The sequence below is a fragment of the Buteo buteo genome, chromosome 4 (genome assembly GCF_964188355.1).
Source record: "Buteo buteo chromosome 4, bButBut1.hap1.1, whole genome shotgun sequence".
Taxonomy (NCBI): domain Eukaryota; kingdom Metazoa; phylum Chordata; class Aves; order Accipitriformes; family Accipitridae; genus Buteo; species Buteo buteo.
In genome coordinates, this window is record NC_134174.1 from 29,298,513 (window position 1) to 29,432,417 (window position 133,905).

Genomic DNA, 133,905 nt, shown 5'->3' on the forward strand with positions numbered 1-133,905 from the left:
CCTGTCTTAGATAAAATGTAGGCTGGGCACGTTGTCCCACTGTACATTAAGAGATTACGGTCAGAGATGCCAGGGGATATGGGGAAGGTGAAGTGACAAGGCGATGGGGTGTGCAGTAGTGTGCCATTCTGTGCACCAGCAGTCTTATCACTGTCAAGTTCGTGGGAAGATGTTTACAGCAATAGAGGGCATTGGAGGAGAATAGTCAAAACAACCGGATTGTTCCGGAAAATGCAAGAAAGTGAGGGGGGGGAAAAATGACGTTAGCTTGGAGGGTGTGAGGGGAAAGCATGTGCAAGCAAGAAAGTGTGTACATCTTAAATGTGTGGTAAAAATCTCTAGCTTGCAGAATTCTCTGCAGAAGACTTCTAACCACAAACAAATAGGCCAGCAAATGGGTCCTGGAAACTAGAGGCAGCAAAACGCAAAACTAGACCAGCTACCTGCATGCAAATAGAATAAGGGAGAGAGTGTGTGCATGTGCATGTGTGTGGTGTCTCTGTTTTACTAAATAATTGGCTAGTCAGCCTTTAGGAGTTTCTTTTCTGCTCTCAGATCTTTAATTCAGTTTTTCCCATGGCCTGAAGGTAGGGCGGCCCATAGTTTCTCAGTGAAGCAGTTCTCAGCGGGCTGTATTGCGTGTTATTTTTGTCTATGATTTCAATTAAAGCTAGTGTGCACTTTTACCACGAACTCATAATTTGAAAGCTAAAATTTTTTTCTACTAACTTTTAGCTTCATTTTCAAGCAGAAGGTGGTGATGCATGTTTAGGGTGGTTGTTCTTTTTTTTTTTTTTTTTTTCTGTACTTCAATATTCCACCCTTCAGGGCCTTTGAGCAAATTTTTTACAGCAAAAATTGGCTCATCAAACTTAGTTTACTTGTAATTTGGGGAAGGATAGATTGTGGGTTATCCCAGCATAGATGTTGTGGTTTAACTCCAGCCAGCAACTAAGCACCACACAGGTGCTCATTCATTCCCCCTGCACCCAGTGGGATGGGGGAGAGAATCGGGAAAGAAAAAAAAAAGTAAAAGTAAAACTTTTGGGTTGAGATAAGAACAGTTTAATAGGACAGAAAGGAAGAAACTAATAATTACAATAATAATGATAATAAAATGACAATAATAATAATAAAAAAAGAATTGGATTATACAAAACAAGTGATGCACAATGCAATTGCTCACCACTCGCTGACCAATGCCCAGTTAGCTCCTGAGCAGTGATCCCCCCAGGCCAACTCCCCCCAGTTTATATACTGGGCATGATGTCACATGCTATGGAATACCCCTTTGGCCAGTTTGGGTCAGCTGCCCTGGCTGTGTCCCCTCCCAACTTCTGTGCCCCTCCAGCCTTCTTGCTGGCTGGGCATGAGAAGCTGAAAAATCCTTGACTTGGTATAAACACTACTTAGCAACAACTGAAGACATCAGTGTGTTATCAATGTTATTCTCACTCTGAATCCAAGACATAACACTGTACCAGCTATTAGAAAGAAAATTAACTGTATCCCAGCCCAAACCAGGACAATAGAAAATAATTTTTTTCTTTTTCTGGTCATACCCTTCAAATACTGGTCTAAGCGAGTGTTGGAAGTTACCTGCACGGTAGGCAAAGCCAAGTCAAGTCCAGGGTGCTGTGTCCCTTTTAACCAGCGGCTGTGTGCAGAGGAACACCCTGAATTTACCAAAATCCTTGTGAGAGCTCAGCAGACAGGTAGGAGCAGGTCCATAGTTAAGAAGTCCTGGAAATATGAGGGATCAGAGCTTTTTCAACACAGCTGTGTGGCTGGCACTGTTGTGGAGACCTCTGTCCTCTGACGATATCCCAGAACACTTCAGCTTTACAGCTCTTCCTGAAAACTGTGCAGTACAATGTAAATACTTTTCATACAAATGCATACAGAATTACAGAAACCAATGATGCCAATTCTTCATCTCCTATAGTAAATGTTTAAGACTACCGCCAGCTAAGTGTGCTTTATTGTTGGAGACTATATTGTGCCAGATGCTCAGCACAACACACTGCATTGTGGTTCTTTTAAGGCATGTCTTTTTAAGGAAGCTTTTTGAATAATTCCTGATTGTTCAATGGTTTGAGAGAATGAACTCAAGTAAGATTGTGTATTTAGTTAAAAAAAAAGGAGGCGGGGAGCTTGTTGGATTAGGCAGCAAAGCTCCCTTCAGGAATGTTGAGTTTTAACTGTAAAGTATGCGTGAGGTCAGGCATTTATTTCAAAGATTAATTAAAGATTAGGTTCCTGTGAACTCCATTTAACCTGCATTTCTATTTCTTTTTGTATAGCAAAAAAAGATCTACAACTGAATCTTCCTTTCTGTTGTTCCACTAGCTTTTTCTCCTTACCCAGCATAAAGCAGCGAGGTTTACAAGAAGCCCAAGTTTTTGCAGAATTAGTATTGGGTGTGAGATCTGAACTTGGAGGCTGTAACCTCAGTGTACTACTTCAGATAGTGCATAATACTCATGAGAAGTAATTTGGTTTGATTAAAAACACAGTTTTGTTTTAGTTGAAATGCTCATAATTCTCATGCCAGCTAGAGACATGGTACGCTTTGTAAAACAGGTCGATTGGGAGGGTTGTGCTGTGCCTAAATATTTCAGGAGAGAAAGAAACCAGTGCCGCCTTCTCTGTCTCTCCCCACAAGCCCATCAGAGGAGGCTTTCTTTTTTTCCCTTGAGGGGACTGGACTGGAGGAGAGTGGCAGGAGGTGACAGCCGTGTCCTTTGCCATTCTCCGCACTTAAGCCAGCTGAAATACCAGGAGAAGCAGGCAGAAGCGAGCCCTCGCTTCCCCTCTGCAGCAGGAAAGTGGTTCCCCTGTGTTGCAAGGGGAGCAGCCAGTGGTGGTTGCTGCCTCGGTGTGGCAAAAGCAAAAAGTCCCTGGGGCTGGTTCGCTCTGTTCGCCTGCTCCAAAGCTCCTCTCTTGGGAGTTTTTTTTCCTGTGCTGGCACGGGCTTGCGTGGTCCTGGCGAGGCAGATGGTTCCCTTCTCTATCTGCAAAATGGAGATTTGTCAATGTATCAGTGCAACGCTCGTGCTGGGTGTGATTGCTGTTGCAGCTCCACGTCCGGAAATATTGCAGGAGCCTGATTAATCTTGACATCAGACAATGAGAAACGAGACTGATCTTGTTAACGCATGGCTTTACACATCTCTGTTTTGTTTGGTGTTTTCCTTTCGATCAGCACTGAGAGCGTGAAGATGAGCTTTACTTGCGTGTTTCTTTTAAAAGACTGAGATAGTTCGTGGTACCTAGGTGATTTCCATGGAACTTTTCATTATCAGATGCCCAGAAATAGTCCTGTGAAGAAGGACTTAGCTAGACTGGCAGCTCACGAGGCCAACCCTTCTGTAGTCATGAAGTTACAGAACTGAAGACTGTTATGTTAAAATCAAGTGCGTAAAGTTGCGGTGAGAAGCATTTGTCAACTTTCTTTCCTCTTCTGTTGCAACATCTTTGGCTACTTTAGAGCTCGCCACAAATGACTAATGCAGATTTTAAATTTGGTTTGAAAACTGCTTTTATGTACTTCCCAGGAACTCTTGCCAAAGTGCCTGCTAGTACTTTTTAATTTTGCACTTTGGCTGGTGGTTTCTAGCTCTTCCTTGTCACGGGTAGGCGTACAAACAGTTAGCGGTTTCCTGACAAGGACTATTTGCCTGGCTGCCTTTTTTCCAAAACCATTGTACGACTGTGTCTTTACAGCTGAAGATCTGGACAATGTGCCGGAAAGACTGTTGGACTTCTGGGATACTAAACACAGTGCATTTTGCAAGCACGTTACTTCCCTTCAGAACAGAAAATGTCCGTGGTATCAAGCATTTGTTTAGGGAGAAGTGACTGATAACGTGGTGCCTTAACACCAAAGACTTTAATAATTCAGGTGGTTTTAGTAATGTTTTAAATATTTAGTGCTTGAGTTTTTGACATCTGGTACACACAAAATACTTAAAGTCTTTTTTACATGCTCATTGTCACTGTAAAAGAGACTTAGTAGTTGGCCTCAGACAAGGATGCAAGGATTTCACTGTTTAAGGTTTTTAATGCAATTTTCTTCAGAAACAAAGAGGAATTGGATGAGTGATTGAGTGAACGATTGCGATGGGCACACGATGGAGTGAGCTAGTGTTAGTCACTGAATGCCGTAAGAGGAGTACAAGCGCTTGCGTCAGAGAGCTACTCTGAGATCCATGGGTGAAATGTGTGGGGAAAAAAAGAAAAAGGAATTAACATGATGATTTCCTGTATGCTAACTGTCTTGGAGGGGAGCAAGAGCAAGCAGTTCCAGGTGGGGTCTCAAACTGCTCTGTTGGCCATGACATTCCTCCTGCTCTCCTGGAGCCCGTCTCTGGATAGCCAGGGGTTTTCAGCAAACACCAGAGAAGTTTCACAGCAGCCCACAAGAGGATACAATCAGGTGGGCTGAGAGCCTTCCTCTGCCAGAAATCCAGGACTTTTTAAATAACAGAGGTAGTTGACACCCTAGAAAAGATGTCTCGTGCAGACAAGGAGACAGAAATGGTGATGCTGGATCCGATTGCCAGCAGGTGGTCTGCAGGCTGCAGGCAAGGAGGGGACAATAAAGAACAACGTAATCTCCTGCCAGCAAAATTTGCTCTGAACACCAAATATTTACCAATGATTTGTGCGCGGACACCTCGGGCTGACGAGTGTCACATGCTGCTATCCATCCTGCCTGTCCACATCTGGAACTTTTGGCAGATAACTCTCAAATCCTTTTTGACTTCTCCATGTGCTTTGCCTTAATGTTTTCTCGTGGCATCGAGCTGCTGGTGTTACATAGAGCTCGTTAAAAGACATACTTCATGCTCTACTCCGTAAAGGTACAAGGTATTGCAAGTGCAAGGGTCCTGTGGGCCTTACCTCCCTGTTTGGCCTGGCTGCAGTCCCTGCTGCACTCTTTGCTGGAAAGGTTAGATGAGATGAATCTTGCCCCAGGCTTTGGCTTTCCCTGCTGGCTGACCCCTGTCCGCACCCTCTTCTGCACTAAAAGAGATGAAAAAATACAGCTATTGTAGAGCCTGTCTCTTTGAAGTAGAAAAAGGCAAAAAAAGTTTTTTTTCCTAATTAATGCAAATTGTGTTTTCTAAAGGGATGCTCTCATCTTGAAATCCCCTGCGCTGCCAGGGGCAGAGCAGCTTTGTCAGTACCGCAGGCTCTTTCTGAGCCTGAGTGGTTTGGAACGTGCTGCTTTGTGCCGCAGCAACATCCACCCCGAGAGCACGGAGCAGGGGCTCGGTGGGCTGGGATGTGCCAGTCCCGCCGGGGAGAGGCTCCCGTGGCAGGCCTGCTTTTCATGCCTTTCCTCATTTTTCTCTTCTGTGTGTTACATTTCAAAACAAAAGGATGTTTCTACTAAAACAAACACACTTAAAACTAGTTAAAAAATGCCCAGCTCCTTTGGATGATAGGAAATACAAAAAACCCGTTCTTTTTTACTCTAAATGTAATCTCACCGCTTTCCTGAACAACTCGGCGAAGATCACAAAAATACGACTGTAGGTAAGGGGTTGGTTAACTGGGGCATGAACACCAGCTCTGCTCTACTTTATACACAGGATAGGGGAAGGGGATCTGGTTCATGGGGAGACCTCCACAGGAGTGTCCGTGCTTCCCATTCCTTTTCATCTTCCCAAATTTACTGATGCCCTTTCTCCCCGCACACGGCATGAAGTTTTTATGTGGCACCAGTGGTGCTTGTGCTCAGAAATAAGTTTGCACTTGCACAGTGAGTGGAGGCAAGGTAAGCTGCTTGGGGTGGATCTATAGGAGAAGAGCCCAGGGTTGATAAAAAGCATCTGAAAACTGGTGAGTAGCTCACTTGTGTGTGGTTGTCCTGTGCTGGAGAAACCATCTTATGGAAAAACAGCTGTGTCTAATACCCAGGTAACCAACCTCGAACCAGCCACGTATGTGGCAGTGCCAACTGGTTTGCAATGAAAAGACACTTCCAGAGAAGCAGCAGAGGAACAGGGGACCAGGCTTTGCTTTTAAAACATCTTTGTTCCACCATCCTTCTCTCCCTAGTTATTTCCTTGAGGTTTTAGGGGCATTTTCCCAACAAGCAGCTGCATGAAGGGGACTCCCTTGCCCCTCGCTCAGCCGTGCAGGTCCTGCTCCCAGCGAGGGCTGGGCGCTTCCACCGTGGGGTTGGTGCTGCTCTGGGATGAGGTTTTAAAGAGGGAAGGGCAGCTACTGAAATTGTCTCCCTAATCAGAAACCAGAGCTTGGTTGCTGTGTCGTGTCTTAATAAGTTGTTTCTCTTAAACTGTAGTCCTGAATTTGTCAGCCAAAACCTTCTGTGCTGGGCTTCAGCAGAAAGCATCGCGCTTCCTAGCATGAAGAAAAGCTACTTTTTTCCTCCTGAAGGACAAGCCTCTTGCTCAGTTAATGTTTCTGGCAGAGGGGAGATCACTGATGGGGAAAAGCCATTGGCAGCTTCCCGTCAGTCGGCATCTGCGTTCGATCTTGACGCAGCTGCGGCTTTCCAGCAAAGATCTCTCCCTGTGCTTGTTGACCTTCATCATGGGAAAAAAACAAGGAGTTGCTCTTCTGTGCAATCTAGATGGCAGCAAATGTTTGATTTCTACGTGATGGACGTGAGTATTAATGATTTCTTGCAAGATCTGAATCTTATCTTCAGGGGCCAGGTCCTGATACTGCCCTTTTGGGCAAGAGGTGGCGGCACAAGAGGCCGAGGGATGCCACGTACTGCCCTGCTGTGTGTGCCATGATGCTCTGGGTACGTGGGCGAGCATGGGGCCAGGCGCTGAGCTCAGACACAACCCAGGTTAAGAATTCATCTTTGCTCAGGGCTGGACTTAGAAATCCCCCCAGGTCAACCAAAATCTTCCTCCCTGGGTTGCCAGCTCTTTGCTATTTTGGGGCAGGATACATTTTTGCCTTCAGTCCCCAAGGGTTGGTTGGTTGAACATAAGCTTGTGGCAGAAAGCATCCTTAAATCTAGCTGGGCTGCTTGCCTGGAGGGGAGCTTGCTGCTGAGGGGGGTCAGGGTGATTTTGGGCTCTTTAACAGGGCAGTTTGTGGGTACTCTCTGAGATGGATCAATGTGCTCAGGGCCCGTTGGATGTCCAGGTCTGACGGATCTCGTCCCACCTCAGCAGCCAGTGTCCGGGAAGAAACCTGTTCTGCCTTCCCAAAAGACAACATGGGCAAAAAAAATGCTCCTCGTGTTCAACCCAGCTGCCACTCAGACAATCTCCCCTTTGCTCAGTCTGACCTCCATTTTGTTTCTGTTGCTATCATTCTCTCTTTAACCCCTTTTCCAGCTCTGCTCGTAACAGATGTAGCTTCTTCTGTACTGGCTGCTGCCCAGAGCAGCAACCTGTACAAAATATGTATTTCCACTTTCCCAGCAGAGCAAATAAAGAGCTGAGCATCGCAGGCAGGGCCCAGCGCTTCGGGACCTCCAGCTGCTCCAGCCGGCTGCCAGCTTTGTTGCTCTGCTGGGGAGGAGTGTTCGAGGGGTGCAGGAGTCAGCCTGGATCCCCACTGAAGCCAGGACCGAGCTCCCGCTGGCTGGGACAGGGGAAAACCTGACCCCTGAGAGCAGAGTGACCCCGCAGCAGTTAGGGTTTATCTGATTTCCGAGCAGTTATGAATGAGAAACTTCCTTATCGGGATCCCGCGTCTGGATGGATATCGCTTTGCCTGTGTGCCTCGCCGATAAGCGCCGGGACCGTGGGTAAGCGTGGACTCACGGGAGCCCATCCATCCAGCTGGCTGCTTGTCGGAAACACAGGCTGCAAAGTAAACCTGCGCTGCCTGGGGAGGAAAAAGCAGCAGAGAGCGCAGCCCGACACGGTTACGGTTACGTCAGACTGTTCCTCTGGACCGCTCCTCCAGACTGAGCTGCTCCAGCAGCGTTTAGGTGGGCTAGAGCAGGGCAGGCGTTGGTGTCCGCCAGAGAATTGGCTGAAACATCCCCGTGATGCCCCTCTGGGTTACTGAAACGGGCCGACTGGGAATTTTTTTTGCCCTACATCCCCTGCCTTCGACAGCAGGATGGACGTCCTCATACCAGGCACTCCTGCGGTGTGGTCCCCATTTAGTGATGTTACTAAATTACTCGTTACTCCTAAAGCCAACCGGGAGATAAAACAGCCCTGAGAATTACGACGAAGGAGCAGTTCATCACTTTAGATTTTGAAGTGTTTATTATAGCTTAGGGGCTACTCCCAGATTTTTCAGGCACATAATGAAGAGTCCCAGGTGTCTGGTCAAGGGGTCGGGTGCACAGTGCTGAGGCAGCCCCCTCCTTCCGCCTGCCCCCTGCTCCCCAAATTAATGCCTTAGAAAACTGCAAAGCTCTTAATCTGCTTTGCATGTGATTTGAAAATAATGGTAGAGCTTCAGTGCAGTAGTTGTAAGAAACGCTCCAGGAGCGAGCTGCGTTCTCAAACACCTGCTCCTCATTTATTTTCCTCTTTTTATAGGCTTGCTCTGTTGGGGTATTTAATCTTCCAGTCTACATACACAGGATCTATGCAAGAGGAGTATTAAGTTATGAATCTTTCTTGCAGTTTACGGGAGGTAGATTTGAGGTAGCTGACCTAAGTATGATGACTGTCCTTTCCTCTGTGGATTTAAAATATTTGACTTAAAACCCCCCCCTATTTCTCTTAAACTCTGATAGTCATGCAATGGCACGTTTCAAGGTTAGCGTTCCAATATAGTATAGCTTGTGTGCTGTTCTCTGTTTAAAAACAGACAAAGTGTGTTAACTTTCAGCAATTTGTGGCCTCAGGCTCAAGATGAGATTTTTTTTATTTGTGCTGATTATTTGCATTTTATGTCCCGAGTGGTTTACAGAGAGGTAAATAATTGCACAGCATTCCTCGGGCATCCCATGGCACTCCACAAAGGGCATGCTTTACTCTTAAGACTTGTACATCCCAGATTGCTTCAACTCCAGGTCTCCAGTATCACTTTCATGTTTGTAGGAAGATGAAAAGCTCTTTTCTTGCCAAGCGCAGTGGGGTGCGGGCTCCGGCAGAGCGCAGTGGGGCAGGAGGAGATGGGCACAGGCTGATGCTCCCCGCAGGCTTCTGGCCCCCATCGTGCAGGTGTATGCGAGACAGGAGAGTGGAAAATTTTCTTCGGTCTTCCCACGGTTACCAATTGTAAAGCAATCTCATTTCCTGAGGCACGCCACTGACACAGAAGAAAATAACAAAACCGTGTGGCAAAACTGCCAGCGCTACAAGTTCCCCCATCGGCTGATGGTACGAGACAGATAACTCAGCTCTGCGAGATCCCCCTCCAGATACGGGGGTTTTGCAGCTCCCACTGACTCCCAGCAGCTCCCCGTGTTCCCGCAGGATCCCCAGCCTCCCACCACTGTGCATCATTCCGGCTGCATCCCATGGGGCTTCCAGTGCCGGGGTGGAAAAAGCCTCAGGCTGGTGGGAAGGGCAGAAACAGCCAGCAGAGGGGTGCTTTCCCACATGGGGGGTTGTTTGCGAACGCTGGAGTTGTGCGGAAGGGGTCAGTGTGTGCCCGTGACCAGCGGAAAATCAGAGGTGTTATTGCAGGAAAGGTTTCTGCAGCCTGCAGTGGGTGGAGGCTGATCACCTGCCCCCGCGTGTTCGCCCAGCTTCCTATTGATGCTGAGCACTGCTTTTAAAAAAAAAAAAAAAGAAAAGAAAAAAGAGTTGATGCTAAAAATACAAAGTAGAAATGAGGCTGGTAGGAATAACCACTGCACACGAGTCCTTCCACGCCTGCTTGGTTTGAGTCTCTTATTTTTCCTGTGCCAGAAAAAACCCCATGTGCAGAGGCTGATAATAAATTGCATCACTGCTGAACGTGCAGCTCGATCCCTCAGTCCGGTGGTAAATCCCAGGCCAGAGATGGGAGCTATTGGAGGGGTCTCCTCTGCCACTCGTGGGGTTTTGGTGGAGTGCCGTGCCCTGGGGAAAGTTACCACTCAGCCCAGATCCCCACCGGGGGCCCCTGTGGACTTCCCACCATGTAAAAATAGATTTACCACAGACAACTTAAACTATCAGCTGCAGCATCATCGAAGATGATGGCAGCACGTTAGGCCCACGCGTCAGTGCCCCAGTTAATCCAGCAGCTAACGGTATGACTAAGAAAAACCCCCACGGCTTAGATAACCTTGTTGTTTGTAATTTATTCTTAAGTGAACTCAAGCCTGGTTTAATCACAGCTAAAAGGCAAGCAAAAGGTATGAGCTCGCTGGAAGGCAGCTTCCGTGTATCGATCTATGTAAGGGCTTCCACGGCTTTCCAGACAGGCTTCTTGCGGAGCCGCATGCTGTCCAAACCCTTTGCCACGCTCCCTGGGGCGCTCATACCACACAGCGATGATCTGGCCAAGCAAATCCACTGTGCCCTTTCAGAGAGGAGCCAACACATTTCTACCAGAATATTTTCCCTGAATTAATACATTTTTTCACTTCTACGGTGAATATGTAAGATCCTGTTTTCAAAAACAACCCCCCAAACCTGGCATGAGATTCCGGAGATAATTTGCTTTTGTGGAAAAAGATTATTTCCCAGTTGGTGAAACTTGCACCGACTGCAAGCAGCCGGCTCATAACGCTCCTGCTGAACTGATGTGGGCTTGAGGCAGGGAAAATCACTGCCAGTGTCAATGCAAAAATGCAGTTGACTGAAAGTCAGGGGACATGAAGCTCTGCTTTTTCTCTCTGGAGGAAACAGCAAACACCCTGGTGCCCTCTGAGCATCAGGCAGGTGCTGGGCAGGATGCATGCCTGGACCACAAGCTGCCGGCAGCACACGCCTTCAGTCGGGCTGGTTGGTCCCGGGTTTGCTTTTCTCTTTGGGCAAAACTGGAGATGAAGGCAGTAGGGATTTTTTTTTTTTTTTGGAGTGATGAAGGCCGGGAGGCCAGAGCACTGGGCTTTTCTGTACATGTCTCACCCCCGTCAATCAGGAAGCGGTGACGCAGGTTATGGGTTGGGTTTGAGGTTTTGGAAACCTTTTCTAAAAGTCGATCTCCTAGCCCTGTTGTATTTCTGAAGTGTGAAGCCGTGGTGAAGGCTGGTGCTGAGCAGGGGGATGCCGGCCAAAATGCAGCTCCTTATCAGATGTAATGGGAGGATTTTCCTGGCTATTTGTTTAATCCTCTTTGTGGGATACACAGCACAAGGTAAAACGGGGCGGTTGTTCTCTCGGTAATCCTCTTTCTGGGCTATGCAGTGTAGGCCAAGTAGGCAGCCTCTGAATTTTTCAAACTGACCTTCTTCTATGGGTAATGAGATCTAGTCAGAAAACCTGTTTTGCTAACATTTCATTTTCTGGAGGGGGAATGGTAAGAAAAGGTGCTTTTTGGAAGTGAAGCATTGCTGCATCCCTTTCCCAGCCCCTATGAGAAAAAGACTTCATAAAATACGTTGTTGTATGTGTGTATATTTTTAATCAATATATTTCAACATATATATTTTTTTAACTGGCGCTTTCGTAGTGGTCCGGTTACTACTGTTATTCAGTTATGTAGTTACAGACAGAGTATGTAACAGTACCCATGTCATAACTACTACGCTCTACTTTCTTGGGAGGGCAGGAAAGGAAACTAGTTGTAAGTATGAGGAAATTAAAACGGTTTATTCGGTACAATATTGCAACACGCAGCACTAAAACAACTAAAAGGAAATGTTGATTCATTATGACATGTACCCTGTGGATTTGTTTCTTGTGAAGAAGTGCTTTTCAAGCACAGAGAGTATAATTTGTCCCCAAACCAAGGCTGTGATAGTGATAGGCTTTCATTATGTATCTACCACTTGGAGGCTGATCTTTGAGGGATTATGGCCTGCTTTTTGTACCTTGTTTATTTGCAAATTATTCAGCTACAGTTGTTTATTTTGTTGCCACTGTTATTATTAAAAACCTTCTTAATAATACGCTAAGAGAAGAAAATAAGTATGAAAAAGGCACGCGCTGTAAAAGAAGCAGGAAATGATACCTGTGAGATCTTTTTCTCTTACAGAAGAGTGTAGGAGGTAGCTGAAAGTCATCTAGTACATTATGGAAATATATAGGGCAATAGAGAAGTGTAATTACAGAAAAGTATTCCCAAGAAACCGAGAAAAAATAGATAAAATGCCAACAGGGGGAGAACGTGCCAGGAGGCTTCAGAACAAATTAATTACATGAGACCAAGAGGAAGGACGAAATGCCACTGTTTTTATCTTTACTGTGCAATCGTTATTTTCTCCTTCTGGTATTTTTTGAAGACCCGCTTTTCAGTGACAGCCCTGATCAGGCACCTGGCGGGCACCAGAACTGAAACTGTGGGTTTACGTAGCCCTGAGTTGTGTCTAGCAGATGCCTGAACCGTCTCTCCTCCGTCGATGTGCTCCGAGAACCTACGTAATCCCCAAATCTGCTCCCACGGCAGGTGGCTCTTGGCATGCCTTGAGTTTCTGACCTCCCCACCAAAACTCATCCCATTGAACTTGAAGGCGCTGAGCTGAGGCACAAAAAGCCAAAGCAGAGTTGGCTCTGACCTTCGCTGGAGCCAAGAGAAAAAGGGGAGGGCATAGGAGCCAGCTCCCCACTGGGGTGGCTTGTCCCCAAGATAGTTGAGATACCTCCACCACCTTCAGGGAGAGCTGCAGGTGGCTGAGCCCAGAGGTCCCCCATGGACATGCCATGCCCCAAGCTGGGGATGAGCCCTGCTGTGACATTGGCGCAAGGCGGTGGTTTCCCACGGGGTTTCCATTTCTAATTCCCGTGGACTTTCCGGTCCCGTGTGTGAGAGATGCACCCGATGCATCTGATAGCGAAGATGTCACTTAAGCTATCAGTAGCTATTAAAAAAAAGGCTTCAGGGTTAATTTAGTGTTCAGCAGTTGAGCAATCAGGGCCACACAAATTACTTTCTTCTGCTCCTTTAAGCTTTATTAGGTGCTCATAAAGTTAATAGGTCCTGGTGAATAATGTCCTGGCCCCAGTGAATAACGCAGGGCTGATTTGATCAGGTGCTCCGGTGCAGAAGGCAAGGTACAAGAGAGTGAGGTGCCGACCCGACGCCTGGTCCGCTAACTGCATCGAAGAGAAGGGCCCCTGGTTTTACATGTCCACCGGCGGAGCCAACAGGATCCTTCCTCCCATGGCAGACCCGTCCCTGTAAGTTCATTTGCCGCAAGTTTGTCATTAATGCTAGCACCCAAAAATGTCCGGTATTCCTGTCTCAACAGTCCTGTCGCAGCGTGGCTCACCCATGGGAACGTGGGGCTTCAGTGTGTTCACTTAAGAGATAATAAACAAAATAATAAATTTGGTGTAAACTAGCTGCCGCTCTGCATTTCAGGATGAAGCGATACCAGGAGCTGGGCGACATATTCCCGCTCTCAGATGAGGAGTCCGGCTCTGGGTCCGATGCGGTGGTGGAAGCGGAGCCAGCCTCCGGGTCGGGTCTTGGCGATGGCGACAGCTTCTCAGAGGCGAAGCTGCCCGTCTTCCTAGCGGGCCCACGAGGCAGCGAGCTGAAGCAAAAACTAACGGAGGAGGATCTGCTCCTGTAGGGCTGGAGACATCGGCCTCCTCATGATGGCGGCGGCCTCCCTCGCCTCGCGCACCCCTTCCTCAGTGCCTGACCCGACGCGAGGGCCGTGAAGCCGTTTCAAACCAACTCCGAAGCAATAAAAACTTTGCCTTAAGATCTTTATTGCTTTCACTCACTAAAAAAAAAATAATCTTTGTTCATTCTGAACTCGCTCTTTGCTTTTTGTGGGTGGGGCACCCATCCCGATCGGGGGAGGGAAAACGGGTTTCGGTGCCCCCGCCTGATCTGCGCGGATGTTATCGTGCTCCAGGGGCAATAAATTAAAAACCTTTGCGTGGCGGGAGCCGCCTGCCCCTTTTACAAAATCAGGTAAAATCCGCCCGAGCGGCTGCCTCGCGCCGGGCTTGCTCGCGTTTCCCTAAAAAGCACAAAAACCTCGCAAAAACGTTTTCGGCACCACAAACGTTTATTTCCTGTCAGCGACAACCGCTCCCCCCCGCCCCTCCCCACGGCTCCGCGCTGCTGCCGCCTCCCGCCCGCTAGGCGGCGCCCTCCCGCCGCGCCGCGCATGCGCCGCCCCCCCTGCCTCGACCGACCAACCCCCCCTCCCTCCCTCCCTCCCTCCCTCCCTCCCTCCCGCTCCCGGGCCTGCCCTCGGCGGGGACGGAGCGGGAGGGCGGTGGCAAGGCGGAGTAGGGGGGGGGGAAAATGGGGGGAGCGGTCACGTGCGGCGGGGGTGGGGGGGCGTGGCGTGGCGGGCTGTAAGGTCACATGACAGGGGCGCGGGCTGGGGCGGCTGGTGCTTGGTGGCGCGCGGGGCGGGAGTCGGCCGCGGAGGGGCACGCACCATGGTGAGTGCGGGAGGGGCGGCCGGCCGGCACGCGGGGGGCCGTTACCCGCCAACCGCTGCTCCGCGCGCGCGCGTGTCCCCCCTCCCTCCCCGCTTTCGTCGCCTGAGGCGGCGGCCTCGGCTGGGCCGGGCGGTGCCTCTTTCCCTCCCCACCTGTGGCTCCGGGCTGTGCGTGAGGAGAACCGCCCCGCCGGGCGCGGCCCGTTGTTTTTCCCTTCGCCCTCCGGCCCGGCCGCGGAGAGCCCGGTGACATACACCCCCCTACTCGCGACTCCCGCTGCCGGCTTGGCCGCCCCCCTTCCCCGGCCTGCGTCAGGGCCGCCCGGCTCGCCCCGAGCTGCGCCCGGGCCTGGCGGCGGCCGAGGCCGCTCCGCGCCGGGGAGGGTCGCCCCGGGGAGGGCCTCCCCCCCACACACACCTTGAGGGATCCTCTGGTGTGCGGGGCGGGCTCGGGGGAGAGCTGGCAAAACAGCAGGGGCGGAGAGAGCGAAAAACTAAAGGTTTGGGGTGTTTGTTAATACAGACATTTTATGGGTTAAGGGTTGGGGTGTTCCCCTGCTTCTCCGCACGCACGTGCCCTCGGCAATGCGGAGTTTAGTCATGAAACTCGGCTTCCATTTTTCCTACAGCGCTGCTGGCGGGGAGGCTTTGGGGAAAGTGCATGTGATAGTCCTGGAAACATCAGTAAATCTTTCAGCGGTGCCGTAAGGCAGCGCTTAAAATGACAGCAGTCGGTCGTAATCCCTCAGGGCTGGTGAAATAGTGGCCACTTTGCGCTTAGCAGGCTTGGCCTAGGCAAAGTGCTTGGTGTGCTGTGATGGATAGATTTTTTAAAAAAATGGGTATTTTAAAGAATCAGCTAGATCAATGCACTTTGGGTTTCTGAAGTGTGTGGATTCCTTAACGTGTGTCTCTATCTCTGTTGGTCATGCAGAAGCTTTTTAGGGCTCTGTGTGAAGCCGAGGCTGGGATTTCTGCACTGTTTATCAGCTGCTGGGAGTCCTACGAGGCCTTTAGTACAGCTATAACACATAAGGACTGAATGCAGATTGATTTCGGTACTGATGTAGCAAAATCTTCGGTGTCTGTCTGCTGCATGAAATCAAGAACATAGCCTAGCATTTGGCCAGTTTCTGAAGACCTTAGTTCTGTCTTCATTTTCTTAAGCTGTAACATAATAAGCCATATGATGGCTTCTTAAAGTACTTCTTGTTTTGCATAGTTTCCCCACAGCAGTATCTTCGATGGCAACTGGAGGAGATACTAGCTGTTAATATCTTTATTCAGTATGTCCTTGTCCTCTCTGGATGAGATCATGGCTAATTTCTAAGGGGTACAGTTGAAATATTCATACACAGTGTCTTGAAGTGATGTGTTAGCAATGTTAGGTCTGGCTGACTGTTTTAAGTGATGGTACAACTTCATAATTTGGAAGGTGCTGTGAGAGCATCTTGTTTAATATTTACTTAAAGGTAACGTGCTTCCTTGTTTAGTGTGTGGGGGAAGTATAAGGCTAATCTGCAAAATGAGTACAGTTTCTAAGGAAGAAATATGGGCAGGCTCAAAAGTAACTTGTGTAACAGTTTAAAACAGCCTAAAGATTTGGAATTCATGTTGAAACTTTTTTCTTTCTCTCTTGCCCTTCCCCAGGAGCCAAAAATCAAGGATGGTTCTAGTATGCAGTCATAAAAACAAACAAACAAAAAAGGAAAAACTTGTTTCAGCAGTTAATGCAAATATGTGCTTGGCAGAGACTTGGAAAACTGTTTGGTCTTGCGTTTGACTGCCTTGTTGGTCATGTGTTTCTGCTTTCCTCTGAGAACGTGAAGTAGATATAACTAGGTTTCAGAGTAATAGGCATCTTTGTGGCTTGAACTAGGGCCGCTTGCTATCTGAACAAATACAAAGTCAGTTTAGTCTTGTGTGAATCACTGTTTTATAGCTCAAGCTTGGACCATGTCTTTGACTTGTAGGGGTGAGAAAAAAGTCAGTCAATGTTCCTACTGCTAAGCAGTAGCGTTCAGATCAAACTTTCTTCTAGGCTTTTTGTTATTAATGCTGCATTTCAAACTTCAGGTCCCCAGGAGGTCTTGAAATGTGTTCTTACTCAATTTTGGGTATTGAATTGGTGAAGTGAGAATGACTGTTTTATGTATACCAAATTGAAGTGGATCTAGTTGAAGTGGGTGCTCTTGTTGAGAACATAGTGTAATTTCTCCAAAAAACCCAAAATCACACTGAATTAGTGAGGTGTTGTCTGCTTTAGTACATCAAAGCAGATTAGTGCCTAATTCTTAGGAGAAAATGTTGGCTTTTGTACTAATCTTGTTGAGTTTCCCATAGAGTCACTAATATGTTTTGCAACTTGTAAGAAAAGTTTGTGCAAGGTCAAAGGATGATCTCTCCTAGTTTCTCGTGTTTGGTGCTGGTCAAAAGTTTGTGCCTAGGGAATGCTGTTGTAAGGTGAGGACAAATGTTTGATGCTCATAGTGGATTGGTGCCTGGAGCAATATTACGGGTAAACTTGTAACATCCACTCTGTCTGATGGCAGAGTTGTGTAGCTAAGGTAGATCATATGATGAACTGCTGCCTCTTGAACCTGCTAGTGCTTTCTTCATTTGCCAAGAGAACTATGGGGCATAGAAAGAGGCAGCAAATAAAAGTCCCTATTCCCCTTCACCAACCAGGGGGATGCTTTAGGCCTTGTATTATATCCCCTGTTTTCTCTTTTCACCCTAATTTGCTCTGTTATTCCTCTTACTTCTGACCATCCTTGTTACTGCTGTTTATGCTGTAAGTTATAGTGGATATAAAGCAATACATAGTTTTTTTGGCACAATAGCTCAAATCTTAAACCAGATGGAATAAATTTGTTAAAGATTTTTTTTTAAGTGTGGTTTAAAAATGATTATGTTTTTTAAGGTGAAATCAGCGATTGGAAACTTTGCAGTGACAGAAACTGAAGTTGTGCTTGCAACAGTAATGTTTTAAGTATTAATTAATATTTTAGTGTAGTTGTAATAATGGTAATTATGCTGTGTGCTTTTTATTTTATAAACATTAGATATTTTGTAAGAGCTGTCACTGCTTATTACTGACCTAATTTCAGTTATTTGCTAGATGAACAACTGTCTTTTGTCATCGCTATTGCTTGGGTCTCTAATACATTAATGGCTTTGTAACTTCATGGGAGCACAAATGTTTTTCCCCAATGTATAGTGTATAGCTGCAAGTAAATGCCACATTTAAAATGGAGTGTCCACTGTGTAGTAACTTACCTAATTCTTGTCATTCCAGAGTTTTCTTGGAGGCTTTTTCGGTCCTGTTTGTGAGATTGATGTTATTCTTAATGATGCTGAAACACGAAAAACAGCAGAAATCAAAACAGAAGATGGTAAAGTAGAAAAGCATTTTCTCTTCTATGATGGAGAATCTGTTTCAGGAAAGGTAATTTTTTTTTTTAAGTGACTATTAATTACTGTACTGATTCTGGCATGCAAATGCCTGTAGGAAGGTAAATGAAAACCTGATACAAGCAAGAGCTGCAATTTCAGCTTGTGTTGTTATTCAAGGAGGAAACAGTGTTTTCCTATATATGGTCTTTTTAACCATAGTCGTTCAGGCAACTGATAAAACTGAATGTTTTGAATAGTATCTGTTTATTTGTTTCCAGTCATCTTGTATTTATGAATAAGATTTTTGTGCAACCATGTGCAATCCTATCATTGCTTCTGACAAGAAAACTATTCCAAACTGGATCCTCCTGGTTCCCCTTGAACTCCAAAATCCACAACCCAGCATGTATAACAGTAATTTTTGGCTGGTGCAGCCAACCTGCTTTGCATACCCTGAAGCTAAGCCTTGTGTTTCATGCCCTGAAGTGGTTTCTAGAATTGCATCAGAGCAGCAACATATGAAGTTTAGCTGGCTGCTGAGTCAACAAGAGTTTTTCTTTTTGGGGGGTGGAGGGGGGAAGATGAGATTGCCAGGGGGATTTCTCTACTCTTGGTATTGCACCTAGGAACTCCTTGCCATCACTCTGGTTTTACTGGAGCCTTTCTCACTCTCTGAATATTTCTGTTATGATTCACTTTTCCTTCAAAAATCTTGAGCCAGGTATTGGGTTCTGAGATTGACTTCTAAATACCTACTTCGATCTTGACTTGCCTATTGTCACTGGGCGTCTTACTGCTCTTAAGATACATTTCCATGCTAAGATCTTGGTTCTCTAGAAAGATCTGTTCAGGGATGTGAAACTCTCTCATAAGATGGGCCTCAAACTCAGGAAACTGAGGGAACTAGTTTTCGTATGTTCACTGGCCTGAGTGCTTCTCGCTTGTATCAGTGATGCCTGAGAGGTGCCTGGTGAGTTTTGGCTAACACAAGCTCATTGGGATGAGGAGGTCTGGAAGACCAGTAATTTATTGGACAACTTCCCTCTACCTCTTTCCTCCTTTTCACCACAAAGTTAGATTATTCAAGTGGTTTACTTCCTACTCGGGTATCAATGACATACTGGATTTTAAGGTACAGGAATTTCTCTGGTCATCACTACCTTGTAAGAAGACATTATATATGCTTAATATTTACATGTTTCTGTAGAAAATAACCTTATGGAATCTTTTCTTGTGAGATGAGGTTTGTTTGTGAGAATCAAATTCACAAATGAAGATCTTGATAGTAGGTTTCATTATCTGTTATTTTTCATTGACTTCTCTAACATCAATACTTAGTTATCAGCTGAGGAAGGGACTTAAGTTCACTTGACTTGAAAGGAATGCATCTCATGGCAGTTCTTTTTTGGATTTCCAAATGTGCAGATGCTTTGAAGCTCTCTGCATTCAAAGGTGGCAAGAGGGTCGTGACTGGCTTAGGTGAGCTCTGCTTAAGCTCTGGCTTAGATTCTTAATTTTGGGACTCAAAAGTTTCAAGCTTAGTTATTAAATTCAGTCTCATGGATGATTAGTTTTTTCTTAAATGCTTTAGTGGTGCCTTGGTAATGCTGTCCTGGTTTCGGCTGGGATAGAGTTAATTTTCTTTCTAGTAGCTTGTGTGGTGTTATGTTTTGGATTCAGTATGAGAATAATGTTGATAACACACTGATGTTTTCAGTTGTTGCTAAGTAGTGTTTATACCAAGTCAAGGATTTTTCAGCTTCTCATGCCCAGCCAGCAAGAAGGCTGGAGGGGCACAGAAGTTGGGAGGGGACACAGCCAGGGCAGCTGACCCAAACTGGCCAAAGGGGTATTCCATAGCATGTGATGTCATGCCAAGTACATAAACTGGGGGGAGTTGACCTGGGGGATTGCTGCTCAAGAACTAACTGGGCATTGGTCGGCAAGTGGTGAGCAATTGCATTGTTTGTCACTTGTTTTGTATATTCCAATCCTGTTGTTATTATTGTAATTTTATTATTGTTATTATTATAATTATTAGTTTCTTCCTTTCTGTCCTATTAAACTGTTCTTATCTCAACCCACAAGTTTACCTTTTTCCTTCTGATTCTGCCCTCCATTCCACTGGGTGGGTGGGGGGAGTAAGTTAGCGGCTGCATGGTGCTTAGTCACTGGCTGGCGTTAAATCATGACAAATGCTTAATTTCATAATCAGCTGTTGGATTTGGCTGCTTTCAAGCTCAGGTAGTGCTTGAAGAGGCCTCAGTTTTCATAGGCAAGTGGTAATATTTTTGCCTTTTTAGTGAGATCATGTATTAGAGTGAAAGTGTTGAAAAAATTTAACTGGTGTTTTTTTTTTGCCTTGGTAGGTGAACGTCTCCATTAAACCGCATGGGAAGAGACTAGAGCACCAAGGAATTAGAATTGAATTTGTAGGACAAATTGGTGAGTTTAAGCTTTAAAGGGGATGTTAGGTGCATGTGGTTTATGGAACTTGGCACTTACAGCTGTCAGCAGTTTGGCTTAAACATTGCAACCTGATTGGGTTAGTGGATGACGAGTGCCAAAGGAAGATTATATCCTCCTTATTTTAATGCAAGTGATGCACTAATTTGTGCTAGTCAGAAAGTCATTGGGAAGGAAGACATGTACATGTGAGGGATGGTGAGTATTCTATCTGTCTCAGACTGGTTAAAAGTTTGATTAAGAACCACTAGAGATTTCTGAAAACTACACTTGTGATCTTTAATTCTGGCTCTGAAAGAGAAGAGGCATAGAAAAGAAATGATGGGACAGCCTATAGCAAAATACTTCTAAAATTTTTTGGTGGTTGGTTTTCTAAAACCTAGTTTTATACTGTTAACATAAAGCAGTATTGATGCTTCAGAGGTTTTCTGTGCTTTTTAGCAAAATAGTATGGTATTGACATTAAAAATGTAATTTTCCTATAACTGTATCTAAGTCTGGTTAGATCTGAACTATGCAGAATCTTGGTCGCATCTAACTTCTTTTTACCAGTCAAGGTAATCTCTCTGCACCCTTAGGCTGATGCTAAAATTCCTTCCCTCTCTGTTAGAGGGTTGTTTGCGTTATTGTCCCCCTTGGAAGTAATTATTCAGGTTTCAGCCTCATACAATTGACTTTGATTGGATTTCACAAATTCTCTAGTTCTGATCAGTCAGTAGGCTCCAGTACTTTGTGTCTGAACTGTTACATAGCAGGTATGACTGAGTTCTGACACCTGCTGCTTTATGCTTTCAGGTTTTGATCAGTGGGGCTGTAAAAACAAACTTTCAGAATAAAGCAGTAGTGTGATGGGCATGACGCATTTAGAGGCAGGGAAAAAACAGAGCTCACATATGTTAGCTTCATTTAGTCTGTTGCCTTCTGGTAGCTGTACAGGCTGTTCTTCATTTAGTCTGATGTATAAATTTTATTCTATGATGACTTCAAGCAACATTACATCAACTTAAATTTTGCATGTTTCTGGGACTTTCTGTTGTGCTACTGTTTAGAAGTCCTCAGTTATGCAGAAGTGGTTTAAGTACTGCTTTTTGTACTTGTCCATGTTTTCTTGCATCCTTTCAAGTTTTATTACAGTAAAACAAAAAGCATCCCAGTAGTGTGATTTGTCTCTGCACTAGTTGGAGACTAGCTCCAGCTGCTTGTCAAAGATATATTTTAAACCAGCTCTTCAGAGTACAACTTTTCTGACTGGCACAAAAAGTATTGGATATGCAACAGTAAATAAACTTTGTATTATATCAATGCTTGTCAAAGCAAAGAAAGTACACCTTACATAATTTGTAGTCATATTAGAAAATAAGCAGTTATTGGTTATTGACATTTTCTACCTAACTGGCAATGATAAACTGTGGAGTTGGTGTGTTTAGTTCATTTATTCTCTTCTGTAAAGCTTCAGACTGTGTAAAACCAACTACCGCTAATGTTCTTAGCTGATACTTTCAGTTGTGAATTGTAGAGGAGCTTGGTTTTATATACTAAAGTGTTTGGATTTTTTTATGGTAATGTTAATTTTTTCTAACTTTCTAAGTTTTTATCTCAGTGGGAATTGCGTGACATGGATCTAATGAATAATAGTGACACTGGTCTGGGGACAGGACATGCTGTTGCTGTGAAACTGGTGTGTCTATGCTTATGTATTAAGAACTTGTTTCCAAATGACTGACTTAGACCAGTGGTCATAATAAGCCATTTGATTGTAGACTAGTAGTAATAATAAACCATTTGATAGGTGGTATTAATCTGCAGGAGACCAATTGAGATCACTGGCCTGTCCTAAATGAGCCAATCTTGATGTTGCTTAGGTTTTGTCCCTTCAGCAATAAATGCTGGAAGCCAAAATCAGACAACGCTAGTTACAGAGAATGCAAGGCAAGAAGTACTTATTAAAGCTAGCTAAACTGTCAGTAAAAAAAGATGCCATGCTAGTGAAGCTTCAAATATGTATTCTGTTCATTGCAGTTAGCTCTTTAGGAATGCTTACTGTAGGTTGCTGAAACTGAAGATAACTTTGAAAAACTGGGTAAAACGTTTGGTCAAATATGTGTAGCAAATCAAATTGATTGCTTCTGTTGTCCTTTCCCACCTGCTTTGCCAAATTGGAGACAGTTTTGTTTGCTAGAAATAAATACTGAAACATGTTTTCCTTCAAATTCCTCAACTTTAGAACTCTTCAATGACAAAAGCAATACCCATGAATTTGTAAACTTAGTGAAAGAACTGGCCTTACCCGGAGAACTGACCCAAAGCAGAAGCTATGACTTTGAATTCATGCAGGTTGAAAAGCCATATGAATCCTACATCGGTGCCAATGTCAGACTGAGGTTTGTAACTGTTAAGCTTTCTCTTCTCTCCTCTCCTCCCCTGCAGAAAATTAATAATTTAGCAATTATGCTGCCCCCCTCCACTTCCTTCTTTTGCATTTCACATCAGACATGTAACAGCCAGTAGCTGGTGTGTGTTGATTGGAGTTGTTGAGATTGTATTATAATGTAGCCTTTTCTACTTTAATTGGAATTGCTCAGTGTTGTTTGTATAGGTAAAATTCTTTCAATCAAATGAAAACAGTTTGGGCCTTTCCTTTAGGGAAAAAAAAGGAAACAAAAACCACAATGAAACAAAACACTCCCATGTTTCTACCTATAAGTGTTTTGTCTTGTATTTTGGTGTCTTATTCTTTTCTGCTTAGTCTTACGGGAATGTACTCTTGTCTTTCAAAGAATACCTGTACTTCAGAATGTAAGGGCTTTTACTTATGCAATTCTGAATAATTATGGCTAACTTGGTGGCTTTCTTCCTAGGTATTTTCTAAAAGTGACGATAGTGAGACGGCTGTCAGACTTGGTGAAAGAATATGATCTGATTGTTCACCAGCTTGCTACATACCCAGATGTAAACAACTCCATTAAAATGGAAGTAGGCATTGAAGACTGTCTTCATATAGAGTTTGAATACAATAAGTCAAAGTAAGTGTCACTTAGAACAAAACACATTCAGGTAAATACCTTGGGATAAAAGGGTAGAGCATGTGATATTTGATGAACAACCTTGGCATCTGGGGACTTAAAATGTAAAGCAATAGTTTCAATGACTGTTGTGTTGAGCTGTTTGGTTACTAGTTATACAGTGGCCTTTTTTTGAGGAATACTTGTCTGTTCTGCCTTCAGTACCAATAGGAAGGTCACTAGCAAGTATTTAAGACTTGATTTCTGCATTTATGCTTTTTTAATATAACTAGTATTTCCTTTACTAATACTGCAATGATGGAAAGGTGCTAATTATACTGATCTGGCTGAGATGCTTAGCTCGGTGGGGAATTAAGCTCTAAGTTAACAGGCAGATAAGGTAACTGCCTGTATAACTTGTATTCAAGAAGGTGTAAAAGTTGTGTTTATTCTTTAACGAAACCCCTATTCTGTTCTTTTAAAGGTATCACTTAAAGGATGTGATTGTTGGAAAAATTTATTTCCTCTTAGTGAGAATAAAAATTCAGCACATGGAGTTGCAGCTGATCAAAAAGGAGATTACTGGAATTGGTAAGAGAAGAAAAAGTCCAAAAGAAATGGCAACTTGTATACTGGTTGAGCCTTATGCAAACCTGGAGAGTGAAGTCAGTAGTTGCAGCTTTGGCTAAACTAATGCTCCGTGTGCTTCCTTCTCACTGGTGTTTGACTACCATTTGCATTTTGTGCTTTGGTAATCGTACTTAGTAGTCAACGTTGTCAGTCTGTAGCGTTGTTCTGGGATTGTGACTGTTGGGCTAGCTTCACAAACGTGAACCCTTGTAAATGGAACTTGGGCATAGATACGTAGCAGCTTAATCAGCCTTGATGGATAATGAACAAGGGTAAAGGTGTAAAATGCATCCTGAAGACCCCCTTGCCTCTGCAGAGATTAGCTGGTCAAGTGGGCTTGGTGAAGATTAGCATGAATCTCTCATGTTCTAGAAACGTGTAATTTTCAGTCAGCTTAAAACGGGTATGATGGAAATACCAAGAGGCTTTGAAGCAGGAACAGCTTGATTATTGCAGATCAGGCTTGTACAGCCTGGAACTAGGAAGGCAGTAAGAGGCTGTGGCTCATGACTTCATTCCCTGGTGGCTGGGGCCTTGGTGAGCTCTTTGTGTGGAGAATAAGGAAGCTTCCATAGCAATAGAGGAAGGGCAGAAAGCTCTACTTTGTTGGCTTTTGTGGCTAAATTAGGTACTCTAGCTTCTTCATCCCAGGCTCTGGAGAAAGGTGGCTTTTGTGCTGGGTGATAACCCTTCAGGTTTTCAGTCTGATCATGGCGTAGACGACTATCAGTCACTAGTGCTGCCCACCAAACAGAACTGTTTCACGAGTCCTACCCTGCATGCTTGTCCCTTGTTTAAAGCCTGCATACCCAAGGCTCCTTTGAAGCACTGGCTACTGCCTCTTCTGTGTCACTGTGGGGAGGAGAGTAAGAAACAGATGCTCTGCCTGGGAGAGGGTTCTGCTTGCTTTAGCTGTGTGTAACTTATACACAAGACAAAGGCAAAAACCGTAGTATTGTGTAATCTAAATGCTGCAGAGTAGAAATTGCTGTGATAAAGCTTTGATGAAGCTTTATAAATGTTTAAAACTGAAGTGTGTGTTCTCACAGTGAAAACTTGTTTCACCAGGACCCAGTACCACAACAGAGACTGAAACCATTGCAAAGTATGAAATAATGGATGGTGCACCAGTTAAAGGTAAATAACTGTGCTTGTTTTAAAGGATAAGCATTTTGAGTTAAAACTGTATTTAAAAAAAATCTGGAGGAGAAGAGATGACTTGTATAAATTTTTCTTGGAGAAACCACACTTCTCCTTAGGTTGCTGAAATGATAGTGGATTTTCCTATTCAAAGCAGACATTTTAATTGACTTAGGACATTTCACTTGGGATCCTAGTAATTCTTACACTTATTTACCACTGGAAATTCTATGACTGATCCTTTTATCACTTTGGTTCAAGCCTGACTTGATGTTGTAGACCAGTTCTAGAGAGTTCAAGATCCTTTTGTCCTGCCTGGCTACCATGCTTCCACTGAGAAAGGGTTCCCACTTTTGATTTCACACTTGCCTCTCTTCTCAGTGTTATGTTTGTGATGTTTTTTTGGTGGCGTGTGGCGGTTTTTTTGTTGTGTTGGTTTGTTTTTTTTTTAGCCAAGAAAGGGGCACAGACGGTGCTTGGGAAACTGCCTTTATTTTGTATGTCTTCTGAAACTGCATTAATGACATCCAGTTTTAAGGAACTAATTGAAACTTTCTTTTTTAAGGTGAATCAATTCCTATAAGACTGTTCTTAGCAGGCTATGACCCAACTCCAACAATGAGGGATGTGAACAAGAAATTTTCGGTGAGGTACTTCTTGAATCTAGTGCTTGTGGATGAAGAAGACAGACGATACTTCAAACAGCAGGTATGGTCTCTAGGAATATTGTTGCAGAATTATCTGGGCTATTGTACATGCTGCTTTGAATGTTCAGCACGTTAGAAGCCACCTGTGCTTCATGTATGGCATAAGCATTTCTGCTCGCGAGCGTATTGGAAGTTGTATAGAAAATGTTAGCTTGCAAAAAGGAGCCGAGGGGGATGATGGATACTATTTCAGCAGAGATAGGATGCTCAGTGCCATAGAACAACCTTGGATTCTGAATATCCAGACAAAACACTTTGTGGGTAAAATGAGTAACAGGTGCATTTGTTTGCTTGCTTTCTTTAACTACTGCAGATAGATTTCCCCTCCCAGCATTAGCCTGGGTTCAAAATTGCAAAATTGTAATAAGGGCCAACTCATTTGACTGAAAACATAACAGAAGTTTAGGTCATGCTGAGGCAAGGAATAGTGAAAAGGGTCACTGGAATGAAGCTATGTGGATTAGACCAGAATCTTCCTTTTTAAAAAATAGACAAGGTAGTATAATTAAACATGGAAAACAAAAGATAACTGGAGCATATAGTGCCTATGATGGGCTTTGGATTTTGAGAAAAGAAGGAAGAAAAAATTTTTGAACCCTTTAATACTATCAAAGTTGGGAGTAGGATTGTTAAGTGGTGACTGCTCAAGCTTGATAATGGTAAGTGTTCAGGTAGTAACTAGATATGTAAACTTAATTGCGTTGTCTTTCTGTGACTTTCCCTATGTGTACTGCGCTGTTCTGTAAGTAATGGGGATGCAGGTTTTTTTGTAGTGTGGGGGTTTGCTGTTTTGGGTTTTTTTTTCTCCCTCAAAGTCTCTGCCTATCAGGAACTTAAGATACTTGATGCTGCTAGCTTAATGGTAGATGGTGGTTTTAGAAGTGTTTGCTTCCTCAAATAGGAAATAATCTTATGGAGAAAAGCTCCTGAGAAGCTGAGGAAACAACGAACAAACTTTCACCAGCGATTTGAATCTCCAGAATCACAAGCATCTGCTGAGCAACCTGAGATGTGAACTGGTATAAGGTGAAAAACTTTGCGATGCTTCAGCAGGTTAAAGATGGCAGCAGCCTGTGGGAAAAGAAGGCCAAAATTCTCATTACAACTGTCTTCCTTCATCTTGCAGTGCTGCATTTACCATACTACTAAAGCGTTCTTCAGTTAAACATTCAAGTATGTATATACATTTAAAATAAAGTGCTTTCTCAAACACTGGAACTTTCTTAAGCTACTATTTTATACTGCACATTTACTTTTATTTGATAATGTTATATGCACTTGGATATGCATAAGCTTAAATCTAGTTATTTCCATGCATGGTAGGCTGGTATATTTGATTTTTGCTGATCACGTATACAGTGTAGACGAAAGCATTTCCCTCCTCTCATGTTGTTTCTTGCATGTTTCTTTCCAATGTTGCTTATTTGCATTTGTTTTGTTTTGAAACTACAGTAAGACACAGTTGACTAAATCACACTAAAAATCGAGGTGTATGGTGAATTTGTCCTATGACTTCTCATTACTATGTTAGACAGGGTTTAACTGAAACTGCATGTATATGCACTATGACTGTGATAACTGTGGAGCCTGCAGACACCTTACCAAGGTTTCTAAGAAGCTTTGAATCTGTTGGTAGCAAAGAATGTTAGGAAGCATCTTTGCCCTCCCTCCCCCAATTCTCTCTCTACCATACTTTTCTAAGCCTTTCATGTGAGTCACTCCTGACTTTTGGGAGTTTGTTGCCCGGTAACTAGTGACTGTAGAGATGTTGTCAGGATTTCACCTTCAGGTGGTGAGTGGTTAAAGTATTTGAACGTAACTATCTCTTATTGATGAAATAAATGCTGGTAACACTGATTATTTTGCAAATATGTGAAACTATGTGGTTCCTCCCAGCTTCATGCTTCCACTGTCTTCACAGTCTGTCTCCTCACTGTCCTGACAGGAGAGGCAAAACATCCTCGAAGGACATCCTCCTCCTAGTCCATCTGGGCCTGCTATGAGGGCAAACAAGCTTTTTGTGGTCTTCTGGAAAGGTATTTTGAAGCCAGGCAAGCCTTAAACCTGCTAAAAGCTTGCCTGGCACAGCAGATCGTTTGTCTTGATCATCTCGTATGCATTTAGTCTTTGAAGAAATAGCTAAAAGGAGTTAGCCTTCATCTATTCACAACTGAGCACGTAGTCTGTTATCAGACGTGTGGCTTGGGCATAAAATGAAGCCTGCTGTGTGGAAGGCTACTTGCGCTTGTAGTTCACTTGGCCTTTAAACCAAGACTTCTCAACTCCGGTGCAAGTGTCATTGGTAACCTTACTTTATGAGTAAGTAAATAATCAAATTACATTTCTGTAAGAACTGTTTTATTACTGTGGCACTTTGATAAAGCAGATAAAGACTCTGTGTACTTTATGCTAGGATACTTCTAATGCGGATATCTTTGAATGAGAGCAAATTTAACTCCCTCATGTAAGTGCCTGTTCAGAAATTTAAAGAATAAAGTAAAAAAGCCAAATATTTTCATGGTCACTTGCATGTCGTAATCTGGAAATGATTCCGAGAGATTTTGAAAACTTGATTGTATTTAACCAGCCTCAGATTGTGCAACCATGTATAATAAACGGGAAACGTACTGAGCTGCTATTTGAATTATTAAAACAGCTGTATTCTCACTAACATCTGGCTCGTCTGTGTTGATTGGCTCTGCCCCTTTGCAGCCGCAGCGCCCGTTGCTTCGGGATCCCCGTTAACGAGCGCTCACGCCGTGGCCTCTCACGCCGTCTTTGCCCCGTGGTCCCGGTCCTGGTCCCGGAGGCCGCCGGTATCGGGGGGGGGGTGGGGCTGCGCATGCGCGGCGGCGGGGCGGTCGCACAGCGATGACGCGCGAGCCCCGAGCCGCCGCCGCTGCCGCCCTTGGCTGCCGATGAGGCGGTGCGCGTGGCCGTTGCTGCGGCTCCCCGCGCGCGCGGGGCTCGTCCTCCGCCATGGAGGGGCCGCTGCCGCCCGGCTGCGACCCGCCGCCGCGTCCTCCTCCTTCTCCTCCTCTTCCTCCTCGGTCGGCGGGGACGGCAGCGCCCGGGCCCCCGACACCTCTCTCTTCGTGCCCGTGCCCCTGAAGCCCGTCGGCGACGCGGCCGACGAAGACGTGGGCGCCGAGCTCACGCGGCCCCTCGACAAGGGTGAGCGCCGGCGGCCGTGAGGCGGTGGCGGCCGTTGGGTAGGGACCGCGGGGCGGCGGCGGCGGGAAGGGGCGGTGCGGGCCTTGCCCGCCCTCTTCCCGCCAGGACCGGAGGCGTGCGGAGCTGGGTCCTCGTCAGGGCTGAGAGGAATCGCCGGGACCCGCCGGGCGGCCTCCCCAGCCCTGTGGGCCGGCGTCGTCTGGCCTCCCCGGCGGGGCCCACCGCTCCCTTCGGGTTGTTTCCTGGGGGTTTCTCTCTTGAGAGCGGTGGGGGGGGTCTTGTCTTGCGGCTTGTCTGACCCACGTAGCTGCTGATGGCCGCGAAGGTGAAAAAAGGATAAAAGCTGTCAGGTGAGGTAATACGACCGACAGTGAGGTTTTTACCAAGGCCCATTAGGCGTGCCCTATGGGGGGGGGGGAAATCTGTTGGCCTAGTTTCTCGACTCCCCGTTTCTGCACAGTCAGGATAAAGGTGCTTGGAGCGGGGGCAGGTCCCACAGCTAAACTGAAATCTTGTGGCATTCTGAAATCGTAACTATATCTGAACTTAGAAGTTGTAGTTTTCTGAAATATTGATGTTATAGACAGAAGAGCATTGTCTGTGTGTGAATGTGCCTAGAGCAAAATCGGGCAGAGCATTCACTATTTCTAGTTATTGGCCATCAGTGTTAGAAACTTAAGTTTAACTTTCAGTTAGAACAGTGCAGGTCTGTCTGTGTATTCTTGGGTTTGCATATCTTAAAGTATGAGCAAGTAAATGGTAAGGGTAGGTTTCTGCGTATCAACTGGGAAAACTGTCAAGAACTATCTGCTTCAGTGCCCTCTGTTATGAGAGCTGCTGAGTACATCAGAAGCAGATAGCAGTTTGAACTTCAGTCTTGAAGTAAAGTAACATCTTTCTCGGTGTTTTATGTTTCTCTTTTATCTATCTGCTAGGTATATATCCTGTCATTTTACTTGACACATTAATTTTTTGACATTTAAGTAGAAACAGGAAAGAAACTCTGTTGTTGACCTTTAAATGCTCTGTGCTTCTGTTCTTTGATGCTTTTACATGTAATTAAATCTCAAGAACCATTGAGTGAGTTGTACCTGCTTTTTCAGTGTTTCCTTTTCTTTAATTGTAAACCGTACATCCTGTTCATTCTTCATTCGTGTTCAGTCTCCTGCTCAGGAGAGGTCTTATTTTATCTAGCTGTGCCAGCACGCTATCTTTAAAGATGTGATAAATAAAAACAAGTTCTTGATCCTTTTGATGTTTGGTGATCCCAAAGCATTGAAGGTGTAAATGGAAACTTTTTTCTTCATATGTTCTCCTAATTAAGTGTTCTAATGGCATATTATTTGTATTAACTCCAGGTATAGGAAGCATGGGAAAATTATCTTAATTTGTTCAGAGCCCTTGAGAAAAGAATACCTGTCCCTGGCAGCTAAAAAACCTAGCTACAAGGAAAAATCCTGAACAGCTTAATGTAAAAAAATCTGTGCTGTTTTCAGACCTGTCTTTGAGTGTTGGCTTACATTAGTAGTGCATTCCTCAGGTGCCAATAAATATGAATGGCGGCAGCTTACTTGTACGTTACTTGTCTCATTTATTAGGTTAGTGGTTATGTTGGATTCCTTCAAAGGTACAACTAAAATGCTCTGGGAAAATCAGATTCCATTTGGTCTCTGCTAACTTGTTGAGAGAGAACAGATTGGCTCAAATTCTTTATGTTCCCACAAGTGAAAATTAACTACTTCAAACAGCCTGAAGTTCTTTCACGTGCAACTTGCAAGGAGTACCAGTAAGGTGACCAGTATGGTGCTCGTCTGGCTGGTTGGCCTGTAGTGTTCTCTGTTACTGTCAGTAATTTTGTATTTTGAAGCCCATCAATAATGTTAAAGAGGAAACTGAATGAGACCTTCCTTAGCAAATATCATCCATTCTTTTTTATGAAACAAATAGTCTTCCTCTGCTTGCCCAACCCCAGATTCTGACCACACACAGTATTACATGTCTGGGTTTTTTTGATATTTTGAACAAAGATGGTCTGTCAGATTCTGCTGTCAAATACTGAACTAGATTCAATAAATACAGAGTTATATTTACAGGCTTTCTGATTACAGCTTGTGAAGAAACTCTGTTACTTATAGTGTGCATAATTCCAGTGTGAATCAGCTTGTTAGCTTGTTAGCTTGTTACTTACTGAAGTGAGACAGTGATCATAGTTTTCACGCTAGTCAAACACTGTCAGTATAACAGAAGCCTTTTTAGAAGCTTACTTTTGCAGAACCAGTTTTGCAAAACCTTTATAACAAACCTGCTGCTTAATGGCCTGTAGTGGAATTCATTCATGGCTGCATCTGTTTTCTATGACTTCATAGCAAGTGGACCCTTATGAGTAGTGATACATGCTTTCAATTTTGGTGTATCAAGTAGGTTACATTTAGAAGAAGCTTTGCTTTTGAGCTTTCCTTACAGAAAGTATGGCTGAACATGTCTTTCTGTAGCCTTTCATTGCTTTTACATTAGTAATGTTTCTGATATATTTGTGTGGTGATGATGTCTTTGTTGTGAAAGGCCCAAATGCACAGTGTTATGGGAAACAATAGAACAATATGAAATTGCTGTATGATGGAATGATTTAAGATCTAAGTAGGTGTTTGCTAAACCCCTTGTATGATTACCTTATAAAACAAGCTAATTGTTGAGTGACTAGGTAACACGTGAGCACATTATAGTGAAATACCTCAGAAGCAGTTACATTAAAAAAAAAAAAAAGAAACTGTGATGTAAACTCTAGATAGGAGGGTGAAAGGAAACAAGACATCTGCTCATGCATGTAGTATCAAAAGAAAGGAGTGTAAAGAGCAGTGAGAGAAGACAGGAATGTCATAAGGGTAGATGATCTGCTATCAGTACAGAGAATAGCAAGATTGGTACCTGGCTTCGTGATCTTAAGTACCAGGCCTGAATGTTGCCAAGTCAGTGGGCAGCACAAATTAGGTTTGGTTTGACTGTGGGCCTTCTGGTATGGAGATGATCCATCATCCATTTTTAAATAAATATATACAAAACCCTACTGTATGAAAGATCAGCACTTTGTGCCATGTGGCTTCACAGAATCCTTGATACAGGTGTTGATTTGGAGCCCTAAGGCTCAGTTGTCGTATTGAATTGTCAATTCTGTGGCTTCAATTGTCAGCCCATGGGGCCGTGCTTACTGTTGAGAAGTGTAAGCTAGGAGAGGTCACCAATTCATGAGTCAGAAACAGGAGGTGCCTGAACAAGTGGATTAGTTAGATGCACAAGGTCACCTGGGCTGGACAACAGAAGCCTAATAGTTTTGGAGGAATTTTAAATTAAAGCAGTTCAGCTGCCAGTGGTAGCATACAGTCATACTGAAATGGACTGTTGTTGTCTCAGATGCAGGAAAATGACTGAAAAGTCTTCCTGCAAATAAAGCTGAAACATCTAAATGAATCTGATGCATTGGAGGCTAACAGCATAATTTCTGAACTTAACTGCAGAGTCAGGCCGTCTTTTTTACACAGAACCTTAAAAAAATGCTGCTGAGGAGTCAAAGTAATTGAGGAATAAGAGCTAAAATACTGTTCTAGATAGAGGAGATGGTAAAGAAAGGGAAATCTTAAAACAGGATTGAATGGTAAAAAGGGTAATGGTAGAGGTGGGACACAGATGTCCTGAGGATGTTCCCTGATTGGAAGCTGTTGCTGTAGAAATAGTACTATGTGCAGTTAGATTAAGCTAATCTGGGCAAGTCTATTTGGACTGCCAGCTTTGTTTTGTTTTGATATACCTTATTGTTAAGACAAGTATTTTGTGCTTAGAAAGGATCATGACCTTGGATGTTGGGGGCTGCCATGGTCCCAATGTCATGTTGCCTTGGATAGTAACAAATGTTCTGGCATTGACCTTTTCATCTTGTAGTAAGGCCAGTAGGTTGTGAATTTAGCTACATGGCCGATGATGTGTTAACTGTTGTAACTTCTTATGGAAGCTCTGAATAGAATTTAGCCCTGTGCTTTCTTTTAGTGCAGTTTTCCAATCTGTCTTTGATTTCCATGCCCTTAAACGTTTTCTGGTCAGAGTATGGATGCCTGTGTAGTAAATGTAAACCTACTGACAATTTTGTTAGTTACCTTTGTGAAAATTTCAGACTGCAAGTTAATCCGTTAATAGACTGCTGTAACCATTCAAGGGGTATGGGATGTTGCCACTGTTCTTGTGCTTCTGGCTTTGCCTGCAGTTGAACTTTGCCATATTCTTGTCACCTGATGATTTTCATTATGCAAAGTGGGCTGTCTCTATTCTAGAGTATAGTTTTTTAGAAAGAGAGGCAATCTTTCAATAATTTAAGGTTGATCTCATGGGAAGCTTTCCGTGTCATGGCAGAGACTTCAAAGAGTTATGGAGTTAGTTGCAGAGAGCAGAGCTTGGCAGTGTTGTGTTAAGTGACTTGTGCTGGCAAACCATGGGTGTGCTGCATTATGTATCAGTCCTATGTTTTACAATATAGGGTTTGTAGACTTGAATTTTAAGAATAACATAAATTGATGAATAGGTGCTCATGATATTTGCTAGATTTTTGTGAATTTCTGATCTGCTATAGATGGAGAGGGGACACATTTTTGCTATTGTGATTTAACTAACATTTAATGAACTAAATTCAGAGTGTACATTAGTAAATACAGTTTTGTTGCAACTCTGAACTTGCTTTTTAGGGGAGGGAAAGGGTTCATTAATAACTTTATAAGAAGAGATTTTATACAAACAAATCCAAGTAATTTGTGATATATATGAAGAAACTGCTCAGTTTTCTTCTCCTGTCCTTTATTTAACCTGAGAAATAGGAAGAATACTGCATCTGGTTTGCCTTATCTTTCTGGAGTGTCTTGGAAGCAGTGTGGAGCTCTCTCAGGATGTTTAGTAAAAGCTGTAACCAAGTAGTTTAAGCAGATTTACTTTTCACATTAAAACCTGCTGCTTCCTGATAGGTGCCAATAAAAAGCAAACATAAACCACCCCAAAACCTTAATTAGTTTGTTCCATAACATGTTGGCTGCAGGTTCCCACCTTTATGCTTTCCTATCAAGTACTAGGGAGAGTGTGTCTCAAATACCAACCTCATCTTCATAGCAGTTCTTACTCTGCTGCAGTTCAAGATTGTCCTTTTCCACAATAGGCTCAATCACTGTTTGTGTTTAATTTAGGGAGAAATCATTTGAGTCTGTTCAGCATGGCAAAGATTCCCTCTCTCCAGAGTAAGGAGACTGTAAGCCATGATCTTTGGGCCAGGAGAATGTGATTTAATTTTGAGCAAATTAAAAAAAAATGTTACTCTCTTTCTACAGGTGAAGTTCTAAAAAACTTAAATAAGTTCTACAAAAGAAAAGAAATCCAAAGACTAGGAGCAGAAAATGGATTAGATGGTAAGAAAATGTTTTAAGTTTTCTTTTTTTTTAATGTGAAATCTGTTTTTATTCAGATATGGTATTAGGTAAATCTGATCTTTTATGGGTCTCACAACACTGCTTGTTTATGTTGTCTCTGTCACTCGGTTCAAATAACCTTTATATTTGCTTGTAATACCTCATATTAAGGTATAGGTTTTTAAGGGACTACTTCATTGTTTTGTTGGGTGTTTACAAATATGGTTTTGTGATCCCAGTCACATTCACTTTGCTCCTTTTTTTTTGTTTTGCAGCTCGCCTGTTTCACCAAGCATTTATAAGCTTTAGGAAGTATATCATAGAATCCAGTTCTGTGAGTGCCGATTTGCATATTATTCTCAACGATATATGCTGTGGTGCAGGCAAGTATCTGGAGTGCTTGTAAAATAAAATATGCTTTTTTTTCTTGTTTTCGACCTGTATGCTTACCGATGTACCTGTGTTCCCCCTAATATGCTGTAAAAGAGGTTAACAATCACTGCTTCCCCATCAGAAACATTTGTGTCCATCCTATGGATTGTTCGCTCCTTAAATCTTCTGAAGTGGAGGTCTTAGCAAGAAGCAGCCTGTCGTTTTATAGCATCTCTTCATTGCTGAAATGGAAACAGTACTGTTCCATTTATTCCCCTCTTAAAAATTCAGTAGTCACTAGGGGGCACTTTGAGAGCTTTCTCCTGACCAAGGGGCTTTAAGTACTTGGGAATACAACTCTATGACTGTGTTCTGTTTCCGTGTGGCACTAATAGAAGTGAGTGTTGTTTGCTTGCTTAGTGCATCGTGTGTTGTAATCAAAGGCACTTAACTAAGAGGTTATGCTAGCTGGTAACAGCAGAAACAGCCTTCTCCACAGTTTGAGCTGCAGAGCTTTGGCATACTATGTGTGTTTTTAATGATGGTAATTTAAAGGTTACAGTGGCCATTAGTTTTGTCTTAAAATGTGAATGTGTAGATTTTAAATGTTTACTGTCTTAGGAAATTTAACTAATGTCTTAGTTGTGCATAAAATCTTCCACATGGCTTCCTTACTTTCACTCCTTATTTACTTACATATTAGCATTGTTTACATATGCCTTAAAACTCACATATATAGGAATGTAAATGGGTTTTTATTGTGGCAGATTTGAATTTTTTTAGTTGAGTTTTGCTTGTCCAAAAATGGTAATTGAAAATATTACCGTTTTTAAGTTCTTTAAATTTTTCACAATAATTTCAATTCATTGAATACTAATTCTCATTTTAAAAAAACCCCCAGCAAACAAAAAAACACTGCTCTTTTTGTGTGTGTGTGTTTGATAATAACAGTTTTTTGGATCCAGATAGTTCTTTGAAATTCTATGAGAGCTGGATGGTTGGAGTGTGACCTGAAATTAGACCTTTAAGACCACATGTCTACTCTGCAAACATTCAGAAGAGTGAACCTGGATGTCTCTTCTGAGTTGATTTTTCTATTTTTGTTTTCTCACCTAGGGACCGGAGACTCAGAATTTTGAACCAGCGCCCTAAGTCTTAGTAGCTTAGGGAAGCTGCACACTATTCTGTTCTTCTCTGTTTATTCATAAAAACATTTTAGAAGCTTTTATTTTATTTTGTTCCAGGGCAGCACATGGATGTAGGAAGAAAAAGCTAAATCTTCTTAGGACAGAAAAGCTATCTCTCATCCAGCTTTTCCATAGCTTCTCATTTTATTTAAAAGTTCTCTAGGCATTTTGGCTAACCAGATTGAATATACTGAAATGAGATTTTTTTTTTTCATACTATTGTATTTGTATTACGTTGCTTAATGAGTCTGTGTACTCATGTTAGTTTACCTTTCTGCCATTGAGATAATTATTGAACTTTGTAGAGAGCCAGAAGTTGAAAGAATTACATAAGTGTGTGGTGGTTGTAGAAGAAATTTTTTTTTCAAGTTTATGATGAAGATGCACACCTTCAGACAAGCATGCAAACTTTCTTAAAAGGGTTTGTCTTCTAGGTCACGTAGATGATCTCTTTCCATTTTTCCTGAGGCATGCAAAGCAGATCTTTCCGATGCTGGACTGTATGGATGATCTGCGCAAGATCAGTGATTTAAGATTGCCGCCCAACTGGTCAGTGTGTTTAAGTGATTGCAGTGTTTTCGTTTCTTAGTGTCATAGAATTTCGTAGTCTGTGGACTTAAGCTTTATGATGTATAATTGCACTATATTTTCAGTTCCATTTCTCTGTTTTTACAATAATTTGTCAGGAACGCCTGTCTTTTTTACAAGATATATTGCAATCAGTTAAAAGGAAAATAAGATTGTATCAGCTATGAAAGTTGCTGAGTTGGTGTTGCCTTTCCAGAAAGCTGTCTTCTGGCTGTATCTGTTTGCGAGGCAGCACGCCAGAACATTAAAATGTTAATATACCGAAGGAGAGAGACCACAGTAATGAGAATTATTTTGAACACAATGTGTGAATTCCACTCTAAATCTTTGAAAGCATTGTATGATTTAGAAGATGAATGTATAAGACATAGTAACCTCTTTATACTGTCTCTGTTTAAGAACTTGATCTTTCTGCTTTCAGATCAGATAAATGTTCAACAGATCTGCTTTTTTGTGTATGTTTTAGGTATCCAGATGCCAGGGCTATTCAGAGAAAGATAATATTCCATGCTGGTCCTACAAACAGTGGAAAAACCTACCATGCTATCCAGAGATTTTTGTCAGCAAAATCGGGAATATACTGTGGTCCGCTAAAACTTCTGGCTCATGAGATCTTCCAAAAGAGTAATGATGCTGTCAGTATGTTGTATTACTTACCTATATCCTTAGTACTGGAACAGTCTCATGAATGCATGTTTGTAAAGTGCATAAGGTAGTCCATGAAGCAGTGTGCTCAAACGGGTGCCTTTGCTTTGCAGTAGTGTCAGCTCCTGTGAATACCAGTTGTGCATTTCTGCTTTAGGCATGCGGAATGGAACATCATTTCCCCAAATGGAACATCACTTTCCCCAAAGCACATGCCGTGCAATCGTCCCTGTAACCTGCCTCTGTTTTCCTGTAATTTTTCCCTCCCTGGGTTTAGCCAGGTTCTACTATTAGCTCTATCAGTGTGGAAACCGTGGCTTCTTTTGCCCATGACCTTTATTTTAGCTTGTACGCAAGAAATCACCATTGCTTAACTCCCCTCAACTTTTCTGCTTCAATGTTTAAAGATATTTCACTCAACCATCTAATAAAAAGTTCTGCAGCTTCAGTTGTGTTGAGTTGAAGAGCAGTGCACTATATCAGATCCCTAGAGGAAGCTTTCATTAGTACTTTTTTTAATTGCTTCCAACATCTTTTTGAAGGCTCCTCACCAGTGTATTTCCAGCTGCACAGAACCGCACCAGTTCTGAAGCATTACAGTAACACATCACATGTTAACGCAGCATGGTGTGTATGTACAGTAGTGTTTACCAAATGATCTTATGATTTCTCTTTTTTTGATAAGTCTATGATTTAGAATTTGTAATTCCTATTATTGGTTTATCAAAGCAACACATAAGAAAGATTGGCTTGTCCTAGGAGGTATCTGTAACGTGTACCATGTAGTGAATGTGGATACCATATAGTGGTGTTCCTCGTTAGTAGAGTTACTGCACTTTTTTCTCCATGTGTTTAGTGTGTGTGAGGACTTTTCACTTGGCAGCTCATGGATCATATGTAGCCCTTGAGGTTTAAACAGGGCTTCGTGCATGGCTCTATAGGTGGCTGTAGATATGGAAGGAGCAGCCATCTGCCTGAGATTCAGTGAGTGTAGAGCTGACAGAGGGTGATGGCCCCTGCTGTCTCTCACAGCTAGTCCTCGTGAACTCTTGCTGTATGGGTATAAGGCAGCAGGTGAGACACCCAACAGGGCAATCACCAAATGAACTGGAGGAGGCTGGAGCCTGCAAGGCTCCTTCACTGCTGGGCCTTGCTTTATGAGCCCCTTGTACTATAGCTTTTCTGACAGTTCTTTTGTTGTAGATGTGACAGCTCCAAAATGCTCAGAGGAAGGTGTAATCTGCAGGAGTAGGGGAGGACATCTAATTACAGATACTACCTCTTCCTTATACCCTTCAGTCTGATAGAACTTAAATACAGGGCACAAGTCTCAAAAGACTGAGTAGTTATTTTTTGGATAGCTTCCACTCTACTGTCTTAGAAGCTACGTTAAGAAACTGATTTTTTTCCGGTTTGGAAAGAGGATTCTCTTATATTAAAGAAACTTAACATGAGTTTTCTGAATTCCTTTAGAAAGTGCCATGTGACTTGGTGACAGGAGAAGAGCGTGTGTATGCCAATGAAGATGCCAGACAAGCTCCTCATGTTGCTTGTACCATTGAAATGTGCAGCACTAATACACCGTGTATGTATACATAATTGTTTCAGTCATATCTATGGTATCTTTGTGTGTATTATTGCTTGGACTCTGAAGTAGCTGAGCTATTCCTTTTCAGTCTTATTTGAACAATTTCTGAACTGTTAGAGCAGTTAAAAAAACTTGGATCCTCTCAGAATAGCTTTTTGGTGGTAGAGGATTAACTTAATTTGAGCAACCTTTTTTAGAAAGCCTTCAAGTTCCTTCATGTGTTGTATTGCTGTTCTAGATGGTCTTTCTTGGTGCATTGTATTTTTCTTTTTCTTTTTTGTTTTAAGATGAAGTCGCAGTGATTGATGAAATTCAGATGATCAGAGATCCCGCCAGAGGGTGGGCTTGGACAAGAGCCCTTCTAGGTAAGCTTGTTTGTGTTGACAATGAACTAGTTTAATGTGACTATAAATGGCACATTAAATTCAAGCTTAGCAGTCAGTATATTCATAAGTGGTTACAATATGTGATGCAAAATAAAAGCGAATATTGTTTCTTCACATGCCTTCTCACAGCAAGTTAGAGAGATACTCTGCCTCAAAGGATATTGTCTGTATGGCCACAAGTTACCTGTCATGTTTTACTTAATGTTTTAAAAAAATTTTATTTTCTGAGTTATATGGATGCCTCTTTTAGTTTTAATTCCTTGGATAATACGTAGTCTTTATGTTGTTGCACTGTGCTGTCCTTTTACATTGATTATTTTCTAGAAGTATGCTTTTTTTGTTCAATTAAAACAACACAATTTTTCAGAGATTTTGTTATGAAGAGATACTGTTAAATGTATGCCAACATGGCGAACATTAAATATTTTGTAGTGTTAATTTCAAGTGGCTCATTAATAGAGCCGCATTGCTATGTTAAATTCTTAGAAGGATGCTGCTTCTGATAATTTTAGAATTTTCAAGAGGAATTCTTGAAACTTACTTTTCCTCAGATTTTGAACAGAAGTTTGGCATCTGATCCCCCACCCCCCTTCACTGTTTTTGATGCTAAGTTTAACAGGATGATTTGTCGCACTTCCCCTATTTACTTTTCTTTCCCTTTTTTCTATTCTGACTACATTAGAGACGTATTCATAATTTTAGAAGGTCATGCAGAAAACAAAGCTCTTCAGTTCTGCTGTGGTTTGGGAGTTAGTAAAACAGTGGTAAATAAAACTCAAAGCTTTGCTCCATTTGTTCAGTGGTTGAGGGTACCTCTTGTTTTGGCTGAGAGGGTGCAACAAGGTATTAGCGGCTCTGGTTATCATACTAGTGGATTTCCAAGGATCATTTGCTGATATGAGATCAAGAGCAGCTCTAAGGAAGTAGTGTATTGTGGGAGAGGCTTTAGGTACTAATTTGGGGTGTTGAAGGAGGTGAAATACAGTCCTCATTGATGTGTTTAGCATGCAAAATGTGATTTTGGGGTAACTTAAAAGTCAGCTAACACTACTGTTGTCTATAAATATGTAACATTTTGCATTTTATTTCATTGGATCTTCTTCAGGACTCTGTGCGGAAGAAATACATGTTTGTGGAGAAGCTGCTGCTATTGACTTGGTGACAGAGCTAATGTACACTACAGGGGAAGAAGTTGAAGTACGCTTTTTAATTCTGTAAAGTTATGGACAGAACATCAGGTTCTTCTTGCTGGAAAACAGGCAAAAATTTAGAGTCTTTTGGGGGTATCACTGATCAAAGTTATTCTTGCAGGAGTTCATGGTAAAATGTTTCTCAAATCCTGTAAACCAAAGGAGATGTTGGTTTTTGGTTTTTTTTTAAATAGTGCTATTGTTTTGCTTAAAGAAGATAAGTGCTGTCGTGGTTTAACCCCAGACGGCAACTAAGCACCACGCAGCCACTTACTCACCTCCCTCACAGTGGGATGGGGAGAGAATCAGAAGTGTAGAAGTGAGAAAACTCGTGGGCTGAGATGAAGACAGTTTAATAGGTAAAGCAAAAGCCGTGCATGCAAGCGAAACAAAACAAGGAATTCATTCACTACTTCCCATCAGCAGGCAGGTGTTCAGCCATCTCCAGGAAAGCAGGGCTCTATCACACAAAGTGGTTATTTGGGAAGACAAAACGCCATCACTCCAAACTCCCCCCCCCTCTTCCTCCTTCTTCCTCCAGCTGTATGCACTCAGCGTGATGTCGTATGGTCTGGAATATCCCCTTGGCCTGTTGGGGTCAGCTGTCCCAGCTGTGTCTCCTCCCAACTTCTTGTGCACCCCCAGCCTACTTGCTGGTGGGGCGGTGTGAGAAGTAGAAAAGGCCTTGATGTTCTTTAGGCACTGCTCAACAATAATGTAAACATCCTTGTCTTATCAACACTGTTTTCAGCACAAATCCAAAACATAGCCTCATACCAGCTACTATGAAGAAAATTAACTCTATCCAAGCCAAAACCAGCACAGTGCTTTGCTGAGTTCCCCTCGGGGAATGGTACAGCTGTTTAGGCGCTTTCTTTACAGTTCTGTTCTTCCTGGAGGGCACAGTGCCCTCAAGTTTGCTGAGGTTACTGAATCTGTTGATAGTTATTCTCTGTATGATGAGGAAAGGAGTTAAAAGAGCTAACACCTCCAGAAGAAAGTGATTGAAAGATCTCTGAAACCCAACTTTACTGTCATAAATACTTTTTATTTATGATTCCTTTGTGAAGAGTATTTAAAAACATAAAATTTGGTCCTAAGCAAGTCGAGCCTGCATGATTTCATGGTGAACTAGCTGTAGCTTTATATATCTGTGCATGGTGGGGCATGTAATTCTGAAAGGGGACCAGTTTACAGCATTCAGATGACTGAGTGAAAACAGACTCTCAATTCTTGATAGAACTGCTACATAGCCTGTATACTTCTTTTCTTGAATCTAGTTTACATGTAAAAATATATAGTTCTTCTGTTTCTTGAAAAGGCCATGTAGTTCTCAGCTTGGGAAGTGCTGCAAGTATGCAAGTGCATAAGGTGTATGTTGCATTCTCCCAGTAATTATCCCTTCAGGTCTGCGAGATGTCCCTCAGTGTTACAGTTGTGGTAATAACCATGCTGGCTGATGTTCCACAGGAATTTTTCATTTAAAAACATCTGTGACAACTCATTTGATTCTAGGTCCGAAACTACAAGAGACTCACTCCTCTTACTGTGCTGGATTATGCCTTAGAATCTTTAGATAACCTCCGTCCTGGGGACTGCATCGTCTGTTTCAGTAAGAATGACATTTATTCTGTCAGTCGACAGATTGAAGCCAGAGGATTAGAATGTGCTGTCATATATGGCAGTCTGCCACCAGGTAAAGCACTCTTATTTTTAAGGGAGTGTTCTGCTTCTTGCTGCTTTCTAAGAAAAACTTTTAAAATGAAGCAGTACAAGTTTTCCTAGTTTTGCATTTCTATATAGTTAGAGAAAGTAATCAACTTCCGTTGACTGGTGTTTTAATCTTGGGATTAGACCTTTATTATGTACTTAATATTGATCTTTGGATAGATGTGATTAAATGAGGTCTATCCACAGCTCTGGGAATGATTTAAATCCCTTCTGCCCCCTTCCCCCAACAGCCAAATACCAATCAAATACCAATTTTATTTCTTTTTTTTCCCTCAGCCTATTATAAAGGCATCGGTCTTAGTGATGCATTGTCTTTGTTTTGTAAGAAGAGTTTGCTATGTGAAGTGTTCTGTCATTCTGTTTTAGGAACAAAACTTGAACAGGCAAAGAAATTCAATGATCCTGATGATCCATGCAAAATTTTAGTTGCTACAGATGCAATTGGAATGGGACTCAATTTGTAAGTACTTGGAGCAGGTTATGGTATGAATTTTTTTTTCCCCGGGTGTGACACCTGCATTAATTTCCTCACTTGTTTCTCCCCAGTTTGACTAATTTGGCTAGGTGTCTGCTATGTCTAGATAACACAGGACATATATTTTAATTCTGAAGTAGTGATCAATTTGATTAGGTAGAACTAAGCTTTAATTTTAAAACTGATTCTTAGAATTAAATGTCTCACTTGGCCTAATTCTGTGTGATAGTAGGCACTGTTAAGATCCTTTTGATTCACTGGAGTCAGATGTGCTAGGTTGTCAAGAGTATCAGTTGCTTACATTTCTGAAGTGCAGAGCAAGTTCAGTCTGGTTTCAGATGTATTTTGTTGCTGAAGGTGATGCGATCACATTGCTATAAACTACCAAGGCAGATGGTGATGAATGGATTGGGACCCTATTAGAACACAATTAACGTGTGTAGGGATGATAATTTTCCTGCAACTAACCAGTAGTCTTATGCTGCCCTTTTGAATATGCTCTGTCCATAAGTAGTATCTGTAGTCCCTTAATTTATAGAGGGAAAAAAACCTCAAACCCCCCCCCCCGTCAAAAAAAAAAAAAAAAGGCTTTAATTCTTCTGTACTAGGTTGTATATTGGAAATAATTTGCAAAAAAGGATCCCTCTTTGTTTTTGTTCAAATATTTCAGGTGTATAAGAAGAATAATTTTTAACTCTATAGTAAAGCCAACTATTAATGAGAAGGGAGAAAAGGAAATAGACTCCATTACAACCTCTCAGGCTCTACAAATCGCAGGCAGAGCTGGGCGTTATGGCTCATCCTTCAAACAAGGAGAAGTCACTACAATGCATCGTGATGACCTCATGCAACTGAAGGAAATTTTGAGTGAGCCTGTGCGCCCTGTGAAGGTGAGAGAGACTCAGTTTGTACAGATGTGCTCTGGAGCTGTTTTACTATGTTCTGGTCCCAAATTATTTTTCATTGTGTCTGTTTACAAGTTAGTAATAAAAATGGATTGTGTCATGCTGGAGTGACTTTGAATATATGTCCCATTTGGAGGCTTGCAGTATTTCATTTACATTGAAGCTGCTCATTTAAGAATTAAAAGCTCAAATACAAAAGTTCTTATGTTCTATGTAAGTGTGCTAAATAAGCTGGACTCTGTAGGGTGCTTTAGTTTCTTGCATGTTGTCTTTGTAGATTTTGTTTCTGATGCACTAACTTAAGAACAATATTGAGAACTAATGGAAATTTTTGTCTTTATTTTCCCTTTAGGCAGCTGGCCTACATCCTACTCCTGAGCAGATAGAAATGTTTGCTTATCATCTTCCTGATGCCACTCTATCTAATCTAATTGTAAGAATGATCAAAATATTAGTTTCTCCTTTAAAAATTAAGCATCACTTATAGCCACTGCTTTTGTACAAACATGCACTTTGGGAATTTAACAGACAGCTGTTGTGTATCTTCTATCAGTTAGTGTATCTTCTATCAGTTAGTTTCTTCTCTCTACCACAACAGTGACTGCAAAACAGAATGCTCAACTTTTCTGTGTTATAATAAACTTGAAAGCTGTTGAAGCGTGTAAATAATGTTTACATGTGTTGAAGAGTGTGCAACAACCTTTTCATTTCACCTTTCCTGTATTTTAAATGTAGACTTTTTGGTCTGAGGCTGAAAATATTAGAGATCGAAATTTTGATAAATATATGTAAAAATTCCTGGGAAACTGGGCTGGTCATGTCAGAGTTCTGTACATCTGAGAGCTACCTGATTTTTCTCCTGGTTCTGTGGACTTTATGGTAAAACAGTGTCTGCTTAACTTTGAGAAAACAGGTTTTTTGGCATCTATTTGATCTCATCATTAGCTGGTTAGCAGAATTTTTGGAAGTGCTTAAACCTTTCAAAGTAGAAATTAAGCTTCCAATGCTGTATTTAAAAATAGTATCATGGTTTTTAGTACACTGGGAGATTCTTAGCAGCTTTCATGGATTTAAATGCCTATTATTGTTCTCTGCTGATGTGCTGTTTATGTAGCAAAATAGTATGATTTCTAAATTTGACATAAAGGATTATACTTGGAGACCTTCTGGAAGACTTAGGCTGGTAGGGTAACAGCACATCTTTGAAATTTTACTATTGAGAATTTTTGGGCTAGCATAGAAGTATTAAGATTAAAAACCCGTGTTATTCTTGATCTCCTAAGTATTCAGTCACATACTTAATTAAGAAGCTCAGTGTTTCTTTAAAGATCATTTAAAAAATCTTTCAACGAGTTACATTAGAGAAATAATGTTGGGGGCCCATAAAAATTCGCCCTGCCATGTGCAGTGGCATCTCCTGTTTCTCCAAACCTTCGATATGTTTCAGGTATTCTTTGAACTCCTCTGTTGCAATACTGTATTTATCTTGTGATTTCTTTCTTCCTAAAATAGATCTGTTCCTGACATTGGGCTAAAAATACCTCAATTATTGAATTTTATGCTGTGAAGTTAGCTTTTTGGGTCATGCTAAGTGACAAACCTGGAACAAGTTCTAAACATAGTGGTAACTTGTTCCTGTGATGGTGTTCTTTGTAACTAAAACGTAGGCTGCCAGAACACTGTATTTGTTACTTATGAGACTAATTGAAATAGCTTAAATAAAGCATAGTGCGTTATGTCTTCTCCTCTGATTCTGTGTTAGAGAATTTAATGAAAATCCTATTATAAAAGAGTAGAGGGAACTCCCCTGCCCCCTTTAACTGTTCTTTCAGTATAACTGGTCTTTGAAAGACTAAATCATATTTTGGTTTGGTAATATGAAGTTTAACAACCCTCTCCTGTAATAACATCCTCTTCATTTGATTATATTTTCACAGGATATTTTTGTGAGTCTCTCACAAGTTGATGGGCTTTACTTTGTCTGCAATATTGATGACTTTAAATTTCTAGCAGATATGATTCAGCACATTCCACTAAATTTGCGATCACGATATGTCTTCTGCACTGCACCCTTGAACAGAAAAGAGCCTTTTGTGTGTACCACGTTGTTGAAGGTCAGTTATTTTTTTTCCTCCAAAAACCGAGGTATTTATACTGGAGCAGGCGGGTCTTGGTGCATTGAGACTGTATCTAGTGGCTATATTTATTGTGGGTTTTGTCATTAGATCATTTGAGAGCATTCTTAAAGTGCTCACAGGTAGTAATATAAAATAGCTGGAGAGATATATATATATTTTTTTTTTTTATAAATTGCATTCTTCACCATTTTTATTGGCCAAAGCTTTTAACTTCTGAGAACCGATTCTCTTTTTGTGATGTAAATTAACGTTTGGAGAGCTTTTCTGCTCTTTGCCTCAGAGAATTCTGCTGCCTGCCTTGCAGGTGATCTTTGAACTGCGAGAGATCAGAATTGTGTTACGTAGTCACTTGTGCACTGTCAAGCTTTGCACTACGATGTGTCTAAAAGTAGTCCTTAAAAACCAAGATATCACTGCTTCAGGGTGTTAGCTTGTCAACAAAAGAAAAGAATGTGGGATTAAGTGTCATTGCTGATGTTATAATAACAGTTACATAGAATTAAAACCCCAGAAAATACAGTGCTGTTAGTTGTTCTCAGAATTACGTTGTTTCACTTTTCAGGCCTGGATGAACCCTGTTCCACTGTGCCCCTGGAGTGATTATTTTGAGGAATTTGTAGTCAGCTGATTTCAGTTTTTCAGGATTAATAATTTTGTTTGGGACTGTTACTTTGCTAGACAGTATCGCCTTTGTCTGCTTTTAGAGACTGTGTTAAACATTTTTAATAAAACAGTGTAAAAATGAAGCTGATATGGTGCCCTCATGTCACAGATATTGGAGTGCTTTTCAAAAATGGCTAATAATGTTGTTTAAAAATTGAATGATTTATTTAAAGAGTTTGGAAAAAAATGTGCCTCACTAAGAAAATGCTGAGCATTCAGATCTCCAGTAATGAAGGTGCAGAGGGGGCATAATGTGATCGTGGAGGGAGGTAGGCTGTTGTGAATCCTGGTGTGAATTTAAGCCCCATTCCTTGGCAGAAAAACCCAACTTCTGGTATCAGCCAGTTAGGAAGCAGTTATTCCAAGTCATCAATGCTCCTGAAAATTTTAAATTTAAATCTTATTTGGCTTGTTTTTCTGTTAGTAAAAGAGCTGAGATGTCTAGGTTTTAGAAGGGCTGATTTCTAGTGCAGATTAATCTGGGTGGTGAATAGTGTGTTTCCTAAGTCAGGGAACACATTTAACATTTTCTCAACCTTGGAGATTCTGAAACAAGATAATTAACAGAATAGGAGCAGGAGAAGAAAAAAAGACTAAGTCCATCTGCTTTGCTAGATGAAATCATATGCCTTCAGCATTACGCTTTTCTGGATAGCTCTATGCTTTTGTTGCTTAACTCTGTGCATGGCCTGTGGACGAATTGTGTTAATGAGGCCCTGGAAAGGAGAGGTGACTTCTGTGTTGAGTAATTAAGTAAAAGAATGTATGGCATTTGCGCTGTGTAAAACAAAGCAGGTATATTCCAGAATATGGTGTGTATACAGACTCAAGGGAATTTAACTCATTTGGGATTTCTTCTTTCCTGACTAACTGAGGACTTCAATGAATCTGCTTGTTTTTCAGTTTGCAAGACAGTTCAGTAGAAATGAGCCTCTGACATTTGACTGGCTCTGTCGGCACATCAAATGGCCATTAGCTGCTCCAAAGAACATCAAAGAACTTGTACACCTTGAAGCTGTTCATGATGTTTTTGACCTCTATCTGTGGTTAAGGTATTGCCTTTGTACTTGAAAAATTTTTTTTTTTCCAAATATTTATGACTTAGAGTCCTAGAAAAGCAATGTCTTCAAGCCTGCGTGTATGTGGTGCAGTATGGGCTCCTTTGGCCCTTTAGAGTATCTTGACAAATGCAAATGTAGCTGTCTTATGGGAGCAAGTCATGGGTTCTGCAGAGAACAGTTTGTGACTGACAGAGAACGAAAGTTAGAAACAAAGTGATCCTGGACTGGAGCAGCTGAAATGCCACTTAAAATGCAGTGGCCTTCCCATGCAACATGTAGTAATTTTTTTTTTTTTTTTTTTTTACTTTAAATAGTATCTCATTTTTGTCCCAGTCAGCACTCCTTTAGTGAAAAGGTTTAATTGTGTGTTGTTTTGCCTCTCTTCAGTTACCGCTTCATGGATATGTTCCCTGATGCTGTCCTTGTAAGGGATATTCAGAAAAAACTAGACGACATTATACAAGTTGGTGTCTGCAACATCACGAAGCTGATCCGAGCTTCTGCAGCTGCTCCTGGCACAGCAGAAGTTGTGTCAGAAGACTTTCCTCTTTCAAGGACTAAGAGGGATACCAGGGCGGTTTCAGACCATCACGGTGCAAAATCCACAGAGGCATTCTCTATTCCAGTGGAGGTTCTGGGAGAAAGAAGAGCAAAGAACTCGAAAGCCTATCGATCTGCTGTGAGGCAGGAGGATATGAAAAGCCATGGACGTGAATCTCTTGCCAACAGATTGCTGCGTGAAGGACTTCTAACACAAGAAATGCTGAGACAGCTGGAGAGTGAGTGGCAGGATCAGCACAGGAATGGTAGATATGGCCTTGGTTCAAAAAGAGATGATCAGAATAGTTCAAAGGAAACGGGGAGAAAAAAAAAATAGAACCATGTCCTAATTCTGTTTAGTTTTTATTCATAAAATAAAATACTATTTTAATAACTTCTTTGGCATTTCATGTTTACACTGCTGCAGCTCCTTGATGTTTTTCCTTCTCCTGTGACCAGTTATGTGAAACACTCGGAGAAATGGACTCTTAAAATCTCAGAGGCCGTAAGTTTGCTTTTACCAGTCAGCCATACACTTTTTCAGTCATGGCGTTCAGTGTAAGTGTATGATCTACTGCTATGTGAAAATCTGAACTTGATGTCTTCTTGCAAGATATCCTCACATCATTAATAAACATAAGATATTTCACTAGTAATGAATTAGCTACTCATTCCATCTCTTCACAAATGGCAGAGTTTAACAGATAACGAACAACTAATGAACAACCTGTCAGGAAATTGGGTCAGAATGGTGATAGGAGTCATGGGCCTCTAACCTTTGTGTCCTGTGAAAATGTGGAAGGAGGCGATAAGCATTTGTGTAATGCCCTGGGGAATGATGAAACTCTGGCCACAGGAATTTTTGAGTAAATTCCAATTCTGTCATCTGAGGGGTAATTACTGAAACAAAGCAAAAATCTGTCCTTGCTCTTTAAATTGTATTCTTTTTCCTAGGAAAATCTCATCACACCGATTCAGGCAAAGTTTGGGGGGAGGAAAAAAAAAAAGTTGGATTATGATTTTTGGGCAGAAGGAGATGTTAGAGGCATAGGTATAATTTATTTACTTTAGAGAAATCGAGATGTCTGTTTCTCCTTGACTGTTACAGTTCAGTTTCATACAAATTATTTAGTTCTTTTGCACTTCATAAATGATTTTTTGCTTCACATGCCAGTTAGTTTGTGATATCTGAATTTTGAGAGGAGACATAAAATATTTTACTTAAGCTCGTATAACAGCTTATAGTTTAAGTAACAGCTTGTGGGTTGATATTTGTGCCAGTTGTATTTCTACATACCTATTTTATTGTGGCTATCAAACTGGAAAAGTTAGGTGCTTACCACCTGGAGGAAGGTTTAATTTGTTGGAACTAAGTTCTCAGGAAAAGGAGGTTTTTTTCCTGATGCAGTGTCACTGAATAATGTTTAAGGCAGTGCACAACTGGGCTATGCCTCTTTCATACACATGCAGATGCTCTGCCCTTTGTTTTTAGTGTGAGCGGCTTTTAGGTATGCTTTTGAGCTCCCAGTAGGGATACTGGAGAGTGGAAAGAATCAGATGCTGAAACTGCTATGTATTCATGGAAAAGGGTTTCAGTGCTAGGACGTGTTGCTGGGGCTGCCTGAGGAAGAGTAATGCTGCAGCAGCCATGTTTCTGGGGTTGGCTATATAGAAATCTGCAGATCCTGCTTGTGTTAATGTTGGAATGCTTGTAAAAGCTAGGTTGAGTTTCACTGTATCAAATACCTGACTTTCTAAAATGATCAACAACAAACTTGTGCAGCTTGAAAATTTTCTCTGAATCCCCTTTGCTTCCTCCTAGTGTCAATCCTTTAAGCTGCTGTTCAGAAACAAGTCTGCAGCAGATTGAGTAATGTTTTTAACAGCTGTTTTCAGTGTATTTCATGTACTGTTTTTCCATTATTTACTAAAAAGCAAGCAGTGCGTAAATGTTTCTAGTCCACATGATCTCCTGCTGATTTCAGTACCAGACTGGTGGGGAGGGAAGGTTTTAGGTCCTTCCCCTGCAAAGCCCCATCTTTCTTTCCTCCCCCAAGAAAAACCAAGCAGCTATGCATGTGTGGCAATGGCCATGTGGATGTTGTGAATTTTCTGCTTTGTGGATGAGTAATTCTGCTTTGCTTTCCCAGAGTCCTGACAGCCTCTGCTTAACAGCAACATGACTTGCACAGAATGCAAGCTTGCAATTAACCCTTACAAATGTATTCCATTTGATACTATTCAAATAACTTGTGTGATGTGGATTATGTGATTGAGTGGTATCAATTGCCTTCTTGTGTTCTTTGCACTTGACAGACTCAAAGGGGAGTTGTAGTTGCTCAAGCCTGCAGTCGGGTTTTGACAGCATGCATTTGCCCACTTAGCTCTTGGACTGCAAACTCCTTGCTGTATCTGCAAACTGCTGTTTAAAACCACAGTTGTGCAAGGACGACTCCTGTTTTCTCTCCCCCTGCACATGTGGGATTGGGTTGCAGGAGGCCCACATTGCTACTGTACTTTGCTTCCAGTCTGTTTGGATAAATTGATCCTTTAATTGTATGCTAAGCTGCATACTAGTGCATATTTTTGAGCAAGGAAAGAGCGGCTGGGACTTGGGGGTATAAGCCAGCCTTGTGTTTGAGCAGCAGGCCTTGCAATAAGGAAGCTAAATGACTATAAGCATTCTTTTTTGTATTTTGCTGAGATTAGCACTTGGCTTAACTCATTGCTTGTTTCCATAGAGACTCCATAGTAACAGTTTTAAGAGCTCTGAAGTTTATTCAGGCGTTTCCAGGCTGACTTTTTATGAAAGTTTTCTTTTCTTCTGAGCTAATGGTGTGGCTGTCATTGACTCCCATTAGAATGGCTGCCAAATTGGTCCCCATGTGGTACAATCCGGACTGGTGTGGTGCAAAGCTATGCCAGCTGCATATTTTTAACGTGCCCTGTGCAAGCAAGTCCCTGGGGAAGGATTGAGTGGCCTCTTGCTCTTCTTCATGGGGCTGTGCCAAAACTTTTTAAACAACATTGTTCACTTGATCTGGGAATCACATTTGCAAAACTGTTTATTTCAGGTGTTCAGATTTCCAGATTAATTTCAGACATTCACGTTACAGCTGTTGAGAAGTTTCTTGTATTTCACAACTTAATTTTTTTGTGTTTATTTGTTATGCTTCAAAGGTAAAATGGTGATTGTAACAGCACCACTTGGTAAAAGCCTTCTCTTAAGCCAATGTGCTCTTTTCTGTCTGTGCTGTCTCCATCTCTTCTAAATAGTGTCTATCCATGGAGTGGATTTTCGAGTCAGTCCCTGCAGGTGTTCTGCCTTATTTTGCAGCCTGATGTTGCCCTAGGAGGGCTGTATGCAGGACAAATGTGGGGGCCCCTTTCTGTTCTGAGTTTTGATGAACTTGTGGGACTATAATAGGGAGCAAAGCTGCTGTTAATGGGAGGGGAAACGTGTTCTAAGGGTTGGTCTTGGAACCATAAGCTATAATGAAGAAGGATTTCTCCTGATGACTCACCTGTAGCCTTGTCCACTCTCTCCTTGTTAACCTGGGTGCCAGCCTCAGCCACCAGTGTTGCCACTGCCTCTGATACCTCTCACCAAAGATGCATTTCTGCAGCAATAAAATGCTTATTAATAGGGTATTTCTTTCTGGAGGTAACTGGTGCATGTTTAGTTGATGTACTCAGATGTTTATCTGAATTTCCCCATAAGTAGCTGTGAGCTCCTTTTCTCTGCAGGCCTTTGGCTGCAAGGCTGTGGGAGGTGGATGGGCTACGTGAGCACCAGCCTCCTCAGGATTCTCCATTGTGCCTTGAGGCAGGGTTTGGAGGGAGAACTGCAGGAGAAGAAAGTAGGGAGAGGGGTTTTATAACTCTGAAGTCTTGTTGGCCGTTGCAAAGGGGGAAGGGAGGGTTTGTGACTAACTTTTATTGGGTGCAGCTCTAACAAAGGGAAAAAACAACATTGCCTCAAGCCTCCAAGCTGCATGCAGTTGGAGCTGGTCTGTTCACTTGGTCCCAGATTGTTTCCCCTGTACTGGCCAGAATACGTACAAAATGGCTGTAATATATCTGGGTGTTGGGCCCTTAGTACATTGAACTGCCGTCTGCATGGATATGAGATAATGTCTTGTCTTTTCTTGCACAACAGCCTGCCTGAAGCTAGGATGCACCAGGGATGAGCGAACAAGTTACGCAGTGATTCTGACATGTCAGGTATTTAACAGAGTTTGCTGCCAGTTCAGTAACGTTTAGATCTTTGAGACCCTTTTCCAGTGGCATCTGTTAGAGAAAGAAAGAAAAGAGAGAATGAAAAATAAATCTACTGTATTACAGACACAATGAGCTCTGGATCAAAGTGGGATGGAGCTTGAAAGGTGATGTTTTCAATTTTGCTGGCCAGAGGGGTTGTGACTCGGATGGCATGGGTAAACAATGAGGAAAGAGACAGTCCCTCTGGGAGTCAGTGTCTGACTTAACAAGCCAGCAGTTATTAAAAGATGAATACAGGAGAAGTGAACCGTGCTTTCTGGCTGGTAGCATGGCTTTTTTCTTCTTTCTTTTCTCCCTTTCTCTTGAAGATCAAAGGCCTAATTTTAGAACAAGCCCTATTTATGGACTGTTCAGCCACTCTGTCTGCTTTACTCTTGTTCTACAATAGTGGAAAATAAATAGAGCTGGCGGGATCTCCCAGTGTCCAGAGCTCATCCCTGATGCAAGGCAGGAAGGAAAAAAAAAAAAAAAAAAAAGAAGAAAAAGACCTCAACCTTTCCTAGCAGAGGTTCTGTGTAATTTGTCTCTGCAGAGAGTTCCCTTCCCCTCCCTCAGCTCTTTCAGTCTTTCCTTGTGATCAGAGGCTGAAAAAATGTAACCTGTGACTGCTCCTGATGTTCAGCAGAGCTATCTCCTTCTGATCTATGCCACCTTGACATGCTGTAGCTGCTAGGACTGGGCAGGGTCCTCTTCCCGAGACTGGAGCTGAGTACGGAGTTGGGTGTTTTGTGTGTCTGTGGATTATACTCCTGTTCATACAGCCCAGCATGATGATCAGTCGTACTTTTTTTGCAATAGCATGAGATTGTTTGGTCCACTTTAGGCTATAAATTGATACAGCCTGAGATCCTTTTCTGCTAACTGGCTGCTTCTGCCCCACTCTGGATCTGTGTAGACAATTTTCTACTTCTTCTCAGTAGTTCTTTGTGTTTCCTCCCATTACTTGGCACCCCCCCTTCCATCTCCCTCTTTTCTCCCTGCCCCGAGGCTGTTTTTCTGATTTATCAAAATAATTTTTAATTGTAATCTTGTTCTGCAAAATTTTGGGTGGCAATTGTTTGCCAGTGCAGTAGATGTGCTCAGTTCCAGCTGAAACACTGAACAGCAATTGGGGGGGAAACACACCAAGTGTAGGTGTAGTTTGAGAGTGAACCTCTTAATTACTCCATGACAATGCAGCCTTTTTTTCTTCTTTTTTTCTTTTTTGTTTCTCTCCTTTGTGTCAAAATTTCACCCAGTTTCCTTTGGGTGATGTTTCCATAGTCCATATCACTTGATACAATGACAGATCCTGGAAACACCTGTGTATTCAGAACGAACTTTTGAGAGTAATAGTTAAAGGCTGCGTCAAATTCAGCTCTGATGGTGCCGCTCCTGCTGTAAGCACTCTGTGCTGCCAGTTAAAGGCATTTATCAAGTGGGGCAGTCTGATATCAACACTGTTGGCTGCCAGGTAAATCTGTCCCCCTCCCCACATTTTGCAATACGGAGACTCTGCATTGGTCTGAAACTTTGCCTTCAGAAGGGGTGAACTGAGAATGATATGTACAAAATCTCTCTGCTGGAAATTGCTCAAGAGGTATTTTGGCTGGGGGCAGGGGTCTGTGTGTCTCTTTGCTCCTTTACACGGCTGAAGCTTAATTGGAAAAAAGCCGCAGATAAGGGTGCACTGTGTGGAACTAGAGCAGGGTTAATTCATGCAGAAGAGCTTGTCTCGCAAGTGGGAGTGCTGAGCAGAGGGAAGAAACCTCCTAAAATCCTCTCTAACTTTCCAGATTCCCTGCAGCACTTCATTGCATGCTGTGCTGGTGGGAGCTTGTCAGCCCCCCGGGAGTGAAGCGGGGCGAAGCAGGGCAGGCTGCGTAGCAACTACATTGCGAAGTGGTAACAATTCCCAAGTGGGGCAGTAACAAAATCAGTTTTTCTCCCCTTCAGCTTGGCAGCTCTCCAGGTGCCTGCTCTGGCACAATGAAGTGTGTAGCTGGGGAGGGAGGGACTTTGGGTTGATGGGGGGGGTGATACAAAGAGACAGAAGTTTAATCATTGAACCAATCACACTGGATGGATTTATTTCTGGACTCAATTTCCCAGGAACTCCACTATCTCACCCTGGGGGAAATGCCTCAGCTGAAGTTTCTCTAGCTCCAGTTTCGTGAATAAAGACCTGTCGCTTTGGAGTTACTCACAGCAGCTCTGTCACTACTGACTCATCCATCCGCTTCAAGAAAATGTTTGCCGTCCACTTGCTAGCTTTCCATTTCACAAAGCTAAAAGAGGATCAAATAAAAAAGGTAAGATACAGCGTTAGCTGATTCCTGTTTTGAGAACTGTGTTACTCAGATACTGTGGGGTCTGCAGTATGTAATGCAGACTAGATAATGGCGTTGTCTACTAAAGCCATACAGCCAAATGGGGTAAGAAGTATTTGTACCCTAAACCATCTGACAAGTGTGAAAATAGGTCTGGTTAGTGCTTTTCCCTGCACAGTTAGAAGTTCTCTTCCAGTAATGGAGCAAATATGTTCAGTAAGGAAAAGTGGTGCTTAAACTTTATCTGGCATGGTGTGGTATAGTCCAGAGGGCAGAAGGGAACCTCTTGCTGAATCGCTTTGCAAGTGTAGCATGACGGATGGGATTTCTAAAGCTGAGTAGGAATCAGAGTCACTCACGTTGTAGCAGCGGTAGGGAAAACTCCTGGGGTCTTTGGGCCAGGTCTTCCGGGACTCAAGAGACAGTTCCAGCTAGTGTTGGTGTGGGAGAAGTGCCTATGCCTCCTCTCTGCTTGTCCAAACCTGGCAGATCACTCTGATGTTTATAGATGCTACCTTTAATTTCAGTCAGAAAAGCTCAAGGTGGCCCAGATCTGAAGCCATCAGTACTGGGAGTGAGCTGCCTAATGGTTGCTCTTCCCTAATCTACTTTCATGGCCATGCTGTAATGGGTTTTCGGCTTTCCATCATAAGACCACGTGGGACCTGTAAACTTCTTGGGTCAGAGATCCTCTGGTTTCTAGACATGTCCCCTGCGGGTCCTCTGTTCTCCTGGCGTCTCCGTTGAGTGTTTTCTGGTGGCCATTGCTGCCAGGCTCAGTCCTCTTGTTTTGCAGCCAGCTGGAGGCAGGGCTGTCTGCAGACGCTTGGCAGTGTGGGAGATCCAAGGTCCCGGTGGGTAGATCCGCCTGTACCGCTGAGCTCATCAGCAAATCAAGCAACACTGGGTTGTCTTCTCTGTGCCCTTGCTTAAACATGGGGTTGCTTGTTCTTAGGGGGGCTTCTTTCACTAATTCTACCTTGAAGAGAAGTGTTCCAAGAGGGGTCCTGGTGTCTCAACATTCAAATGTCTCTGACTCTGTCTCTGTCATAGCCCTTTTATATCCAGGGTTTAATATGATCAGAAGGGGGCCCCGATACCCTTTCCTTGTGTGAGGGTCTGAGCTAGGATCTCATCTAGACAGCACCATTTCTTCTTACTTTTTACTAAGAAAGGGAGAGACCTTGTGGAGCAGTGCTCGGGTGGAGTGGGCTCTTCAGAGAAACATCCAGAATGTAGTTGAAGGAGGACTTCCCTGAAGTGAGGACAGCGGAGAAGAGGGGGCAGAGGGATTCTGGCAAAGCCATTTAAAAAATTAAATCTTTCTGCTAGGTGCAAACTAGCCCTGCCTGAAGGCAAATAAACCATATGCTCTTTAGAGTTCTCTTTTAAGAGGCTCAGGGTAGGAGCAGAGTTGATTTCTCCTTAGTCAGAAAGAAGGAATGCCTTCCCACCTCTCCCTCCCCAGGCTTATTTGCTCTCTGGTGGCAAGAACAAGAGCCTCCCTGCCATGAAAAGAGTGCTGTTCCCATAACTGAGGCTAGACACTTAAAAACAAGGACTGTCCTTGTGCAGTGGGAGGGAGGCAGCAAGACAGAGTTTGGTGTTGCACGGCCCAGCCATTCCTGTGTTTACAAGCAAATGGTATGCGAGCAGGCCCTTGCTCTGGTTGTAAATCAGACTAGAGAGTCAGCAAGCTTTCCTGGGCTCTGCCTTATCTAGTTCCTTGGAGAGGACTGTCTCCTCCTATGGTTGTAGGTAAACAGAGTGGGGAATGCAATTTCTGTGCGGAGCAGGGAGATAGTGTGTGTTCTCTGCAAACAGATGTGGTCATTTTTATTACTGTTTAGATTTTTTTCCGCAGGGACTTCTGTCACAAGGTTATTTGGGTCTGTGTGAGAGTGCACGAGTGCTGTATGTCTCCAGTCATTGTATTTTCTTTTTTTTTCTTTTTTTTTTCCTGGTATGCCCCAAAAAGCAGTGCTGGTGCTTGAGCTGAGATGGTGGATCCTACACAGTGATGGGGCCCCAAAAAGCCTTGGAGGAAATCAAGTGCTTGTGCAAACGAGGGCTACAAAGAAAGATCTAAATAATGGCCTTTTCAAGGCACAGCTGTATTCAAAGGCAGCTGCTTCTCCTTGCCAATTGCATCTTGTAGTTTAAGACTTTCTCCTCTGTGTGTGTCTGTTTTGCTGTTAGGTAAGTGCTCGAGTTACTTTCAGGGTCCTGGCTCTTTCAGGTGGGTCATTGCTGACCATCGGTTTAAAATGGGACTGTGAATAGGTAATTAGTTTGTGCCTCATTAATATAGGTGGCCAGTCCAAATTGCAGAAGAGGCCAATTTATCTGCAACCTGCATTCTCCTCTATTTAAAAAATGCTACCTTTTAAATCCTGCCTTGTTGCCAGTGGGACTTGTTTTGTGCATGTTCTTCCAAACCTCCAGATGTCCCTATGTAAATGGGACTGATGAAGTGCTCTGAACAGATAAAGCAGCATAATGATCTAGCCCGTGGTGCAAGAGCTGAACGTCTGTACTAGCAAAGCGTTGGAAGCTGTCCCACCTCTCTCGCCTGCCCACCACCTCTGGCCCTGAGTCTCATGTCACGGGGAGTAGGGATGTTAACATGGATTACCCTCCAGGGGACATCCGGCTGTTGGAGCACAGAATTATTATGCCTGTATCATGTTTGTTCATGCAGCACCAAAGTCTGGCTCCCCAGTGGAAAAGCATTTGGATGTTGACAGATTCTTATTTTGCTGTGTAAATCCTTTGTTGTATCCAGCTATGTAGTTTCTAGGCCACCTTACTTACAGCTGTGTATCCAGCCCTGCAGGTAAATGTCAGTCCGAGCAATATGTGGTCCTGAAGAAGAAAACCTTAAGTTTTGTTCTGATGAAGCTGTAGAGAAACACTGATTAGCTTCTCTACCATTTCATCTGAATGAGTGTCTGCTACTTCATAGGTGCTTTTGATTTTATTTAAAGTCAGCTGGCTTTTATTTTGATGTATGCTGCGAGTTATAGACCCTTAAGAAAGGATATTGATTGCACCCAAAAATGTGTTTTAAATGTAATCCTAGAATTACAAGAGAATGGAGGGCAAGCTAGAGTGAGAAAAAGGCTTTGAGCTCCAGCCTGGCATGCCAACAAAGCTAATTGTCTGTGGAGTGAAGCAGTAGCTGAATAGATGTTTTCAGGTTGTGGCTGACACGCTTGGGTACTGATGGCATTTTCTGGACCTGACCAGAGAGGTCAAATTCTCACCAGTTTGAGATACTTTGGAGTTCTAGTTCATTACATGTATAGGAGGAGAGGGTGGTGTAAAAACAACTTGTCAGGGTCTCAAGCAAGTCTCATGGGCTTATGTACGTTGTAAGTTACTGAGCCATCAGAAAAGATGGCTAACTTTTTGACAGTAATTCACCAAGGCTGCATTAAATGTTTTCAAAACAAAGTTTTTATAAGAGTAAATGTTCTGATGATGTCATGGAGCTTGCTTGCACTGACGATCATGGGAATTTAGGTGCTGAGGTAAAAAATGAAATGAACTTGTAGAATCAGAGAGGTGGGGTTTGCGTAGGTGGTGTGCTCACCTTCAGTTTGTTACATATGTGAAAGGAATTAATTTGTCTCCTTAGGATCTGTTTAGCCTCGTGTCCATCAAGTGGGTGGGAACGAGCATAGTAATTCTTGTCCAACATAATACAGAGGTGCTGCTGGAACTGGAGTTCAAGATTTTCAGATCCTTCATGCCAAACCGCACCCCTCATGGTTAGAAAACTAGTGCAAGTGGCTAGGAAGTTCTGGCATTTTCTCTGCTTGCAGAGATGAAGGAAGCCTCCGCAGTACACATAGGAGCATGTAGTGTGAGACCAGTGCTCATCCCAGGCAGCTCCTGAGCACCGAGGAGCCTGCATGTCTGCCGAGTAACACCTTTCATCTTTCCAGGTTGACAGGTACCTGTATCACATGCGCCTCTCTGACGATGTCTTGCTGGATGTGATGGCTCGCTTCCAGGCTGAGATGGTGAAGGGCCTGGGCAGAGACACAAACCCCACAGCAACAGTAAAAATGCTGCCATCATTTGTGCGCTCGCTTCCCGATGGCTCAGGTGAGTTCCCCCTGCTCCATCACAGCAGTGCCGTTTTAGGAAGATGATGCCAGTACTCAAGGACAGCACAGCAAAGACACAAGGCAGCCAGTGTCTTCTGGTTACTGCCTATCTCATGTTGAGAAAGCAGGTGTGTATTTAGGAGGCAACAGCTTGGGGGAGTGCTGGCAGAGAGTTTTTTCCCTGCACCAGGTGGATTTTTACCTAGTGCTGCTTGTTTGAGGAAGGACCTAGTCAGTGCTCAGAAAACAGCCTCTTTCATCTGCAAATGTGGCTGTACCTAGCGCAGGCCTTGCTGCAGGAGCTGTGGCTGGACACGGCAAGGGCAGCCTCTACAGCTCAGACCCTGCAGTGCAGTGTGCTGCAGGTGTGGGGATGTGGGCCATGCTGTGGCCCTGGCGTACATCGAGCTACAGGGAAGGCAGGATACTGCAGTGAAACCCCTCAAACTGCAAAGCGGCAGCAACGTTTCGTTATCAGAGCTGTGATCTCTTCTCGGCTTCTGACAGCAAACTCTGCAGTGCTTTCTCTATTGTCCCAAAAAGTGATCGCCTCCTGCCCTTCCTTGCCTTCTGCATTGTGAGAATCTGCTTCTGGGTGAGGTCTACCAGGAAACAGCCTGCTCTGCTTCTGCAGCTGGATCCTTGTTTCCAGTTGCCCCTGAGACTTAGAGAGGGAGAAAGTGGTGTCCTCTGGGAGGATGTGAGGTGAGGTAGGATCTAAAAGCCTGTCTTGTCTGGAGAAGTATGCACATCCAAAATAACTCTCCTGGCTCAGCTGGCTCCCAGCAGTGCAGGCTGACAGAAAATTAGGTTTTCCCAGGTTTAACCAACTCTATGAATTTGTGCAGGACTCTGTGTCTGGCCTAGGTCAGGACTCAGTGTGTAACAGCTGTGCAGAAAACTTAAGAGAAATGTTTGCTTTGTACCTCGTTGCCACAGGACTTTATTCCCTTGAAGGTAATTTTCCTACAGTTAAATGATAAATAACGGCTTTAATGGCATAAAGGAAACACTTGGAGGCTAGTCCCTTGAAATGAGGGATGTCTGAGAGAAATTATATGTAATCCCCTCAAACTGCCTGGCTGGAACTGGGCACTCTTCCTTTTGCTGCTACCTTCATTAAAGAAAAAGAAATATTAGCTTAACCGTTGCTGTCTCAGTGACCATTACTGGTCCTGAGGTCTCACACGGCACTGACCTGGTCCTGAAATAGCAGGGAGCTCTTGAGGTCAGGAGACTTGGAAAATTGCATGTAGTGTCATTGCTGTTGCAAGACTTCATGTTTCTCAAGGCCAACTTTGGACAATGCACTCCTAGCCTGCATGACCTTTCTGCTGTGTCAAGGATGTGCTGCAGATTCAAGTTGGGCTATGTCTTATTGACACGCTGCCTATTTTAGGTATTGCATTGATTTTTCTGTTTTTGCTCTCTTGCAAAATCCTTATTGGTTATTTTGTTTCCGGACAAAACTTCTGGCAGGTTTAAACACCTCAAACTGGCCTGGATTTTCCCATTTGCAGTAGCAACGAACTTTCAGATTTTTCAGTGCCCTCAGTGTTGCCAGCTGAAATGACCTATATGGAGCATCATCAGTTTTTAATCATTTAGGGATTAACGGTCGACTAATGTCACAGTTTACTGAGTAACCCAGTTTGCCTCCTCACCTTTGTGATATCTGACCATGGTATTACAGGTAGAATTTCCTGCTTCCTTTCCTTTCAGGGACAGATTTGATAAAATTTAGTCAGGTGTTTGGACAGTGGAACAAAGATCACACAAGGCTGTGCACATACCACTGCATTTTCCTTTTGGGAAGGGCCTTCTCCTGTGCGTGGGATAGATAATTGTTTATTGTAGCAGTGAGGCCAAACCGTCCTTCTGTCTGAGGTGTTTGAGCTAAGAGTGCTGCGGACTGAGAAGCAGAATGGTACTTCTGCAGAAACACTTAAAGGCATTTGGAAATGATTGTACTGGTTGACTTTAGGTGACAAATTAGACTTGCCCCACTTGGAAGTTGACTTCTGCAGTAGGGCCAAGTCTTAACATGTGACTGCAAATCCTGCATCCTTTACTGCATCCTTTACTCTTAAGCTCCCATTTCCCCATGTTTCAGGTGTACGGTTTTGCAGCCCCTGTGTGCTCTGGTTGGCTTTGCAGTTGCTTTGGGCCTCTTGCTGAGCAGCTTATCCCTCTGCAGCTTGAAAACATGCTGATGTGGAAGGAGCAGGGTGGGCAAAACCAGTCTGCTAAATAAAAATGAAATTAGCTGCCACATAGCAAGCTAACAGGAGGGACCTGATGCCCTTGCTTAGGGTTGCCAGCTCTCAGCCTTCCTTGTGATGCTCCCAGGCCCACAGGATAAGGACCTGCTGTGATGGGGCAGGAAAGCCTGTGGCCGCGGTGAGGCAGGGGCCCTGGGCTGTGGCCTTCAGCATGGCATCGGGGCCATCCTTCTCAGTCATCACCCGTGATGGTTGCCTGCTTTTGTTGCAGAGAAGGGTGACTTCCTTGCTGTTGACCTGGGTGGCTCCCAGTTTCGTGCCCACCAGGTGAAGGTGTTTGATGACGGGAAGCAGAGCAGCCAGCTGGAGAGCAAATTTTACCCCACACCCAAGGAGGTCATACAGGGTAACGGAGCTGAGGTAGGGCACGCAGGGTTTTCTGTGGTGGTGCTGTGCTTGGGCGCACGCCTGCCGGACACAGCCTGACTCTGTCCTCTCCTTTCTTATGCAGCTCTTTGATTACGTTGCTGACTGTCTGTTAGACTTCATGGAGACCAAAAACCTGAAGCATAAGAAGTTACCTCTTGGCTTTACATTTTCTTTTCCTTGCAAACAGAACAAATTGGAGGAGGTAAGATGCAAAAAGAAATACTATTGGCAAGCCTTGCAAGCCCTGCAGAACCCAGAGAAGCTATTGCATGGGAGTGTTACCCTGTGGCCTTTTTGTGGGGTCATGTTTACATAGCTCTCTGAAGAAGGCATGGATGACCATTAACATTAACTAGACCTGACTACCATTCAAACACTCATTTCCGATCTCAAAGCAACATGATCTTTACGCTAAAGCTATTCTTTTGGTTAATCAGTATCCAATTCCATAGTAACCATGTGCCCTTGTGTTAAGACTGTTAGACTAAAACACATACTTTTGTGTCCTGAAGCACGTTTCTTTTTTTAATCACTCTCATTCAATTTGTTTTTTACAGTTGATTCTAAATAGGAAAGACCTGTAGCTGAGCTGTTTGAGAGGCCGCATGGGGAAATGAAGGGCTGGTTGCAATTATTTTGTGGCCTGTGCTTTGGGTCCCAGTCCTGCACATGCTTTTTGCTTAATGCTATTAGTTTGTGATGAGCATCAGTAAAGCCACACATGCTTTAAACAAAGCACAAGGAGAAGCCTTTGCAGGATTGGGACTTTATGACTATACCTCTTCAGTTGTATTTGTACTGACAGGCACCTCAAGGTGAGATGTTCTGCTGTGACTTATTTTGGCCTGCATTTTAATGTGTGGAGAGACATATAGTGGGCCTCTCCACAGACTCTGGTCTTGGTTTTCTTTGTGGCTGCTTTGTGTGCTAAAGTTGGAGCTTTGGGTCACTGGACTGTTACTTTGCAGGGGGTTCTTCTTGCCTGGACGAAACACTTCAAGGTCCGAGGAGTTCAGGACACAGATGTGGTCAGCTCTCTGCGCAAGGCCCTCCAGAAGCATAAGGCAAGTTTTGTACCTGCAGGAAGTGAACCTGAGCGGCCCCAGATTGTCCTCCTGGGAGATCAGCTTTTGGTGTGGGGGTTGTTTTGGGTGTTGTCAGACATCCTTCAAGGGCAGCCAGTAACAACTGTCCAGCATGACTGTATGTCTAGTAGATCTGTCTCTCCCTTGGAGCTGAAGCTGTGGAAAGGGATATGCAGCTGCAACTCAGGCTGCCTCAGGTCAGTCCAACAGTGATGGCAACTGCACACTGATAAATTGGGCTGGACATGACAGTGGACCAGTGTGGCCCTACTCTCTGTCTGAGCTAAAGGCAGTCTGTTGTGAACTCATTTGGTAAGATGTAGATACACACTGTGTTTTGTAGCCTGGCTTGTGGGATGAAGGTTGGGAGGGGGAAGCTATCATCTCAAATTAGCATGCCTAACTCTACCAGGGCTTGCCCGTCCACTTCAATCTGTGGCATGGAGTGAGTGATTGTAATGTTTAAGGTTAGCAGTAAGACATGATTAAATCTGCCCTTGAACTAGTATATACCTACCTTTTGAATAACATTATGTTTTAATATTTTGGAAAGCCTTGTTTTTCATGTTCGGTGCTATTGGTAATGCCATCTAAGAAACACAAAGCATCTTTTCATGCCTTGATGTCTTTGTAGTAAAGAGGAAATTCTTCTGTTTTCTCACATGGTAAAAATCCAGCCTTGATTTTTGTTCACTTCTTTCTCTGCATCAGTCTTGCTGTATTTAGCATGAGCAAAGGATCTGAGACTTCCTGCGTGAAGTCTGGCCCCCTGCTAATGTTGGCATCTGAGTTAAAAGAATCCTTTGATAACTTTGATTTTACTTTATCAAACTACCTCAGTGGGAAAGGAAAACTGCACACCTTTGATGGAAAGGCTTTTTACTTGAGTGTGATGTTGGTGCACGGCCTTGTGTTGAATAGCTGCATTTATGTATGTATATTTTCTGTCCTGTTTGGTGGGATCTGCTCAGGTGGTAGGACGTTATCCTATCATGCAGCCCATAAGGACAGATACACGGGTGCTAGCATATCACAAAATTCAAAGCAGTAACATGTTGCTTTTCTGTCAAACGAGGTTGGACTGGGGAGAAACAAATCCTGCAAGCAAAGGTCCTGGCTGCCAAGCACTTGAGAGTTCAGAGACGTTTGTTACTTTACAGGGTTGTGAACATTGTGTTATTAAAAGAAAGTAGTGTGTCTTTCAACTGAAGAGCTTTCCTGAACCAGGCCTTCAAAGTACGACCCGGGGACTATGTCTGCATGCTGTTGCTTTAACACACAGGAGGCTTTCTAAGCTTTTTTTTTTTCTGTTAATCACCCACCCTTATGCTATTAGGACATAGATGTTAATGTTTTGGCACTGGTCAATGACACCGTGGGAACCATGATGACTTGTGGATATGATGACCAGCGCTGTGAAGTTGGACTTATAATTGGTAATTTTTTCTGTTCACTAAGTAGTTTTTTTTTCCTCTCATTTGTTTAATCCTAACAAATCTGGAGTAGAAGGGAGTGTCTCAGTACAGGAAAGAGCAGGAAGAAAATGGAAAAAACAATGGTCAGATTTTCAAGCCTGGCTGCCTTGTGTAAAGCAGCTGGTTTTATGCTGATCACATTGCCATCAAATACCACAGTCCCCATTTTGTCTGGGTTCAGTTGTGACCAGCATACTAAACTTTTCTGCTGACTGTATAGAAAAGTACCGTCTGTCTGTCCAGAGAAAGCTGAATTCCTCTCACGTCTGGTAGTTAGGATCAGCTACTCTTTCTACAATGTCTCCGCTTTGCGCACTGTGGTGGCTTTTTCAAGGCACATAGAAGTACGTTTGAAAAAGAAAAAATGTTTTTAAACAAGTCAAGCCTTAGATTAATTTCCAAAATTTTTTCGCACACTGTGAAATGATTATTTAGCAAGTGCAGGTGGCTTGGTATTAGCATCCTGTACCACAGAGTTATGTATTTATATTTTCTTCCAAAGACAATATACTGACTTATTCCTAAACATGTGGACTTAACACAAATGAAAAGCAAACCTGGAGCAAACAGGTAATTTGTCTGCACTGTCTCCAACATGCACAGGGACTGGCACCAACGCATGCTACATGGAGGAAATGAGGCACATCGATCTGGTGGAAGGTGATGAAGGGAGGATGTGCATTAACACAGAGTGGGGTGCCTTTGGAGATGATGGTGCTTTGGATGACCTCCGCACAGAGTTTGATCGGGAGCTTGATCTGGGATCTCTCAATCCTGGAAAACAATTGTAAGTGATTCCCTGGCTGATTTGCCTAGACAGTTGGAGTTCTCTGAGCGTGTTTGCAGTGTATGCCAGGAGCCCCACTGGAACAGGAATCGGGTTAAGTGAACCTGAGTTGATTTGATCCTGGTCCTGTCCTATCCAGACCTTTCCCTTCTGGGAAGGGTGGGTACCTTTCATACCTCCCTGCCTCACAGGCCAAGGGATTGCTGCTGCAGTTGCTATTGTGTTGTTAAAAATAGGTGGCTGCTCTTGTATGATGCTGTGGAGGGGTGAAGAGAGGAGGAAGGTAAACAAAGGGCATATTTAAAGCCTGGTTCATCAAAACTGCTTCTACTGGCTGAGCTGCTCACAAATCTTTTGAAAATTCTCTTTAATCACTCACTTATCTTGAGGGGCTGTTTGCTGGGTCCCAGGACCTCAGGATCCATCCCATCTACAGCTTGGCTCCCAAACCCCTTTTGTACATGCTTAAATTGGTCAACCTGCATGAGAATACAAGATGCTCATACTCAAGCTTTTTATAGCTCTGGCTAGCTGGTGAACACCTCTAATCCTTCCTGTGCATCATTCCAGGTTTGAGAAGATGATCAGCAGCCTGTATTTGGGGGAACTTGTAAGGCTCATCCTGCTAAAAATGACAAAGGAAGGTCTACTCTTCAATGGGAAAGTGTCAACAGCTCTGCTTACCAAGGGCAAGATTGAAATGAAACATGTGTCAGCAATGGAAAAGTAAGAACCTGCAGTGTGCTGTTTGAGAGTGGCTGTTAGTCTTTCACAAGCACAGCAATGATAGTGAATGTGTGATTATAATCTGTGAGTACTGGGAGCAATCCTGAATTGTTCAACTTGTTTTTGCTTTTGCCTAGGAGAAAAGTTGATCTTTCTGTAAGTAGGAATTGAAGGAAAATAAAGTTTTAGCAAAGTACTACAGTAGCAAGTGTATTGTTAACCATCACAGATGCAGATTGTCTAAATAACCTCTTTGGAGACCTGAGTACATGGGATGATTGTTGCAGTTTTCAGCTTCTGTGATGTGGGAGTACTGGGTTTGTGGAGATGTAGTACAGACTCCGGATCAGCTAACGGATGATTACATGGAAAACTGACAGATTCTGGTGTTTTGAAGAGGAATCCTGGTCCTCATTGTTACTCCAGGAATAATTTTCTTTTTTGTATTGAGCGAAGCTGTACATCTATTCCTGTGCTCTCCCTCTATGGACTAAATATTTTATCCTGTTCTCTTCTTGGCTAGCTAATTGGTATGTCTCACCAAAGACTGAACCCCAGGAAGCAGCCTCTTAAAAGTCTGGTCTCTCCTCTGGCTACTTTTGGGAATAGTGCGGGAAAGACATTACTGGTTTATGGGAACCAATTATGATGCTGCCTGATAGGTTGTGCCGTGGTCTTCTCTCATTTCTTTTTTGAGCCAACATGCAGATATTGATTTACGTGTTACCTTAATATCCTTGCATTAGATGATGTGTTCTTTTATTTTGGGGTAGATATAAGGAAGGTCTGAGCAACACAAAAGAGATCCTTACAGAGCTGAACCTGTTTCCCTCTGAAGAGGACTGCATTGCTGTTCAGCATGTCTGCACCATTGTTTCCTTCCGCTCAGCCAATCTCTGTGCTGCCGCCTTAGCAGCCATACTGACCCGACTGAGAGAGAATAAAAAACTGTTAAGGATGCGAACCACTGTTGGAATTGATGGGGGACTCTATAAAACCCATCCCCAGTAAGTAACTAAAGAGGATTTGGTAATCGCTGGCCACACATTGATGTTGCAAAGAGTCTCCATCTGCATATATGTATGGCTTTTCAGAGAACCGCTGATTTTGCTGAAGGGTTGGGGTGAGATTTGGTGGAGTGTGGAGGATCAGGCTGGCTTAGTTATTGCAAAGCTGTCTCAGGAGCTTTAGAACTTGGGGTGGGGTGGAAACAACGTGAGACATGGGATAATGGTGACTGGGGAAGAGCAGTTGATTCATCAAGTGACCTCTGGGCTACCAGGGCATTTGCAGTTCAGTGTGGGTTTTTTCTTTTCTTTCTTTCTTCCCTCACCCCCATTTTTGAACCTGTGCTTTCCCAAACTGGAAACTTTCCTAAACATTCTGCCAAACTGGATTGAAGTCTTGTTCCAGATGGAGACTCTCACCTTCTATTTGTCATTCTGACTCTGCACTGTTGCGTGGCTTTTCTCCAGTGTCCCTCTCCCTTGGCACTCACACTTGTTTAGAGGTACCTTCACATTCCTGTAAGTGTACAGATTCTGCAGAACAGCCAGAAATCAGGATCATTGTAGACCAGTTTCTGACCTTGTACTCCTCTTGACTGTGCTTCAGCACTTGTGCTGTTGGATGTGTGCATGTATTGGAAGTGTATGTGAAGTAAACCGTGCATGAAATGCCTGTGAGAGTCTAAAGAAACTCTTTGTTCCTGTAGATATGCCAAACGTCTGCACAAGGTGGTGAGAAGGCTGGTCCCAAATTGTGATGTTCGGTTCCTCCTGTCTGTGAGTGGCAGTGGGAAGGGAGCTGCCATGGTCACAGCAGTGGCATACAGGCTGGCTGCTCAGCGCAAGCAAATCGATGCTGCTCTCGCACCATTTCTGCTGTCCCTTGAGACTCTCAGAGAAGTTAAGAACAAAATGAGGACTGAGCTGGAATACGGGCTAAAGCGAGAGACGCAAGCCAGTGCCACAGTGAAGATGTTACCCACATATGTCTGTGGGACACCAGATGGAACAGGTGAAGTCATTCCCTGATCACCTGGAGGTGGTTCGGGAAAGTTGCTTGTCTGTTTTCCAGGGAGAATATGCCAATTATTCTGGCAAATGCCAGGGTGATTTATATTGGCAAACTGGTGCTTCCTGTGATGTTATCTGGCTGGCCCTTCAGCCCCATGCTAACAGACTGATGGGATAATTGCCATAGGGACCAGTGTGCTATCATTGGCACAGATGGAGTTTCTTGGGGATGTGTGGCAGAGTATGCCATTCTGACTGGCAAACATGCTACAAGAAACACCAAAATGAAATACCTGTCTTCTCTTACAGAGAAAGGAAAGTTCCTTGCCCTTGACCTTGGTGGGACAAATTTCAGGGTTCTGCTGGTCAAAATCAGAAGCGGGAGAAGAAGATCAGTGCAAATGTATAACAAAATCTTTGCCATTCCTTTGGAGATCATGCAAGGGACGGGGGAAGAGGTAACCTCTAATGAATGTTTAACTGATCCAACTGATCCAAAGCCCATTGCATGGGATTACTGTGAGATTTATATGCTTTTTCTTTCCTTCCAGCTCTTTGACCATATTGTGCAGTGCATAGCAGACTTTCTGGAGTATATGGGGATTAAAGGTGCTCGACTGCCTCTGGGCTTCACCTTCTCCTTCCCGTGCAGGCAAGCCAGCATTGACAAGGTAAGAACTGCAACACAGAATGGGTAATATGGCAGCTATGCATCTGCTTGGTGAATGACATCATTTTGGGTGAGGGTAACTTGGTTTGGAGATTGCAAGCAAAAAGCTATTCTTCTAAATGTTTTCTTTCAAGTAGGACTTCACAAGGTTGAAAAGATAGAGTGATAGATATATATCTATATATGTGTGCAAATTAGTCTTTGGAGAGAATATTTCATGTGTTTTATGGGGATTTTATTACTCTACTGTGCAAATTAGTTGTCTTTCATGAGAAAGTTATCATCCTATATGCATATGGGAGGTAGAACTTTCACCTCTTGTATCTGATAAGAGATTGATGTTACTTGCTTTTATTCTATAAGGATTAAGCCATTATGATAGTGAAATGACTACATATTTTTAATAGCCCAGGAATCTCTTATGCTGCCTTAACTCTTCAATGGCAAGAGATAACAGATGCCTCCTCCTACTTGCTCAGCCACAATCCTAGGGTACTTTCTTAACTATGCTACACAGCTCTGGCTGTATAACTTCTTCAGTACATTAGTTTCTTTTTGTTGAGTGTCAGTGGGCAGAACTGGGCTTGCTTGTTCAACTTAGAAGGGTTGGCTTTTTGGCAGATATCATATCTTCATCTTTCCAGATCTGAGGTAAGAAAAAAAAGAGAACAAAACCATCAAATTCAGGAAGAAATAATTCTCAATCATTTTGATGCATTTCCAAAGAGGGGCGGGGGAGGTTGTGCTGCTTAATTCTAGTTAAATATGTAGAATATTGGTGAAATGAGAGACTGCTATTTTATTGAATGTTTTTGTCCTGGTGGGTTTCACAATGGCTTCTAAGTATAGAAGCTAGTCTGCTGTGTCTCAATTTTCAGATCACAGTTGAGAGAATAGCAACAGGACTTGGCTATTTGTGGGGAGGCCACTCAGTATGCCTTCCAAACCTACAGCATAGTATTTAGGTCTTGACAAATGATGAGGAAACAAATTTCACAACAGTGGTGGCAGAGTGAGGCACATCTGTGTCAGGGTCCCATAGTATGTTGCCCTGTGTGTTTGGTCTTTTACTGTTGCTAGAACTTGAGGGGTTTTTTAAGAGTGGCTTTTTCTCCCAGTTGCCCTCTTTCTTATTTGGACAGACAGTCCAGAGCCAGTTACCAAGTGGAAGGCTAATTACTTCATGTAACCTGACTACTTCTGTTAGGCCAGGTTGCTGTCCGAAAAGAAACAAATCAGTGTTGCCTGGAGTAGTGGGATCATACCAAGTGTCCTTTAGTAAAAGAGCCAAAAATTAACAGTAGATGTTCATTAATGTTTGTTGGGTGTTTAATTATTTACAGAAAAATTATTTTTTACAGTCTTTCTCCCACAGATAATGGCTATGTGCACAGGAGGTGAGATGAGAAGTTTTTCTAAAATACAGTGTTAGAAGGCACTGATTTGGCAATGTCTTGATAAACAGCTGAGTAAACATACACGTGCCCACACTCTGCACGAGACATTCACAGTAACCTGTGCAGAGAAATACCCTATTTAAAAAAAACAACAAAACAAACCACAAGGGTCAGGGGGAGGTTGGAGACAAGAAAAGACTGATGCTTGGAACGTATAGTCTTCTCTCTATCTTCACTTATGATTTTCTTCCTCTTCTGTTTCAGGGTACACTTGTGGGATGGACAAAAGGTTTCAAGGCAACAGACTGTGAGGGGGAAGATGTTGTTGATATGCTGAGAGAGGCCATCAGGAGAAGAAATGTGAGCTATTCTTTTCTGCTCTTCTTGGTGTACTTAATGCACACTCTCTCTTCCTGTGGGACCCCACTACTGATTGTGACTTGTGTTTTAGGAATTTGACTTGGATATTGTAGCAGTGGTGAATGACACTGTTGGGACAATGATGACATGTGGATATGAGGATCCAAATTGTGAGATTGGCCTTATTGCAGGTACAGTGATATTGAAGTGACCACTATAAGAAGAAAGCATGTATGCAGGTGCTGGACTTCACACCCCATTTTGGAACTTGTAAAACAACATCTTTTATTTGAGTTTGATATATGGTGTTACTAGTTACTTAGGGTTCTTGGCAGACTTGTACGATATTCAACACAGAACATAATAACACCTGTAGCAGATAGAATCCTGAATCTGTTGGACTTTTGATCATATCTCTGATGATGCCTAACAAGCATATGCTTGGTAAAAGAATATGAGAACAGCAGGTAGAGCATGAATCCTTGTTTTGACAGATGTATTGATATTTAGTGTGCAGCCAGGTCATAGGCCTTGGAACAAGAAAATATTTCTAAAAATCTGAATGAATTCTTTTTGGGCTTTCTAGATAATTTCCCCAGTACGTCCCTCCAAGTTTGCAGCCAGAAATACATCTAAGTATATAATATCTGAAGCCCCACTTAGAATATAGACTCTTCTACCTGGCTAAGCGCACCAGCTATCTCATTTTGTTTGGAGAACCGGTCCTTGTATTAGTTAAAGTAACCCACGTTGCAAGTGGTGAAGCCCTGTTCACCAAACCATTTCAGACTTGGTAACTGCTTGACTGGCTGCTAGGCTCTTGGCAGTGTTTGCTTTTGGGAGCATGCTGTCATGCAAGATGATCTGTGGTGCATTACAACCAGACTGTCAGCAATGACCGATCAATGCTTGCCAATGACTGCCGAAGCCATTTCTGACCTGTAACAGGGAGTCTTCGTTCCTCTATGCTGGGAATTTTCTATGCAGGACCCATTTTGCTTGGTAGTATTGTGTTGTGATAAGTTACAGCACTCAGCATTACTGGCTAGCACTTTTTTCTGTAAGATATGGAGAGATCTTTGCAATTTGGGATATGGAGAAGAGAGCTTTTAAGAGGATTGCTGTAATCATCTTCCATGTGTTTCAGCTGCGACTTCACTTTTCTGGCTGAAGCCTTGTTATTTCTTTCCTTCTAGGAACGGGTAGCAATGTGTGCTACATGGAGGACATGAAAAACATAGAAATAGTGGAAGGGAATGAAGGAAAAATGTGCATTAATACAGAATGGGGAGGATTTGGTGACAATGGCTGCATTGACAACATCAGAACAAAATATGATAAAGAAGTAGATGAAGGCTCACTAAACCCAGGGAAACAGAGGTAAATGTGACGGTCCTGATGCTAAAAGCGTGATGAAGTCAGTCTTCGAGACACACTGGATGATTTTTAAAATGTACTTAATGAATTCATAATCAGAAAGGAAATTTTAATATAATATTTCATTTGTTGCATGTTAAGTAATGCAGAGATCCAGAAAAAAAACAAAGACGTACATTGTGTCTGTTACCACAGCACTGCTTTCACCTTAGGGCAGTTACCAAGCAGTGCAGCTCTTAAGATTTCCCTGCAAAATGTAGGCCTTGCCATGTTCCTCCTCTTGGAGTGTTTTTTTCAAAGGTAAAATACAACTTGTGCACGAGGATAAACTGAACGTGACTGTTCTTCATTTGGTAAAGACAGCATTGATTACATATGACTCCCTGGTCAATGCATGGGGGAGACAGGGAAATGTTTCACTTCAGTGTGGACTCTGGCTTTAATGCTATGTTCTGTTTAATATTGCAAGCTTTTTTTCTAGTTTTGTTACCTTTTAACATAGGTAATTATGTTGTAATTAATGTTTGCACTTGAAGTCACTGGAACAAATTTTTGATGGTTGAAAGATGGAGTTCAATGGCTATTGCTCTGCAAGCTTTTACTGCTTTTTTGAGAGTTGATACTGCATGTACATACCACTCATGTTAAACAGAGCTAACATGTCATCTCTTTAAAAGCACATTCTTTTTTTCTTTTATAACATAACAGGTATGAAAAAATGACCAGTGGAATGTACCTAGGTGAAATAGTAAGGCAAATTTTGATCGACTTAACCAAACAAGGACTGCTGTTCAGAGGACAGATTTCAGAATCACTCAGGAAAAGAGGCATATTTGAAACAAAATTCCTGTCTCAAATTGAGAGGTAAAGTTGTTAGATTTATGTGGTTTCAATCCTTAAGGTCTTCTGGGACCTCTAGAAAATACACCTCTGCAAGTGTGTGGAGCCCTTTCCTTCAAGAAGTCAATTATAATTTTCTTCTTTGTGCCCCCACCCCCTTCCCCCATCCCCAGAATAAAAGCCCAAAATGAGGAACTGGGGGAGTTCCAGAATTATTCTGTAATTACATGAATTATCATTTCCTGTCCACACAGCTTTGTTATCTTGGATGCCTTAACCATCAAGCATGCTTATACTTGGAGTGTTTCTCATAGGACTTAGAATAGTACTTATTTAGAAAATAAAAAGTCAGTGGTATATGAATACTTCATGAATATGTGCTTACCTACATATCTCTGCATGATTGCAATGGTCTTCTAGGCTATTTGAAACCCTTTTTACTGTTGAAAACCTTGGAAGGTAGTATCTCAGCCTTGAGATCAAAAATAACACCGTCAGGTGGCTGATCTGGCTCAGCTCCCTCATGACTTTGGGAGTTAGGTGAATAACTACTGTTTGTGCCTTCTGGAAGTACAGTCTCACATAGCAAAGGGCATGCCAGGAGCAAGTTTTCAATCCAAATTCAGACTGGAATCTGCCTTAAAACAATCGGAGAGTGTTAGAGTTGGAGAAGTGGTCCGATTTCCTTTAAATCATGGCAGAGACTCAGCTGTAAGACTTTCATTTGCATGCCTGCCAAAGCTTCCCCTAATGCCTTGCTGCTGCATGTGTTTCCCTCTGCGCAGCGACCGGCTCGCCCTCCTCCAAGTCCGGCGAATTCTGCAGCAGCTTGGCCTGGACAGCACGTGCGAAGACAGCATCATTGTGAAAGAGGTGTGTGGAGCTGTTTCAAAAAGAGCCGCCCAGCTCTGTGGGGCAGGACTGGCAGCTATTGTAGAGAAGAAGAGAGAAAACCAAGGTGTGGAGCACTTGCAAATCACCGTTGGAGTAGATGGGACTTTGTACAAGCTCCATCCACAGTGAGTACCTTGGTACCAGTTCCCTCTGCTGTTTGCTCATTTCCACTGTGAAAACACCGTGAAAGCTGTACCAGCTTTCTGCCTATAAAAAAATGAGAGAGGGGATAAAGATCTAACACATTTCCCTGCATCCTGGCATTTTCCTTGCCTAGCCAGAGGTTCAAAAATTGCAAGGTCCAGTCCAGTTTCCACTTTCTCTGGGGTGTTGAGTAAACTTACTCTTCTAATATTTATTTTCCAATGTTTTGGGGGATTTCTGCAATATCTGGATGTCCCAGATGTAAAGCTGTGTTGAGTTTTTGGAGTTGGGTCAATATTTTGTAAGCAAGGCCTATAAGTAGATGCATTAGCTTTTGAGTTGGGAGAAAAGAGCCTCCTCCATTATCTCTAAAGGCAAGGGGGGTGTCTGGCATCATGCCGAACAAAGTTAGAGAAATAGAAATTAAAATCTGATTGAGTACAGAAGCTTGTCTCTTTCATGAATAGGAGGAAAAACAAACAGAAAGGGATGCTGTGGAGAACCAGTGGAAGAGGTTGGCTGAAGTTATGTTTCCTTGCTATTAGATAGGTATAAAGATCTCAGACCAGAAAGCTGCTGCTAAAATGTTCTGTTCTTCTCTCCCTTTCCTTTCAGTTTTTCTAGGGTCCTGCGGGAAACAGTGAAGGAACTGGCACCTCAGTGTGATGTGACTTTCATGCTTTCTGAAGATGGAAGTGGGAAGGGAGCTGCCCTCATTACTGCAGTGGCAAAAAGATTGCATAATGTTGGACAGAAGTAAAAATGAGAGGTCAAGTCATTTCAGCACTGCCAGGCGTGTGCACTAGAGATTTGCTGAGCAGTGATTCGAGATAGCTTTGCCAGACACCAGTACACAGGTACTTGTTTTCAGGGAGCAGCTGGTTTTTGACCAACCAGGATTGTGGATTTTTGTCCTTTGATAACTTGGATCAGGTGTTTCTGCTCCCCACTAGCATTGTATCTTGGCATATCACAATCTACTCAGTTCTGTACTTCCTGCATCTATAATGCACATGGGAGAGTGAAAACAAAACAAACAAAGATCAACCCCAAATGTGTCTTTTTACAATGGCTTAATTAAGCTACTGCACCACAACTGAGTTTATCACCAGTTTCTTAGGATTTGTGTGTGTTTTAGTTTTGGCTTGGCCTGGCTCGAGGAATATTGAGATCTTGATGTTGTACCTATCTAGTGGACATATTTTTTCAATGCTTCACAGGTTTTACAGTAAATCTGCAGGTAAAATAAATTAATGGACTTCGGTCAGTGATGCTCCCCCCTCTGCTACATTGGTTGCAAGTGTATTGTAATGTAATACTTCCCTGAGTACCGGAGGCATGCTTAATAGATGAATGTAAAGGAAAAAAATGATTCCCCAAAATACCATTTTGTGTCAAAATACATTAGTGCATCTGAGTGCACATAAACCTAAACCAGCGCTGAATGGATTCCGACTGTGACTGATTCTTTTGATACTGGGGGAAAGAGAGAACGTAGAAGCAGCTACAGGGTCTGCTGTGTCTATATCAGGGCTACGTAGAGAGTATCAAATCTGTTCATGTTTTGGCTGCAAAAATAGCTGTGTAGAGAGAAAAAAAAAATCACCTGAATTTCTGAAATTCTTCTCTTTGTTTTCCCTCAGTTATGTCCTTGCCTGTTCATGAGAGGATAGTTTCCATTTTGTGGAAAGGAGTTTATCCTTGTTTTTCATTTTCTGTTGCTTGCTGCTCTGCCTGTCTGTAGTCTGTTGTAAATAAATCTGTGGTGCTGTGAGCTTTTGCTTCTCTGTCTAGTGCCTCTTCCGAATTGTGGGAAGAACATGCAGGCAAGTGGGAGTTTTCTTTAAACCTGTCTATAACAGTTCTCAGCAGCACTGCAGTTATTATGAAGGTGGCTTGCAGATAGAGCCCATGTCCTTGTGTGACCAAATATCCCTCACCTGATTTACCCATCTCAGAATAAACTGAAACAATAGTATGGTATAGAGAAGCAGCAAATCTGTAGCCTGCTATTCTGTGTTCTCAAGTATTCCTGTATCTCCTTTAATCCTCTCTTCTTGGGTATTTGCTTCCTTTCAGGCTGGCAGTGGAAAAGAAAGTGGGGCCAAGAAACGTGCTTTAAGCCTAGTTAGGTCAAAAGTAACTATCGTGCAGGGAGATAAGCAGTTGGGTTTATGTAATAATCTGTAACAAGGCTGATGGGTTTAAATTTAGCAATGGCAAATTCAAAATTTGAAGCTACAGACTTTTCCTGTTTTGTAGTTTTTAAATATGTCAACAGCTCTGTGTCTGTGTTGGAGTCACTGGATGGGTAAAAGGTAGTACTTGGAAATAATTTTCACTTCTGAAGGAATTCCTCATAGTGCTGAGCTCACTATACTGAGAAATTGGGACAGACAAGTTGTGAACAACCCTTATTACTTTCAATGTTTTCTTCCTTTTGTCAAGAAACTTAATATTTTACTTTTTCTTTATATTTCAGAATCCACAGAGCTACAGAAACCAAAGATTGCTATGTAGTGGGGCAGAGTTATTTGGAACAGATGTGTTTTCCTGGTGATGAACAGGCTAAATTTGGAGAGGCTGGGTATAAAAGAAAAAACCATCAGGTCTTGGGGCTATGTGGGGCCTAGAAACAGCCTAGAATAGCTCTTCTGCATCGGCTGTTTCTCCCCTCAGCACTCTGAAATCTTGTACTATCTGTGTAGTTTTGGGTCCTTTTGGGGGAGTGCATTGTGCTAATCTGCAAAAGTGCATCTGTGGATGAAGTATGTCCCTGTGTATCTGGAATGAGGTGATGTGGACTTGCCCCAGGATGGCCACGTGAGTATGGCGCAGAGTTATCTTTTGCACTTTTATTCTAAAGGCTGTTCTGCACAGTTGGAATGCAAATGAGTAACAAAATAAGGTAAACCCCTTGCATGGATCCCTGCTTTAAATTTAGAAAGAAATCCTATATTGTTTTTATTTTTCTTTTTAGTCTTTTTTGGAAATTAAATATTCACACAGTCAGTTTACATCTCAACTGCAGTTATTCCTTTTCTGCAGTAGATTAGGCCCACATGATGTTTTCTTCCATCTGCAGTTTTTTTCCAGGGAGTCTGTGGGTGTCTTGGAATCCAATCACATGAACCTGAAACCGCTCGCAAAGTGCTTGGTGACCTACGGCTCTTGTTGAGGTCCCCAAGGCCCAGGGCACGCATGCTTTTGCCTTTCTGCAGCTGCTGGCTTGTTCTGAGGCCAGGCAGCTCCCACATGGCTCTGATACACATCTGCCGAGCGGGGAGATGGCATCCAAGCTGGGAAGGCTGCTGCTTTCTGAAAGGGAATGAGCAAAGATTCGCTGGGTAGCCCTGGAAAAGGGAAGGATAGGCTACTGCGGGATTTTACCGGGGGTGCAAACTTCACTTGTAGTTTCCCAGGGATCCCATAAACACACTGATGCTTTGGCTGACTCTAAACCAGACCATTCTCCATCTGGGTAATGATGCAGCATCATGTTCCTGATTATGTCGACATGTGGAAACTCAAGGACTGTTGCAAACTTGCAGTCTCCCTTGTATAGGTTTTAAGCCGCTGAACCAAAACCTTTCTCTGCACATTGTATGTGGTGATTCAGTTTAAAGCCCTAGCTTAAAATAAAAGTAGAGGCCTTCCATTAAATGTAACACAGCATACCATATGCTGAAAATATGTAGTACAATTCATCACATGAAGTTGTTAGTCATTTTAAAATAAAATGAGATTCTTCTGGTTTCACATCTTAGATGTGCTTTTCTACTGCTTTTTGGATAGCCTTGCGATGCTTCATTTCTGTGTGTTTTGTGGGTCTTCCCTCCAGTCAATATGTTTAATACTTCTTTAATTTACTGATTTTGTTTTGATGCTTCTTGAAGACATGATCATCTGTTTTGACATCTAGGTCATACATTTGATTTGGCAAGTTGGAAGATCTTTAAATCACAGGTGTGATAGAAGTATTACTGGGTGGAGGTACTAAGGTTTGTGCTTTTCAGAAACTCCCAGTAGGTGGTTGCAGTTACCCTTTCATCTGTGGGGAAAAGATGATCCTAAATACGTTGGTTTGTCTGCTAGAGAGACATTTTGGTGGCTATAGATTTGGACAGCGCTGGTGCTTGACTCGTAATCCAGAGAAAATGCAGTAGCAGCTCAGTGGTGATATATTCCCTTTGTCACTCTGACAAAGTTCAAAAGTAAATATAGGATCATGTGTAAATCCTTCAGAAATCCTGATTAGCATAATCTCCCTTCTTGGGAAGTCAATATTATATAGGATTAGCAGATTAGTGTAAAGGAGTTTGAGGCCGAAATGTAGGTAATACCAAAATGAAAGTATTGTTGTGATTTGTTTCTTTGCATTTGGTGAAATGAGCTGGCTTTTGTTTGGGGGTCTCGGGTACAATGTCACTGTAGCAGTAGGTGGAAAGGGAGGGAGGCAGGGAGCAGGGGAGACTCTGTGAATGTTGTCCAGCTATAGGTAAACTTAAAGTTTCTCTAGAAAGGACCTCCACTGCCTTGGACTGTCATTGAGGGCTTATCCAGAGCATTTCTCAGACCTCTCAAGTGGGTAGCTTGTCAAGTGATATATATATGGTTGGGGTGGGTGTGTGTCAAATAATAATAAAAAAAGACCTATTCCTGTACATGAGTATGGATGGCCTGTTGGGGTGAGAGTGGGAAGGGAAATCAGATGTCTGCTTTGTCCCAGCACTGCATCCACTCTTTAAAGCTGATGTAAAGCAAGATATAAAACCATCAAAAGTTTAATTAATGTTTTCCCCTCTCTCATTGATACTATCACATTGCAGGTGCACACTGAAGGTGCTGTAAACATGACGGGTCATGTCTGTCTCGGAGGGGAATCCCAAAATAATGTTGATCTTGTTGCATGCTTTTTAATGTCCTCCAGATGCCAGGCCCTTCCCTACCCAGCCTTACACTTCATCTGCGCTGTGTGTCTGAGGGCCTTGCACAGCCCAGGCACCTCTAGATGTAGTAAAAGCTGTGTGCTGTGAAAAGAGAACAGGTTTGGTAAGAAACCTGGTAAAGATGGGTTCCTCCGGAAAACCCTTGCCACTGGCACAAGAATTGGCTACAGGAAAATCAGGAAAATGGACAAAGAGCTCCAGGCTGGAGGTCTCCTGTGCAGGAGTTAAAAACCCAAATGCTGGGGAACCTCAGCAAGCAGAAGCTTGCTGGAAGGAGTGAAAGAAGGTCCTTTCATGCTTGATCTTTCCTGACTGGTTATAAAAACAAACAAAGAAACAAAAAAACCCCAACAACAACCAAAAAAACCAAACCCAAAAAACCAAACTCCCAAAACCCAAAATTCTTATTTTTATCTGGAAAAGCATAAGTTAAAACAAAACAAAACCCAAGCCAAAGCTATATTAAAAAAAAAAAAAAAAGGTGGGGGGGAGACTAAGACTGTTTCATTACCACTACATTTTCTTTTCTCCTTTTGTTGGGAAGGATAAAGGTTGTCTGGAGAAGAAGGGAGAGGTTTGTGAAGATGGCACATCAACAGCCAAAGCTTCCCCATAAATTTGTTCTTACATATCAGAACAATTTTAAAGTCAGTCATAATAGTAGAAAAAAGGGATGACACAATGCAAGGTGTGATATATTAAAAGTAGTGAATTGCAAGGACTCTTCAATGATGTAGCAGTTAACTGGTTCATTTTTTTTTTATTGTTCTGTGGACAGGATAAAAGGGGAGGGAGGCACTGAGGTTGCTACCTTACTGACATCCATTTTCTTTGGACTCGGAGGTGAGATGTAGCTCCTAGACCCAGCCTCAGGCATTTCAGAAGTACTAGAGTTCAGTTCTCAAAACCGCCAGTGTTGTTGATGCAATTTACTTTTCTGGAGGGCTGTTTTTGTTGTTCTTAATTTGCTGCTTGCTGTTTGGACGTTCAGCCTGCCAAATGTTTCTGTGCACCTGGGAAGTCCCCAATTCCTATAGGGCTGGCTTGGCCAGCGCCAAAACATGCGGTGATGCTGGGCCATCTGTTTAGCTGTGGGACTGGGACCGCTGCCTGTGAGGCCATTGTAGAAGACTGTCCTCATGGTTGCAGGCTCCGTCCCCTTCTGGGAGTGAAAAAAGGCTGTCCTCTGCTGCCACAGAGAGTTGGAGAGCAGGGAGGTGTGAAGGGGATGAGACCCGCAGGGCTGAGTTTAGCACAGGCGCTCCCTCAGCGGAGGGGAAAGGCGCCTTAGGGGGTGAGCTGAGATCCTGGGGCAGCAGCCATCTCTGGCTGTGGCTGCATGAAAGCGTAAATAAAGCACGGTTAGGATGCCGAGAGTGGTTATTGGAACGTAAGCGGTTAACGGAGCAGATTAGCTGGTGATGGACAACTTCGTCGTAGAGGGGAGCTCTCTGCAGGAGGAGAAAATGGATGGCGGAAGGGCATGGAGGGAAAGTCTGTGAGGGTCTGAGCAGGTAAACAAGAAGATGCTTTCCCAGCAGGCACGTCCTGACTACTTCAAAGCGGAAAGTTACGGACGCTGATTTGGGAGCTGCAGCTGATTCTGGAAACAAATGGGATAAATACTGGCATGAGAAAAAAAAAAAAAAAAAAAAAAGTTGAAATGCCTGAAGGGCACATCTGCTGTGGCCAGCGATTCTGCAGGAAATGCACTGAAACCAGAGAGAGGCGAGGAAGCTGGACATAAACACGGTTCTCAGTGAAGCCAAATGAAAGCCATGGGCCTGAGAAGCGCCTGCGATAGCGTGCCGAGAATTTGGCTTTCTTTCCTTGGCTCTCCAGTGAAGTAGCTGTGTTTAACGTGGGCCTGAGTCCGGCTGTGCTGAATGAATTGTAAAGGTGTTTTACATTCTGAACTTGGAAATTCTGCTCTAGAGACTTTTCTGTTGCTTTCAAGTGTGTGTTTTCAGAGCAAGGGAGCAGCGCTGTAGGTCTAAAGCCCAGTCTGTTAGTCTGAAATTTGAATAATTGCATGGTCATTAAATTTTGCACAAAAAGGAATTGACTCTAAAAGCAGCTGATATGTTATCACGATTAGAGCAATAGCAATGCCTTCTTTCATCACAATGAAGTTACATTGTTAGAGAGCATAATTGACATTTTTTATTGAAAGATTAAGAAGAATTTGTTTACAGCTTGCAAACAAAGAGGTTTTAATTCAACAAACTGCAGCAGGAATAAGCAGTAAGTGGCATTTTCATCTGCTGGCCGGCTAGCGCTTTAGCTGCAGAATGCTGTGGATAGAGAAGTATGAAGGAATTTGCAGCTCAATATCTGCCCAGTAAAGCGTGCACCACGCTGGCAAATGCCAGAAAGCTGACGGGGAGAAACCTTGAGTGCAAAGAAACAAAGGGCTATAGTTAATATTAGCACCTTTTAGGAAGACACTACGGTTTTTGGAGATCAGCTTCATGACGCCTGTTGTGCAAAGGTCAAGGTATGGCATTTCTGAGGATGCTTTTGCCACGGAGCCCTCGGGATAACACCTGTCAACTCAACTGGGTGCTAAAGTAGGTATCTGGGTTATTTTTGTTTCTCTGGGTTTATTGCTTCATGGTCTAATAGACTCAGGAGCTAAGTGGTACTGGCATTTCAAAGTGGCATGTTGTGATTGGAAGGGGGTGCTGCGTAAGTGTTTGGAAAGCAGATCCAAATGAAGCACCATCGTCACCCGACTGCAGAGAGGCTCTTTTGCTCTTTAATTATATTTGGGATCCTGTTTGTGCTGGTGGTTGTGTCTTACTGTCCAGACTGCTCTACAGATAAAGCCAAGGGTATGTGAAAAATTCAGTTTTATTTTTAAGCAAATTCCTCTTTTGCAGTTGGAAATAGTTTGGATTTGTTGCCCCAGCTCTGGTCAAAGTTTAAGGAGTCCAAGTTGAACCCTGTTGTTCTGAATATGCAGTGCTGCAGAGAGAGGCAAAAAAAAATTACACTTAGGGTACTTGGGGTGCTGACAAAGCTCTGCAAGGAGGGTGCTCATCCCACCACCCAGGACAGCATCTGTTAAACCACGTGCAATGTCACTGCTCTGCAGGGGAAAGGAAGGGGTCCACCAGGCTGATACTGAAAAGCATGAGACTTCCTCGACTACACCTTACCTGCACCCTGCAGCTTCATGCTGGCAACCCGAGTTAGTAGCATTTGATATTAAGGGCAGGTGATAAAACAGCTGAGGGTATTTCTGGGTCTCGAATGTTGACTGATAGCCACAGACTGTTGTTGCCATTATCTGTCCAAAACATGGTTATAGATAAAAGTTGTGATTAAAACGTTTGTATGGATGTCAAATGTCAAAGCAGAAATATCTGAAACCCTGCTGGGTGACAGAGATGCCCTGAGCGAGGCCACGGATCTGTTGATGCTGGATCAGGTCCCTGATGGGACTGGTGAACTCATGGCAGCTGTCAAAGGGGCTAGCAGGGGACGAGTTGTAGTGGCCTAGGATATCAGGGCTTTTGTGAGGATACTTTTGCTTTGCCAAAAATTATGTCTTCCTCAGGGAAGGAAGGGTGAGACAAGCAGGATGGGGTTATGCATCACTGCAGTGAGTGCTGGGGACCGCTGCTGAAATCTGGTGCCAGAGCTATTGACCAGGAAGTCCATAGAGCTGGGTCGCCCATTTAAAGCACTGAGATGACAAGAAAAACTTCTTGGTTTAGATTTTAAAATAAGCAATTCTCCATCACCCATCTCTTGTAGCTACACTGTGAAGCCAGACTGTCAGGTTTACAACCAGGAACGGGTCAGAGGGATGGAAAAAACTATTTAATTAAAATAAGAATTTTCTTTCTGACACATGTGAAGTCCTGAAAATTGTTTATTCCCCCTCTACTTCTTTTGTGTGTGAAAATCTGAGAATGAAAATTAGGGGTCCAGAATATCTTCTAGGTTTGTATTTGACCTAGTGTGGTGGCTTGACTGTGGCCAGTGGCCCGACGCCCACCCAGCCACTCTCTGTCCCCTTCCTCAGCAGGATGGAGGAGAAAATAGGTGGACAAAGCTGGTGGGTGGAGACAAGGATGGGAGATCACTCACCCGTCACCATCATAGGCAAAACAGACTCCGCTTGGGGAAAATGAATTAAAATAGATTTGCATGAAACAAAGACAAAATTAAAACGATGCTTTCCTCAGTGTAGAAGGGTTGCCAGTGTGTACCAGTATCCACCAGTATGGATATCTGCCCGGGGCAGCCCCAGCCCCTCCCCACAGCAATCCCTCAGCCCTGTGGGCACCCGTGTACCTGGGAAAGACCCAAGAGAGCCAGAGCGGCTTGAGGGAACAAATGTTGGGGTGGGGGAGAGAGGAGGACCCCCGAAGCGGCCACGTGGATGTCCCAGGACTTGGCTGGGGCTGGCCTCGTTGGGTTTTTGACCCTACCCTGAAATGCTTTGTGGCAACAGCCTGTAAAATGGCAGAAGCCAAAATTCTGCTTGGAGGTGCTCTTTGCATCCACCTCCTGTCTCTGGTGAGACAGATTTGGACTTTGGCCAAAAAAAGGTATCACCAAATAATCACAGAGCAGCTCAAAATCTGTGGTTGTTCCTGGACAATGCTCAGCTGCAAGTCCAGCATCTGTGACCATCTTCCTGATTTTTAGCATAAGTATTTTGTATTTTCAAGGGCTAGTGGTTTTTTTTAATTAGGATAACAAATGGTTAGCAGGACTCAGGTGTTTTATCACACAACATTTGCTTGCTAAGCCTTCTTTCCCTGCGTGTGGCAGGAATCCCATGGCACCACTGTAGCTTGGAGCCATGCAAGGGCCAGTGCTTTGCCAACACATTCCCCACTTCCACCATTATTCTGGGTCACACCTGTGGTCCATAGACCACGGTTTCCCCTCTCTCTTGGGGTGATGCTAACCATGGGTCTGCATCTGCTGTATCCCAGCTGCTGGATTGGTTTTTAAGAGAGCATTTGTCTGTGGGATGTGTGGTTTTCACAGGCATCCTGAGGTTGGGGGGAGAGATGTGAAAACCCACGATTCTGCCTCCTTTCTTGTTGACAGCCCCCTGTGATGACAATGTGATGTGGCGAGAGGTGCCTCTGCTATGGCCACGCGGAAGGAGCCGAACACCCTGGACGTGTCTGGCTACTGCTGCTCCCCGTTGTGCAAAGTAAGTACCTGCTTCGCACCCCTTCTGGGCTAAAGGATGGGGGTCATTAACTTTGTTTTGGGTAGAGCTCTATATCATGAGGATATTAACCTGGCCTGGGAGGAGAGTCTTTTACACTGGGTCTTGCTGGAAAAGGAGTACAGACCTAAAGCCTCTGCAATTAATGCCTGCACCACTGTGGGTTTGGGACTTGCGATGGAAACTCATTTTCACTAGCATCAAATGCTAGATCAAGGAGAAAGGTGTATACTTCGTGGAAACTGGCCTCTTTGCCTGGGTTGAGACGTATTGCCTTGTTTTGAACTGGTTATTAGTGGATAGCTAAAAGAGAAGGGCAGGTCCTGTTCTCTATGCGGTAAACTACAAGCTCTTTATTACGGTTCGACTGCTCGCATAGCAAAGATGCACTGTAGTTTAAAGGCACCGATTTGGACTGTGCCATTCAACCTTCTTGTGATGCTACATACCAGTGCACAGAAATGAGCTGTTTGCTGGAGGTTAACTGCTTTTTGCCAGGATGAAGGATTGACTTTGTTTTTGTAAGTCTTCCCGCACAGTGAGTGTTTTTGAGCTAAACTCTATGGTCTGTGAGGAGCTGAAAGCAGATTCAGGAAAGCTGTTTCTATATAGTACAATAAATTATGTTATATTTTCCTTTGCTATAGTAATTGCAACTGCCTCATCACTTAAGTGAAGTGCTGGTTATGCAGACATCTTTTAATTGGTTTTGAACTGCCTCTTCTCAAGATAAAAGATTTGAATCGAACAACTGCAAATACTTTAAACTTATCTCTTGACTTCTGAAATTTTAAACCAGTTTGAACTCTATATTTTATGCATTTTTCAGTGTAATTTCTTTTAACATTTTTTTATTAGTATTGGAAATTAGTAGAGTATCAGAAATCTGCATTCGTGCTCATTTCAGTTTGCTGGAGTCAAGATGTGTTTTATGAAATGAAACAAATGCTTCACCTCCTGGTCAGGAAAGGCAACTCATTGACATTAGGTTCATCACCGTAACACCACCGCCCTTCTATTGCCTTATAAACTGAGTTTGCTGATATGCTTCTGTGTGCATATATGTGTGTGTGTGTGTGTGTGTGTATGGTCTGCTTTATATGTATACGATCTGCAATAATGACTTACCACCAATGCACTAGAAAAAGGGGTTGCTTGATGCAGCAGTTCTCACCTCAATGGAAAAAATGTTAAACTAATGCAGGGCCCCAAGCTGAGTCAGAAAACTGGAATGGTTATTGCTTTCCTTTGCAGAGATGTAGAATAAGTTGTAATTCTGGCACTGGGGAGAGAGAAGTTGCTGTGGTGAATACCCAGGACAGGAGGGGAAAGAAGAGAGGAGTTGGGATAGATTACACTTGTATTTCATTTTTAGTGTGTAAGGGAAGAGCAAAGTGAGTGGGCTTGCATTCAAAGTGCCCAGGGACGTGAGCAGGCTGGATCTGTTTTGGAAAACCACAGCGGGTTGGAAAAATTCTTGACTTAATTCATTGTAACTTGCATTAATACATGACCCAGCATCTTGCATGGACAGGAATGCATTGTATTCTGTGTTGGCTGCTTACTGTTAACTAGACATCGCTTTAACTACACGCTTCCTTGGCTGGGATTGATGGGCAATGGCAGCATGGCTGCTGGCAATGTGGTGGACATGGGCTTTTGCCTGCGCCCCCCAGAGCTATCACTGATCCAGAAATGTCATCATGGCTGGGGACTCTTCTCTGGGCAGGGGGAGATGCCTGTAATCATTCACAAAACATCTTAGCAAAGCAGTGGCTTCACTTTCGCTGCTGGGGAATGAAAGCTTTTGGGAAAACAGTTCCCTGGTTTATCCATCAGCCCCACAGCAAAAGGGGCTGTCTCTTCCAGTTAGTCCCCATGCCACTGTTGGGGATGCCTGTGGCAAAAGGGAGATGGTACTGTGAGAAAGGTGCCCCTTCGCTATAGCTGCTGCACGTTGGAGCTGTCGGGTACACTGCTATGGGGAAGGAATCCTCATGGGACAGAATTTGGGGTTTCAGGTTGCTTTTAAACGTTATAAAATATCAGAGAATAGGTTCCTCTCTGTACAGTAGGGAAACACCTCTCCTCGTCCCACTTCACCTCCAGCCAGCAGGGGAGGCTTGGACGCAAACAGTGCTGCTCATCCTCCCTGCAAGTCGTGCCACTTCAGTGCTGCTACCTTTAGTGCCCTCTCACGTGCATTGGGTTTTTTCTCTCTTGAAACGCTGCACAAGAAACCACTAAAGAACTTAGAATTTTTAGCAACTTTCTCAGCTGCGTAGAGCAGCTCTGCTGTGTAATGCAGGAGCTAGAGGTTAAGTTTTGTGGTGGTGTGACTCCTGTGGGAGCTCTTTCCTCTTTTCCCCATGTATGTGAGGAGTTGCCTAGAGAAGTCCTTTGCAGTGTAGCTCATGCAGCCCATAGCTTTTGGAAGTATCGGTTAACTAAAGATGGAGTAATTGGGTTTGCCCCCAGTTTAATGAAGCTTGCCATCACTAATAGGTTTTAAAAAAGAATCATCAGCTAGGCCTCCCAAATAGTGGGGCTTTATCATAAGCCATGGGTTTTGGACTTGAGTTTATCTGCTTTCTGGCTTGCATCTCTTGGTTTTGTGGGGGTCATGTTCTCTGCATCCCTCTGATGCTGAAGAACAGTAACTACTTTAAAGAAATAAAAGCAAATACAGCTGCCTGATGCCCAGGTCTAGGGACTTGAGACAAGGAGCATCTCCATCTGCTCCCGGAGTCTCTGTTCCCATGGGAACCAGCAGACAATGCTCCTCCTTTGCTGGATTTGCTTCCTTCTCCACTCTCCTCTCATCATGGCCACAGTCTGTTTATGATCCTTGGTTGCGTAGTATGCAGCTTACAGAAATATTGCCTTGTCTTTGGAGGTCGCTGGCATTTAAGTCTTGAAAGCCATAGCCCTGCGTAGTGTCATTTGACCCTCAAATGCTCAGCTCAGTGAATGGTGCTAAACTCCTTCCAAAGGGACTTTATTAAAAAGTAGCTTACCTTCTCCCTGGAGCAACTCCAACAAAACAGGGCAGAATCCCGTGGTAGTCTTTGTACCTAAAACACGGCTGGGTATTGTGGCAACCTTCTTGAGATGCAGAGGAGAAAGTATGTGGGATGAATTCTTGCATTACCCCCAACATCACGGGACTCTGGACCCTGTCCCTTCCCTGGGAGACGTGATGAGGACAGCGTTGGGGCTGGACACAGACCGGTGTGTGCTGTGGCCCTGCCAGCTGCTGCAGCCTGCAGTAACAGTGGCGTGTGTGTGGTGGTGATGCTGCCTGACAGTCCGTATGCATGGCCAGGCACGGAAAATGCTATTAGCTTTTTTTTTATTAAATTATTTTATTTTAATTATAAATTATTTTATTTTAATTATAAATTATGATTTTGATAATATAGAAAATATATTTAGTTGTATATCATGTGTATAAAATAAATACAAAACTAAATTATAAATTAAAAAGAAAAAACAGCTGTTAGCCACTAGCAGTCCTCAGCCTTTGTTGCTGGAGGGCTGGAGAAGGAGGTCCTGCTTTCCGGGGGCCAGAGGTGGTCATCCTCTCTCCGACCACTCTTTCCAAAGCAGGGCCTGGCAGTCTCACGCAGTCCCTGGCTTCAAGCCCTGCCAGTGCTTGGGTTCAAGCAAAACCTGTGGCACTTTCTTTGCTGGGGGTGGCTAGATCGGCAAGATGCACCCAGCCTGTCCTGGCCCTTTGTTATTCAGTGGCTGGCTCCATGTTTCCCAGGGGAAGCGCTCCTCTTTTGGAAACATATTCCTGGTGTGCTGTATCAGGAGCATAAAACCCACTTTGTAAGCGCGTGCTCCTCTGCCTGCACGTGGCGTGGCCTTTCCTGAGCATGGAACGAGCTCCCCTCAAGGTGTTCACGGATAATCTTGTTTCTTAACAGGGGAAACGTGAGATAAAGCATTGTGGCTGGCTATATGGTAGTGCCTGCTTGCTGTGCCTCCTGGCAAGGTGAAATCGCATGACGCATTTAACCTCGTTCGGCTGAACTGCTTATCAAATCAATATCTCTGCTGCTTTTAGATTTTCGTAGTAGCTTCTGCACCAAGTTCAGCACAAATGCACAGTAATTTGTTCTGTGCAAAGACACAGTTTCCTACCCTGGAATGGGAGCTTCAAAGGCCACTTAAAAATTCAGAGGTGCTGTCATGAATTGGAAACTTACTGTTTCTTTGAGATGGTGCTTTCTGTCACTTTGCTTTAAGTATTGTGAAAGGAAAATGCAGTGTCGATGAAAGTGGACTGATCGTTTTTCAGACACTTAGAACAACAAACACAACTGAAACTTCATTGTTTCCTTACAAAAGCAGAAAGCATCTAGCAACTGAGTACGTCAAAACTGTGATGGACATGATTAAAAACAAAATCCCCCCATTGTATGGGCGCCAAATCTGAACACAGACTTGTACAGAGCAGTAAACGTTTAATGAAGAAATAGGCAAAGCAGAAAAAAACCCGCACCCAGGAGAACTGATGCACTGAATTTCTTCAGTCAGTTGAAACACTTCAGTACAGTTAAACCTGGACAATAAGATTAGAGCACAATCAAAATAGCTGCAAGTCATCGGGTGTCACGTTCAGCCTCCAGTAATTTGTCTTAAAGGATAGTGGCTTTCAAAGTAGCCTGCTGGATGCCTGGCAGTGCACATTAGGTACTGGTAATTAATTGGCTGCTGAATTGATCTTTTCCAGTAAAGCAGGAGGGAAAATGCAGGGCTGGATGGTAAGGAGGTAGGAGACACTCGCAGATGCGGCTTTCTCCTTCTGTGGAGATGCAGAGCCAGTCGGGAGTGCATGGCAGCCTGTGCACGGGTCTTCCCAGGCCCCCCCAAAATAACACCCGTTTGCCTGCTGCTGGCCTGGCAATGCAAAGAGGGCTTGCAAATGGTTTGGGTGTCCATGGGGATATTTAGCTGCCCTTCCAGCTCTCTGGTAGGAAGAAAGCTCATTCGTCCCAACACTGGCTACAGCATCAAAGCTGGTCATGCGCTCTTACTTATCCTTGCAAGGAGCAGTTTAAAGATACTAAAAGTTTAAATGCTGCAGCTGTTTTGCCTTGGATGGACTGTTACTTCTTCTCTAATGGCTTTTAGGTTGTAGAGTTCATTTTTTTTCCTGAATGCCATGCTCAGCAACTGAAGACAAACCAAATTATTTGCAATACTTGTTTAACCATCCCTTAATTGCTTTTGACTTTGTCACATGAACCGCATCCTGCTTAAGTGTATACTTTACTCTTTAATTTTTTGGGGGGTTTGTAATGTGTGTGAGTTTTATTTTCATTGCATGGAACCAAGAGGGCTTCAGAGTAGTGATGTTTTGAACTTATTTATTGCTTTTTGTAGCTTAAAGGAAACTCGAGGCAGTTGTTCCTGGTGAGTTTTGAAATATGCTGTAATACAAATGGTCGCTAGATACAAAAGCCACCCTAATGATTTGTGACGTTTTCAATTCACTTCTAAAGCACAATTTTAGCAGATGAAGAAAATAAACTTGTCCTCCTCTGGCATGTTCTTAAGACAGGTGTCATGTTAAAAAGAAGACGATTCTTATTCATAACCACTTTGAATATTTTGGACTTCCCAGAGTCTTAGCTGGCTGATGCAAATTCCTTGAGCGCTAAAGCTGATGGTTTGAATTGGTTTCATTTGGTCAAAGATTAGTTGAAAACAACTTGAGCTTGTGTCCAAGTGTTTTAACTGAGTAAGCATTCCTGCAGCAAGGTAACTGAGGGGAGTGTCGTGTATTTAGGTGGTGTTTAGGTGTTTGAGCTGGAGGGGATAGAGAGTAGGGCTTGTAAACCTCGTGTAGAGGCAGGTCCGCTAACACAGAGCCTGTGGGAATTGAGCAGTGCTAGTGTGTGTTCATACAGCAACAAAAGGCAAATGTAAATGCACACGTGCAGAAAGTGACTTTTTGCTTCTAAGTTTTGATCTGGGCTCCTGCAGGGCAGCTTTTTGGTGAGGACATCTCTGGCAGCCAGGACTCCACTGGGGAAGCAGGGATGAGGATGGTTTTTTGGCATGGGATGAAAGGTGTGCCGTCCCCTGGGAGTAGTGGCTGATGGCACGGGGGGATCTTGGTGTCCCAGTTAAACTCAGGAGCCTCAGGGTTTGTGCTTGTTTAATGGGAAGGGTTTTGGTGACATATCTCCAGTAGGAGAACCGTGTATATCGGCGCAGGGCTTTTGGCCTTCTCCGGCATAACTTACCCAACTTTAGCTGCTGTGTTCGACAGAGCTGAATTCAGGCTGGAGCGAGTGTGGAAAACAGCTGCTAAACCAGCTCGGGCTTTTCAGGGAAAGGAGACCAAAGAAGAGCTAGGTCTGTCTTACCTAGCGAAGCAAAAGCTGAGGACGTATATGGTTACTTTCCCCTGTATTTATAGAAAGGAAATACCAGAGAGTGAAGAGAGCAATTTCAGCTGAAAGACAAGGTTTAGCAGACAACAGATGGATCAAAACCAGGAGTGAGCCTGCGCTGGGAGTTAAAGATAGTTTCTGACCGGCAGAAGAGGAGGAGCGTGGCTGAACAGTGAATTGCATCTGAGTGAGAGCTCGGTCAGCCTGTTTAAAGGATTGGGTGACGTTGCTGGACAGGATGATGCTGCTCAGCCCCATGTTTCTGTGCCACTTGCAAACTCCGACTGCGCCTGGTCGCAGGGCGATGCTGCTGCGCCTGCAGCGGGGCAGCCTGCCTACGCCGGGGAGCGCAGGCGTGTTTGCTTGTTAGCTTGCCAGACAAACGAGCAGGAGTAACACATGCAGATCAGTGAAATGCTTGATGAAAATCTCACTGAGAACGAGCTTAAAGCTAATGAGGTGAGGTGGAGAAGGAAATCCTGCCCACCCTGCCGGCAGCGACTAGGGCAGTCTAAAGGAGGATGTGTCTGCCAAAGCAGCTCTTGATTTTGGCCAGTGCAACCATTTAATTAAAGTAGCACTGACAAGGAAGCCAGGAACTCAAGAAACAGGTTTTTAATCACTTGGACTTTGGTAGACAATCTCCATGCAAATCATGCCTCCAGCAGCAGCGCTGTTTGCATGGGTGTGTGTCCCTGCCCCTGCGGACAGACAGGGCGCAGGCAAAAACCCTGCGAGCTGCTGACACGTGTCACCTTGGCGCCTGCGTTTGGCCCTTCAGTTTTCGGAGGGGCATCGCATCGCATCGCTTATGTGCATGTGGGGCCCTCAGAGGCTTCACGGTGGTGGATGCCTCCTCGGGGTGCTGGGGAACGCGCTCCAACGTGGCAAAAATACGGGCAGCGCGCACGGGGAGGAGAGGTCCTGTCCATCAGCGTATTTGATGTGGGGATTTTACTGCTGGGATATGACTGTGGGGTGCCCAAAAGCAGAACTGTCAAAGCGATGCTCTGCTTTTCAGGGCCCGACTGCAAGTCTCCCAACAGCCCAGCAGGTCCAGGCTGGGTCCAGGCGCAGGGGATGCTCGGTATTGGCGGAGTTTTCCCCATCTTTGCTATTTTCTCAAAGACTTTTGAGCGCAGACGGTCTTCCGAGAACACCCTTGGTTTAGGTTTCTTTTGCACTTTGCTCTTCCCGTACCACAGCAGAGTTGAAGGAGCGGCGGGAAGCCTTCAGCAGCCCGTCTCCAAAAGCTGCTGTAAAAAGACGCTTTGGGACATCGCCCTCTTCCTCCTCCTCCTCCTCCTCCTCCTCCTCCTCCTCCTCGCTCTGCCTGCCAGAAATAACACCGAAAGGGCTTCGCACGTCCCCCCCCCCCGACTCCGTGTGTGGGAGCGGGGCTGCGGGCGGGGCCGGGGCCGGCCCGGAGGAGGAGGAGGAGGAGGAGGAGGAGGAGGGAGGGGAGGAAGGGGAGGTGCAGCGCGGCCATCCCCGAGCGCCGCATCGCTGCGTGCGCGGAGCCGCCCGCTGCAGCCGGCAGGATGATCGCCGCCCAGCTCCTGGCCTACTACTTCACGGAGCTGAAGGAGGATCAGGTCAAAAAGGTAGATTGAAATCCCCTGCCCCCCCTCGCCCCCCCCCTCGGCCAGATCGGTTCTTAAAATTTTTTTAATTTTTTTTTTTTTTTTCCCCCGGTGGTTTTGTTGCTTTGTCCCCATAGCGACCCTGCTGTGGGAGAGTGGGGAATAAATCTGGTTTTAAGCCCAACCGGATTGCCCCCCCCCAAAAAAAAAAAAGCATCCCCGGTGGAGAGCGGAGCAGGGTTTCGGTGTGGAGGCTGCCGGGGCGTGGGTGATGCACGGGCCGCGGAAACGGAGCTGGGCGAAGGAAGGCTGGAGTTGGGGGGCTTTGGCAGTGAGGGTGGTGATGGTGATGATGATGATGATGGCCTTTTTCAGGCTTTTGGTAGGCACCGGCATCCCTGGGGAGAGGGGACTTCTTCTTCCCCAGGGTGCCTGTGGGCATCTGTCACTCCAGCGTGGGGGTGACGAAGGGGAAGAGCAGGTAGTTTTTGAATTATGTGTCACTGCAAGGTTCTGAATTTACAGGAAGCGGTAGTCGGTCATGCTTAAAAAGTATTTCTGTGGGCTTCTTTTCTTTTCCTTTAGCATTAGGCAGCCGCTGCTGTATGGTTGGTATAGCCCTGTGATTTAGCACTGCCACAAGGAAATGGGTGCAGAGCACCGGGTAAATAAAAACATGGCAGTTAGGTCCCGGCTGAGCATATTGCAGAGCTGTAGGGAGCGGAGAGCCTGGGGCTAGGGATGCGGGAATTGGGAAAATAATTGCAAATATCACCAAGCCCTGTCACGGAGCCGGGCTGACGTCAGGAAGCAGAGGCTTCCCCTCTGCCACCTCCTCCGGCGGTCCTGCGTGACCCACCTCGGCGTGTGGCCGAGCGCCTGCCGAAGGCATCCTTGCAATATTTTGTGGAAGCCTCAGCGACAGCGTCAGCAGGGCTGATTTGTAGTGGTCTCCCTTTGGGCTTCCAGCTGGGCCTGGGGAGATCCTCGGCTCCTGTGTGTGGGAAACCCACCCTGCCCCACTCAAGACACGCTCACCCATGCCCACTACTGTGTTGGATAAAACCCGAGACAGCACCCCATATTTTCCACATCTTCTTCCGTGGTTTAGGTCTTTTGCTTTTCCGCCCAGCGGTTCTCGTGAGGAGCTGAAGGCTGCACGCAGCCTGCAGCTTTCTGCACCCTCTGGCCCACGTATATGGCTCTCCCTTTTCCCCAGGCCCCTTATTTTCCTTTTCCCGGAGGATTTCTAAGTGCTGCTGCTGGCGTCAGGAGTGCGTGCCTGGGTAAGGCCGCCTCTGTCTCGCCGTGCCTGTTATATTTAGAAACCCAAGATAAGCACAAGGGTGCACACTGGCCAAGGAGCGGCAGAAAGGCTGTGTGGGGAAGGCGGCGGTGGGAGCACGCAGACACGGGGGAAAGTCTGTGGTGTTCCCGGGGGTTATTTATTGCAGGCTGGTTTGGCACCATGAGGCTGCTATTGTCTGACGGCACGGGAAATCGTTTGGCCAGGGAGCTGTAAGGCATTCTTATGGATCAATCTGGTTTTGCCTGAAAAGGAAAATAAAAAAAAATAAAATCCAATTTAAAAAAGAAAGAAAAAAAAAAAAAGGCAGGCTACTGGTTTTGGAGGACGTAAGACATCTTTTCCTGTTTATATCCTTTTGGAACGGATATCGAGCCCCCTCACTTTCGGCTGCCCTGTAGGGAGGGTTTCTGCGGTGGTCAGAGGCTCTGCCCCATTGCTCTGCCGCCCCACAGCTGCCGGGAGCCGGTGGGCTCCGCTCCCTGCTTCCCCGTGGGGCAAAGGGGTTTTTTTGCTCCATCTCACCCTGCTGCTCGCGAGGTTTGTGCTCCATCTCGGCGTGCCATTTACAGGAATACGTGCCTGCATGGCTTCATTTCAGGTCCCTCCCTCTCCTCTCTGCTTCCGGAAAAGCAGCACTTTCTGCTGGTACGTGCTTCCAACCAGGGTTCTGTCGACCGAGGCGTTGCCCCCGCTCATCACCACTCTGCCCCACAGGGCTCCTGGCCACGGTGGCTGCTCCTCTGCCTCGCTGGTCCGTGGCGGCGATGGGCATTTAACGGCACAGGTGGCGGGTCACCTTGAGGATGCTGCTGGGGGTCACTTGGAGGGGTGTGCAAAGGGTTAAATTACCAAAGAGGTTAATTTGGGAGTGGATTTGTTACCAGATCTCCACTGCACCCAGGCTGAACATCCTTCTTCCCTTGTGACCCCCTTTGCTTCTTTTTTTGGGGTTCCTGTCCCTGCATGGCACTAATACTCAGCACTGCCTTTCTGTGGTGGGAACCTGCCGAGGAGCACAGATGGGGCTGGTGGGTTCAGGCCCTCGGGATACCCTGAGTCTAAGAACTAGTGCTTCTCTACTGGTTTTGCTGGATTTTATACACCCCCTTAAGTTTGAGAGTCGTTTTTTTTCAAATCTGCAGTTTCTGAAACATTTTTCCAGATGAGTTGTGGCAAGCAGGAGGAACAGGCAGGGTGGCTGCGTAGTGTCAAAGGTGTGGGTTGTTCATCGCATGCTGGCAGCCCTGTGGCCCTGCAGCCCCTGCAAGGGGGCATTTTTTGATGAAACCATGTGTACGTGACCCTACTGTGCAGAAGCAAGCCGGCAATGTGCGATGCCCTGTACCATATAAATATGCATGTGGTTTTACTCCAAGCAGGATCAATTATCCAGATGTTTTTGAAAATGTCTGTTCCCTGAATGTTTGTGATCCTCCCGGGCAGCAGCAGGAGTTCAGCATCCTCGTTGTGACAGAGGACTTTGCACAACCCGAACCGAGGCCCCAATTTCTCTAAAAGGCTGACTCCCATCCTCAGGGATATGGGCATCACGGAGCATCCCTGGCATCTGTGTGACTGGCCTGTGTGCAGGAGAGCTTTTGTAAAATTGCCTTTGAGTATCTTTTGTTTCCAACAGGTTGGTACCTGTAGTAGCTGGCCCCAGCAAAGGGAGCCTCTAGGTGTTGCCTGGTTTCTGTCTGTCAGGGGAACAATACCTTTTTGTCGTATTACCTGACGAGAGAAGAAAAAAAATCTTGCAATCCAAGAGTCACGTTTAAATGTCATTTAACCTTGGAAAGAACGTGATGGAATGGGGTGTAAAACGTAGCAACTGGCATCAGAAAAAGCCCTGTAGCGGTGACCTGCCAATATAAAGGCTTTTTAGGAACCAATCTGATAAATCATAAGTAAACACAAACAGTTTCAGGATGGCTAAACTACTTGTTTTAACCTGCCTTGGCTCCTGATGAATCTTCCTGATGCTGAAAGGAGTATGGAGTATGATTAGCTCTGCAGAAAAATGTTTACATGGTGAAGGTTTTTTGTGCAAAGGCCATGTCAGTAAAATAGGTGCTAATGATTTCTGAAATTGTTGTGGGAGTGCTCTGTTCTTGGATACCACCGATTGTTGTCAGTGTCCGGGGAATGAGGCATGCATTTAAGGAATGGCCCTTAGTGCTGCCTGTTTCATTATGCACTTACAATTATTCACAACTTCCTGTGGAGGCTGCTGCGATGGCTGGATTTTCAGAAACTTCTTTTCCCCAAGTACAAAGAGTGTCTTTCCTATGTGACCAAGAAAAATTCCGTGTGTATGGTTCAGATTATAAAATCCTATTTTTAAAAAATTGCTCACAGATTCTGTCTGGCTGTGTTTTTTTTTTTTTTTTTTTTAAGAAAAAGAAAAAAAAAGTGATTGAGCTCTTGGAGGGCTCCCATAGTGGCACTCTGGGAAGATGCCCTTCCTGGGGGGGGGTGGCTCTGAGATGGCAGCTAAATAAAGGAGCATTTTCTGCTCCTTGCCCACACAACTGCCTGCCTGAAATTGCTTCTGCTCTCCACCATCCCCTGGAAGGGCTGGCACCCGTCTCCCGTGGGGCCGCAGCCATGGGAGCCTCAGTGGGGCTGCGGGTCCAGCTGGGTGCTGCCGGCAGCTCCCATCTGTCCCTGCCAGCCCCTCCGCTGCTTCCCTTCGGATAAGGCTGAGATTTGCTTTCTGATCGGCTTTTATTGCAGGCAGAGCAGGAGTTATTAAACCTCCATCCCGTAATCCAGCCTCCAGTTTCCCCCCCACTGGTTATTTATGGCTATTTGCTGAGGGTTTTCCCTCGGAGGGCTGCCTGTGCTGCCAGTGCAGGAGAGTAGCACTTTTTCCCTTGCAGCTCCACTGCCAGAATAACTAACCCTTTTCCTGCCTGGGAGGAAAAAAAAAAAAAATACTGATTTATTTATTTATTTCCCCCCCCCCCCCCAGTTTTGGAAACTGTAACACACAGGAGTGGTTTTGTTTCAAACCGAGGTTTAGTCCCCATCTCCCCCTCCTCCCCGCCCCGTGAGTCTCAGCGGTGAAGATGGCCTCGATGCCGCGCACCGCGATGCAACGCGAGGCGATGCTCCCTGTGCACAGGAGGGTCCAGCTCAATTATGTAAGGGCGCTGACGGCGCTCATTGGTTTTTCACAGGAGGAAAAAAAAGCCCTCCCTCCCATTTTTCCCTCACTGCTGAGGGCAGCATAGGGGCAGAGGTGGGGAGAACCGGGCTTGTCTGGTCCTGAGCGTGCGAACGCCAAAACCTGCGTTCACAACGGGGCTGTTGGTGGTGGAGAAACCTTCAGCCCTGTTTTTGGGAGGAGGATGCAGCAGTGGGGCTTTATAGAGGGGTATTTTAGTTGCAAAGTGAAGTCTGTGCGAATGAAGTCTGTGTGAATGATGCGTTAGTGTAGCTTTCGCTGGGAGATTTGGGGAATCAGGCCTTTGAGTGGCAGCGTGGGCTCCTGAAAGCTCAGCCTTAATAAGAGGTTCACCCCCCCACCTTTAAAAGGGAATAACCTCATGATCTGACATCATGGCTTGACACTCTGCTAAAAAATCCATGGGTTTGCCGTGGAGGAGAGACCTTCCTGCTCAGCCCGACACCAGCCTCTGCATCTATCCCCACAGCATTTGGGGCTGCAGAGAAGGTGCATCTCATCCAGATTTTTGTTCTTGGAGTGAAATGACACCAGTGGCCAGCTGTGCTCGTTGCTGTGAGGGGGCTGTCAGCCCGTCGGAGCCGCACGGGACACAGCTGGAATGTGGGGATGCTGCCCTAGGGTCTTGCATTTGGCTTCTGTTGCAGAGAACCTGGGCTTAGCTCTTCTTCTGCTGTTTAGCTGTACGCCTGCACCATCACGGGTTTGTGGAGCAAATGTGTGGTATCATCTCGTATTGTTGCACTGTAACTTCCCCTTAACATCTATTTGATGACTGTTTTGCTCTTCCTCTGCAAGCAATGGCACTGAACACCTCACAGCTTGTGCGGCCTCCGGCTGTGCCCCCCGTGCTTCCAGCTTGCTCGGTCCCCAGCCCTGTGGTTCAGGATGAGGCCCGGTAGCTGTGCCCAGCAGTGCCGTCCATGCCTTCCTCCCTGGTCTGTGTAAATGCTTGGTCACGGTGGGAGGGCATCTGGCTCGGGGAGATAGGCTGTCTTTGGTGCAGACCTTGGCTACGTGCAACAGAAGTACTTTCTGCAGGAGCAATTAGATTGGCACTGGTTTTATGGTCAGTTAGGGTTTAATTACATTTTGATTGTCTGCATTTCCTTTTCGAATGGCATTATTCATTGCTTCCTGTCTCAAAGTCCCCGGTACATGGAACACTCACACACATACATTTCACATGGGGTGTTTTATTGTGGCATTGGTCCTGTAAGACGTAATGTCAGCTGAGACGTGAGATGAGTTGCTTCCAGAGCAGTGAAGGAGACACAGACAGCCTTGGCACGGAGATGGCCTGGGGTTTAAAATGAGGTGGCTTTTCCAGTTTTGCTAAGGACAGAAAACATGGGCAGGGTTTTATTTTCCTGATCCTGCTAAGCTGCAAGCAAAAGTGATCCCGAAGGCGTGGCTTTGGTCTGAGCTGTTTTCAGAACCAAATTTCCAAGGCAGATAATGAAACAAGGCAAGAATAGACTGGTAGCTGAGGTAAAAGGGGTGGGACATGTACGTTTAGCAAGAAACCCTCAAGGCCAGTTTGTATTTTTGAAGTGTCAAAGCATCTCTCATTATTCCTGGTGCTGAAGTTGGATGTAATATTATGGAAAGCAATATTATTGGAAAACTGGAACCGCCTCCTTTTTGCAGGGAGGTAAAGAAAGTTCCTGTCTTGGAAAGCCACAAGGGAGAAGTCAACAACTTTTAATTTGATGTTTTGTCTTGAGGAGGAGGACGCTACCTGCCCACAGCCAAGTTCTGCCTCTCCTGACCCTCTGGCTGTGATAGCTTTGGAGTGGGATAGGGAAAATGGTCTGCTACACAGAAATAGTTTCTTAGCCTAGGACGTAGCCCCAAAACCGCTGTGGCAAGTCCTTCACAATGAAAGGCTTTAAATACAAGGCACCTCTGTGGACTGCAGCAACACCCACATCACCCCAGCTGGCACAAGGTGCCAAAAGAGGGATTTTTAGCTTCAGCTCTTCAGCTCATGGACAGTCAGGAGAGCTGAGAAGCAGGGCGAGGGCTGGAGATAGTGGGGCGAAGCTGCGGGCAAACGGTTTTGTGGGGAAAAGAGGAGGCAGAGTGATACGGGACTGGGTCTTGCCTTGGGGAGGCAATAGGATGGGGTGGGCTTCAGCTCATGTAGGTCCTACCACTTGCACGTTTTCCTTGATTGTGAATCAAAAGACAAGGCACGAAACGTGTGGCTGTGTTGTCAGCTTGGCCAGAGCCCTGGGCGCAAGCTGGGGCTATACGCTGTTCTTGCAATTAAAGGGAGGTGTAGCCCCGCTTGGGCACCTCAGGGCAGTCTTTCACTCCGTGGTGGTGTTTGTCTTTTTCCCCAGATTGATAAATACCTTTATGCCATGCGGCTCTCTGACGAAACGCTGATAGACATTATGGCTCGCTTCAGGAGAGAGATGAAGAACGGTCTCTCCAGAGATTTTAACCCAACGGCTGCAGTGAAGATGCTTCCTACATTTGTGAGGTCCATTCCTGATGGTTCAGGTAAGGAGCTGAGTATTTCTTTTCCGTATTAAACATGGTGTGCTTTGTGGGAAACCTGTTAGAAATACACCAATGCACTACCAAGAACAAGAGCAATTTGCTTTCTGGCAAGCCCAGACAACATTTCGAAGACAGCCTCCCTTCTGTGTGCAGGTCTGTTCCCACAGATGCTGGAGGATTTTGTGATTCCTTTGTCAAACCCCTTTTGATGCCAATGAAAGAGCCCTTCGTAGCAGTCAGTCCACTAATAGTCAATACGTTTACGCTGAGATTTGTCTGCCAACAATCAATACTTCACATACAAAGATTTTTGATTTATGCAACTCACACTCACGTGATCTAGAGTCTTAACAAATACAGTGGCTTTTAGTCATTTGCTGTTCGACTCAGCATCGCTTCCCCTCCTTATGTTTTCCCCAGTGGAAGTGTGAACCCCTATATGCCGAATTTGAGTTTCCTGGCATTCGTTTTGCTTTTTGTAGCTGCTTCTTGCAGACTGTCTTAGGGCAAACCTGCAGAACTCAAGGAAGCTGCAATGTGTCGCTCCAAAGCTGCTGCACTGGTGTACGGAGCTTTTTCCATCCAGATGTAGGACTCTGTTTTTCCATGCTCACTGTACCTGATAAAAGCAGCACAAAGAGCTATCAGAAACCAAAAAGATGTTGTGTTGGTATTTGAGATCAAGATTGCCCCTATTACTTACTTTAGTGTTTATAAAAAAATAAATACTATATATAGAATATATAAATATATTTATAAACAGTATATAATAGAGTTTATTATTCAGTGGTAACACTGGATTTCCTTCTCATGTAGTATGAGTTGATTAACTGTAGTTTGATGCCTACCACAAATTATGTCCCTTTGTGCAGAAATTGCACAGTTGTAAGAACTGCATAACACAGTTACCTGTTTCGAGGCTTTTTTTTGAGTTAAAATCAAGAATTTATTGGGTGAAAGAACATGAAGCCTGGTGCTTCATGTTACTTGGTGCTGTCTGGCAGGTGGAGATCTTTGATAGTTCTGCTTTGCTGTTACTTTCTGCCACCTTAAGCTTTTCAGTTGCAATGTGATTCTCTGTCTAAAAAAAACCAAAGGGAGAACAAACTTGAATCCTGTGTTTCCCTTAATTTAGCACTGCTGGCTGTTATGTTGAAATGTCCTGTTGAAATGTCTGAGCTTGTTGAGAAAGTCAGAAGCTGCAACACACAGCTGGGTCATGGGCAGGGGTTGCTCTAAGGGTTTGCAGGTGAGGTGACTTAAGGGCTTTTGTGTGGAATCCCAGCATTTTTACCAACTCTGAAATCCCCGTTTTTTTCCTTCATTTGTGTTTGAGTTCAGTTGGGTACAGACCTGTTCCTGCTACCCTGCTCCATCAGGCACTGCAGGTTAGCAAATCTGAGCTGCTTGCAGTGAGTCAAATGGTTTTGCAGATTGTTCCATGGCACAGACTGGGGGGACTTTGAGATGCTGTATGGCACAGGGAAAAGGGGATCTGCACCTGGTCAGGAGAGGTGCGAGAGATTGCTGAACGCTGCTGGGACCCAGCATGAGCCAGAGCAGTGCGTAGCCCTGGTTGAGCGTAAGCGTGTCTGTATGTCAAGGCATTAATTTCAGATCATGTATTACACACCTACTTAAAAAAGCAACCATGTATGTTGTGTACAGGGTGCTCAGTTCTTGATCCTGTGCCCGTTTGGCTCCTGCTGGCCTCTCCAGGACAGGCACGCTGTGGGCAGCGTCTTCGCAGCATGGATTAGAGCAAGGCAGTGCTTTGCCCCAGAGAATTTCTGTATAACACGGTACTAATCTGTATATGCAGGTTGTGAGCGTCTCTTCGGATAGCTGTTAGAAATGCAGGCAAAACCATTCCATTATTTCCCAGAAAGGGCATGTTCCGACCCCAGGTATGAGCAATATTTGCTGTGGGTGGGTGTCATGGCATGTCTTTCCCTGACTCATGTGCGTGTGCCTGCCGTGTCCGGCTCAGCCGTCACACGGGTGCAGCCAGGGCAGACGCAGAGCCCCCTTCCCTCTTCCTCCAAAAGGCTCGGGGGGGCCCTCACGGATGCATCCGTGTTGATGTGCCCAAAGTGTGGGTTCGGCTCCCAGCCGATGGCAATTTCTGCCTTCAGCTGTCCCTCTGTAAAAGCCAGAGGCTGAAAGCCTGCCCTTTTCTCTGGCTCGTCTCTAATTACTGCCTTGTAAGCTCTTTCCTCTGAGTCTGATTATTATTATGAGAGCTGACTATTCAGAAAAATACTGTTGTTTATTTTCAGATCTGTGCTTGTGTACTTTGTTAACGAGGATCTTTTGAGTAATAATTTTGGAGGCTCTGGACACATTGGTGTTAGCAGGGTTTTTTGCTTCATTCAGAGTTGCTTAATTTATGAAAGCCACAAGGTTTTTTGTCCAGAGTGCCCAGAACGGTATCTCCAGCTAATTCAAAAAGCTTTCAAAGGATCTTCCTAAATTAATTTACAGCAGGTTTGATTGCATCTTGGTGTTACAAAGCATAGATTAAATGCTGCTACTTGGGTTTAATTCCTGAAGTATACTGAAAGAAAACTGCTATTTGCCTACAGAAAGCTTTACAGTCTGGTTCAGAGTTCTTTTTTCTTTTTAACTGAAAAGGATAATTCTTAATAAATCTTACCTTGTGATGAGTCTGATGCTGCTGGAAATTAAACACGCTAATCTGTTAATTTACTGCTAGGGAAGATACTTCTGAAGTGCAGTATTTGTCTGAGGTGTGTACCAAGGTGCTTTTAGGCTTGGAAAAGGGCCATCTGGTCCAGTGTTGATTTTTCCATTATTTATTGCAGGTAATGGCTTGCATTCGACAAATGATACTCATATGATAAAGCTTATTTGGGTATTTGGCTTAATGAGGCACTTGTGGTAAATGTTTTGCTTCCAGTCTTGTTGCAGTGAAGGGGGTTATGAGTTACTGAATTTGTTACGCTGAACTCAATAAAGGGAACTGCATCCACAGTTTGGAAATGTTTACGTTTTAAATGACATTTGTACTGAAGCAAAGCAATGTTTAAAGCCACGCTGTTCAGAAACAGATAGGGAAGTGCTGCAAGGTCCATATTTTGGCAAACTCTGAGTTTGCCCATGTCTTAAGCAGAGCAAGAAGGAAAAGTTGCATTGCAATGCAGTAAAATTAGGAAGATTGGTAAGAGATGTGGGCTCCCACTGTTGTTTTGCTACGTTTTTCTGTACGGGGCTTATTGTCCTTTGTGGTTTCTGGCATGACAGTGTTTTGTTTGCTGTATGACACTTGCAACCTTGGAAAACCGTAAGGGCTTTTGCAGCGTCTTTGCCTCTGTTAGGCTGTTCCTGCTGGAGGTCCTGCTCCGAGGGATGCCTCATCCAGCTCATCAGCTTTGCTGAGCAGGAGGGGGCTTCTGGAGGAGCATGGGGCAATGAGGAGGAGCAGCTCACTAAGCCAGACTTTAAGAGTTTTGATCTGAGATTGGGCAGGGTAATCTCAGAGGCAAGTCTGAGTCTGGAAATCCTCGTGGATAAGTTGCATATCTGATATTTTGGTGACAGCGTGCGTGGGGTCAGAAAGCTCTGAGAGCTGAGTCGAAGTTTGAGGTGACACATCAAAAGGCCTCCCCAAAGTCATAGTTGGAAGGAAGAATGAAAAGAGGCCAAAGAGTGCTTGTAGGATGGGACTGGCAATATGCATGGCGGGGGCAGCTCATCCCACCTGTGGCATGGGGCACTTCTGACACCGCAGAAAGGTACAAATCAATGAGGGAAACCAGGACAAGAAAGCACTGTGCGTATCTGCTTCACTGCCTTCCGAGCAGCCTCGGTGAGCCTGGGGATGCTGTGCGCGGACACGAATGCTTGCAAAGAGCCTCGGTGATAAGTTGTGCACACTGCTTCCCTAAATGTTATCTTTTCGCAGACTTTAACAATCGCTGTCTTTGTTTGCTTCCTCTTTGATAAGGTGAGATAGCACAAGCGGTTCAGTCAAATATATTTGCCTTGCTCTCCAGGGGGTGCCGAAAGTGTCCTCAGGTAGCCAGACCACACGACTCTGTTGCCTGAATTACACCCTGAAGTCTGTGGAGGTGGGAGTGGGGAGTGGATTTGGCTTCATGTCTTTGAAATCCAAATCCCTCTCCACCACAGAGGGAGATGGAGGTATCCTAACTGTTTCCCTGGCGAGTTATTTAGGAGCTCTGTGCAAGGGTTCACAACTTCTGAGTAACTCCTGCAGCTGCCCTGTGATGTTTCAGACTGTCGTTTCTCTGACTTCTGTTATCTGACTGTAGCTTGCAGTGAATCTCAGCTTCTGAGGGTGACATAAGTGGTTCCTGCTTTAACTACCTCTGTGTGTAATTTGTTGATTTTAGAGTAGTGCGCAATTCAGCCACCATTCACTGTTATTTGCCAAAATGACACAAGTTTATATGCAGCAAAAGACTGTTATCAGTGGTCTGGTATCCTTTAATTTTACTGTTTTCAACACCTTTTTGGCATTCTTCGGAGATCTTTGCTCTGCCAGCTTCATCATGAGTTCTGGATACAGACTGTCCACTGTTAGTCCATTCTTTTTGGATAAACCCTCATTGCAGTTGCCTGTGTATCAATGGTGGTTGGTGTTGCCATTGCACCAACTTCATGTTAAATTGTAGGGAATCAGATCGATGCTTCACGTGGACACCCTGCAGCTAGAAATTCCTTGCTGTAGGCACTGGACATTTGCCTATGCATTATACTTAACAGAGCTTGATATTTTCCAGATTTGTGTTGCAAGCAATTTTTAATCACTTGTGTCTTGTTTTCCACATAGAGAAAGGAGATTTCATTGCACTGGATCTTGGTGGTTCTTATTTCCGAATTCTGCGGGTGAAGGTATCGCATGAAAAAAAGCAGACGGTACAAATGGAAAGTGAAATTTATAATACGCCTGAAGATATCATGCATGGCAGCGGAACACGGGTAAGCACCTCTTTTTTTAGGACATCTTTCTAAAGATTAGCTGCTTTCACACTGCCATTTTACAAAAACGCCACAAGAATGACCTTAGTATCTTAACAGTTGCACCTACAGTGTGCACAGACTCGACTACAGCTCTTTGTCGATACTGAAAATAAATAAGTGGTAGTTAGAGTAGTGGAGCATGCATGGATGCTGCTCCCATTGTGTGGGAGACTTTTGGCCGAGTTAGGGGAAAAAATGGCCTAGAAATAAGAATTTTTACTTTCATAGTAAAGTTACTTTCCAGAGGTGGGAATGGACAGCAGGAAAACAACTTAGTCTTTGTAAGCAGCGAGCATGACCAACCCTGCAATTGTAATGTTAGATGAGGGACAGAAATACCCATGACAGCCACATATCTGTCCTGGCAGTCTGAGCAACTCAGCATTCATGAAAAGTACAAATACATTAGAAAAACTACAGGAAGCTGATAGAATGTTTTGGCACAACTTCAACTTAATTTTTGCTGAATAAATGATAGGTTTTTTTTAGTCTCCCACGTTCCAACAGTAGAAAATGTTTGGATCCATTTACTTGGATTTCAAATCGGGTTCTTTGGAAGAATTTATTTTCTTTTTATGATCAGGAAGTGGATTACAATAAATATTTTACTGACAGATTTGTCTCCGTGTCAGTATAAGACAAAACAGGTAATTTTCATTGTTGGAAACAGCAAGGTTTTTACAATTTTTACTAGAATGAGGTGCTATTTAGGGGTATGAGTCCTGCAGGAAACTTAGAGCTTGTTTCAGAAGAATAAACAAAAGAGGAAAAAAAGAAAAATTCTGCAAACAGCAATTTGTGCCCTTAATATATTTTCTGTAGCCACCTTAATACCCTTAATGTATGTATCTAATAACTGCTGCTGCATTCTTACGCAGTAGTGAGTGTAAGATGGCAATTATGGCTTGTAAGTAGCACTGATATAAGCATTGCTGTGATATCTGAACCGCAGCAATAAAATCCCTTTCTTGTAAAGACTTTTCCTAACATTATTACTTTATCTGGCCAAAAGGTCATGCAGCGGCTTTCCCACGGAACGGTTTTGGAGGGGAGCTGAGCTGACCTGCCTGTTGCTGGTGGAGGCGGGGGAGTCGGGTGGGCTGCCTGGAGGCAGGTTTGGAACGTGGGGTTTCTTGTCCATCGAGGGGTGTCAGGAGCTGGAGACCGACAAGCAGCAGGGCTGCCCGCACACCCGAGGGGCAAGTGTCTGTCCCGGGGAGGCAAGCAGGCTGACTTAAGGTGAGACTTAATGGAGACAACGATAAGGGTGGTAAGGAGAAGCCGGGAAAGGAGACGTCAGGTCTGCATTCTTTCCAGGGCTTTGTCGTGTTTATGTTTTCATTTTTAAATATCCGAAGGCCATTTGGCTGTTGGGAACCAGCAGCGTGGAGCTCAGACTGATAGGCTTTGTCATGGCTTTTAAACTGAAAGAGAGGCGAGCAAGGCTTCCACTGACCCTGGGGAGACAGTCACTCCCAGTATTTAAGTACCAGGAAAAGAAGAGGAGAACTGGAAGCATCATCAGAATTGCATCCGGGTTCGAAGTTGTCCCACGACAATATCCAGCCACGACTAAAACGCTTGCCGTGAGACTTCACAGGGAAGCATGGCGGATGCCCGGGAGGCACACAGGCAGGTGATGATTTGGTGCTTATGACTGATGCGTACGGTTGAGGTTCTCTGAAATCTCTGAGCCAGATTAGTGGAATACTTGGACTGAACTGCCTGCGCGGGGTAGGCTACTAATATGTTTTTCAGCAAGCTGTGTCATTAACTTCAGTGAGTTATACTCTTAAAGCCTAATGCATAATCAGCTTATTGAAGGGATTGCGATTTATGGCTTCATGCCTCACCAGCACGGTTTGTTTTGATGTTTTTTACTTCATCGCATTCAAACTTCTATTTTTGCCGATCTGTCAGGCACGGGCTGACAGCTTTGCCAGTCAGAGACAGTTCCCTGTCAAAGTCAAGGGCAAAACTCTCATTGACTTCAGCAGTGTAATAGCAGGTCTAAAACTTGTAAGCAGCCCATCTTCTGCGTCGACTCAGCGAATGGGAGCGTGCCTGAGGCTTGATTTTGGTGTTGCTTTTTGTGTTCTGCCACCACTGGAGGTAGGGTATGGATTTGTGGCTGTTCTCCCCATCTGAAGCTGTGGTATTCTTGCTCCTTAAATCTTCCCCATTCAGGGGCATGAGCTTGAGCTCAGATCTTCAGTTGCTTGCCAAAGTCTGCTGGCTGCCAGCCAAATGCAACCTTGTGGAGACTTCTTGGAGCCCAACCTGAGCAGGCAACTTCATGGCCAGAGGAAGCAATGAAGCCTGATACCATATTGCTCAGCGTCTCATGGTTGTATCGCTTCAGGTCTATAAAGGTGTAAAAATCTGACTGGTCTTTTCTTCTTGGCTGTGGCGTTCGCTCTGTCTGTCTCTTTGACGTTTGATAAAATATTAGGCTCGCACTGTTCCTTACCGTGCACCTGTGGGTGGATGGGAATTTGGATTTTTCCTCAATCCACCTGCCTTACAAAATTCCTGTGGATTTCATTAAAGTAATGCTGCAAAATATTCCTCTTCTGTCCTGTCAGAGTTGTTTGGCATTTGTAAGGTTTGGATGTTAATATGGGCATGGGCACATATGGATGCTTCCTTGAGTCTCCTTAGGTAAAATCTTATGACTGTCGATGGTAGCAAAATTAATATACGCCTCTCTCTTTCTTTTCTCCTTTTAAGCAGTGCCTTCCCTCTGTGCTTTATTAAAAAACAGTAGCACAGCCAGACCGTGCATTACTGACTAGACATTGCTACTGTAGTGTCGAGAATGTGGCTAATAGTTAACCGCATTTGCCTGTGCAGGCTGTGGCATGGGTTACACTCGCGTGCCCTGCTGCCAGCCCGGAGCCCTAATGACTCACGGTGCGTTGCTTGCAGCAAGCGAGCACGCTAACTCACAGAGGCGAGCTTCAGCAGGTCATGCCGGGACCGCACAGGCAACCACAGGCAGGTGCACGGACTTTCCGGAGTGCGTTGGGAATGCCCAGGGATCTTTTGCAGTCGGATTCACAAAGCAGGTCCCGTCTCTTCTCTATGCAATTGTGGTTCATTGCATGAGAGGGATTTTTGTAGTGACATCGCCAGTCAATATTTCTGCTTCCTGCTCTCTGGATTCCTCGGGGGTCTGAGGTTGGTCCCTGGTTATCATCTGTAATCCTGGGAGCAGTTGAAAGTTTAGTAGGTTTGAGTATTTAGCAAGATACTTTCAGATGGAAAGCGTAATAAAAACATACGCTCCTGTTCTTTCTGTGTTTCTCCTGGAGAATTTGTTATATTTTATTACTTAACTACGGTTCTTTTTTTTTGTAACTGCTTTTCCTGTCTCCCTTTCCTCTCTCCCTCATCAGGACAACTGAAAATAGTCTTGCAGAAGTGCAGCAGCGTAGGTTGCTTTCCCATGCCATTTCACTGTGTGCACTCAGTGAAATGTCCTTGATTTGCCCAGGACAATGAATGGCAACGTTTTCCCTGGGAAACTACTGTATTTCTGCTTAATCAAATCTGACCTCCTTTTAGGAATGAGCTTAAGGTGTTCTGTTGAATTGTAACATTACAGACACCGCTTCTTGATCTGCTTCGAACGGCAAAATATTCATCTTCATTTTTTTTGTAGTTGCTGCAGCCTGTCTGTAGCATTTTCCTGTCTCTCCAAGACTCTGTAAATTGTTCTTAATAAAGCTGCACAGGCTAATTGCAACCAACAGATATCTTTTTGTACTCCCTCCCAATTATCCCCAATCTTCTAGGCAGTTTTCCTGGCATTGTCCCACCAACGCTGCAGATAGGGTTGTTTGTCTTTTTTTTTTTTTTTTTTTTTTTCCCCCGGGGAGTTAAAATGTGAAGCGCAGTTATCTTCTGGGGCAGGTGGCCACTTGTTAATAGGTTTGACATCCATTTGTGGTGTGGGTCAGTCCAAGGCATGTCTGGCTTTTTGGTACTGGTAGATACAAACGCGTATTTTTGTTGCTTCAATTGCCAGGGCTTGATTTTTGGCTTTGAGTGTTGCAATCTACCTGAGGGGCTTTCCAAATAGCTCGGTGGGAGAGACATCTCTTGCTTTCGTGCCCACGCACTCCCTGGCGGGCACACAGTGCCATTGTCACAGGGCACCGTCAAGGGGCCATCGAGGTGGCTGGGTGGGAATTGGTACCTGCAAGCCTGGTGTAGGCTGCCTGCATAGTTTAGCATTACAAAAAAATGCATAAAATATTCCCATTTTGGGTTGTTTCTCAGAACATGTAAAATATTTGGACAAATCCCCTGGGTTTCCTTTTTGTTTGTTTGTTGTGTGCTTTAGGACTAGATTTGAGAGGTTATGTCCTTTCGGGTGGCTCCTACAAAGTGCTGGCTTCTCTGATCTCAGCAGTGCTTGAGTGAAGCAGATGTTGATCTTCTCTGCATAGCTGTAAAAGTGCTCAAACTCATGTGGGACTGGATCATAAATGTTCTTTTGAGGTGTTCCTGTTATTGAAAGGTTAAAAGAACATTTTTGTTCTATCAAATGTTAAGTAGAAGGGTTATGGCAGGCTCGAAAGCCACATGCTGCTTGTTTCAGGAAAACCGTTTTTATAGGGGTGTAAAAGGACAATGTATTTAATAATTTATTATTTAAGTTGTTAATATGTGCTGCCTGAGAGTATTGTCATAGCTTTGTCATTTAAATATATTTTAAAATTTGGAGCAGATATTTCCCCCTTTCCCCTCACCCAGTACAGTTTTCATATGCGGTTTGAAGTATTTTCTCCCTGAAACTGTATTTCTAATCATGGTGGTTTTATACTTTCCTCTTTCTTGTAGCTTTTTGATCATGTTGCTGAATGCCTGGGAGACTTTATGGAGAAACAACAAATCAAAGACAAGAAATTACCAGTTGGGTTTACGTTTTCCTTCCCATGTCGACAATCCAAGCTAGATGAGGTAAGAAGATTGCACAGTTTTCTTAATATGCAGAAGAGCTACAGCTGTGATTAAAACACTGCTATGAAAGCAGTGTCCTAGACAGGTCTCGTTTTTGGGATAAATGGGTGTTATATTTCACTGTCAGACTTCATGCTTGTGTTTATGTTTCTTCTGAAAGAGCTGGTTAACAGATGATGAAGAGGCATCTGATGTTTTGTACTGCCTCTGAGTGAGCTCCTCAGTATTACGGTTTACCATGTAAACATGGCAGCAATTTTTCCTGCCTCTTGTGCAGCCTTTTTCACCTCTCCATGAGGTGTAACTGGGAGGGACCCAGCCCAGCAGCATTTGCTCACATTTTGCTGAACTTCACAAGTGCACGCACCGATCCAGATCGGGGTCTCCCTCCTGAGCAGCAGTGCTGAGCCACGCCACTGGCTGGGTGCTCAGCCCTGCGGGAAATCAGGCAGACCACCTGGAAGCGATGCGCTTTAAAAAGGGATGGAAATAACCAGCGTTGTATGAAGTGACTGATGAGATTCCCGTGGCAAGGATGCTACGGTATTTTCCTTCTTTCGCTTATTATATCACAAATGACTCAGCAGCCTCCTGGTACAGCATCGCTATGGCAACGGCGTAGCAAATTAATGCAGGGAAGTTAAATCCACACAAAACACTAAGAGGTTGCACTGTTAAAGCATGACCTGCTTTTCTAGCTTGCAGGTCTCTAGGTTAGCCTGGTGCAACGGCTCCCCAGATGTTGGTGCTGAGGAGGGCCAGGTGAGGCACGATTTTTATTACATTTCATACTTCTTGAGCGATGCTGAGAGCTGAAACCAAGGGTGCTTACTAACTCAGGTCTGAATGTAGTTAAGAAGAGAGCAAGCTGCCTTTTCCTGCGTCAATTCAGAAAAGATGAGTTGATTTTGGTGCAGCTCTCCCATCTGGCCGTGATGCATGGTAAGGCTCAGGCTACCGACCACACTAGAGTCATGCTGGGCGTGTGGTTGTGAAGTTGAGTTGCCCTGGGGAAAATTTATTTAGCTGCATGATGAAAGGCGCTTGTTTGTCGGCTGGTTTGCTTGAGCCAGCTGGGATGAGATCATGCTTGTGTGGGGCAGGGGCAGGCAGGTAGCATGTGGGAAGGCTTGGGGACACCGGTGGAGACTTGGAGATGAGCACTGGCAGAGTGGAGGAGGATAGTAAAAGACAAGGGAGGGTGTCTCTTAATAAAAAAAATAAATAAAACCCAACAAACCTCTCTTTCTGAGAGTTTTTGTGATATTTTGGGCATTTGAAAAATGTTTTTCTGGATTCTGTGGGCCAGATTTGTTCCTGGATTGCTGCTTCTGTGAGGCTGTGCTTGCCTATGTGCTGTTTTCTTGTGCTTGGTGAGCAGAAGGAGACAGGGTGGTCCCTGGTTTCTCCAAGGGTGACAAGGTGGCTCTGCATGGTTGGGTCCCGCTCAACCCTGCTGCACTCCAAGGGCTCTTCCCTGCTGCCAAGGTCTTGCTGGTGAAGCAAAAAATCCTTCCAGCGCAGCAGCCAGTCATGCTGAGAGGAGCTGCTCTTTGCCAGTGTGGTTTGACCAGTTTTCCTGAATGATGACAGTTACGTGGAACAAGGGGCCCCTTTGCCCATTAAAGCTGTGCCTGCAGAATTGGCTTTGCCTTGGTTTCCCTGCGCAGCAGCACGGGGCTTTGCTGGGTTTCTAAATGATGCTAACGAGGGCAGCACAGTGGCAAAACTTACGCAAATTGAGTTTGTGTTTTAGTGGTAGGAAAATACCTCCTGGTCTGGAAAGAGCTGCCCTGACCCCTCTGTCCCCTGTAGCTATCCCAGCTGGGAGGGTGAATGTGCACAAGACACATGGTTGATTTTTAGGCTGAGATATGGGCTTACGTACACCTGGGCAACGGCTGTTTGTGCCTGTAGGCTTCAGCTTTTCTGATTTTTAGCTTCTTGGACTCCTGTTGTGATAGATGTGAATATTGTGGTGGGTATGGAAAGCTGAGCTGATTTGAGTTGTCTTTCCTGTTGGCTACTGTTAATGCTCTTTTCTTTCTTTTATTGTTATTTACTGATATACTAAATGCTCTCTGAATCAGCTAGGCATTATCTAAATAGAAAAAAAATCAGATGTAGTCATTACCTTGGGGGATTTGCAGGTTCTTTATGACAGTTTGCAGACAAGGAATTCAATACCAGGATTTCCTTTTCGATCCATCCTGTAAGTTGGGGACATACATTGCTACATTTCTAGTATTTCTATTTGCCTCAACCCATAAACATGATCCCACAGTGAAACGAGCCTGGACAGCTGGGACTCCAGGCAGCAAATGTGCAGCAGTCTGATCCCCGCTGCAGCCGAGTCCTGGATGTACAAACATCACATCCCTTCTCTTTAGTCAGTCCCGTGCAGTCAGCTTTTTCTGAAAGCAGTTGATTTCCGTGGCCCAAGAGGATTAAATGGTTTTCCAAGAAAAACTGTCGAGGAGTAACAGGGAGAAGAGTGGGCTGAAAACAGAAAGTGCAAACAAACCTTTTTCTAGCAAGGGAGGGGGAAACAATTTCCCATCTTTCAGCTTACTGTAATGAGAATCAAAGACCGCCAGTTGTCTCGGGTTGGGTTGTTAGGTCATACAAGAAAAGAGACCTTAAGATGCATTTGAAGTATAAAATCTTGTTTTTAAGGAAAAAATAAATCGATTTGTGTCTTATGGTGGCATCTTGTTGAATATTGGTGTCTTGTTTTATCAGGGTATTCTGATAACCTGGACGAAGCGCTTCAAAGCAAGTGGAGTGGAGGGAGCAGATGTTGTGAAGCTGCTTAACAGGGCCATCAAGAAACGTGGGGTAAATTGTACTTCATTCTTTTTTTAGCTCTGTATCACAGCAAACTGCCATTTCTTTGTCAGGGACCACCTTCACGTCACTGACTTGAGCGTGTGATCTGAGTGATAGTGCAGCTCTGCTTTCTTGCATGAAGATGTGCGTTTTTTCCATTTGCTGGGAAAATGGAGCGACATCAGAGTTGCTATGTGGAAGCTGTGATTTTCCTCACAGCACAAAACTGAGTGACTGTGTTGTGGTTTGTCGCTGGCAACCGTCAGCAATTTTATCACTCTCCAAAAACTGAAAAAGTGCTGCGTGTCAGTGCCGCAACTTTTCAGTGATACCGACGTATCCCATTCCTGTGAAACCGCATCTCATGGTCGGGGCTCAGCTGAGTTGTGCGACTGCTTGGGAGCAGGTGAGGAGCAGGGTAGATGAGAAGGGGGATTTCGGGCTCAGTGAGCTGTGTTGCTCCCTGCAGTTTCTCACTGCTGATTTTATAGAGGGTGAAGGTGACCATGTTGCTGATTTAAACAAATAAAAAGGCACTGAGTGTGAGATGGAATGAATTTGGGTTTGCGTGATGCTTGCAGCCAGGTGATATGTTGATTACTCAGCAACCAAATTAATCGGAAACAGGGCAGTATTTGCTCTATTTGGGCAGCTGTGGACTTTTAAGCAAACCTGAGTTTTACTGTCACTGAACAACATTACTGTAGTCAGTTACTATCATCAGACTTGATATCAGGTAGAGTAATACACTGAAGAAGCTGGAAAGGAATGAGTGTGTGTCGTTTGGATAGCTTTTGTATAATTTTGTATTAAAATCTTCACTTGAAATAAAACTCCTAGATGTTTTAAGTGAATTCTATGAGAAATACATAACTTGGGAGTATTTTCTAGATTAACTCCTCAAGCAGCTACATCAAATTACTCCATGATGTAACTACAGAGTTCCTCCTTCCTTCATGTATAGCCCTTTTCTTTCCTGCCTAAGGGTGCTTATGTGAGAGCAGGTCTTTGCTCTCTCGAATTGTGCTACTGCTGTTTTATTGTTTGCCTGGTGCATTAGTGTGCTCTCATTGTCTTCTTGGGTATGTGGGACAGGGAACTGGCAGACAGAACAGGTGATATTTAAAAAGATGAGCTGTGGTATTCAGACAAACCGTCTCCTGTTCCTTGTGAAATTAGCTGACGTAAGTGAACCGGTGATAAACACAAGCAGTGTTTTTCCAGAGAAGCCATATGGCCCAAGTAACGTTTTATTCCTCCATCAGGACTACGATGCAGATATCATGGCTGTTGTGAATGACACCGTCGGGACTATGATGACCTGTGGTTTTGATGACCAGCGTTGCGAAGTTGGCTTGATCATTGGTAACGCACATTGCTGCTGCAGCATGCACGTGACTTTTCTCCCTTTGCCTGGCCTGTTTGGTTAGCACCTTCTGGTATCCTTTCCCTAAAGGCACTGGCACCAATGCCTGTTACATGGAGGAGATGCGGCACATTGACCTGGTGGAAGGCGACGAGGGCAGGATGTGCATTAACACGGAGTGGGGGGCCTTTGGAGATGATGGTTCACTAGAAGACATCAGGACCGAGTTTGATCGAGAGATCGACCGTGGATCCCTTAATCCTGGGAAGCAGCTGTGAGTGAGGCAGTTATCTGTGAGCTTTGCTGCTTTTGTTTTCCGCTCCGTGCTCCCTTTTCCACTTGTGTTATGAATGCAGCAGTTCAAGAAGGCTCGACTTTGCCCGTGGTGAGGCAAACTGCAGGCTGGGCTGGGCGGTGTGGTGGCAAGCTGGGCTCTGCCTCCCTTTGTTGCCCGCGGATGGGTGGGTGACTGCTGCTGTACTCTCCTGCAGATTTGAGAAGATGGTCAGCGGGCTGTACATGGGGGAGCTGGTAAGGCTCATCCTGGTGAAGATGGCCAAGGAGGGGCTGCTCTTTGAGGGGAGAATCACTCCTGAGCTTCTCACCAAAGGGAAGTTTGAGACAAAGCACGTTTCTGCCATAGAAAAGTGAGTACCTATCCCTTTTCGCCCCCTGGGTTTCACAGTGACTTTGAATATTAGTTTTCCAGCACCTCTTTTTGATTTGTGGGGAGATGTGCTGCATTGGGGCCGGCTGCCATCCTCCAGCACAGGTGCAGAGCTGGCAAGTGGGGACCCCCAGCAGACAGTCTGGTGACCTCCTCCCCAAGATTTCTCCCTTTTTCTGTGTTGGGAGGATCTATGAAAGCCTACCGGTCCGTGTAGCTACAGGGCATGTGCTGTGCTACCTCTCGCCCTGCTTGCAAAAACTCAGAAGTTGCTACCCTGCAGCTAACCATGGGAGTGAATTGGCTTAGTGCCTCCAGGCAAATACTTGTGTCGCTCCTTGCTGTATCCACGGGATCGCTGGGCAGAAAGAAAACAAGCGTGACAAGGCAGAGCATTCAGTCTCGTAGGCAGTGCCCGGTGCTACATGGTGACCTCTGAGCTATGCGCCAGTTGGTTTCTTACGGTGTCATCACCCCTTTGGTCAGTACTTACTGGCTCTTCCCCCTGCGTTTTTAAAATTCACATCACTGGGATAGTTTGTGCTGTAGTCATTGGGCTGGCTTTTCTTTTCGAAACGCTGCTGATTTTGGTGCACACATATAGAGGTACTATTGATTGCGAGTGCATCGCCAAGGGAACAGCCAGTAACTTCTACAATGCCTGTTGCCCCCTGCCCCGTTTTACTCCTGTCCCTGCAGACTGTCTTACCTGAACAGCTTTCCATTAAATGTGTGTGTTCATTTGTCTTAACTACAGAGGTCGTCGGTGTAATGGACCAATGTAATGTTAAACAACAATAAGAAAAATGCAGTTATTGAGAAGTTCAGTTACTAGGAGCAAAATTTGCCCTGAAATCCCACCTTACTTCCTGAAGAGTACTTTGGTTATAATTAGGGGGCACATCCCTGTGCAGCTTCAGATTTCTGGCCAATGCTAGCAAGATGCAAGAGTCCTTAAAAAGATGTATGGAGTGCAGTTAGTAATGACAAGATACACTCCTTGTGTTTTTGTCTGGGAAGTGACTGAGCTGGACGTGGACAAGTTTTGCCAGAAACTTTGCTCTCAGGCTGGGTGCTAATGAGGGAAAATGCAGTGCAAGAGACAGAAATTCAGTGAGGTTGTAAAAGCCTGAAGAGAGACCCATTAGGATGAAATCACTTAGGCAACCTTCGCTCAGGGTTTTGTTTTTCACACTGGGCTTTATTTATTGAGACTTATGAGCGAGCGAGTGTGGGATTAGGTGTGTGCTCAGGCCTGTGCTGAATTGTGGGGCTGGTGGTTCCTGCTCCAGAGAGAAGCTGTTTCAAGTTTAAAGCATCAGTCTGATGAAAAAGCATTTAATTCCTCCAGGTCTGTATAAGTGCTTGGAAGTTGCTGATTTTCTCGGGGGTGCACTGAAGGAGCTGTCATGAGGTTGCTGCTCTGCTTTGGGTCTGGTGCTGTTGGACCAACCGCAGCCGGAGCTACTGGACGTGCTGTGCTCCTGGGGGATGCCATGGCTCCACAGGATGGGGCTGGTCCTGGTCCTGGTCCCACGCATTCACTTTCAGAGTACAGGAAGCTTGCTCAGTACGAGATTTGGTCTGAACATCTGGCACAACGAAAACGTGGTCTGTGTTGGAGAGACTTGCACACAATTAGCGTTGGACACCTTTCCAGTGACATGATGTACCTCTTGTCTTGTGGGAAACGAACTTGAAGGAGGGCAGGCTCTTGGGTACATATGGGAGTAATCCTGCCCATAGGGTGGCTGCTGTAGTATCTGGAATTGCATGGTTTGTAGGTTGCATGTTTGCATCAGGCTTTAATGGAAAGCTGTTTCTGTCTGTGAATGAATGCATATTTAGAGCACTTTATTTCAAGTGTCGTGGAGCTTCCCAGTCCAGATCTCTTAATAAATTTTCTTTCTAACCCCTTTCTCAAACCGCAGGCAGGGACACCCGTGGTTGGATGCACCTCAGTCCTGCGTTTTATAGCTCCCCCACTAAGGAGTACCCATTACTGCTCTCTCTTCTTCATAGGAGCAAAGAAGGTTTGAACAAAGCCAAAGAAATTTTAACCCGCCTGGGGGTGGAGCCGTCCCACGAGGACTGCATCGCCGTCCAGCACGTCTGCACCATCGTGTCCTTCCGCTCGGCCAACCTGGTGGCCTCTACGCTGGGTGCCATCCTCAACCAGCTGCGGGATAACAAAGGGGTCGGCCGCCTCCGGACCACCGTGGGGGTCGACGGCTCCCTCTACAAGATGCATCCGCAGTGAGTCCCTCCGCTCCCGCCGTTGACGCTCTTCACCTGCCACGGTTTGCAAAGGGTCGAGCATGTAACCCCAGGACATCGCCCAGGCATGCGGTTTGGGTGTGAGATGAGGAACCTGAAATGTGGGTGTGGGGGTTTGGTCTGAGACGGGGAGCTTAGTGGAAAGGAGAGTTATCTTTAAGTGAAGAAGTAGGGTGAGATTTAAAAAAAAAACCAACAAAACCACAAAGAAAAGAACCAAAACCCTGAGTAATTGGATACTGCAATATCAGTGAAAACTATGGTGGTTTGAGTACATACCTTAAGGGATTTCAGTAGATCTCTTGGAAGGTGAGTTTCTTTGTACAAAATATTACTTTTGTGCCCGTGGATTGGGCTTTGATGAGAAGTGCATTAATGCACCTTGATCTCCATTTTCAATTTAAACTCAGTTGTTTTGAAAATGACTGTGCTAAACCCTATTTTTTTTTCATTCTTTTCTGAAGATATACGTGGAAACCAGGGCAAAAAATTGGTGCTTACATTTCCGTGGCTTTTTAAAAACTGTCTTTATCTTGTTTTTCCCCACCTTGAAAGTTACATTTTTAATCAAACAGCTGCTTAGATTTACGTAGAAATCAGAGAGGAACTTGAGCTCTTCTGCTGTGGGTGTACCTGATCCTGGTAACAGAGTTTGGTGTGAGTCTTAGTGTCAAAAATAACCCCAGTGTCCAAGCCCTAATGCTGTGGATGTTTGGGAGAGGCTGCTGGCCTGTGTGTGCTGGGAGAGCAGCACCTGCATAAGGGTTTCCAAGTTCAGGATAAAGAAATGGAAGAAATAAGCAGTGTGCAGGTGTCGTCTATGCACACGTGGTAAACGGCTTTTATTTTGTGGTGATAACAAGTCAGCTTCCAGTCTCGGCTGTAGGATTTAGCTGTGGGTACCGAGAGGGAGCAGAGGCAGAGCATCCAGGCCATACCTTGGCATTGGAGCTGGCTGGGAGGGCCAAGTGTCATTTATGAGGGAATTTTTGAAAGGAGAAATATGTTTAACGTTTCATTTCCAGTTTCTCATTATTTTATTGAAAAAAATACTTTCCTTAGTTAAAGAAAAACGTAAAATTTTGGCAAACAAAAAAATTTGCAAGAATGCTGTTTTGACTAGCTTTTCCAGATGGGCAGGTCTAGGGTGTGTTAAGATAACACACATGGGCAATTTTTGTTTCTGAACTGTTTCCCCACACCATTTAAACCAGTGAGTTCAGGACAGCTTGATGACCCCAGGAGAGGGGTTCGGAGCCTGAGGGTTTCTCCCACCGAGGGTCAGGTTCAGGGGATGAGACTCTGATGCTCCCCGCTGCTTTTTGCTGGCTTTTCTTAAAAGTTCAGGAGGAAAGAGGCCATAGGGAAGAACTGCTCTTTCCTGCTTGGGAGGCTGTAGCTAGTTCGGGTGCGATGAGGCTTCTTGCTTCCTTTGCTTTCTGTCCTTGTTGGCAGCATAAATTTTGGGGGTCGTGGGGGGGGGGTAAAGCAGACGGCGGGCTTGCAGCCTCCCCTCCCCGCAGGTACGCCCGGCGCTTGCACAAAACCACCCGGCGCTTGGTGCCTGACTCAGAAGTGCGGTTCCTGCTGTCGGAGAGCGGCAGCGGGAAGGGAGCAGCGATGGTGACGGCGGTGGCGTACCGGCTGGCGGAGCAGCACCGGCTCATCGATGAGACCCTGGCCGAGTTCAAGCTCACCCACGAGCAGCTGCTGCAGGTGAAGAAGAGGATGAGGGCGGAGATGGAAGCGGGGCTGAAGAAGAAGACGCATGAGACTGCCAAAGTGAAAATGCTGCCCACCTTCGTCCGCAGCACGCCGGATGGGACAGGTAGAGAGGCATGCCCTCGCTCGACCAAGGGCGCCGGCTCAGCTGAGGGGTGCCCAAAATGGGCTCCCGGCGGTGGGGTTTGGATTTGGTGGAGGGTGAGCAGGTCTGGTGCAACGGAAGAGGAGCCTCCCGAGTGGTGCAAAGGAGGAAATCTCAGCCCTGAGCAGGGCAGCCTGCGCTTGCCCTTGGGCTGGTTGCTGGCAGCTTGGCCCTAGGTCCTTGCCCGAGGGTGCAAGCAAGCCATGGCCTGGGGGGAGAAAATCACAGCTGGGCTCACAGTCCAAACCCATTCGAACCCTGTTCGCAAGCCTGGGCAGTTCTTTGCATTTCAGGGTGGCTGGCCAAATTTCTGCTTTCCCTCAGGGAACAGTTGTATGGGTCCTCTTTCCCTTATTGCTTTAAAACCAAACCAAACCAACAACCACAAAAAAAAAAAAAAGGGCTGGAATAATCAGAGCAGCATCTAAAATCTTCCTTTCATGAAGATCTACCCAACTGAGTTTCTAAGAGACTTTATATCAAAGTGTTTTCTAGAGAAAGCACTTTTTTAGGTTTTACTTATGGTTCTTTAAATATATATACATATTCTTTTACAGAGAACGGAGACTTTTTGGCACTTGACCTTGGAGGGACAAACTTTAGAGTTTTGCTGGTGAAAATCCGCAGCGGTAAAAGGAGAACAGTTGAGATGCACAACAAGATCTATGCTATTCCCATAGAGGTGATGCAGGGAACAGGAGAAGAGGTGAGTATTTGTGTTTCTGTTTTGCAGCACTGCTGCTGTTTAAATACCTTTTTAACAGCGTGTAACATGTACAATTTCAAATGCATGACTTTTCTCTTTAAAGCTGTTTGATCACATTGTTACCTGCATTTCTGACTTCCTGGATTATATGGGGATAAAAGGCGCACGTCTTCCTCTAGGCTTCACGTTTTCCTTCCCTTGCAAGCAGACCAGTCTGGATGCTGTAAGTTCCGGAGTATCTTTTGAATCTGCTGTTGTGCTAATGCTAGGCCTGATTTCTCTGCCTTCATATCATCTACGTGACACTTACAGGGAGGTTGTACAAGGGGAGGGTTCATGCTCTGACCCTGACCAGTACAGCTGCTCCTATAAATAGTTCCTTTAAAGGGAGCAATGCAAATGCTGCTCAGCCCATGGCTGTGACAGATAAGAGCATTTAAATTTTCCACAGGGGTGATATCCCTTTTCTAAGGTACCATGTTTTTTCCAGTCGTATAAACCTGCCGGACAGTGATACTTCCCTGCTTTTGTGAGCAGTAAGCAAAAATCCATCCCTGCTGCCAGTGCCTGTTCCCCAGCTGATCTGGTCTCACCGGACGGAGCGGATGGACCAGGACCTGCTCAGCTATGTCACCCTAAGGGTGACAGTGTAGCCTGCAGCATGTCCCTGTCAAGTGTACCCTTTTTCTTTTTGCTTTCATGTTTAACTCCTTCGCTGCCATGTACTTCCACCAACTCAACCTGTGCAGCTGTTAATAGTTTGCTGTCTACTTAGCACTTTTTTGAAGAAAGGCATATGTTCTGTCACGCTTATTTTTTTGAGTTTGTTGTTTCTGTCACTTTTTTGAGTTTGTTGCATTGCTCTAGAAATTTGGAGACCAAGCATTATTAGTTGCTTAAGATGCAAATTCCACATATGTAAAGAGATATTCATTTTCATAGAGACTCTTCTGTGTAACCTCACACTAAAGCATTTGAAATATCAAGTGTACAGAATATCATTTGAGTCTTAGTGAAAATAAGATGAATATTCATATATAAGGAAGGAGGAAATAGGCAGTGATGTTAGGAGCAGCCTTCCAATGTCCAGCTCTAGAATGATGTCGTCTTGCTGATGATAGGAGGCTTGGTCAAGCCAGGGAGACTTTGGAGTGTGACTGAGAGAGAAGACAGGTTGTTCAGCAAAATGTAGCACTCCTGTTGCTGAATACTGGAGAACCTCCTCTTTGAGCTGAGGGCCCCTATGAGTCTGTGTACTGACTGACCATAAATATTCATGGCCATTTGCTGGGACTGTGGGGTGAGAGCTGCAGTGTGCGATAACCTGTGGTCGCCTGTGTGGAGCGTTGTGATTTTGTGCTTTTACGGGCTGGGGAGGTGGGTGCACGCAGGGAAGTAATCAGATAGAAATGCTCAGTGATTGTCCCTTAGAGGATTGTAGGATTTGGGGGGCAATCTGTAGTGCACCAGGAAACTTGATAACCTATTTTCTTTCTTTTTAGGGTATCCTTCTCAATTGGACAAAAGGCTTCAAAGCTACAGACTGTGAGGGAGAAGATGTGGTGTATTTGCTTAGAGAAGGAATTAAAAGAAGAGAGGTGATTTTTCTTTGGTTTTGTTTTCTTTTTCTCCTCCTACTTCTCCCTCCCCTCCAGATTTGACAGACCTCATGGGTCAGGATGGCTCCCTCTCGCAGGGTTTCTGTGCCTTGAGGACACGGACTGTGCCTCCTGTCCTGCACAGAAGGCGTTTGCCTTGCAGAAGTTCCAGGTACAGCAGCCTCTGATGCCACGTTGCTGTGCTGGTTCTGATGCTTACATGTAGCCTGACCACCACGTAGGACAGTCTAGAGGGTACAGAGTGGAAATGGGAGAGTTCAGCCGCCAAACCGAAATTGCTACTCAAAATGAGTTACACTGGGGATTTCGTTTCATCGCTTGTTTTTTTCCCCAGAGGCTTCTAACTTTCTAAATTTGGTAGAACTCACAAGGCTTCTGTCAAACCCTGTGGCAATTTTCACTGCATCAGAGCATGAAGAAAGCAGGAGTTTTCAATATAGTGATTGTAGGAATGCACCTCAGTGCACCCTAAATGACAGTTTCCCCCCCCTCCCAACCCTTGTCTTGAAAAAGCCTGAAGCAGCTTAGCCAAAACTTTCTAGGAAGGGAAGAAAAATAGCCTGAGGAGAGCATTATTCAGAGTTTTTATCAGCAAGTGAAAAGGAGGTCTTAAAAACCTTTGCTACTGCACTGCTGTAATACAGAATGGTAATAGCCCTCTACTGTGTGCCTATATACAAGATCTGTACTTAGATAAAGCCAAAGAGAACAGCTAGGGATATACTTTCTTCTGAAGACATAGTCTATCCTAAGTAGAGTATGCAAGGAGCCTTAGCTACCTGCTGGTAGATTAAGTTCCTATTTTCGCATGTGTAAAATCAGGCTGGTATTTTCAGTTGTTTGTTTCCAGTGTATTTTGATAGCTGTGTGCTCCTTTTGTGTCCCCTTTTGTGTGACGGGTTGCCCCAAACCCAGAGTTCTCACTGTTGTATTTCTCTCTTCCAAAGGAGTTTGACTTGGATGTGGTGGCTGTGGTGAATGATACGGTGGGGACAATGATGACTTGTGCTTATGAAGACCCAAACTGTGAAATCGGACTCATTGTGGGTATGTGTTAGAGCTGCTTTTTCTTTGGCACTTTTTTATTAAACAGCATGTCCACACATCTGTCTGTGTGTTCATGGAGACATCCCTGTGGTTAACTGAAAACATATCTAGGTTGTCCAGGAGTGAAAGATTTTGAGATTAACAACTATCCCTTCAGAAGCAAGCTGCATGAAGTTGTTAACAGCAAAATTCAACAGCCAGCTTAGTTCTGTCTACAGTCAGTTGAGATAAGCACAGGCTGTAATGCTGAACAAATCCTGCCTGTTTTATCTGGGAAAGGCACTGTGCTGCTTGTGAAGCAAGCAAACGTGGGCTCAGGTAGCCTCACCAGCTCCTGGAGTATCTGGTACTTTAGCCCATGAAAGTTTCCCTGCCAGGGCATTCAGGTAGCCCACAGCTTCCCTCGAGCATGTGGTCTCTCAGAATAAACTTGTAAAGCACAGCCACAATTCCCGAATGGCATGTGATGGAAGGCTCTGATAGACAAAGTGCAGCGACTGATAGCTCCCTTCCCAGCAGTGAGACAGCTGAAATAATTCCACAGGCAACTGCCGATGCCTTTGCAAATGCCATGCTTGGGGTGCCTGAAGCATGGGGCAGTATGAATTCCCAAAGCTCTCCAGAGAAATGAGTTGTCGGTGGGAGAGAAGGGGACAAGGCACCTGCAAGCTGTAAGAACGCTTTCAGTTGTGAGGTGGCTTGTAGGAAAAAAAAAAAAAAGCCACCAATTTCTCCTCCAGACAGTTGGAAAATGTCCAGGATGCGTCAGCACAGTGCAGTGTGGGTAGGAAGCTGTGTCTGCGCAGCTCCGTCGGTGCCGTGTTTTCAGGGACAGAGTTCCCTGCAGGAAGGACAGCATGTCCTTGGGGTGCTGAGAGCATCGTCTGAGGACCGTCTCCTGCAGCCCTGCCAGAAATGCTCTGCAGCCAGCGTGTCTGCGTGCAGAGCAGGGGGTCGGAGGTGTATATCTGGGTATATCTGGGATAATGAAAGCGAAAGCCCCAGGGGTCTGACAGCTCCCTCTGCCCTGCCTGAATTGCCTTTGCCAGATTGATGGTGCTTGCTGACGAACCTGCATGAGCTGGCAGTCGCCCTGCTCCTCCCCGGTGCAGGGAGGTGGGTGAACTTCCCTGCTGTTGCTTGGCAGGGAAAAATATTCTTGCAAGGATGAGTTCATGTCATGCTGGTGCCTTGTCTCTGCCTGGTGCCACCTCTCCCACCCAGGAGAGCCGATGCTTTGAGTCTTCACTGCTGAATACTTTGGAAACTGCCACTGATGAGACCAGGTCTCTGCTTTTCATCTCCTGGCAACAGGAGATCATCTAAAAGCCTGTCAGTCTAACAGCCTGTATTGAATAGGTATCCACATATTCAGGCAGCCCTTACTTAGCTCATTCTGGATGACGAGACTTGGCATTGGGAGGTTGGCCAGTGCCGATGGTCCACAACTGGGTTTGATCTGGTTTGGTCCTGCAAACCTGGGTCTCGATCTGCAAGCCCAGACTTTCCCCCTCCAAGCCCATGACGTGGCTCAGCTCTCCTGCAGCAGGCAGTTACTGTGGGAGGATCTATTTTTGCTCAGACTTTATTGATATAGTACCCTAAAAAAGATCGCAAAGATCAGCAGAGACTTGCTGATATAATTGGTGTAGAATCTGTGATGCAGGTTTAAATGAGCATTCAGTAGGCAATTTCAAGAAAACTTTTGCCCCAGGTAGCAGCAAAAGCCACCTCACTTTGCTAATAAAGCTTTGCTCCCTAAGGTCTCTGTGTACATGGAGCACTTTGTAGTTGCAATGCTCCTCAGGATCCCCTTTAAGCAGAATCAGATATGGCATCATTTCAACATGGAAGTAACTTTCCTGCTGGAGAAACTATTTAAGCAATTTGAATCAGCAAAAAAACAAGCAAGAACTAAAAAATACCCTGCAATTAGCTGGTTAAACTCTTGGGGTTTTCTTTGCCCCATGCCTCAGAACTTGCTGAGGTTTTCAGTTCGGCAAATTTTCCCCTGAATTTTGTGGGTCCATAGGCTTTGTGGAAGGTGGTTCCTAACTTCAAAATCCAGCTGGTTGCTTGCTGTGGTTTTGGGTTCAGAAGCACACGAGTGTTGGTGTTCCAAAAGTGCTGCACTGCTGCTCCTCCCTATAGCATGGGACCCTCAGCCCGGCTGGCCTGGGTGAGCCTCTCCTCTGAGCCACCCTGAGCGGTGCACTGCAGCAGTAATATTCTCCTTCGATTTAGGATTATTGAAGATTGGGGGGGTTTTGTGACATTTCAAATGATGATTTTACTTCACCATTCAGAAAAAGCACTTTCAAGGTCCCCCAGAAGGTTTTGTCAGGACTGTTGTGCTTGTTCTAGTGTCGTTTTGTTCCAAACAAAGAGTAATTTCAGTATTTTCTTCTTTCAGGAACTGGCAGCAATGCCTGTTACATGGAAGAGATGAGAAACATAGAGATGGTGGATGGTGAGCAAGGACGGATGTGCGTGAACACGGAGTGGGGAGCGTTCGGGGATAATGGATGCCTGGACGATATCAGGACAATATATGACAAAGCAGTTGATGACTATTCACTAAATGCTGGAAAGCAAAGGTACTGCAGGATAAATGGTGTGCTAAGTATAAGCCAGGCTGCCTTAAATGCTTTTAAGAGAGAATGGGATTTCTCCCCATTGGAGAAGGGAGAGGTTAAGAGTGGAAAATGACTGCAGCCCTGCTATCGTGTGGGATCTCCTCTTCTGTGCTTTTTCTGGTCGCTGCTTTTTTGCAGCTTATTTGCTGCCATGGGACTGCAGCAGGGTTTTTGGTGAGAACTTCAAGAGTCTTGAAATTACTGAGAGACCCTTTTTCTCATCCTGCATTGTACTGAGGGGGTTAAGATGGGTTGTTGTTCTTTTGCTCTTGGTCTCAGTTTAATCTCTTTTAGCTGAACTCTGTTCGTAAAGGGCTCTGCCTCTAGAAATCCTCAGCCTAGACGAGCCAGCATGGTTGGAGCTTGGAGCTGCTGAGTCTGAAGCAGTCAGGAGCTTTCTAGTGGCTGCAGCCAGCTCTGACTTCAGGCAATTTTCTGGATGAAATATGTCACGTTAGAGGACCTGCCTTTCTTGGCCCTGGAGGTTGGTCCCCTTTTGGGGGCCCAGCTCTTGTTCGGGCAAGTGCCTTCCTGTCCCCTTCAAGAAAGGGCTGACAAGGAGGTGTACCCAGCACCGATAAGACTGGGCTGAGGCTGCTGCATGCCCAGACTACGGTTTTTCATAATTTCTCTGCAGCAATGCTTTGATGCCAGGAGCTTTTAAAAAGATTTTGTGATTAGAGTAAATCTGCCTGAAAACCTGGGGGATGCAGACAAGTTGGCAGGTCCCTTGGGAAGCTCTTTAGAAGTTCGGGCACAAACAGACCCAGAGAGGCAGATGCTGAGCGAGCTTGATGCGGCGGCAGAGATGGTGTGGACTAAGCAGCCAAAGGCAGTAGCGGAGACTGCCAGAGGGAATAATTTATTCCAGAGAGAGTTAGGCACTCAAGAGGAAGGACACTTGCTGAGTACAAGCCTGAGAGAGCTCATAATACTAAATGGACTGTGTGGCCTGCTTCCAGCGGGATGGTGTGCTAGGCTCTGCTCAATCCAGGGCAGAAACCCTGCTTTAGAGCTTCAGGAGGTGAAATAAAGGATGGATCACTCAATGCACTTTTCAAGAAATGGAAAAGTGTTTAGTTCTCATTTGTAAGGGCACAGCTTACAGACCCCAAAATGCTCCATTCAAACCAGAATGATTTGGAAGAGGAAGGAGCGCAAAGCAGATTCCTGCCCTCCTCAGCACAAGACTGCCCTGTACTTTGTGCCGAGCATCGTTCATGGACCGCTTCTTGTGGTGTGCTGGGAAGAGGTCTGCAGGTGGAAGATATTCCCTCTCTCCAGCCTGGGGGCAGGCCTGCAAGTGGGAAACTCAGGTCCTGTCTGCAAAGTGGGGGACAAGGGGTTCAAGCCAGCTTGGTTCCTCGCTCTGGTTTTTGGACTACTGAAAACCAAGTGCTGGAATTAACTGAAAAGCATAAACCAGCCGTGGACCCCCAGCTTGCTAGTTTACAGGTCAGCGATCCTGCGAACATGCCAGACATACTTTTTCACATGTTTTATCTTTCACAGGTTTTGCAGCACAGGACTGCGCTCGCAGTGACTGTACCTTGTGGTTTTCCTGTAATTTTCTGCAGGGAGCCACTGAGCTTTTTCTGTGGAAGGTTTCAGCTGTGCTTCAAGAGGGCTCCTAAATGTTGCGCGGTGGAGACAAGTTTTCCCTGGGGTCCACTCGGGGCTGTCACTGGGGGATGCATGGCAAATCTGGCTTTCATCTGGGCATTGTTCTGCTGTCTGGCAACAGGTTTTCATTCCTTCCATCTGGGAGAAGTACCAACCGTCATTAACAACAGCCTGGCTGGGGGAACATGGTAGTGAGGAATAGACGGAGTGTTTGTAGATGGGCTCACAAGGCTTCCCACTGAGTCTTCATGCTTTTTCTTGCCCAGTTTTTCTAGTAAATGGCCATTCTGTGTAAATCAGATTGCGTATTTCATGTCTCCAGTGTGTGCGGGCAGGACACCTGGCTGATAACGCAGCTGCGATGCTGCCTTTGCAAATGTGAGCAGCGTCCCTCTGAGCTGTGCCGCTGTCTTTTGTTGCAGGTACGAGAAAATGATCAGTGGGATGTACCTGGGGGAAATAGTCCGCAATATTTTGATTGACTTCACCAAACGGGGGTTCCTGTTCAGAGGCCAGATTTCAGAGACGCTGAAGACCAGACATATCTTTGAAACCAAGTTCCTTTCTCAGATTGAGAGGTAAGAGCACTGCATGGGAGGCTGTTTGGAGTGAAACAGTGTGGTAACTAACGCTCATCTGGTGACACTGCTGGAGGGGAGGGACAGCTGGAGAGCTGTCTCTCTCCAGAGAGGTTGTGTGGTTCTCCAGAGATAATTTTGGTTTCAGTAGGAGCCTGCCATGTGCAGAAGGACTCTTACAACATCACCTGAATTTCTGGCAATGCTTGCTGCTAAATAATGGGAGGGGCTGTCAGGGGTTCCCTTACTGTATCATTTCATTTGCTTGCTTGGAAATCAAGTCATTTCGCTGTGCCCCTTGTGTGTCTAGCTATAATTGTTGAACTGAAATAACACTAGCTGAATGAGCACTTTTTTACTGGATATTTTTGTGTCTTTGTTGCTCGGACTCTGTATTTTAAAGCAATCTCAAAGCCTATTGAGTCTTTATGGGAGGAAAAACCCCAAGTTGGTCATGAAAAATATTTTCCTGAAATGCCCTTTGGTAAGAAAAGAGAAAGGGAAGCAATGAAGAGCTGGACTTGGAGCCTCCCTTGCTGCCTGCGCCCCTCTCCTGCACCGCAGCGTGGTGCTGGGGTGAATGAATTTGCATTCCCCGAGGTCTCTTGCGCTGGCAGGAGAGGCTGCTGCCCGCTGTGGGTGCACGGATGCTGGGTGCATGTGGGTGGCAGCGGCTTGACTGAGGGAAACCTTTAATTTAACACTGTGCTCTTCTGCTTCCGCAGTGACAGGTTAGCCTTGCTGCAGGTGCGAGCCATCCTCCAGCAGCTGGGGCTCAACAGCACCTGCGATGACAGTATCATTGTCAAGACTGTGTGCGGAGCGGTGTCGAGGCGAGCAGCTCAGTTGTGCGGCGCTGGAATGGCTGCGGTTGTAGATAAAATTAGGGAGAACAGAGGATTAGAGCACCTGGAGATAACGGTTGGTGTGGATGGGACTCTGTACAAACTACATCCACAGTGAGTATTCACCGTCTCAGCATTTTTTTGCCTGGGATCTGTAGCGTGTTGCTTGTATATCCTTTCTCTTGATGCACCAACCTGGTCTCTCTTATTTGCTAGGGTAAGAGCCAGGGCAAAGAAGTCTTAATCAGGGGTGGTCAGGGCTTTCTGAAGGGCAACAAGAGGGTCAAGAAGGACTTGTGAAGGATTCTTGGGGCAGTGACAAACTGAAGGGGACGCAGGTTGCCGAACAAGTTGGAAGCCGCACAGCAAGGGAGAGCTCTCTTGCCGATGAAAAGGCAGTGACAGAGCAGTGCTGAAATGCTTGGTGCCTCTTTGGAGGATGTTTCTGTTCAGTGCGTAGAGGAGATGGGCTGCTGCGAAGCAGCGGCAGGTGAGGGCAGGAGTCTAAAAAAGCTGGCGGCGGGAGGAGGAGAGGACTAGTGCCCATCTTTGGTGGGAAGAAGGCAATTGTACATGGTCTTTTCTCTCCCCTTTGCTGTGGTGCTAGCAATCCGGGTTCACCCCATGCAGACAGAGAGGTGGGGGTAGGATGCAGGTGCTTTTTTCCCTTAACTCCCACTGCTCCCAGTCTTCAAATCCACCCTAGTTTCCAGCGTTTTAGTTCTTTCCCCGGTGAAAGGGGGGGACACCGCAAAGGCCTGTGGCAGTGCTACGCTCTGCAGGTGCTGCGGGACCTCCCTCACCCTCTGCCGTTGTTTCCTTTCACAGCTTTTCGAGGATCATGCACCAAACAGTCAAAGACCTGGCACCCAACTGCGACGTGACCTTCCTGCTGTCAGAGGACGGCAGCGGGAAAGGGGCAGCGCTCATCACAGCGGTGGGATGCAGGCTTCGTGATGCCGAGCAGAACTGAACTCCACAATCCTAGCCCCGATTCTGTCTTGTGAGCACTTTCTCATAAAGCAGCGACTGCATAGTCAGAACTGGTAAAAACCCAGAACTCACTGCTTTATCGGGGAAAAAAACAAAACAACTAATGACATAAAAATTAGGATACAAGATAGAATGTGTGCTGTTAATAATATCTCCTGTTTCTGGACCCCAATCTGCATGTTTCTTATTCACCTTGTTGGTACCTTCCCCATCTGTAGGTCATGGAAAAATCAGTCTATAATTTCTGCAGCTGTCAAAAATCAGTTGTTGTCTGAGATGAAATTGCCCCCAAGTGATGTGCGTTGAGAGCTACTGTTGCATCGTACCAAATGTGTTCTTTGCAGCATCCTGTTAAGCGCACTGCCAGCACGCTGACCACCAGACCTGGGTGTTGATGCTTTTAGTGAAGGAGAAGCAACAGTTCCCTCCTGCATATCTACCTGCTGTTGTTTCGTCTAAAGCGATTGTGAAAACATTATGGTGTGTCAGCACTGTGCACGCACGTAACTCTATAGTGGGACTTGACAATGCGACTTACTTGCTTCCTTGATGCCTGTTTTGTCATGGTAAAAGTAAATGCCCTTGTCCCACAGACCTGGTTCCACTGGTATTTCCCATTGCTTCTGTGAATAGTGTTGTGTTACTGGGCGAAATCTGTCACGTTTCAGCAAGAAATCCCTAAAGAGTAAAACAAAGTGGTTGGTGATTGGGGTAATCCAAATCTCCAGACCCGGGAAATCGGTAGATTTATGGTCCCTCCATGGGCTGTGCATCGGTAGATTTATGGTCCCTACATGGGCTGTGCTGTATTCTTCTGTTTAAGAGTTCTTATAAAAAAATATTTTCTATCTCTTCTTGTTAGTCTAGATCAGAGCACTGCAGCTGCCCTTCTACTGATCTGCAGCTGGACAGTGTCACTCGGATGTGTATACTTCCGTCTTTCGCCTTAAATGGGTATTTGCTTCCATACAAAGCTTTAATCTTTAATACTCAGCCACTCAAAACACAAACACTCAGCTAGAGTTAGTGATCAGAAAGGAATACGAGGGTTTGATTTTGATCTTGCCTTTGAGGACCCGGGTGCGTGAACTAAACAAACCACAAAGCCAAAATCGGACCCAGCTTATTCCAAGGACTAAAGCAACAACGAAGTTCATATACACTTGGTGTATCCTGTTCTCTGTCGAGTCGATGCCATTATTATATTTGCATACCAGTTGCATTACTTAAATTGAGAAGCAGTTAGGAAGGCAAACACTGAATAACATTTGCAAGTCACACCACTTTCTGCAAAGAGGGAGACCACACAGTAGTCCTTAATTCCCGCTCTTCTACCAAAAATGAATTTGAGATGTCTGCATGGTTTTCCCTGCTGCCTTTTCCTGCAGAAAGTAGATGGAAATTTGCCAGCTACTCCTCTTTGTCCTCGTTCCACTCCCCTAAGATTTGGATTGCCCTACCTATCGATAACATTTCAATATGCATTATGGTGCACTGTGAGTGAATGTTGTAAAGTAACATGTGAGTCACAAACAGTCATTGCAGCTTTAAGTGTGTGTCTACCTGAAAAATTGCATGCCTAACTGGTTTTGCAAAGGTAGAGAGTCTTTTTACTTTGCACACTAGTAGCTCTGATACTAGTGTTACGTGATACTTGTGAAAATATTAAACTTTTTTGATGTGTGTTAACTGGTGTTTAGTGGTTCTTTCTGGAAGAGGTGCTGTTGGCTGGTGGCTTAGTGCTTTGGGAAGAGCTATTGTGTAGGGAGAGCTGCAACCTAATCCCAGTGGTGCCTGCGTTTTGTGTGTGTGTTTTTATTCCCGGGCATTCGGGGTCAGATTCAAACAGGGTGGATTTCACCCAGGTCCCCATGCCTCGTGTTTCCTAATGTAGTTCAGCAGAGGCACAGAGCTGACAACGCCCAAATCTTAGGGGCCATGTAGCTTGTCCGGGTGCATCTGCAGTGCAGGAAAGCCTCAGCCCACTGCACCAAAGCCAACGTGATTATATTAGGCTTTGCCAGATACGCAGTGACGGATACGTTACAGTCGCTTTGTCCCCACAGAAGTCTGATGCATGTCAGAGTCCGTAAGCTCCTTGTGTGCAATAGGGTTAACGTTTGCAGAATCCCAGTGTCAGGTGCCCGTACACTGCTGGTTTGCAGGTCCTGTGTTGGAGTTGTATACGAAAGCCCCTTTTGCATACGCTAAAGTTGTCCTTCTCCCATAACCCATTTTACGTTACAGCCTGAATAGTCTCTGACACCCTTGATGTGCAGCTATGACCCCAAATGGGAGACAGAAGAAGGTGAGAAACTTTTTGGGCACAGGGGACACATTGCATTTTAATTGCTTGAAGATTTGCAAGTCTTATGCCTGCCATGGGCAGTGCTGTAGGGGTGGTGTGAGCTGTGCCTGGGGACTTGGGTTTGGAGCTCTTCAGCATCTGAGGGCTAGGCTCAGTGCAGGATAGAGGATGAATGAGAAGTGGAAGTTAAACTTGGTCTCAGGGTGACTGTGAGTTTTGGAGATGCTGGCATAGGTCGCTTTGTTTATTGGATCCAGCTCATAACAAATAGGGAGTGAGTTTGTGTTTCTAACAGCGCAACTTTTCCTACTGTGGACCATAGGTGATGTACTTGATAAGACACGGCAGTTCTTTTCCAAAGGGAGACCTGGTGGGATTTCCATTTCCAGACTACTTCTTACCCCTAGGAAACTGTTCCAAGTGAATCACAAGCTATAACTGTCGGAAGAAATGTCTCCAATGTTATCCAAGCAATGACTGAGATGTCTTACTTAAAGCTTTTAGGCTTGGTGAATAAAATCATAGTCCTCTTAATTGTTAAGCTGTAATTACTGCAATATGAACACAAAAATCTTATATTTCCTGGGGAAAAGACCATTTGCATACCACTGTTGTAATGTCATCCGCTCCTTACTCCTCTGGGGGTTCTCTCAGAAGCCTTTTGAATGGGTTTTAAAACAAGCAGACTTTGTTTTGTTTTGTTTTCTTAAGAAAATAGCAGAAGGCAAAATAAAGTGTTTCTGAACTTCTGAACCCCGTTCTGTGCTTTTTGTTCGTTCCTTTGCCATAAAAATGAGATGCTTCAAATGTTTTTCTTAACTGACTGCAGGGACTGCGGTGCTGCTTAGAGCACAAATAACTGTGCGGAGGAGGGATTTAATGCTGACCCGGAGATGTTTTACTGCTGCGTGGTATTTAATCATGTCTATATTTATATGAGGAATTGCATGTATTTACCATGGAGCATGGTGTTCCTGTTACCTCATATATCACAGGAAATCATGTAGTCTGCCTTGGCATGCCTTTTCTTCCAGTATCTAACGAGGGCTCAGAGCTTCTCCGCTTCCTTAACTGTTGCTGTTTCTAGGGGAGAAACTTCTCAGGATCTGCAGTGTGAGTCCTTCAGGGCACGGGGAGTTTTGCTTGCACCCTGAAGAAATCATCCTCTGCTTTCTGCACCCAGACGAGGGAGAGATGCTTTGAGCTGTCAGAAAATGCCAGTGCCTGTCAGGGACTGCACAGGGGAGATGCTGCCAGCACGTGCATGACTCTTGGGCACCTGAAATAGGCTCTGACTGGCTGTTAAGATGTGATGGAAGATGGGATGCTCAAGATAGGCCTGTTTGGTCTAAAAAGATCCGTGTTAGAAAGCTGCAGGATTTAAAGGGTTTAAAGCCCTTACAATCACATCGGCTGGGCATGGGAGAGGTACAGCTTATGTATATGAAATGGTGAACTCTGTGTGTAGGTGTCCTTCAGTTCCTCGGAGCAAGAGTCTGCAACCTCTAGTCTGATCCCAGAGATGTTTGCCTTGCAGAGCGTCCCTCCCAAATTGTTTTGAATCCCTTCAGAAGAAAGACTTGGTGGTGGTTGTAAGTAAATGCCTCTTACTGCTCTCCCCCTGTCCTGCGCGCACCCCAGCAGTGCGGTCTCGAGAACAGCGGGCTGGCCAGTTAAGAGGGCTGGATGGATAACATCTAGGTGAGAAACTACCTGCTGGAATGATTCAAAAGAATGAACTTTTTAAGAAGGGCATATAGCCCTGTGCTCTGTTGTCCCATTAGTGACACAAGTTTGTTGGGCCTCTGTGTAACATAATTGTTCTCCACAGCAGCCAGAGAGGTGAAGAAGATTAAGTGGAGAAGGAAGATATATCTGCTGGTTCCTGTATTGAAACAGACTTGGGAAAATCACGTCCCTGAGTGCTCTTTCAGTTCAAGCCACGAGTCTTTTCTCTGAATTTGCTGCAGAACTTAAGTCTGGCAACACTTTGTAGCTTTGCTTTCACAGAGAAAAGGGGAATATTTCGAATAACTGGATTTGTTGGCAGTGTAGGAGCTTTTCGTATGCTAAGGTATGGCTCTGTGATATTATATACAAACCTGTCACGAAAGGTGATTGTGAGGTGCTATTTACCACACCAGTATTAAATGCTGTGTTACTTTTATACAATGTCTATATTTCAGCTTCTCCTGTTTTGCATGCCTGCATATAATGCCTCAGGCTTTGAAGATGACATAATTCAGCCTTTATTTTCATATCCGAGAAGAGAAGAACAGTGATGATAAATATGGGGTAAGTCTGGAAAGGGAAGATGAAGGGACTATTTGGGAAAAGACAGCAATGGGTCAGACTGTGGTTAAGACCAAGAGGAGGTAAAGGAGGTGGATTCAGATTGGATCCATGAGCCCAACCAAGCCAGTGAGCATCCCACACCTGGCTACTGACTTTTCAGAGAGCCTCGCTCTCCAAATTAGGCACCACAATTAACTATGTGAAGTTGGAGGAATTGCTTGGGTGCAGTTTAATAGGAAAATGGCATCATATTTTGGTACAAGGTTATAGAAATCCATGCAATGATGCCATCTTAAGGAACTGTTTCTCGCTTTCAACTGATGAGAGATGGTACTGGTGAAATTGCAGGCGTGAAAATCCCAGAACTCAGAAAAATTTGCAGGGCGGGCTTTTCAGTCTGGATGTGTTAGTATTTGCCTTTGTTCTAAACAAGTTTTGCTTCACAGTCTTGTCTGCCTTGGGGCTGCTGAGCCATGGGACTTTGCTGCCCACACAGCCCTCAGGGTCCATCCAGACCAGGCCAGATGTGCCCCTCCATTTCTGCTCCATCACCTCTTTTCCAGATTTAAGTGTCTTGGTGGAACAGAAAGGAGATCGCTATCTGGAAGAGAATAATTGATATTCTACTGATTGGCACTGCCTCAGGGATACTTCGCTGCTTTTTTGACTTTATGGGCAAAATCTTTCTGTTCTGTAATTGCAGTTCTTGGTGGAAGGGAGGGCTGAACTTGCATCCATAGCTGGGTGATATTTGGACCTACGTGGATATTAGTATTATCAGCAGACTGCTTTCAAAGCTGATGGCATCTGAAACAGTCCCATAGGAAACAGTTGCTCCAGAAAAAAAGACCTGCCTTGGGCTTCTACAAATCTGCTGCCTTGAAATGGTGTATTAGGATAGAGCCAGAACCAGGAGGAGAAAATCAAAGCGTTAGCTGGGTGAGCGTAAATGATGTCTTCTCTTTCTCATTCAGTTGAGTTTCTGTGTTGAAACTTGTTGTTCTCGACTTCCTATGGGTAGTCTGGTAAAAAGATGGGGTTGTAAGTTTAAGTTTGTCTTTCTCAGTTGCTTTTATGCACGGACACCACCGGAAGGCTAATTTGAAGCCAGAACGAAACCTGTAAATGTAAGAAAAGAGATTAAATGGTGAAATGATCTTTTTAATTGCACAGAGAAAGACAAATGCATGACTTGGTTCTACCTCTGAATGACCATGGCAATAAAAAATTTCTGTGGCAATCAAAGGAGTGAGGTGAAGAGCTAAATGTATAAAACCATGGAGGGAAGAGCAATAGGAGTTTATGATTAGATATCCTTATTATTTTAAGTAAATATATAAGATCAGTGAAACGGCAGGATGTTTGATGTGCTCAGTAGATGGTGTCGACCATGCTGATAACAGCATTTGTGAGGAGGAGAGCATCTGAGGAAAATACATATGTTTACCCCCTGGAAGCTTTTTAAAAAACCATGAGTAATTAAATGAGGAAGCTGTCTCCTTTCTGAGAGAGGAGGATGCTTTTGGTTGTTTCAGATTAAATGTAGATTGGCTGAATGGGCTGCAAAACTGCCTTCTTTTGCGAGCTTACGGGCTGTTTGAAACGCTCTCTAGGCGTGAGCCTCCTAGCATCGCTCTGGAGTTAGGTGTTTTGCTGATGGAATCCCAGTGAAACAGCACTGGAGGTGCTGGAGGAGGTAAACCTTTTATTACCCCTAAAGCTCCCTGTGCATGCAGCTGGGCTGAAGAGAGATGCGGGTTAGGGAGAAGTCTGGCAGTGGGATGCGAAGGCAGGATTTGGCACGGAGATCTGCAGGGCGGCCAGAGCAGCGTCCCACGTTCGGCCGCACCAGCGTCCCAAGAGTAGCCCGTTCTCAGCACAGAGCAAGAGAGACATCTCTTGGCACGATGGGGTTGCGCTCTCCCAGCTGCTCGCTCGCTCGCTCACTCGTGGCAGCGTGCCTAGACGGGACTCGGGGCAGGTCACCCGTGGGCTACTCCTGCTCCCCACGGGGGGGTGAGCCCGGTGCCTGCGTGGGGCTGGGTGGCCTGGGAGGAGCGGGTGACCGAGCCAGCCCAGCATTAGGTCAGCAAATGCGTTGCAGGGATTATAGGTTCCTTCCTCCTTTCTTGGAAATAAGGTAGCCTGTGTGTGGAAACGGGTG

At 44.6% G+C, this 133,905-nt stretch overlaps 5 protein-coding genes across 10 annotated transcripts; all 5 read left to right on the forward strand.

Moving 5' to 3' along the window:
• The first annotated feature begins 11,019 nt into the window (after positions 1–11,019).
• Positions 11,020–13,760, forward strand: SRGN (serglycin). Its single transcript, XM_075026852.1, has 3 exons — positions 11,020–11,199; positions 13,034–13,181; positions 13,366–13,760. The coding sequence occupies exons 1-3, from the start codon at positions 11,109–11,111 to the stop codon at positions 13,577–13,579; spliced, it is 453 nt and encodes a 150-aa protein (XP_074882953.1). The 5' UTR covers positions 11,020–11,108; the 3' UTR covers positions 13,580–13,760.
• A 568-nt stretch (positions 13,761–14,328) lies between these two features.
• On the forward strand, positions 14,329–28,422 carry VPS26A (VPS26 retromer complex component A). Of its 4 annotated transcripts, XR_012650066.1 has the most exons (11): positions 14,329–14,411; positions 17,709–17,858; positions 20,176–20,251; positions 22,497–22,653; positions 23,131–23,295; positions 23,759–23,865; positions 24,973–25,041; positions 25,610–25,752; positions 26,653–26,777; positions 26,878–26,924; positions 27,697–28,422. XR_012650066.1 is itself a non-coding variant. In XM_075025349.1 (10 exons), exons 1-9 carry the CDS (start codon positions 14,409–14,411, stop codon positions 26,764–26,766), a joined length of 984 nt encoding a protein of 327 aa, XP_074881450.1. In that variant the 5' UTR covers positions 14,329–14,408; the 3' UTR covers positions 26,767–26,777; positions 26,878–28,422. The 4 variants fall into 4 exon arrangements, 2 of the variants coding, with proteins under 2 accessions (XP_074881450.1, XP_074881448.1); XR_012650065.1 differs by having other exon boundaries at positions 26,653–26,924; XM_075025349.1 differs by having other exon boundaries at positions 26,878–28,422.
• Positions 28,423–28,635: 213 nt separating this feature from the next.
• On the forward strand, positions 28,636–48,223 carry SUPV3L1 (Suv3 like RNA helicase). Its single transcript, XM_075025346.1, has 15 exons — positions 28,636–28,925; positions 34,283–34,360; positions 34,636–34,743; positions 36,354–36,468; positions 36,974–37,142; positions 38,626–38,737; positions 39,028–39,105; positions 40,232–40,323; positions 41,832–42,012; positions 42,414–42,507; positions 43,193–43,412; positions 43,780–43,860; positions 45,365–45,541; positions 47,132–47,280; positions 47,677–48,223. Exons 1-15 carry the CDS (start codon positions 28,670–28,672, stop codon positions 48,164–48,166), a joined length of 2,400 nt encoding a protein of 799 aa, XP_074881447.1. The 5' UTR covers positions 28,636–28,669; the 3' UTR covers positions 48,167–48,223.
• Positions 48,224–51,988: 3,765 nt separating this feature from the next.
• LOC142030001 (hexokinase HKDC1-like) lies at positions 51,989–83,054 on the forward strand. 3 transcript variants are annotated; one of them, XM_075025351.1, is made up of 20 exons: positions 51,989–52,053; positions 53,349–53,563; positions 54,202–54,401; positions 58,370–58,532; positions 61,028–61,176; positions 61,268–61,387; positions 62,154–62,249; positions 63,607–63,706; positions 64,349–64,532; positions 65,103–65,258; positions 66,032–66,265; positions 66,973–67,277; positions 67,586–67,734; positions 67,828–67,947; positions 69,608–69,703; positions 69,795–69,894; positions 70,900–71,083; positions 71,789–71,944; positions 72,706–72,939; positions 73,574–74,721. In XM_075025351.1, exons 3-20 carry the CDS (start codon positions 54,339–54,341, stop codon positions 73,716–73,718), a joined length of 2,754 nt encoding a protein of 917 aa, XP_074881452.1. In that variant the 5' UTR covers positions 51,989–52,053; positions 53,349–53,563; positions 54,202–54,338; the 3' UTR covers positions 73,719–74,721. The 3 variants fall into 3 exon arrangements, 1 of the variants encoding a protein (XP_074881452.1); XR_012650067.1 differs by lacking the exon at positions 51,989–52,053 and adding an exon at positions 82,981–83,054 and having other exon boundaries at positions 53,098–53,563; positions 73,574–73,815; XR_012650068.1 differs by lacking the exon at positions 51,989–52,053 and adding an exon at positions 75,441–76,383 and having other exon boundaries at positions 53,098–53,563; positions 73,574–73,815.
• A 7,918-nt stretch (positions 83,055–90,972) lies between these two features.
• On the forward strand, positions 90,973–130,017 carry HK1 (hexokinase 1). The gene is made up of 18 exons (XM_075025350.1): positions 90,973–91,121; positions 97,948–98,110; positions 102,927–103,075; positions 107,966–108,085; positions 110,828–110,923; positions 112,180–112,279; positions 112,371–112,554; positions 112,772–112,927; positions 114,970–115,203; positions 116,748–117,052; positions 117,649–117,797; positions 117,901–118,020; positions 119,300–119,395; positions 120,364–120,463; positions 122,877–123,060; positions 125,145–125,300; positions 126,026–126,259; positions 126,974–130,017. The coding sequence occupies exons 1-18, from the start codon at positions 91,059–91,061 to the stop codon at positions 127,116–127,118; spliced, it is 2,754 nt and encodes a 917-aa protein (XP_074881451.1). The 5' UTR covers positions 90,973–91,058; the 3' UTR covers positions 127,119–130,017.
• The last annotated feature ends 3,888 nt before the right edge of the window (positions 130,018–133,905 follow it).

What these genes read in the sequence shown, in the direction of transcription:
- LOC142030001 (XM_075025351.1), top strand. Translation starts at nt 54,339, where the DNA reads ATGTTTGCCGTCCACTTGCTAGCTTTCCATTTCACAAAGCTAAAAGAG. An exon ending in CTCGCTTCCCGATGGCTCAG is followed by an intron (nt 58,533 to 61,027) that starts GTGAGTTCCCCC and finishes CTTTTGTTGCAG; the next exon opens with AGAAGGGTGACTTCCTTGCT. An exon ending in CTAAACCCAGGGAAACAGAG is followed by an intron (nt 71,084 to 71,788) that starts GTAAATGTGACG and finishes ATAACATAACAG; the next exon opens with GTATGAAAAAATGACCAGTG.
- VPS26A (XM_075025347.1), top strand. An exon ending in TGAATTTGTAGGACAAATTG is followed by an intron (nt 20,252 to 22,496) that starts GTGAGTTTAAGC and finishes CCTCAACTTTAG; the next exon opens with AACTCTTCAATGACAAAAGC. An exon ending in AAAGGAGATTACTGGAATTG is followed by an intron (nt 23,866 to 24,972) that starts GTAAGAGAAGAA and finishes TTGTTTCACCAG; the next exon opens with GACCCAGTACCACAACAGAG.
- SUPV3L1 (XM_075025346.1), top strand. Translation starts at nt 28,670, where the DNA reads ATGAGGCGGTGCGCGTGGCCGTTGCTGCGGCTCCCCGCGCGCGCGGGG. An exon ending in CTACAGGGGAAGAAGTTGAA is followed by an intron (nt 40,324 to 41,831) that starts GTACGCTTTTTA and finishes ATTTGATTCTAG; the next exon opens with GTCCGAAACTACAAGAGACT. An exon ending in ATTGGAATGGGACTCAATTT is followed by an intron (nt 42,508 to 43,192) that starts GTAAGTACTTGG and finishes CAAATATTTCAG; the next exon opens with GTGTATAAGAAGAATAATTT.
- SRGN (XM_075026852.1), top strand. Translation starts at nt 11,109, where the DNA reads ATGCCGGCCAAAATGCAGCTCCTTATCAGATGTAATGGGAGGATTTTC. An exon ending in TGTGGGATACACAGCACAAG is followed by an intron (nt 11,200 to 13,033) that starts GTAAAACGGGGC and finishes TGATTTGATCAG; the next exon opens with GTGCTCCGGTGCAGAAGGCA. An exon ending in CCCATGGCAGACCCGTCCCT is followed by an intron (nt 13,182 to 13,365) that starts GTAAGTTCATTT and finishes TCTGCATTTCAG; the next exon opens with GATGAAGCGATACCAGGAGC.
- HK1 (XM_075025350.1), top strand. Translation starts at nt 91,059, where the DNA reads ATGATCGCCGCCCAGCTCCTGGCCTACTACTTCACGGAGCTGAAGGAG. An exon ending in TGCAGGGAACAGGAGAAGAG is followed by an intron (nt 117,798 to 117,900) that starts GTGAGTATTTGT and finishes TTCTCTTTAAAG; the next exon opens with CTGTTTGATCACATTGTTAC. An exon ending in AGCAGACCAGTCTGGATGCT is followed by an intron (nt 118,021 to 119,299) that starts GTAAGTTCCGGA and finishes CTTTCTTTTTAG; the next exon opens with GGTATCCTTCTCAATTGGAC.